We start from the raw sequence: 109,666 nt of genomic DNA, 5'->3' as shown, positions 1-109,666 counted from the left end.
TGGGTGAGGAGCAGGAAGGCAATGGGGGTCTTCAGGATCAGATTTTTCAAACAAGAAGAGACTCTGATTCATCCAGTTCATCCAGGCCAACCTCCTCCTTTTTTTTTTTTTTTTTAATTTATTTTTTTTTAACGTTTATTTATTTTTTTTGAGACAGAGAGAGACAGAGCATGAATGGGGGAGGGTCAGAGAGAGAGAGGCACAGAATCTGAAACAGTCTTCAGGCTGAGCTGTTAGCACAGAGCCCGACGCGGGGCTCGAACTCATGGACTGCAAAATCATGACCTGAGCCGAAGTCAGCCGCTTAACCGACTGAGCCACCCAGGCGCCCCCTCCTTTTTTTAAGGCCCAGTGATGGTGCCCAAAATTACACAGCAAATTATGACAGCCCAGAGCCCTTTGCTTCACCTCTGCACTACTTTCCTTGACCATAAGGGGGCACTCATGGCAGGGTCCTGGAAAAAACTGAACATCCCCAAGGATGCTTACTCACGCCAGCTGGGCAGGAAAAGAAGGAAGGCTGAAGTCAGGTCACGAAAATAAAATTTATTTTCCCGATAAGGCTTTCTTGTTGGAGCCTGGTTGAGCCTGAATCAACAAACAAGGACTTGGGTCAGAGCAGACCCCTGCTGAGCAAGGAGAACTGAAGGGGGAGGGGCAGGACTTACGCCTGTTTTCCGGTTTCATTAGTTCACCAGGTTTATAACCTGCGGCAGGAACGTTTTTGTGTGTAATTCAAACAAACTCTTTTTCCATTGCCTCAGTTGGTACCCTGCTGGGACAAGTTTGGGCTGATGACAGCTAGCCCCCAAGTGATGACCACGGTACCAGCAAAAAGAGTATGCATGTGGGGAGCACTGACCTCCATGTCACAGGCACAGGCCAACAGGGAACAGGGTGGACACCTGTGACACAGTAAAGAGAGCAGGACAGGAGGGAGGAGTAAAAGGGCTTCTGTTGCAAAAGCAGCCCTGTCTTCACAGAGGTCCTTGGGCTCTGCCTAGCAATCCTTCCCCACCCTGCTCAGTCAAATGTCAGGTTTCCATCTACCCCAGCACTAATATTCATGGCTAAGATTGGGGGGCAGGGGGAGGGGAGGGCAAGGGAGGAAGGGAGACCCTAGAGCAGGCCCTGCTCAGTGTGCAGGGACTCCTCACACTGATTCTAGGACTCAAGCCAAGGAAGGGCTCCCCTCCGGTTCTTTGCTCGGACACCAGGATGGCTCTTCTACCCAACATTTCATCTGTCCATAGCCTGCGTCCAGGCCAACCCCTCAGTCTGGCCCTCCACCATCACTGGCCATAACTCATTCTCACACGAGGTTCTTCTTCCCAAGGTTCCAGTAAGCATGAGGCCCAGCAACCTGTGCTGTGGGCAACCCTAAGGCAAAGGCTGGGGCACTTGAGAAGAAATGGGGCAGGAGGGCCTCAGAGGTGGGGTGGGCTCTTCGGAACTGTCTGGAGGCCGGAGAAGGACAAAGAGATCACATCAGAGACATTGAGCTAGACTGGAGGGTCTAGTGTGCTGAGTTGCAACAGCAATACTGGACAGCCAGCTGAGCCGAGGAGGGTTTAGACTCACTCTGGTACCCAAGGGGAAAAGTCAGGAGGACCCGCTCCTGGATTCTGCTGGTTGGAAGGAACCCTGAGTCTTTGGAGGCCAGCCTCCAAGGTCCCAGCTCCTGGCTGAGTTCCAATGTACAGAGCCTGGATGGCTTTTGGTTCAGGCTTCCTGGTGAGCCCTTCACCCCAGCCTCTGGCAGCTGGACATCACATCCCTAGGCTGAGGCAGTGGTCACTCACTGACCTCAGGGCTCAGCCACTGGTCACACACAAGACCCTGGGGCTCAGCTGCTGGTCACACACACGATCCCAGGGCTCAGACGCTGGTCACATATGTGATCTCGGTGTACAGCTGCTTCTCGGAACCACGTGGATCCTCCACTGTGAGGCCTCGCTCTGAGGCAACTTCTGTGATGGCTCCTTCGGCCTCGGCCGGCCTGCCTTGCCTCTCCTTCTTCTGCAGGACACAGAAGCTGCCACCCATGAAGAGGGCAGCTGATATGAGGAAGAAGCTTGACATGTAGAAAACGTAGCTAAAGTTGTTGGTGGTGTCGAGGAGGAGCCCTGGGGGACAGAGAGCAAATTAGGCCACCGTCCCAGGGATACCAGGCCTCCTTCCCACTAACTTGTGTGCTCTCAGAGAGCAGGGACTTATTTTTGGCTCTGCCATATCCCCAGTATCAGCTATTGTGGCTGGCGTCTAGAAGGCACTCAGTAGAGATCTGTTGAATGAAACGAGAGGAAACAGGAAACCTGCTCTCCCAGGGGCAGGAAGAACCTCTGGGCCAGAAAAGCACCTAAGGGCCTGTCTCCCTTACCCTTGGTAGCAGGAAGCTAGCAGTCTGGGATATCTGCCCAGCCACGCCCGGGCCCTCCTGTACTTCCTCCTGGGTAAGCTGTCTCCACTTGTTGGCTTGTAGAACTCCCTTGGAAACTGGGACTTCAGTGCCACACTTGGGAAGAGTCCCCATCATCACTGCACTACAGTACTAACCCCTGCCATGTACCGACTGTCCCCCAGCAGCAAGGGCTTCACACACCTTCGCTGTCACTTTGAATGTCACACTCTCAGCTGCCTGGCAAGTCTGCTCATGGGGGTCTCTGCTCCCATATCGGTTTGTTTCCCTCCCGACACAAATCACCGTGCTGAGCAAATCGTGTCTCTCTGCTTTAATTCCGGACTCTCCCACCAGAAAGTTAGCCCTGAGAGGTGGGGACTAGGCCTCCGTATTCAGCCGTGCCCACCAATGCCTGGCACAGGCTGATCGGTGGCGAGGGCAGGTGTTCTTGTCTGCATTTTGTAGATGACACTGTGGCTCAGAGAAGGAAAATGACGTGCCTGGGTCCCACAAGCAGGAAGTGGGAGAGCCAGGATGTTAATAACAGGAAACATGTGCGTGCGTGGCACTTATTACGTGCCAGGCTTTCTCGTAAGCTCTTTGCTATGTAACGGTGATCCTCATAAGCCTACAAGGTAGATTCTCTTATCGCCCCCACTTTACTGATAAGAAAACAGAGGCACAGAGAAGGAGGGGAAGGGCTCCAGTACAGCTGGTACGAAAATCCTCATTTTTAACTATTTACACCCTGGGTGCCAGCTGGGGAACAGTCTGCGGCCAGGCCCCTAAGGTGTTTGGGAAAAATCGGATTCCAGGTTCCTAGCCCTGGAGATGCTGGATGGCACCCGAATCTGTCCAGACTGTTCCTCTCCTCCCTGTCTCCATATCCTGCCACCCAGGTCCCGCCCTCCCTCCCTCCCTCCCGGGGCCTCACCAGCCAGTGGTGGGGAGGTAAGGATGGAGATGCTCTCCAGGATGGTGAAGAGGCCCAGGGCGCTGGAGAACCGATCCATGGGCACAATGTCCATGAGCACCTGGAAGAGGAGGGCACCAATGCCACTCATGGACACGCTGTACACCAAGCAGTAGACCACCAACACCCGGAAGTCCGCCGACGCTGCACACACCAGGTTGGTGAGGCCATTGAGCAGGGCTGCCAGGCTGAACAGGTACTTCCGGTGGCCAGCAAAGTCCCGCCGGCCTGCCAGCAGCCCAGCCACGGGCCGCAGGAAGATGTTGCTGAAGCCGATGATGGAGATGAGCAGGGCCGCCTTGTGCTCGTCCACCCCATGCCGCGTGGCGTACGGCACCAGGAAGACGTGAGGCAGCGGGAAGCCCAGGATCATCCACATAACGCCCAGCGTGAACACTCGGTAACCCGCGTTGTGCCGCAGGATGTCGAAGGCCAGGTGGCGCTGGATGGCCGCACCACACACTGCCAGGCAGCCAGGCGCGGATGTCTTGGAAGGTGGAGGGGGGCCTTCTTTGGTCTCAGGGGCCGTGCTGGTGGCCACAGGCCTCAGGATGGCCCCGCAGACGCAGCAGTGGAGAAGGACCCCGCCGAAGATGAGGAAAGTGCCTCTCCAGCCCAGGTTCTCCAGGAGGTAGCGGGAGAGCAGTGGCCAGAGCGTGATGCCCAGGGAGACGCCCACTGAAGCCAGTGCGTTGGCCAGTGCCCGATGGCGGGAGAAGTAGAAGCCCAGCACCGTGATGCTCGACTGGAAGCTGAAGCACATGCCCAGGCCTGCAGGGGGAGAGAGACCAGCTCAAGGACATTGGGGGGGCCTCCCACCAGCTCTCAGAGCGGGGTCATGGGGTCGTGTCCCATGTCTGCCCTCCTTCCGCTCTAGCCCAGACCCACTTCCAGGTCCCCAGGGATGGAAGCAGCCTGCCTCACCACCTCCTTAGAAGCGTCCCACCCCTGCCCTCAGATCTGCCTTCCCAGGACTGCCGGGGTCACACCTGTTCCCCTTGGCACAGCACCAGAGGAATCTTTAAAGACCTAAATTGAGGGGCACCCGGTGGCTCAGTCGGTTGAGCGTCCGACTTCGGCTCAGGCCATGATCTCATAGTTCATGAGTTCAAGCCCTGCATCAGGCTCTGTGCTGATAGCTCCAAGCCTGGAGCCTGGTTCAGATTCTGTGTCTCCCTCTCTGCCCCTCGCCCACTCATGCTCTGTCTCTCTCTCAAAAAAGAGTAAATAAACATTAAAAAAAAAAAAAAACTAAACTAAATTGGGGTAAGTCCCTTCCCCGCTTAGCTTTCCAAAACTTCCCATCACATCTAGGAAAAAAAAAAATGCCACAGAATTTACTATGCCCTGGAAGGCTCTGCACAGTCTGGCCCTGATCATCTCAGGCCATTGTCCCTGTCACTCACCATGATTGAGCGACATCAGCTTCTTTCTCTTCCTCTGGACACCAAGCTGCCCCTCACCGCTGGACATTTGCCGGTGCTGTTCCCACTGCCTAGAATACGCTTCCCTTAGACCTCCCTCTCCTGGCTCAGTTCAGATGCCACCCGCGACCCAATCCATGTCTGCCCTGCACAGCTGAACATGTTAGAGGGAAAGCTCACAACTACACCATGACCACGGCCCTCGGGCCACCTGCGATGCCACCGTCCATTTATTCTCTCGCCCTCTTGGAAGATCACCAGTCCTTCTCCATGCATCCCCACCTGTTCCCCATCCTCACTCCCAACTGACCACCTGCCTCCCACCTGTGACACTGGACGGTCCAGACTGCCAGCTGAGGCCAATCCTCCACTTACACCTGCATCTTGTCTACTCAAAGTTGTATCCCTCCAGCAATTTCCCTCTCCTGCACCAACCATTTTCTCCTCTTTGCCAGATCATTCTCCTTTATCGTTATTTCTCCCATTAAAACCAAACTGAAACAGAAACCCTGCCATCGCTCCCTTCTCAGTACCTGCTCCTGGTGGCCCTGAGGGTCCCCAGCCCTCCCTTTGGAAGCTGGTGAGTATCATGAGCCTAGAGTAAATCATAGGCCATTCTATCCTGCAGTATAGGTGAGACAGGAGTCAGAGGCTTGGAGAGCCACAGGCAAGGGTAAGAGAAGAGAATTTGAGAAGGATTGAGGAGGAAGTGAGACATCAGAGGGAAAAGCAACTCACTTATGGCCTGCGAGCAGTTAGCACTGACCCTCCTCACTGTGACCATCATGATGAGTTTTGCCTTATGCCTTAAATCCTGATGTTTTCCCTCAAGTCCATAAGAAGACGCACCTGCTTCCTAAACTTACATGTTCACGATGTACCTTGATTGTAAACCTTTTGGTGTTACCTGTTTCTTGTGGGGCTCCTGTTATCAGCTTTTTTTTTTAATGTTTATTTTTGGTTTTTAAAAAAATTTTTTTAACGTTTATTTATTTTTGAGAAAGAGAGACAGAGCACAAGCGAAGGAGGGGCAAAGAGAGAGAGGGAGACACAGAATCCAAAGCAGGCTCTGAGCTGTCAGCACAGAGCCTGGCACGGGGCTTGAACCCACAAACTGTGAGATCATGACCTGAGCTGAAGTTGATGCTTAACCGACTGAGCCACCCAGGCACCCCTATTCTTGAAAGAGAGAGCGAGCAGGTAAGGGGCAGAGAGAGGGAGACAGAATATCCAAAGTGGGCTCCATGCTGACAGCAGAGAGCCCAATGTGGGGCTCAAACTCACAAACAGAACTTGACCTGAGCTGAAGTCGGACACTTAACCAACTGAGCCAACCAGGTGCCCCAACCAGCTTCTAATTGAATGTGGGTTTTGCTTTTGTTTTAAGTAGGCTCCATGCCCAACATGGGGCTTGAACTCACGACTCTGAGATCAAGAGTCACATGCTCTACCGACTGAGCCAGCCAGGCACACTTTTAACGTTATATTTTGACCCAGTCTGTAAGATTCTGTCAGCAGGGGAGTTTTACTCTATTGCATGGAACGATACTCATTATATATTGTGAAGTTAATAAAGCAGTTTAAAAAAAGCAAAAAATGGGGGGTGGGGCGCCTGGGTGGCTCAGTCGGTTAAGCGTCAGACTCTTGCTTTTGGCTCAGGTCATGATCTCACTGTTCGTGAGATTGAACCCAGCATCTGGCACTGCACTGATGGCTTAAAGCCTGCTTGGGATTGTCTCTCCCTCTCTCTCTCTGCCCCTCCCCCACTTGCGCAAACATGTGCTCTCTATCCTTTCTCTCAAAATAAATAAACTTAAAAAAAAAAAAACAAAAACATAGGGCGCCTGGATGGCTCAAATCTGTTGAGCATCCAATTCTTTTTTTTTTTTTTAATGTTTATTTTTGAGACACAGAGAGAGAGTACAAGTGAGGGAGGGGCAGAGAGAGAGGGAGACACAGAATTGGAAGCAGGCTCCAGGCTCTGAGCTGTCAGCACACAGCCCGACGTGGGGCTTGAACTCATGGACTGCGAGATCATGACCTGAGCTGAAGTTTGATGCTTAACTAACTGAGCCACCCAGGAGCCCCTTTAAGCATCCAATTTTTTTTTATTTTTAAAATTTTTGTTAATGTTTATTTATTTTTGAAAGAGAGAGAGACAGAGTGAGTGGGGGAGGGGCAGAGAGAGAGAGGCAGACACAGAATCCAAAGCAGGCTCCAGGCTCCAAGCTGTGAGCACGGAGCCCGACGCGGAACTCGAACCCACAAACTGTGAGATCATGACCTGAGCCAAAGTCGGACGCTTAACCGACTCAGCCACCCAGGCACCCTGAGCATCCAATTCTTGATTTCAGCTCAGATTAGGATTCCAGGGTCGTGGAATCGAGCCCTGCATCGGGCTCTGTGATGAGTATGGAGCCTACTTAAGATTCTATCTCTTCCTCTGTGTGTGAGTGCGTCTCTCTCTCTCTCTCTCTCTCAAACAAACGCACAAACAACACAATCTAAAAAAGGCGGGGAGGAAAGTGTGCCCGGGTGGCTCAGTCCCTTGAGTGTCCAACTCTTGATTTCAGCTCAGGTCATGAGATCCAGCCTGTTCTGGGCTCTGCAGTGAGCATGGACCCTGCCTGAGATTCAATCTCTCTCTCTCTCTCTCTACCCCTCCCCTGTTCATGTGTGCACACGTTCTCTCTCACTCTCTAGGAAAAAAAAAAAGGCAAAACAAAGCAAAGCAAAACAAAAAAAACCCTCTCTTGACCCCAGCCTCTCCTGGATACTGGCCCATTTCTCCATTCGCCTTCACTGTAACTTCCTGGAAATACTGTTTATCTTGGCTGTCTCCAATTCCTGTCTTCCTATTCTCTTTTGAATCTATTCCAATCAGACTTTCACTCTCACCTCTGCTCCAGAATTGCTCTTATCAACGTCACCAACCTCCATATTGCCAAATCCAAAGATCAAGGCTGGTCCCCTCCATCCGATCCACAGCAGCCCTCACTCCCGCCACGACCCCGTGCACTTTCTTTGCTTGCTTTCATGAGAAATCCTGCTCTCCTGTGTCTCTTCCTGCCTCTGTCACTTCTTCCCACCCAGAATGCTGGGCACTGCAGGGTCCTGGGACTCAGTGTTCAGGCCTCCTCAGCCACCCACCCTTGTTCCCTCAGGGAGAGCAGGATGATACTTCGCCTCAAGACCTGAATGCCAGCCATGTCTTCATCCCTAACTGCCTATCGCAGCTCAGATTGGATGTGTCCACACCTGAGCTTCCCAAGCGCCCGCAAACCTGCTCCTCCCCTAGTTTCCCCATTGTAGTTAAAGGCTACTTCATCCTTCTGGTGGTTTGGGGCAAAAACCTTGGTGTCACCCTTCTTGGGTCCTAGAAGCTTGGGTTGTCCTTGATTCTTTTCCGCACCTCACCTGCAGTCCTGAGCCTGACCACTTATCGTCTCCATCACATTGCCCTGGTTGAAGGTATAGCCACTTCCTGTCTGTACCTGTTCTCCTGCTCCAACCTGGTGCGCCCCTCCCCCGCCGTGCTCAATACAGGAGCCAGAGTGGTGCTCTACAAATGGCAGTTGGATGATGTTACTGAACCCCCCATCCAGCCGCCACCCCACCTTTTGACCCCCTTACTCGTGTGCTTCTACCCTACCGGCCACCTCACTGCCTGCTGGGCGCTTCTGGGCCTTTGCCCTTGCTGTTGGAATGCTCTTTCCCCAAGGGCCTGGTTGCAGATTCCCTCACCTCCCCATTAGTTCTCTGCCCAAATGTCCCCTTCTCTGCAAGGCTTTCCGTCACTGCCCTGTTGAAAGTAGTAACCTCTCCCGCCCTTGCTTTACCTTCTACATGGGGTGTTCTAGATATTTTACCTCTTTGCTTGTTGAATCTCTGCCCACCCCCATCCCGAGCCAGGACACGATCATATCAGCTGTCCTGTCTTCTCAGGTGCTTGTCATGATCAGCAACAATCCTTCTTTATTTATCTGTTCGTTGTCCTTCTCCCTCGTGTGACTAGAAGCAGCCCCAGAAGATAAGGCACACTGCCTGCACTTACGTCTGGCACTTTTTAGGAGGCACCCAGAAATTCTAGAAGTGGGAATACAGTCACCTGTGATGAATCCTGCCGTGAGGTAGAGCTGGCTAAGGGTGTGGCAGAAGGAGCTGGCCACCATGCCAAGGCTGGCCAGTGCGCCCCCCAGCATCACCGTCACTCTGCAGCCAAAGCGTCCCACCAGGATGCTGCATAGGGGTCCTGTGAGGAGGAGCAGAGAAGGGCAGGGGTGAGGAGGCAGCCAGCAGGCGGCAGCTGAGTGAGGAGATCTGCAGGGAGGCAGACAGGGGCGTCGGGAGGTGCTTCCGGCAGGAACTAGTGTGGCAGCTTAAAGGGCACAGCCCTGAGGCCTGTAAGCCTAGATTTTGATTGCCACCCTGCCACAGGCTGGCTCTGGGCTGGGGCAAACGCAATCCCTCTCTGTGCCTCAGTTTCCTCCCCTACAGGAGGTCACACTGGATGACATCTGACCAGCTGCGAGGGGAGGTCCCACGAGTGTTCAGGCCCTTGCCTACCTCCCATTCTCAAGAGGACTGGCCACAGTCCTCCCACTATGCTCCATCACGTCCAGGGTGGGCAGCCTGGGACCCTGGAGAACACTGGGTGGGGTGCCCGCTCCCCCTACCCCCATCACATCCAGCCAACACAAAGTCTTGCGCTCAGATGTTTGGCTTCTGGTGGAGAAGGGCCTGTTCTCTTCCACCCCACCCCCATCCCGAGCTGCTTTCTCACGACTCCAGAGCCAGGGCAGAAAGCAGCCAGTCCTGGCTGGCTGCTTCTCCTCACCTGGCAGGGCTTCATTCACCAGGTGCCCTGCCCTCAAGGACACATAATGGAGTTTCTCCAGAGTTACTCTCCCAGAGCACAGCCAAAGGGACAAGGGAAGTGTGTGTGTGCGCGTGCGCATGTGTGCCTCTGGGGTAGAGGGGGGTGTGAGCCAGTATGAGTGTGGGAGTGACAGAGGAAGTGAGTGGCCCATACTCAGAGATAATCAAGCAGAGGCCGCTATAGAGAGGCAAGCCTCTGCAGTGAACATGACTGCTGTCCCACACTTCTGCCATCTTCCCCACCCCAAATTCTGGCCTGACTTTGGAAAAGTCCTGAGTCATGGAGTTCGGGGTGCGGCTGGGACCTGTGCCAGCTGAGGGTGCCGGGAGGCAGGGGGTTTCCTCTGCAGGGGCACTGCTCCCCAAACCCACTCTGCTACCCTGAGCATGCCCTGTACTCTGTGCTTGCTTGTTTTCTTCATCTCTAAGATGGGTGGGGCAGGGAGTGCCTGGGATCAAGGACACATTCAAGTTTAAAATGTCTACAATACTCTGAATGAGTATGGGCTAAAGGTGTATGTATGTGAGGCAGACAGGAATCCCAGGCCGACTGAGGGGCTGGTGTGCCTGCCAGGGGGCGGTGAGTCTAAAGCTGGTGGAGAAGTGGGGGTCCCCACTGGGTGCCGGCTTCCCAGTACCTGACGCAGACCCCTCTCCGGAAGCATGGAAGGAACTGCCTGAGGTTCCCACTTCTGCTCCAGCCTTGTAGGTGAAAAGGTCATGCGGTCTGGGCCAGTCCCAGCCTTTCCCAGGGCCCCGAGCCCATGCCCTGGGGCGGCAGGTGCAGGGATCACCTCAGTGAGGGCATCTATCCCAGTCTGACCTCCCGCCCAATTGGAAGGAAGGACCTGGAATAACAAGGAGGCTGCTGGTACCAGGTGGAGGGAGTGGCAGGAGGTTGGTAGGGAGATGGGGTCACCTGAGGCAAGCAAGCACACCCATGGGGAGAGTCCTGAGGACCGGGAGATCTGGCTGCAGTTGACCGGCCCCCACCCTGACACCGGGAGGAGGTCACTGTCTCTGGAGTCTCCGTGATAGAGCTCTCAGGAGCCAGGGGCAGGCCCCTGAGCCCAAGTCTATTGTAGAGAGCCTCGCAGGCAGCCCTGGCCTTCCCCCTTCACAAGGTGAGGGGGTCACATTCCTGGAGGAGCCAAACAGGAAATGAGGTGGGGCACTGCCTTCCCGGCCACCTCCCCAGCCCTTCTGCCTCAGGGTGAGAGACGGGGCTCTTGCCCTGCCCCCATCTTGCACCTGGTGTGTACCTCAAGCCCCCTTTCCCATACTGAAGACTCTAATGAGGGCCTCCAAATACTACTTTCCGGGGAGTCATGTGATCTTCCCTATGATCCCATGTAGGAGGTGGGTAGGGTGCTGGGCATTACCTCTATATTGCAGAGGAAGAAACAGGTTCAGAGAGATCACTCAAGTGTCTCTTCCTGAAGTCTGCTGACTGCCTGACATTCCTACAGTCCGCATTGATCCCCCAGCCACTGAGAGGATTGGCTTTGTATCCCAGGAGCCTCTAGCCCTCTCCCCCTCCCCAGCCCAACCTAGCCCAGACCTGCCCAGCCCAGACCTACGGGATTCCAGCCAGGGGGGCTGGCCCTGCTGAAATCAGGTGACATCTTAGGAATTCACCCCATGAGACAAAGCCTGTGGTCGCAGAGAGAGGGATCCAGGAGGCCAGGGAGACTGTGGCTTCCTCTCTCACCCCCTGCTCTTTCTCAACCCTCCCTTGGGCCCTCCCCAGGCTGCTCACCCCCAGCGTGGAGCATGGCTGTCAGGATGGAGGGGAACCAGGAGGTCTCACTGTTGCTGGCCTGGAACTCATGCTGCAGTTCAGTGAAGAAGATGCCAGTGCATGTGGGGAAGCCCAGGGTGAGGCCCTGGGTCACCAGGGAGGCCAGCAGCACTACCCAGGCCCAGCAGCCCTCTGCACGCTCCGGGACCTGGGGCATCCTTTGCCACAAATTCTGCTGTCACCGCCTCACTGTCACGGCTGCCACTGCCTGGGCCACCTGTGGAGGGGACAGAATGGAGCTGCCGACCCTCCCCGTGTTCACCTGCCACTTTCCCTGGGTGGCTGAAACCATTCCTTCCTCTTGCCCCAGCACTAGGTATCACCAAGTGTACCGCCCCCTAGGAGATGGCCAGAGGCAAACACGCTGGCCTTGGCATTTCCTTTCACCCACTTCCCAGAGCCAGCCTGGCAGGAGGGGCAGGTAGGTGAGCCAACAATGCAACAGGGCAGGTGGGTGGAACTCTTCCTAGACTTACATTGTTTGGTGGTCAGCGGGTGGTACTTCCTGGCCCAGTCTTGGGGTCCCCTCCCGCACACAGCAAGCACTCAGTAGTCGCTTGTAGAATGGAACAGACCTCTAGAGCCAGCCTAGTCCCAATGCCCCCGCAGGCACACACAGATGTATTTTCAAACATCCATACGCAGGCCTCCTGCACACAAACACAGACTTTCACAACGCTGCCGGCTCTGCCGTCATTGCTGTTGAGACTGCCTAGGTGGGTGAGCCGGTGCTGAGTGTAGTCAAAGGAGCACACACAGAATAGTCCTCCAAGGGCACCAAACCAGCAGCTTTCGGGAAAAGGCTCAGGTCTCATCCAAAGGCCCTTGGCACTTACTCCTTTCACAGGGAGCCCATGACAGAGTCAAGTTCTACAGTGATGCTGGATAATGACCCACCACCTGCCAGGTCTTCTCTGAGCAACCCCTCCACCCACCCCGAAACATGCAGATACATACACAGCCACACATGGGCATATGCCAAGATACATGTTCACAGACACACACACACACACACACACACACACACACACACACACTGCATAGACAGAACCACACAGGTACACAGACGTATGTGCAGGCACACTTACACCGATACACGCTCACACAGAAAAATCTAGAGACACAGACACACACACAGAGTCACACATGCAGACATGCACAGACATATACAGACAGACACATGCAGACATCAAATGTACAAATACATACCTACACGGACACATGCAGACAAGCCCAGAGATAAACAAATGCTACACAAATATACAGGCACACCACATGCACATGGGGTCACACACCATGCAGACGAAACCGTACCACCCCCATATCTGGCTCAGTCTTATCTCAGTTTCTCACCTCACCCCCACTCCACACCGCCCATCCGGGCCACCCTCCCATCACAGAAGCTGCCGTAACCAGACCTCAAAGCCCCAAGACCCCCTCCTCAAATGCAGAGTGCTTTTCCAGTCCCCTCTCTCTAGGCTCTCCTCCTGCTTCCTGGTTCCCCGTGGCCTTCAGACCTCACCCGCACTCAGAGCTCTGGGCTCTGGCAGCCTTCACCCCAGTGAAGCCAATGGATCCCCTGAGCTCCGGTTCCCACAGTTTTCTTCCTTTTAGCCCCAGGTCCTGGGAAGATCCATGGAAACTCAGGAAACTATCAGAAATACGCAACCCCATCTTCCCAACATGCCGAGCGCTCCACACCTTCTGCCCCAGGCTCAGGTGCTTTAAAATAGCACCTATGGGAACCGCCCTAAACTGCCTCCTTCACACGCTCCAATCTCTCTCTTCTCTGGACACAAAGTCTGCTCCCTCCCCAGAGGACCCCCAGGAGCCCTGCCAAAGTGAGTGGTCCATTCAGCCCAACCTCAGGGTGAGTGAGAGTGTGCGTGCGTATGCTGTAAGCGCTGGCGTCCTGCCATCCTGGCTCCTGCATGTGATACTGGCCCTAGAGATCCCTCAGCCCCAATCCTCCTGGCCCAGTTCCGGGCTCGGGCAAACCTCAGACTCAGACACAGTCCCTTCTAGGATTTCTGTATCCACAGCAAATGGAAAGGCCACCAGCGCCACCTGATCCTGTCTGTGCTGGCCCAAATATCCCCTCCACACCCTCGCCACAGTTTGTACCCCCCCACCCCCCTGGCCTTCCCGGACCCGCTGCTCTCCCCTCTTCCTCCCAGGACGCCCAGGCTTCCTCCACAACCTTCACCTCCTCCTGCCCTTTCCGTCCCCACTGCTCTACTCCTGTCCCATCCGAGCCCTGGGACCCTGCCGGTTCCCTTCAGAGTAGCACACTGTCACTGACCCCAAGGCGGCAGGGAGGAGGTGGGTGACAGGGGAGACATGTGGGGGAGGGGGTGCTGGAGGCTGGACCTCAGCCCAGCCCCTCCCCATTTCCCAGTTCTGGTCCTTTCTTGTTCCTGCTTGTCCTGCCCCTCTACAGAGAGGTTTCTATAGTACCCTTCTCAGCAGCCACTTCTCTGGGCAGCCCTTTGGGGACTTTGTCCAGGATTCTGACCTTTACTCTGAATCTTTCAATGGGGCTGACTCTTCCCAGTTTCTCCTTCCTCCAGGCCTCCAGGGACAGCCAGAGCCCAGGAAACCCCAAGCACCTTTGCTCTTTCTTTGCTGGCTGGGAGCCCTGCCTCCCAGGTCTGAGGACCCCTGGCCTCCCTCTGGGAGTTCCCTTGTAAACTCTGCCTGCCACAAGAGGGCATCCTCTTCCATACCCCCAGTGACTCCTAGGTCACAGCTTTTTGGTCCCTTTGGTCCTCCAGCCCCTTCGTCCAGTAAACTGGGCCCTCCTCAAGAACTAAGCTGTGGACATTCCAAAATCCTAGCCAGAGAGAATCCTGTTGGTCCTTCAAGATTCAGTCCTGACAGCACTCCTGGGAAGCTCCCCTGGCCCCCACCCCAGGCTGGGCTAGGCCTTCTTCCTCTATTTCTCTCCTTTTTTTTTTTTTTTTTTTTTTTTAATGTTTTATTTATTTTTGAGGTGGGGAGGGGCAGAGAGGGAGGGAGACACAGAATCCGAAGCAGGCTCCGGGCTCTTGAGCTGTCAGCAGAGCCCAATGCGGGGCTAGAACCCATGAGCAGTGAGACCACGACCTGAGCCAAAGTTGATGCTTAACTGACTGAGCCACCCAGATGCCCCTGTTTCCCTTTTTTGAAAAAGTGTTTTATTTTGGGGGCACCTGGGTGGCTCAGTCGGTTATGCATCTGACTCTTGGTTTCAGTTCAGGTCACAATCTCCCGGTTAGTGAGTTCGAGCCCTGCATTGGGCCCTGTGCTGATAGCTCAGAGTCTGGAGCCGGTTTCAGATTCTGTGTCTCCCTCTTTCTCTGCCCTTCCCCCACTCACGCTCTGTCTCTCTCTCAAAAATAAACAAAAAAATTTAAATATAAAAAAATGTTTTATTTTATTCATTTTTTAGAGAGAGCAAGTGAGAGAGGGGGGAGTCAGAGACAGGGAGAGAGAGAATCCAAAGCAGTCTCTGCACTATCGGCACAGAGCCTGATTCAGAGCTCAAACTCACAAACTGTGAGATCAAGACCTGAGCTAAAGTCAGAGGCTTAGCCTACTGAGCCACCCAGGTACCCCTATTTCTCTCCTAAATAGTACTTTTCACACCACATTGGAGTGGATTATTCCCTTGTTTATCATTGTCGACCCTCCTCCCCCCACCCCCACGCTATGAGCAGGGACCTCTTCACACACCCCACCCAGCCTTGGGTGAGCACAAAAGATAATATCAATGTGAGTGACCCACCTGTGTTCCCTGGGAGGCAGGCAAGGCCAGGACCAGGGGTGACCTGGCTTCCTGGCCGACAGGTCCATTCCAGGAGAGTCCAGCAGAGCAGAGCAGAGATGGGGCTGGGTGCTTTGGCTCCAATTCTGTCCCAGCAGGGAAGTGGTCTTTCCTTTGTACTGGGCACCATGAATCATGATCACTGCCTGGCATGTGGTTGAGGCAAAGAAAGAAATGCGGCTAGAGACACTTCACTCTCACTTCCTGCGACTGGAAGTGAGCAGCTTTTCACAGGAGCTGCCCACCTCAGCCCTCAGGAACCCGTCAGTAGCCCTCAGCTACTCAGAGTGAGACTCAGCCCAGAGTGAGACTACCTTCACGCCCAAGTGGCAGGGAGCTGGGTTTATGGGCAGGGCACAAATTCAAATAGCATTTCTTGTCCTTCACACATTGCACACACACCTTGGTTTGTTTTTAGGGCTTCCCATCTGATGCCAGAGCCCTCCCTAGGCCCTCAGAATCCCCTCTCTGCCCCGCTAAGCTTGCAGGCATGGTCACAGGAGTGAGCCAAAGCTCTCTTGCAGGGTCTTGGTGTGCTGAGTGGAGGGGATGGCTCCTTTCCCACGGTGAGGGGAAAAGGAAGAACCACCAGCCCCAGAGCAGTCCCTGAAGATCCCTCCCTTCCCAGACCCCATATGAGGCAGGGCCCAGGACACAGGGTGGCAGTGGTAGGGCTTCCTCTGGACAGAAGAGCTGCCAGAAACCAGCTTGAGGTTGGGACTGACAAGTCTTCAAACCTCTGCACTTGGCAGGGGCTATGGAAGGAACAGGGCGTTCCAGATCTCCTCGAACTGGGGCAGGTCTCCCTCCTCCTCTCTCTGCCTCCAAAGGTTCCCCCACATTCAGGGGCCGGCTGACCTCAGCCTGGGTGGGGGATGGGATAGGTAGGCCACAGGGACTTCATGAGCTCTTCCCAGCCTGGCCCCGTCCCTGCCGTCCTGGCTCTCGTTTCCATTCTGCTTTCCCACCCTCCCCAGGACGGATCTCCTCTGGGTGGGGCGTCTGGGACGCCCAGGCGGCGCCCGCGTGATTTCAGGCCAGGCCTTGCGCGGTGCCGGTGCCGGTGCCGGTGCCTCCCCCAGCCCCCTAGGCCCTGGAGGATGGGACCGGCTTGGGAGAGACCCCTCAGGCATGGGGGTCCCCAGCCATCCCAGGCTGGGGCAGCTCAGGAATGGGACAAGACTTTCCTGCATCCTCAACCCAGAGCCCGTCACAAGCGGGAAGGGGCGCAGGACGCCCACGGCGAGGCGGGTCTGCGACGGCGCTGGCGAGGACCTCGGCGGGAGGGCACCTTTGGGACAGTGCGGGGGAGGGGGGTCCCGGGGGGCCCGCTCACCGGCTCGCGCGGCCCGGCAGAAAAGCGGCTCCACTCCCGCCGCGCCCGGCTTCCTGCGGCCCGGCCAGCGGGCGATGGAGGAGGCAGGACGCCGACAGGCGGAGAACCGCGCCCTCGAGGGGCGGGCACAGGGCGCCGGTGGGCGGGCCCACCTCCGAGTCCCCGTCCGGTGGGGAAGGAGGCGGGGCCTCGTGGTGGGGGGGCGTGGCTGGGCGTGACTGGGTCCTGCACCTCCAACCTCAGCCTGGCCCAGCGCTCCGAGTGGCCTGGACCTTCCAGTAGCTGGGCAGGGCTTGAGATGCCAGCTCCGCGAGGCGATTAGCATATCGTTAGCTTGTGATTTGCATAGGTCGCAGACTCTTTTCCACTTGTGGATTTTCCTGCTCCCTCTACGCGCTAGAGCCTCCAGGAATGGGAGGGAGGGAGAAAGCGTGCCATTAAGGGGCTCCACCTCCCAGCGGGAGTCGGGTGGGAGGCCAGGGTGGAGCGTTCTTTGGCGGCTTTAGCTCCTCAGTGGTCCTTGCGTTGAAAGCCTGGAGCTTGAGGGCCGCACCAGGAGAACGCAGGCAGACACCCGCGGTCGAGCGTAGAGGGCCACCCTCAGACCTTTGGAGGCAGATCAGAGGACGCCCACCACTTCCGCATGCGCTCTTCAGAGCTGCGGGCTCTTTTCCATCTTCCTCCCCACTAGCCAGCCCTTAATATGTATTATTTAAAGCTTATTCAGTTACTACAAAGTTACGGTAATCAAGACAGTTTGGTGCGGGCGTCAGGATAGACATAGGTCAAATAGAAGAGAATTGAGAATAAGCCCTCATATTTCTGATGAGCTGATTTTCCACAAAGATGTTGAGACAACCCAGTGTGGAAACAATGGTCTTTTCGGCAAATGGTGCTGGAACAACTGAAAATCCACATGCAAAAAGATGAGCTCGGATTCTCACCACACACCATTTTTAAGAGGGGGGGGGGGAGGGGAGAGCGCCTGGGTGGCTCAGTCGGTTAAGCGTCCCACTTTGGTTCAGCGTCCGACTTTGGCTCAGGTCATGAACTCTCTGTTAGTGAGTTTGAGCCCTGAATCAGGCTCCGTGCGGACAGCTCAGAGTCTGGAGCCTGCTTTGGATTCTGTGTCTTCCTCTCTCTCTGTTCCTCCCCCCCACTCACACTCTGTCTGTCTCTCAAAAATATATAAAAAATAAGGGACTCCTGGGTGGGGTGGCTCAGCTGGTTAAGCCTCTAAGCCTCGGGCTTTGGCTCAGGTCATGATCTCATGGTTGGTGAGTTCCAGCCTAGCATCGGGCTCTGTGCTGACAGCTGGGAGCCTGGAACCTGCTTGGGATTCTGTGTCTCCCTTTCTCTCTGCTCCTCCCTCACTCACAATCTGTCTCTCTTAAAAAAAAAAAAAAAAACATACACACACACACACACACACATACACATATAATTTTTAAAAAAGGATCATCAGGGCGCCTGGGTGACTCCGTGGTTAAGCATCTGCCTCTGACTTAGGTCGTGATCTCTCAGTTCTCAAGTTTGAGCCCTCCAGTGGGGCTCTCGGCTGTCAGCCTGGAGCCGGCTTCAGATCCTCGGTCTCCCTCTCTCTGCCTCTCCCCAACTCTCTCTCTTTCTCTCAAAAATAAATAAATAAATAAATAAATAAATAAATAAATAAATAAATAAAATAAATATAAAAAAATAAATTAAAAAAATAATCAAACACTTTTGCGTGCCAAAACACTATCAGGAAAGTGAAAAGATACCCCTCAGAATGGGAGAAAATATTTGCAATAATATAGCTGAGAAAGAACTTGTATCTAGAATATGCAAAGAACACATATAACCCAACAACCAAAAGACAAATAACCTCATTAAAAAATGGGTAAAAGGTCTGAGTAGACATTTCTCCAAAGAAGACATACAAATGGTCAACAAGCACATGAAAAGATGCTCAACAGCATGAGTCATCAAGGAAACTCAAATCGAAACCACAGTGAGATACCACTTCACCCACCCTAAGATGCCTTAACTTCTGGGTGAATTGTGTAGGAGATGCCTGTATTAGTTATAAGGTACATCTTGGACACATATCATCACTGTGCCTATGTCTCATTTCTTGCCAGCAGTCTCAGTGCTGGGATTGGCTCTTACATGAAGGGTCATTTAGCTTAGCCTGAATTTCCTTAGATACAAACACTGGGAGGAGGGGATGGGATCCATTAAAGTGCATCCTTGGTCCTCTAGGGATGGTCTCAAGCCTTGGGGGGGGTCTGGTATGGGAGACTGAGGGGATCATACTCAGGGGTCTGCACCATCTCAGCACCCCTCATCTCAGCCTGGCTTAGTCCTGTCAGTGGCAGTTCCTGCCCCCTGGGTACTCAGAACAGGCAGGATACAGCCCTCCACCCCATCCCTGGGTACTCTGGTGGGATCCAGGGTCTCAATACCCAGGGATTTCCTGGAAGCTCCTACCCTCTCTTTGCCCCAGGACCTCACTGTCCTCTGGGGACCTCCACCCTTACATTTGACCTCTGCTTCATCAAGATAAAATTTATATAGCTGTGGGCACACCCCTTCCACCACCCTGGATCCTGAGTGCCTTTCCACGGTGAGGTTTCCTCCAGGCTGGGGCATGGTCACAGTGGCTGCAGAGCTCAGAGCCAGTGTCTGGGGCTCTCAGACATTCTCTATACCTTCCCCAGCCTTCCTCTGTGACTGTCCCCTAAGTGCTGGTCTAAGTGCACAGCCTAGTTTCAGGTCCTGTGTTGTTAGGGCCTATGACAGCTGTCAATAGGAGTGGGTGACCAAGGACAGAGTTGGAAGGGTCATCATCCTACAGATAAGGGAACTGAGGCATCTGCTCAAAGAGAGAGGGAAGCACCTGCTCAAAATCATGAATCTTCAGGAATTAATAGTAAGTAATCAGTTAATAGCACCATTGCCAAATATCAGTAATGATAGCAACCACCACCACATTTTGTCGCTGGTTGGTCAAACCCCCTGAGATCTCTGCATGCTCATGGTTGTTCACTCTCCCTGGAACACTGTTTCGAGGAGCCTTGTCTTTAACTGATTGGTTCCCGGTTGGTCTTCAGGTGTCAGCTTAGAAGCTCTTTCCTCCATCCAACAATACATTAAAAAAATTATTCACCACGACCAAGTGGGATTTATACCTGGGATGTAGGGCTGGTTCAATATCTGCAAAACAATCAAAGTGATTCATCACATCAATAAAAGAAAGGACAAGAACCACATGATCCTCTCAATAGATGCAGAGAAAGCATTTGACAAAATGTAGCATCCTTTCTTGATAAAAACCCTCAAGAAAATAGGGATAGAAGCAGCATACCTTGAGATCATAAAAGCCATATATGAAAGACCCAATGCTAATATCATCCTCAATAGGGAAAAACTGAGAGCTTTCCCCCTAAGGTCAGAAACAAGACAGGGATGTCCACTCTTGCCACTGTTATTCAACATAGTATTGGAAGTCTTAGCCTTTGCAATCAGACAACACAAAGAAATAAAAGGCATCCAAATCAGCCAGGAGGAGGTCAAACTTTCACTCTTCGCAGATGACATAATACTCTATCTGGAAAACCCAAAAGATTCCACCAAAAAACTGTTAGAACTGATTCATGAATTCAGCAAAGTTGCAGGATATGAAATCAACGCACAGAAATCGGTTGCATTCCTATACACCAACAATGAAGCAACAGAAAGAGAAATCATGGAGTCGATCCCATTTACAATTGCACCAAAACCCATAAAATACCTAGGAATAAATATAACCAAAGAGACGAAAAATCTATACACTGAAAACTATAGAAGGCTTATGAAAGAAATTGAAGAAGACACACAAAAAAAGGAAAAAATATTCCATGACCCTGGATAAAAAGAACAAATATTGTTAAAATGTCAATACTACCCAAAGCAATCTACATATTCAATGCAATACCTATCAAAATAATACCAGCATATCTTCACAGAGTTAGAACAAACAATCCTAAAATTTGTATGGAACCAGAAAAGACCCCGAATAGCCAAAGCCATCTTGAAAAAGAAAACCAAAGCAGGAGGCATCACAATCCCAGACTTCAAGCTGTATTACAAAGCTGTAATCATCAAGACAGTATAGTACTGGCATAAAAACAGACACTCAGATCAATGGAACAGAATAGAGAACCCAGAAATGGACCCACAAACGTATGGCCAACTGACTTTTGACAAAGCAGGAAAGAATACCTAATGGGATAAACACAGTCTCTTCAGCAAGTGGTGCTGGGAAAACTGGACAGCGACATGCAGAAAAATGAACCTGGACCACTTTCTTACACTGTACACAAAAATAAACTCAAAATGGATGAAAGACCTAAAAGTAAGACAGGAAGCCAACAAAATCCTCGGGGAGAAAGCAGGAAAAACCTCTTTGATCTTGGCCGCAGCACTTCTTACTCAACACATCTCCAGAGGCAAAGGAAACAAAAGCAAAAATGAACTACTGGGACCTTATAATAAAAAGCTTCTGCACAATGAAGGAAATAATCAGCAAAACTAAAAGTCAACCAATGGAATGGGAGAAGATATTTGCAAACGACATATCAGATAAAGGGTTAGTATCCAAAATCTATAGAGAACTTACCAAACTCAACACCCAAAAACCAAATAATCCAGTGAAGAAATGGGCAAAAGACATGAATAGACACTTCTCCAAAGAAGACATCCAGATGGCCAACCGACACATGAAAAAATGCTCAAAATCACTCATCATCAGGGAATACAAATCAAAACCATAATGAGATACCACTTTACACCTGTCAGAATGGCTAACATTAACAACTCAGGCAACAACAGATGTTGGCAAGGATGTGAAGAAAGAGGATCTCTTTTGCATTGCTGGTGGGAATGCAAGCTGGTGCAGCCACTCTGGAAAACAGTATGGAGGTTCCTCAAAAAGTTAAAAATAGAACTACCCTACGACCCAGCAATTGCACTACTAGGCATTTATCCACGGGATACAGGTGTGCTGTTTCGAAAGGACACATGCACCCCCATGTTTATAGCAGCACTATCAGCAATAGCCAAAGTATGGAAAGAGCCCAAATGTCCATTGATGGATGAATGGATAAAGAAGATGTGGTATACATATACAGTGGAGTATTACTCGGCAATCAAAAGGAATGAAATCTTGCCATTGGCAACTACGTGGATGGAACTGGAGGGTATTATGCTAAGCGAAATTAGTCAGAGAAAGACAACTATCATATGACTTCACTCATATGAGAACTTTAAGACACAGAAGAGATAAACACAAGGGAAGGGAAGCAAAAATAATATAAAAACAGGGAGGCGGACAAAACATAAGAGTCTCTTAAATACGGAGAACAGAGGGTTACTGGAGGGGTTGCGGGAGGGGGGAGGGGCTAAATGGATAAGGGACATTAAGGAATCTACTCCTGAATTCATTGTTGCACTATATGCTAACTAACTTGGATGTAAATTAAAAAAATAAAATAAAATATAAGAAAAAAAAAAAGAAGCTCTTTCCTTCAAGAAGGCCTTTCAGACCTCACAGTTTGAGGCATTAATCCCACTGAGTGCTGTGTGCCTCCCACTAAGCTCCTTGAAGCTTAGGAGCTTTCTTGCTGGATGATCAGTGCCTCCCCAGCCCTTAGCACAGTGCATAACACGGGATTATAAGAGCTATGAGAAGGGTCGATGTGTATGGAGTGCTGTCCAGGTACTGCCTCATTGGCTGAATAAAGAATTGCCCCTCCAAGTCACTCCTCCATTCCCGGCTCTTAACACCCCAAGCCCACAGCCTGGGTTTCTTTAAAAACATTTTAAGGGGCTTCTGGGTGGCTCATTTGTTTGAGTGTCCGGCTCTTGGTCTCCACTAGGATCATGATCTCACGGTTCGTGAGAATGAGCCCACGTCAAGCTCTGCACTGGCAGTGCGGAGCCTTCGTGGGACTCTCTCTCTCTCTCTGTCTCTCTCTCTCTCTTTCTCTTTCTGCCCTTCCCCCACTCACTCTCTATCTCTCAAAATAAATAAATTGGAAAAAAATTTTTATGTACTTAAAAGTTCCAGGATGGGGTCTTGGTCTCTCTGCCCCTCCCCCCCAGCTCTTGGCCTCTGGCTGTGACTCTGTGGTGTCCCTGGCATGGCCAGAGTACCCTCTGCCGGGACAATGGGGACAACCTGTCTGGGCTCCCCTGGGCACTGCTGGTGGCAGGGTCCCTTCACTGCTTTCTTGTTTACAGCTCCTTCCCTTCTCCACCACTGCTCCGGCGGCTTCTCTAGACTTTCTCCTCTTCACCCCTTCTGCTTGTTGCCCTACTCTGCTCAGGGCATGTGGTAGCTTGTCAGCTGGCCCTGGAGGTCTAGACCATGCCACCCAGCTGGCTGTTTGCCCAAAGACCCCCTGAATTCAGATCTGATGTGCACAGTGTGTTCTGGAACTGGCCATAGATGCTGGCCGTGATGTTGGGCACTCACTGCTCCCACTCCCCAACTCTGCTCCGGCCCACACTTCCCGGGTGACAGATGTCTTGCTCTCTCCCACTCAGGGGCAACATGTTGCCTCATGCCGAGGCTGGTCTGGGAAGCAGAACATGAGGAACCACAGGTGACCTCATATCCCCTGACTTGGGATTGTTGCTGTGCTAAGCCCTGCCCTGATTTCAGGTGTGTGGGAAGGGGTGATGATCATAAATCAGGCAGGCAGGCACTTTTAGAACCCTGGCCTAGATACGGCACACTCCCCAAATACTGCCTTTGCTCTCTCCTAGCCTAGGAGGGGGATGTTGTGGGGGGTCTCCCTTGGCTTTGGTGATACTCCCTCATCTTTTAAAAAAGACTTTTTTTTAGTCTTTATTTTTGAGAGAGAAACAGAGCATGAGCAGTGGAGGAGCAGAGAGACAGAGGGAGACACAGAATCTGAAGCAGGCTCCAGGCCCTGAGCTGTCAGCACAGAGCCCGACCCAGGGCTCAAACTCACGAAGAACCCATGAAATCATGACGTGAGCCGAAGGCAGATGCTCAACCGACTGAACCACCCAGGCGCCCTGACACTCCCTCATCTTGAGTCCCCTCTTTCTTCCTCCTGCTTCCTCCTTGTCTCTTACCCAGACTCTCCTCCTCCAGCCTGGCCCCCGTCTCTCCAGAGCTCCAGGCCCCTGTCCTTGTGATTTTCCCACTGTCAACCCAAGTCAGCCTGTCCCCACTCCGTCTTTGCCATCTGCCTCTTCAGACCAGGCCTCATCTCTATTCTCTGACTTGGGCCTGGGCCTCCCTCCCTCCCCTTCACCTCCATCATCATATCCAGCTAATCATTAATTCGACTGACTTTCCTCTTTCCCATCTTGTTTGTATGCCTTCTCTCCTTCTGATGCTGAGCCCACATCGGGCCTACGCAGTGCAGACACTGAGTCTTGATAGGATCTCTCTACTCAGCCTCCCTGCCTGGACCACCAGATTCATCTTCCAAAAGCACCCACTTATTCAGGTGCTGTACCTGAATGCCTTCCCTGGCTTTGACTTCCCGGACCGCTGTGCCCATACCTTGGCAGGGCTCGGACTGACACCCATTTCCTGATACTCCCAGCCCACAGGCCTATAGCTCACCCACTGGATTCATGTCTTCATCAACCCCACCACACGTGGGTTCCTGCCTTTACTTACTTCCCCTGCTGGTGCCCTCACTTCGTCTCCAGGGGCTTTCTCTCTCACTCCCACCTGGCCTTGATCATGCAAACCGAACCATGCCACTTCCAGAAGGGCCTTCCTCCATGGTGTCCAGAGCACGCCGGAATCAAGTTCAGATTTCTGCTGGCCCCTTGTCCCTTGCTGGCCCCTTCCCTTCTTTTGCTCCATTCTTGAGTAGAGCTTGGTCACCTCCCTGTTTCCACACAGGCACTACCCCCCTACCCTGGATAACTCCCACTGTTTATAATGACAGACAGAGACTAAGTGCCACCTCTTGTAGAGAGTCGTCCCTGGTGGCCCCTGATGTCACAGCCTCCAGAGAGCCAGGATTATCTGCTTTGGTATCTCCAGAGCCGGGCAGAGCCACCCAACACATAGCCTTCAATAGGTCCTGTGTTGGTTTCTTGGAGCTGCCATAATAAAGAACCACAAACCGGCTGGGCTTAAGACAACAGAAATGTATTCTCTCACAGTTCATTGGTCAGAAGCCTGAGATCAAGGGGCGTCTGGATGGCTCAGTTGGTTAAGCATCCGACTCTCGGTTTCGGCTCAGGTTATGATTTCACGGTTCTTGAGTTCGAGCCCCGCATCAGGCTCCACACTGCCGGTGTGGAACCTGTTTGGGACTCTCTCTCTCTCTCTCTCTCTCTCTCCCCTCCTCCCCTGCTTGTTCTCTCTCACTCTCCCCCCCTCCCCTGCTTGTTCTCTCTCTCTCTCTCTCTCTCTCTCTCTCAAAATAGGTAAATAAACTTTAAAAACAAATTTAAAAAGAAAGACGCTGGTCATTGGATCAGGGCCTGCCCTACTCCAGGATAACCTCATCTTAACTAATTACCTCTGTGAAGACCTTATTTCCAAATAAAGTCACATTCTGAGTTTCTGGGTGGATACGAGTTTGGGGGGGGAGACACTATTCAACCCAGTACAGTTGCCCAGGATGCATCCGTGGCCTGATGGAGTCACCCATCCTCAGGGTGCTGCCTGGGGCCCATCTCCTCCAAGACATCTTCCCTGGTGCTCCTGGCCTGCCCCTTCTGCACCTTAGTCTCCTTCCTGTGGGAACCGTGCGGGCTTTAGCGTTTCCTGCTAAATCTAAAATTCCTGGGGGGTTGCAAATCTACCCGGAGGAATTCTGAATCATCATGCAGATAGGCTGTTGTGCAAGATTGGCATTTAAACAAGCTCAGGTCTCTCCTAAAATGAAAGCAAGCCAACAATCTATCCTCCTTAAACTCATATTCCCCTCCAGCTCCTGCCCCAGCCCCCTCCACAGTCCAACTTGAAATGAGAAGCGTCTCCTCCCACTAGGTCCTTTTCCACACCTTCCCTTCCTCCCTCCGTCTTCAGAAGCTGAACTTCTGCCCCTTCTGATCATTTTCATGTCATCACATCCAATGGACCTGTTTCGTCCCCACCTGCCTCAAGTGTCTGACCCCGCTGACCCCTCCCTCCTTGAAACTCCTCGGGCCATCATTCTGTCCTGGGTTTCCTCCCACTTGTCTTGCCACACTTGGCAAGAGCCACTCAGAGGTCATTTGTGGAACATTGGAGCAAACCGGGCAGAATTCTAACCACGAGCGTCCTCTCCAACTACGTGTGAAACACAAAAGCACTGAGGCACACGTTCTCCAGGCGGGAAGCATCTAGTTGTAAATGAGGAAGAATCAGCTTCCAGAAACACTTGGCAGGGAGCCAAAAACCTTTTAATGGGTGCCCTTGGGCTTCTGACACTTTATTACTGATTTTGGCAAGAGTGAACAACTAAATGAATGCTATTTAACTTTTGACTTGAAGTGTCTGTGCACATATATATACTGCTAACAACAGGGGTGTTTGGGGATGGCTCTTCTTTTTTTAAAAAAAAAATTTAAATGTTTTATTTATATTTAAGAGAGAGAGAGAAGGAGCTGGGAAGGGGCAGAGAGAGATGGAGACAGAATCTGAAGCAGGCTCCAGGCTCTGAGCTGTCAGCACAGAGCCCGATGTGGGGGGTCGAACCTGCGAACTATAAGAACATGACCTGAGCCGAAGTGGGATGCTTAACTGACTGAGCCACCCAGGTGCCCCCAGGGATGGCTCTTCTGAGCCTTCCAGGATATTTGACATCCGTGACACCTCCCCCTGGTCCAGCTACTCAGTTTAGCTACGCAAAGTGCCCATCTAGGTAGGGTGAGGTGAGTGAGTCACTTGCCTGGGGCACCAATTTTACAGGGATACCAACAGAATTCAGTAATCAAGGTAAGTAATTTAAAACAATAATTATAGACAATCAGATCAACAAATTATGGCCAATGGAATCATCTAGTTTCATGGATAAAATTTTGTCAGAATCAGGGCCAGGCTTAGTCTGAGGGGTTACAAAGCAGGTGCTGCAAGTCCTGGGTCAGATCTGGCTTTTATTTACAATTTTGATAACCTGTCCATCATAGATTTTTGCATTCATTTTGATTTTGTAAAATATCGCGTTAAAATATTTATCCTTTTTTTTTTTTTTTTTTCGAGAGGGCGCATGCATGCAACCTTATGCTTGGGCAGGGGAGGGGCAGAGGGAGAGGAAGAGAGAGAATCTCAAGCAAGCTCCACACCCAGAGCAGAGGCTGATATGGGGCACCGTGAGATCGTGACCTGAGCAGAAATCAAGAGTTGGAGGCTCAACTGACTGAGCCACCCAGGCGCCCCAAATATTAATCTTGATTACTGAGTCTTTTTGACCCTTTTCTTAAATTTTGTGCCTGAGGTGAATCCCTTACTTGCTTCACTCTAGTCCTGGCCCTGCTCAAAATGCACGTTTCCCAGCTGCTTGGTTTGAGAAGTACTGGGAGTTGTATAATCTTTAGCAAATATGAATGGTATCCATATCCATCAGGAAACAAAGGCTGAGACAGGTATGTGTTTCTCATCTTCGCGCACTTGCTGGAGGATACTCAGCCTCAGAGAATCTTCAGGCTAAAGGCGAGGTTGAGGGGCACCTGGGTGTTTCAGTCCATTGAGCGTTCAACTTTGACTCAGGTCATGATCTCGCGGTTCTTGAGTTCCAGCCTTGCATTGGGCTCACTAGTGTCAGCGCAGAGCCTGCTTTGGATCCTCTGTCCCGCTCCCCTCTCTGCCCCTCCCTTGCTCTCCCTCTCTCAAAAATAAAAAAAAAAAAAAAATAGGGGCGCCTGGGTGGCGCAGTCGCTTAAGCGTCCGACTTCAGCCAGGTCACGATCTCGCCGTCCGGGAGTTCGAGCCCCGCGTCAGGCTCTGGGCTGATGGCTCAGAGCCTGGAGCCTGTTTCTGATTCTGTGTCTCCCTCTCTCTCTGCCCCTGCCCCGTTCATGCTCTGTCTCTCTCTGTCCCAAAAATAAATAAACGTTGAAAAAAAAAATTAAAAAAAAATAATAAATACAGGGAAGGTTGAAAATGGAAGCAAATGGAGGAATAATAGGAAGGTGCTTTGCTTCCACCTGGATGCAGGGCGTGAACAGACTTAACTTCGCAAAAGGATGGCAGAGGGAAGAGAAGGAAGTCCGTGACAGCTGTGCCAGGACAGTCACACCCAGCCTGACCTGACCCAGGAAAGGATCTGGGTGGCCTCCCACCCTGCAAGCTCTGAGAAGCTTCCTTCAGTCCTTGGGTCAATGCTTATTAGGCACCTGCTCTCTGACAGGCATGCCTTAAAGCACCAGAGGCATGAAATATGCAGCCTGCCCCTACTTCCAATGGAGAATTCACACATGAAACAAATGGACGACAGCAGGGATGCATGCAGAGGTGTTATGGGAGCAGAGAGGAGGGAACCCCACTTGGCTTAGGGAGAGGGGGGTTCAAGACAGGCTTCTTGGAACATGGAGCATCTTAGGACCACCACAGTACCTGATAAGTGATCAGTAGGACTTAAGGGCATGAGGGCAGAAGAGGGCTCCAGGCAGCGGGGACAGTATGGGCAAAGGCCAGGAGGGAAGATGCTTTGGAGGGCTACTGGAGCCTGATGCTTGTGGCAAGGAGATGGGAGGTGGAGTTGGGGTGGGACTGGGCCAGCAGGGCAGGCTGGAGATGGCCCCCCTCTCCTTTGCTGGTGGTCTTGGTTCGGGTCACCACCAGGGGCCTTCCTCACAGGGAACGCGCAGAGTTGAGCTTACGCTCTCTTGGGTGGGATACTCCCGACAGCCATTGGGTACCCACCATATGCCAGGCATACTCTGCCCAAGGCTCCCACAGACATCCTCTCCCTTCCACACCCAGTCTGAGCACACCATTCCTTGGGGGTGGGAAGGGTTCAGGCTCCTTCCCTAGGTTCCTGACACCTGGTCCTGCTTCTGTTCTCCCCACACGGTGGGACAGCATGAAGAGATGGGAACGATTGCTGCTGCCAGCATCCTTTGCCTTCCGCTTTGACCCTTCTCTGAGTTTGGGTCACACTTGAACATGGAGGAGGCAACATCTGTGGCTTTGGTTGGGTTTCCGCATGCCACCCACCTCCAGTGGGAATCAAGGAATCAAAGACAAAACAAAGCTACGGGAGGGGTGCCTGGCTGGCTCAGTCAAAAAGAGCATGTGACTCTTGATCTCAGGGTCCTGAGTTTGAACACACCCACCACATTGGGTGTAGAGATGAAATATACTTAAAAAAAAAAAAAAAAAAAAAAAAGGCCACCAAAGCTATAGGACAGATTTGTAGGATGTAATGTTATGCAGCCAGTGAATAATTTCGTATTTTGAAAGTAATTTGTTTGCATTTTGAAAGTGCACAACTATATCGTATAAGTTTTCTAGAGCAAATGCGGTATGGGAGAGGCGGTGTAGCATAATGGTTAAAAAAAAAAAAGCTTAGATTTGAATCCTGGCTGCTCAATTATATACCTTCATGACAAGAACATGGGACAAATCACTTCATCTCTTCTCAGTTTCCTCATCCATACAACAGGGATAATACCTATTTATAAGGTTATGAGGATTATGTGAGTTCGTATTTGCCATGAACTTTTCATTTGCCATGAATGGTGGCTGGCCTATGATAGATGCTATGTGTTGTTAAATAAAAGCAAAATTGCTTTGGGGCGCCTGGGTGGCTCAGTCGGTTGGGGGGCTGACTTCGGTTCAGGTCATGATCTCGCGGTCTGAGTTCGAGCCTGGCGTCGGGCTCTGTGCTGACAGCTCAGAGCCTGGAGCCTGTTTCAGATTCTGTGTCTCCCTCTCTCTGACCCTCCCCCATTCATGCTCTGTCTCAAAAATGAATAAACGTTAAAAAAAAAAAAAGCAAAATTGCTTTTATGAAAATGCAAAAAGATTAATTTTAAAATTACCCAAGTAATACAAGAACACAATCTTTTTGTAAGGTACAACATGGGCATTTTTAAAGTGAAGCAATTCTTGGAGACAGACTAGTTTATAGCCTGCTCGGATTCACAATAAAAAAAATATATATTTGTTGAGTGCTAAGGCAGAGCAGGAAGGCATGAGAAGTGTGTGGGTGGCATTCCAGCGACGGTCCCCTCTCTGGTGTCTCCACAGGGAGAGAACTTCTTCTTCCCTTTTTCCCTTCTTCTTCCCTTCTTCCCTTCTTCTCTCCAGGGAAGGGGTGGGATTCACAGGCGTAGATTATCCAAGAGCACTGGCTGATCTTGCACCGGGAAGGACCCCTCTATATTTCCTCCACAAGGCGCATGCTGAGCCGGGAGCAGAGACCCTGACATTTCGGTTTGCTGGCTAGCCCCCCTGATGTGCAGGCTGGCTTGCTGGTTGGCTTTTCGAAATATAATAAATATTTCGAAATACTAATAAATATTTCGAAATACTAATAAATAAAAACTATTTGAGGACCCCCAGCACTCTCATTGTGAATTCCCAGCAGCCCAGGAACTGCAAATGAAGAGCTGTTTAGGAAAGCAAATACCCCTATTAAGTTCAGATGTGGATTTCATGCCAAGTGCCTGAGGGTGTCAGGATGGTTCAAGCATCACACAGTACCCCGGGAGGGGCTGGCGAGGGTAGCCTCTTCCTCAGCTCCTGGATGGGGAAGAACTCGGAGATCCATGCAGCTAGCTAGCACAGACCCGTCTCCTTGTACCCTACATTCACCTCCTCAGCACTTCTGGACCCCAGCCGGGTGCTGCAGGAGCCTGTAGCCCCTTGAACCAGGGAGAACGAAGGTTGGAGGCGGGAGCCAAGATTAAGGCATTTGGATGTGAAAGGCTGCTCCGGAAAGTTGAGGAAAAAGTTTACATTTCATTCCTACCAATCAGCATGGGGAACAGCCCACGGGGGAATAAGAGTGATGGGGCGGGGATTGATTGGAATTGGTGCTGAGTGAAGGCTCCAGAAAGGAAGGTCAGCAAGACACCACAGCCACAGCTTGCTCAGAAGAGCCAAAGGGTGCCTCCCTCTGAAAAACCTTGAGGGCACCCCCCCTACATCTGTTTGGGCCTGGTCCCACCCTGGCCCCACAATGACCTCTCCAGATGGGAAAACCAGGGTCACTAATTTCTCTTCCAACAGGCCAGGTGGGGATGGAATTTAGGCACACCCCCATGGGGTGCTTTTAGGCCTGGTTCTGGACTATATTGCCCCAGGGGTTTTCTCCCTTGACTTGTATCATTTCCTTTTCAGAGCCAATCATTAACCCAAGAGACTCAACCTGAGAAACCAGAGAAACCAGCGGCTGGTTGATGCTGGAAATGCTGCCGTGGTTTCGCCAGAGGGGCTGAGTCTCCAGTCATGCTCCTGCCAGGGTTGCAAGGCAGTAACCTGGTGTGACCCAGCCTCTGGAGCTGACTCCCACACCCTCTGCTGGACAGGCGGGATTGCAGGGTCCCGGATGAGGAAGCAGCCCCTTTGCTTCTGGGCAGTGCTATACTCTGGGGGTGGAGCGCACTGGGCAGATGGCTGGGGAAAACAGCTTGCAGCAACACAGGGGACGGTGCAGAGTGGATAGCCTCAGTTCCGCATCTGCCCCAGACTATGAGACACCAGCTGTGTGACAGGCCCTGCTCTGGGCAGTAGGCCCTCACCTTTTTTCTCTGGGCCTGAGATCAGCCTGGATTCTTTGGCTTAACTTCCCAGCCCCCAGTTAAGCAACTGGGACAGAACACCCCTAACCCATCTGTGAGGTGCCACTCTCAGTCTGGCCTCCTGGAGGGGAGGAATAGAAAGCAGCCACCCGCGAGGCCTTTGGGGACAGGGATCTGTCCCTGGGCCCCTGATGCTGAGTAGCCAGGACTCGCCTGGAGAACCAAAGTCAGGGGCCTCTGATGGGCCCGGGGGTGGGGGGGTGGGGGGGTGAGGGGGAGGGGGGGCATAGAGCCGCAGGCTGTGCACCGGGCCAGGAATTCCCCCCCCCCACCCTCCGGAGGCCACCGGACTATCCCCAGGCCCCCCCCCCCCCCCCCACGGGAGGGGAGTGGTGTGGGACTCCATCCTGGCTCAAAGCCCTTCTCCCATGGCTGCGGGAACGGAGGGGTCTGCCTGTTTCCTAGGATTCCCGGGAACACCCGGCAGCGGGCCAGCGGGTCAGGGGGACGGACAGGAGGCCGGTTCGCCGCCCACCCCAGCCCTCAACCCGGGGGCCGCGACCTCCGGCGGCCCGCGTCCCCGGCGCCCCTTCCCGCGGGCCCAGCCCAGCGCTGGAGTCCAGCTTTATTGGCTGCCGCCTACACCTCCGCCTCGGGGCGCTGCTTGAGCGTGACCGAGGCGCCGCTGCTGACCATGACCGCGGGGTAGAGCGGCTCCAGGAAGGAGACGAGGAAGCGGTAAAGCAGGCTCACGCCGCCCGCCACGCCGTAGAAGGAGAGGCAGCCGGTGCCGCAGTCGAGCGCCACGCCGAGCGTGCGGTGGTAACCGCCGTGCAGCACCGTCTGCGTGTTGTTGTGCCACACGGAGAACTTGAGCGAGTCCCACTCCAGGCACCACGAGTACGGGTTGCGGCCCAGCAGGTAGACGATGTTGCGGCGCGGGCGGCCGCCCAGCGGGGGGCTGCGGCGGTAGGTGAGGCCCAGGCACACCCACGAGTTGGACACCTCGGCTTCCCAGTAGTGGCGGCCCTCGGACAGGCCGCGCGAGCACAGCACCTGCGGCCACTGCTTGAAGCCGGGGAAGGGGCCGCCCGCGGCGAAGGGGTCCAGAAGGATGCCCAGGTTCAGCACCGAGTGGGTCTCCTTGAACAGGAACAGTTCCTCGCTGGCCGTGGTGGGGTCGAAGTTCAGGTTGCAGTAACCTGGCGGGGGTGGGGGGGGTGGGGGGAGTGGGGGGGGTAAGGGAGCTTGGGTGAGCCGCCCCCAGGGCTGCCGAAGAGGATGCTAAGCTGCGTGGCATCTGCACAGAAGTCACCAAGTGCTTCCCACCCCCTGCCCATCTCCTGGGATTGGCCCTTCTCTTCCCGCCCCGCCCCTGCTTTTTTCAGTCCGCACCTCTGGCCCCAGGTCACTGACCTCCTTTGGAGGAAGGAGTTGGGTGCTGCCCAAAGGTCTACCTTTCTAGAGTAGCTGAGAAACCAATTCCTCCTCCCTGCCCCCCACTAGACTCTAACATAATCTCCCTTTTTATTTATTCAGGACACAAGAATGAGTGGGATTGAGGGAAGGTCAAGGGCTCCTGGAGGAGGTGACTCAGGGGTTCACCAAAGAGACCCATGATATCTCAGAGAAGTCCCTGGGATTCGCCTCCCAGCCCAGCTCAGGAGAGGGGCTGCCTAGGCATCAAATGTATTCGATTTATTTATTGCCTAGCAATAAAAGGGAGCTTGCTTGAGGAAGAGACGGACAGGGTCATCCAAGCTGGCTTGGCTAAACCCTGGTGGGGTGGTGGGGGGACACTGGCAGGCCCCCAGCTGAGGGCAATGGTTGTGCCACACCAGAGCCAGGGAGGGGGGCAGAGCCAGCATCTGGGCAAGGACCTGCCTTGCCCACCCACGGGATGGGACAGGATAGTCCCCTCCCTATCATGGCCTTGAAGTCACAGGCTGAGTCCTTCTGAGGTCTCCAGTCCCAAGTACGAGGTCTGGGCAAGAGAGAGCTGGCATCTCTCTGGTGCCCTGGCCTGAATGGAGAGGGGACTGGGGAAGTCAAGGCCCCCCGGGGGTCCCACCCTTAGGTTCGGACCTCGGTACGGAGGACTCACACTTGAGAAGTGTTTTCCTGTCCACAGCTGAGGGCAGCAACTCATAGGAGTTCATCTTAATGCCTGGAGGAGATTGAGGAGCTTTGCTGAGGACACTCTTACAGCCCAGTGTCCTTTCAGAGAGGGGCATGGGCTTCCAGGAGGCTGCGTCACCTGGGGAAGGTGCACATGGGCAGGCAGGGCTCTCCACCAGTGCCTGGAACCCCAAACACTGCCCTGCAGGGCTGTCCCACCCCCAGGGGGCAGGTGAGTCTCCAGTGGCCCCAGGCTGCCAGATACTGACCCTTCAGGAGGAGCTGATTGATGAAGCTGAGACCCATGTCCAGCAGCCGCGTCCGGAGCTCCGCCAGGGTCTCCGGCAACTGGAGAAAGCTCTGCTTCTCCTCACAGTTGGTGCTCATCAGGGCTTCCGAGCAGGCGGGAAAGTGCTTCAGTCTGGGGAACTCCTGGAGGCAGGGAGTGGCCAGCAGTACCACCCGTTAGCCTGGGGCCCAGGCAGATGCCAGGAGCTCCTGCTTATGCCAGGGACCCCACCGAGCCCAGAATCTTGGGGCAGGTGGAGAAATTGCTGGTTTTCAAACCTGGACATCTCTCTCCCTCCCCCCTGGTTGTGATGTCTTAGATCAGGGCTTTGCCAAAAAGTATGGCAAAGTGCATTAAGTAGAGTGGATTAGAAAACAATGGGAGGACGATTTCTTCTGAGCTTCGAGTTGCTTAGTGAAACACCTTGCCACATTTTTCCTGTGGTGTGTGTGTGGAGGGGTGGACGCTGTGAGCAACAGCTTTAGAAATCTGCTGGGGATGTGATAATCAGCTGAAGAAAGGTCTTTGCTCAGAGTTCCCGAGCACAGGGTTTGGGTAGCCCTGGGCCCCACCCTCGGAGAAGGTTGCTGTCACGCACGCCTCCACCAGTGACCCTGCCTGGTACCCTCTTGCAACAGCAGCAGGCTGCAGGACTGGGCCAGGGCTGGTGAAGGAAATGGGGTTTTCATCCCAGGCTGTATGGATTGGTCTGGTCTCATTCCCATCCCTGGTCTGGGAGAATCTGGAGAAACTTAGACTGTGGCAGATGCCAGGAATCCCAGGGTATGCTCCCTTCTGTTCCACGGACACGAAGGCAGGAACATCAGGTAAGAAGCCAAGGGTGTTGGTGTAAGCCCAGGACCCACGGCCTGGGGTGAGGAGGCTCCCCGAGGCAGAAGAATAGATGATGAGTTGCAGCCCCAAATGCTGATGGCTTAATCCTAGGTCTGAGCAGATCTGGTGTGTCTGGGGGTGGAGGAGGAGTGGAGTTCGGATCAGGGCCTGGGGCAGAGACAGGAGTGGGGGCGGGGGCTCGCCTGCAGGAATTGCTGGTCGCTCCTGTTGGCGAGCAGGGCGCGGAGCCAGATGCTGTCCCCCTCCAGCTTCAGGAGCCGGTTGTGGCTCTGCTGGATGGAGCTGCCCAGCTTCCCCAGAGCGGCTGCCTCCTCTTTCTCGACAAAATCCAAGACCTTCATCTGCAGCTGTCTGACCTCCTGGATGATCTCTGAGAAGCAGGCGTTCACCTCATCGCGTGTTGTCTGGATCAATTTCTGTGGGTGGGGCGGGGAGCGGGTTGTGGAGGGTGTGTTGAGAGGCATCTCTGAGCCCCAGCCCCTACTGTTATGGCCCGGAACCTGCCTAGGCATCCTGTTGCCAACTGCTGGGCCCCACGACATCCACTCCAGGCCCTGAGAGTGCCCCTCAGCCAGATGCAGGGCACTGGGGGGAAAGCCTGGGCCTGGGAGAGGGTGGGCCAGCCTTACCGAGAGAAAGGCCACCTGCCCCCGGTGCCTCTGGCTGTCAGAGTTGATGATCAGCATCTGGTTTTCCACGCTGGCCTGGACCTTCCGAACCTCCACCTGGGGTGAGGCAGGGGGAGGAGGAAAGGGCCCCTGATTCAGAAAGGTGGAGGTTCTTTCTTCTCCAGGGCCTTCTTGGAGAAACCCTTCTGCAAGCCCAGAGAAGACATACCTCTTACATTCCTAAGACGCCTATATGAGAGACAAAGGCAGAGCTGAAGGGCAGATGGCCCGGGTCTTCTACCCTCTGCTCATGCTGCTCATGGTCTCTCACTCCCTGAGACTCTCTCCCCATTCTTTTTTTTCTTTTTCTTTTTTTTTTTTTTAGAGGAGGAATGAGAGAGAGAGAGAGGGAGAGAAAGAGAGAATCCCAAGCGGGCTCCACATTGTCAGCATGGAGCCCGATGTGAGCCTTGAACTCACAAACCCAAGATCATGACCTTAGCTGAAATCAAGAGTCAGACGCTTAACCTGAGCCACCCAGGTGCCCTTTCCCCATTCTTAGGAATCAGGTTCTCTGTTCCTGACAGTGATGACCACAGGCTTTCAGATCACAAAAAGGGGCTGAAGAGGATTCAGTGGGCTGAGAGGGGGCAGTGGGTCGAGAAGGGGCACATCAGACATGGAGCCCTGGAGATACCTCACTGGGGTGGCGCTGCCTGGGACACGCTGTGTCCCAAGTTCTGTGAAGAAGCCTCCAGTCTCCACCCGTTCTGGGAAGAGTCATGTTCTTGTTTATGACAGGTGATAGAACTGTGTTGTTCCAGTGGATTGTTGTGTTGTCCAGTGGATTGTTGCTGGCACACAACAAAATGAGCAGCTCAAGCCAGACTGTACATCAACCCAGTGCTTGCTTTGTTGACAAAGTCTTACTATGGACAAAGTGTCCACTGAGCTGAACGGTGTGGCCACTTGGCTTACATGCCCTCAGGAGCTCCTTGCAGTGGACCATCAAGGGGTGGCTATGTGGAAATATTACTGTTACCAAATATATTTGATAGAATGCCTGAAATAGAAGTGTGCCACTATAAAAAGCAGTTCAAATCTGGCTTTCCACATTTTAATTTTGTTTAATATTTCCATATATTAAACAAAATTTGAAAGTAGAGAAAAGGAGGGGATCTGCCCAACCTGACGTATTTCTACTCTGACATGTTTTCTTCCAGCCTTTCCTTTATCTACGCAAAAAAGTTAACATGGAACTCACACATACAGTTTTGGATCCTTGTTCATCAAACCCACCAACGTTTAGGGGCGCCTGGGTGGCGCAGTCGGTTAAGCGTCCGACTTCAGCCAGGTCACGATCTCGCGGTCCGTGGGTTCGAGCCCCGCGTCGGGCTCTGGGCTGATGGCTCAGAGCCTGGAGCCTGCTTCCGATTCAGTGTCTCCCTCTCTCTCTGCCCCTCCCCCGTTCATGCTCTGTCTCTCTCTGTCCCAAAAATAAATAAACATTGAAAAAAAAAAATTAAAAAAAAAACAACCCACCAACGTTTTGTTGTTGTTGTTGTTGTTGTTATTTTATTACTTTAAAAAGTTTTTAAATTTTATTTAAATCAGAGCTAGTTAACATATAGTGTAACAATGGTGTAAGGAGGAGAATTTAGTGATTCATCACTTACATATAACACCCAGTGCTCATCCCAGCGAGTGCCCTCCTTAATGCCCATCGCCCATTTAGCCCATTCCCCCACACCTTCCCTCCAGGAACCCTCAGTTTGTTCTCTGTATTTAAGAGTCTCTTATGGTTTGCTTCCCTCTCTCTTTTTATCTTATTTTTCCTTCCCTTCCCCTATATTCATCAATTTTGTTTCTTAAACTCCACATATAGTGAAATCATACGATATTTATCTTTCTCTGACTTATTTCACTTAGCATAATACACTCTAGTTCCATCCACATTGTTGCAAATGACAAGATTTTATTCTTTTGATCCCCAACATTCTATTATTTATATATATATAAATATATATAAATTTATATATAGCTAGTGCTGCTATAAACATCGGGTTGCATGTGAACCTTTGAATCAGCATTATTTTTCTGTCCTTCTACCAAGCCTTTCTCACGTAACGGGCATGTCCACCCTCCTGACTGTCACTTTGATGGTTGTGTGATTTCCCTCCAAGGAAAGGTGTGCCTGGGCTGGTGAAAGACTTTCAGGGAGAGACTCGGAACCACGAGCCCCGCTTCTACCCACCCCCCACCCCTCCCCCACCGCTCCCCTCCTCAACCCCTCCCCCACTCCACCTCACCTCCTTCCTGGCACGTTCCTCCTCCAGGGGGATGGTGTCGTGGTTCTTGTGTTCCTCCAGCAGACAGGCTCCGCACACGCAGCTGCCTTCCGTGCGGCAGTACAGCCGCCGCAGTTTGCGATGCTTCCGGCACAAGCGGCTCTTGAGATCCCACACGGGCTCTAGCAGCTCGTGGTCCTGGAACACCTGGTCCTCGAAGTGGCTGCTCAGGTGCTTCTCGCACAGGGAGGCCATGCACTGCAGACACGACTTGACTGACTTGAGCTTCTGGGCGGAACAGAAGTCGCAGGGCACGTCCCTGGGCCCGGCCAGGGGCTGTGAGGACCCCAAGGTCTGGCCCTTGACCTGGGCCAAGCAGGTCACCATCTCCTCCAGGATGCCGTTCTTGCAGAGGCGCGGTCTGGAGGGGAAGCTCTCCCGGCACTGGGGGCAGTACAGTGTCTCGCCCACGGTAGCCAGGTGGTCCCAGAAACCTTGGAGGCAGGCCATGCAGAAGTTGTGCCCGCAGGTGGTGGTGACCGGGTTGCGGAACACCTCCAGGCAGATGGGACAGAGGACTTGGTCCTCAAATGTGCGGAGACTGCTGTTACTCATCAGGAGCTGAGTGTGGGAAGGGCTTGAGGGCTGGGCCAGCGGCTGCGGGGCTGGCTTGTGGTCCTGGACTGGCCCTGAGAAGATAGAGCAAAGCCACGAAGAAGCCACGGCAGGAGCCGAGGGGCCTTGGAGGGGTACACTAGTCCTTCTCATAGAAACAGCTTCTGCCCATAGGGTACAGAGACTGTGTCACTGGTCAACCCATGGGGGGGGGGGCGGGGCATAACATGGGGATTGTGTTCTCTGTGTCCCAGCCCTGACCCCTGCAACAAACCTTGGACGAGCGAGAGGGTGGGCAGAAGGAAGTCACATCAATGGAAAGGAAAGGAGCCACTTCTTTGGCCCTTCAGACGAAAGGCAGGAAGCCCAAGTACTTACGTGAGACTTTCTGCATGTCAGGGAGGACTAAAGGCTTGGCTGCCCTGCGGTGGGATGGAAAAGGACCCCCAGGCATTCAGGTGCAGCGGCCTAGCCCTGGTCCCACTTCACCAACTGTTGGGAGGGTCCCCATCAGTCCACCCCAGCCCTCTCCATCTCCTGGGATCTGACCGCTGCCTTCTCACCTTTCCCTTCGGCTGCTGTGTTTTGATCTCCCTATCAAGTCGGCCCCCCTCCTCGAAGGCTGTCCCTAGTTTTGTTCCCTGACATCACAATTCAAGCGTGACCAGCCCCAGCATGCTGCTTGTGATGTCAGCAGAGCGAAAGGTGGGCCACCGGACATGCTATGGGTGCTGATGTGGCCTGCCCTCTCCATGGGTGATTCTTCACGCCAGGTCAGGGTCGCTGGTGCACCTGGAGCCGCTGGCAGTGGACCTAAGGGACTCACATTAGGGACCGGAGAGGAAAGTGGCAACAAAGTGGCAGGAGGATCTTGGGCAACTCCTTTCCTTCGTCTGGACCAGACATTCTTTTCTGGTGAATTGACAGGGTTGTTCCAGGAGATAATGTTCCAAAGCCTCTTCTTGGTCTAAAGTTGAATGATCAACATCATCCGATTGGTGATTCTAAAGACTGTTGCTTCCACTCTGGTTCTGATCCTCAGAAAGAGAAAAGGGATGAGCGAGGCGGAAGAGAGACTCTTCACGGCTCTCATTGCTTCTTTGTTGCTTTCTGTTTCCTATTCTCCCCCACCCCATAGGATAAACGCCCTGAAAAGCTTGCAATACATCACTGTCTTTCTCCAAAACATTAGCATTTGTTGGCTACAAATGGGAAATAGAAGGCCTCTCCTTTCCCCTTCTTAGAGGAAACATTTCAACATTTCTCCGTTAAGAATGATGTTTGCCGGGCACCTGGGTGGCCCAGTGGGTTAAGCGTCTGACTCTTGACTTCAGCTCAGGCCATGATCTCATGGTTTGTGAGTTCAAGCCTTGCATTGGGCTCTGTGCTGACAGTGCGGAGCCTGCTTGGGATTCTCTCTCTCCCTCTCTCTCTGTCCCTCCCCCACTTGCTCTCTCTCTCTCTCTCTCAAAATAAATAAAATATACAACAAAAAAGGTTTCTGATAAATTCCTGTTAAAAAAAAGACACACATGATCTTCTCTCCATGTTGTTTTATTAGAATCATTAACAGAAAAATGACATCAGCTAAAAATACACACATTAAGATATGTGAGACTTGATTCCGAGCAGTCAGGTTTGACTTGGGGAAAATAAATACAGAGGAGGTAATAGCCACAAAAGAAAGCCCACAAAGGCAAAAGCTACGGTCCGTAAGGGCAAGAGCTAGAATTAGTTAGGTTGAGTTAAATTTCCATGGTAACATTTCATGGAAAACAATGATCTTAATAAAAATATTTTAAAGTAAAAACGAAAATAAAAACAAAACCGAGATACAATTTAATGGCACTGTATAGAAAACTCATCAAGGGGGCGCCTGGGTGGCTCAGTCGGTTAAGCGTCCGACTTCGGCTCAGGTCAGGATCTCGCGGTCCGTGAGTTCGAGCCCCGCGTCGGGCTCTGGGCTGATGGCTCGGAGCCTGGAGCCTGCTTCGGATTCTGTGTGTCTCTCTCTCTCTGACCCTCCCCCGTTCATGCTCTCTCTCTGTCTTAAAAATAAATGAAACAACGTTAAAAAAAAAAAGAAAACTCATCAAGGAATTGGGCCGCGTGGGTGGCTCAGTAGGTTGAGCGCCCACTCTTGATTTCAGCTTAGGTCATGATCCCGAGGTTCAAGAGTTCGCATCCCACATGGGGCTCTATGCTGGCAGTGCAGAGCCTGTTTGGGATTCTCTCTTCCCTCTCACTCTGTCCCTATCCTGCTCATGTGCTCTCCCTCTCAAAATAAACTTAAAAAAAGAAAAAGAAAAAGAAAGCTCATCAAAGAATTAACCTGGCTTACCAGAGTTATAGTTCACTCCAAGGGAAAGGTTTACCAATGGAAGTCTATGGGGTGTGAGGTGTGATTCTTACTAGAAATTTAGCTGCCACTGGGCAGCTTTATGACTTTATGACTGAACAGATTCAGCAATACTCAAATGATCTATTGCAAAGGCTGATGCTGTATGGAGCTTCCAGCAAGCCCTGACTGGAGAATTACCATGCAGAACTCCAGCGTTTTGGAAAATCGCCCTGCCTTCTTTTGCAGGTAACTCTTCTCCTTTTGAGAGCCTACCTAACCATGGGACATCAAGCGACCATGCGGCCTGACCTGCCTGATATGAACTAGGTGTTGTCTAACCCACCAAGTCAGCCTGAGGAGTAGTTAACCTAGCCCAGAAATCGATGTGACTGTCTCTCAGACCGGGGAACACTGGCAATCGACGCTGCGTTTCACACTGGGCAGAGGGCAAGATCACCTCTGTGTAACGCGTAGCTGCGTCTTGTTACGTAGAGACATGAAGTTTTGTTTTTACCATTGTAAGTTCAAATACGCGTGGGAGCGTGTATACGGATGCCGAGCAGCCCAAGCTGCTGGCTATTACGTCTCAGCTCCAAGCCACCCTCCAGACTCTGCTCTGTGCATCTTTAACAGCTGAGTCCCGGACAGGTGCACCCATGGGGAACGTGAGAGGGGGACTGCAAGGTTGGGGAGGCGGGAGGGGGCGGGGCAGAAGGGACATGCTTCTTCAGGTTAACGGAGAAACCACAGCACCTCAGCTTTGCTCTGGCAGCAAGAGCTGGTTCCAGGAGTGTGGTCCTAGAACGGTTCCAGGAGTAGCGTGGTCCTACGACCAGTCTCGCTGAGCCCCCCTGGGACCGCAGCATCTCCTCTATGCGGCCCCTCGGCCCCTCCTCCAAGCCTGTTACTTTGTAATAATCCCAACCTCTTCCTTTGGCTCCCCTGCCCTAGAACAATAACTACCTCCCGCAGTCACTCCATCTGTGACACCTCAGTGGGCCTGGGGGCCCTTTCCTCTTCTTACCACTTGTTAACTGCTGTGGTCTGTCCCCCATTGGGCCCTGGCTGGTACAAACACACACCTCGTTCGCTGTGTGTATACACGTCTCCCCAGCTGTAAGCACCCTATGGCGGGGGGGGGGGGGGGCCGGGGAGACTAACACCTTTTGAGGGTCCCATACCTTGCCTGGTGCCTTAAGTGACCAACACTTGGCTTGCTGGCGACTCACCTCACTTTTATTCCTCATTCTCTACCATGCAGAGAAAAATGGACACCTAGTCAGTTACTCTCTTCCAGGAAGACTTTTTTTCCCCCCTTAAAAATGGTCTTCTACTCTTCCCCTCCTCTTCCCAGCTTCCTGGTGGGCAGACCATCTGTCTCACCTTCTGTTCCTCACCACTCTCCTGGTCGTGAGGAGTAAGGCCCAACACACCCTCAGGCAGTTTCAGCAGCGGGAGAAACTAGGACTTTCTAAGAAGCCCAGGTAGGAAAGGTGCAGAGAAACTCCTCTCCTGAGAAGAGTTTGAGAATCATCAGTAGTGACAGGAAACCAAGGAGATTCGGCTGTTTGTTTCTTGTCTTTATTGACAAAAAAAGGTCACAGCATTTCAGACTTTATTCAAATACACAAACAGTAACAAACAATACCCACAAGTGACAGGCATGGTCCCTAACCTCTGCGCCAAAGGCCATGTCGGAGGATGTGGTTGTCCTCTTGGCCACCCCCCAGCATCTCTGTCCCTTCCTCCCCTACACCTCGCTGACACCCCTGAGATCAGTTAAGACTGCAGAAACGAAGTCACTCTAGAGGAGGTTGGGCTGCGCCTCATTGCCAAGGAGGAAGCAGGTTCTGAAGGAAAGACAGAAGCGTGCTAGCGTGGCATCTCCTAGGAGAGGCCAGGCTGCTTTGTGAGCTGGGCCTGAGTCGCCCGCGGCCTCAGGCCTGGGCACAACACGAAAAAGGAAGACACTCCCCACCTGGCAGCACTGGGCTGCTGGAGAGAGTGTGGGTCCCTGGCCACGTGACACCCCCCAAACCGATGGATGGCCAGGCCTCCCTCCGAAGTAATCAGCTGGGCTCTCCCAGAAGGCTTTCAGTAAAAAAAAATACTGACTTGGTTCCTAAAGGGCTGGGGCGAATACTTTTCCAGAAACCTTAAGAACTGAATCATCCTCAGACTCAGGAGCACTGGAACAATTGTCATTGGGCTGCCAGAAGGAGGGGGACCTCGTGAAAGCCAGCCCTCTAGGGGAGCAGAAATGTCACTTGTGTTAATTTCTCAAGAGCATCGAGTGAGGGGCTCAGCAGTTTTTCTACAGGATCCACTGTGGGGCTCTGAAAAGAGAAAAGACTGACTATGCGTTCCTGAGGGGTTTGCCACCTCTGCCCTCCGGCCTGCCTCGCTTTACCCCTTCGTGCAGGCTCGGGAGCACTAGGAGCACAAAGAGCACGAGGAGCACGGGCTGACGCCCAGGCACGCCCCAGGGAAAGCAGATCTGATTGGGCTCAAGGTCCCAAATGAAGCTGCTTTCCCTCCTTAGAGTCAAATGTTACTTTTCTGGCCAAAGAGCAAGTCTTCCAAAGTCCTCTGTCCTACTCAGGTCTGAGCAGCTTTTCCTCCACACGCCCAATCTCGTGCTTTCCGAAAGATGACAGGAGGATGCCTGCGACGTCTCTGAAAGGTGACTGCTTTTGCTGCAGGTAGAAGTTCCTCTAACGTTTATAGCTGTAGAAATCGTGGGCACAGGCCAGAGTCCAAGGGGCCGATGTCAACACGCACGCTCACATTGGTGTGTAGACACACACGGAGCAGCAGACACCCCTGTACACACATTTCTATCCTGCTCTACACACACGGAGAGATAAGGTCAAAGTGAGATCCGGAGAAGAGTTATGCCATCTGCACGCAGGCAGGTCATGAGTTCCTAAGACGTTCGGCACCGTCTGTGAGTCATTTCCAAACACCAGGGCCCCAGACCGCCCTAGTAAGCACTGAGCTGTGGAGCAGAGGGAGCCTCACTGTGAAGGAAACCAGGAGTGACCAACGTGAGTGGCTGTTACAGGTGCAGCGTGCCCCGGAGGCGCCTTCCCCTTCTCTGGGCCATCTGCCACACTGGCAAAAGTCATCGAGGGAAGAACAAGGATTCTCCAGCCCTTTGCGTTCAGTGACTGTTCACTAAGACTCAAAAGCGCAGACAGAAGGTCCAGATACAAGCTCTGTGGTCCCAGCCCGAAGGAGGGCTTTACTCCCCTCCCTGGCCAAACAAGCACTTGATTCTCGAGGACGTGGCGGTCTGCAGATAGAAGTGATGGCAAAGGGTCGGGCTCAGAGACGCGGGGAGTCCTCGGACTGCCCAGCAAACACATATACCCTGCAGGGGCTGGCGTGGCGTCACGGACACGGCTGCGGGGCAGGTTTGCCAAGGTTAGAAACCAGGAGACTCGGACAAATATCGAACGTTCAGTCAAGGCATTTCCAAGAGACAGTCACAGAAATAACGACACTTTTGGATACTACAATAGAACACGTTTGGCAACTTTCAAAGAAATAGCTGTCCCCACCCAAGCCATCAGAGGATCCAAAGTCCCTTTATCTTCGGTCCAGTTCAGAAAGTCAGGTTAGGAAGATGGGTCAATGGAGGGTGTGGCCTGCCTAAGTGCCCCTCTGTGTGGGACGGGTGTGGGATGCCGCCTGCCTCTAACCTCCACCTGAGGAGCAAGCAAGCTACTGGAGGGTCCGGGCTGCCGGAGACAGATGAGGCAAGGACGAACACGGTAGCAGCTGAGCGCCCCGAACCCAGAGCGGCGATCCCCAACCTCCACCCACAACCACGGATACCCCGTCCTCCCCTTCCTCAAAGAGGTTTCGTCCACAGGAATATGGGGTATTCTGCGGATCTATCCTTTACCCGAGACCTCAATTCAGCTCAATTCTAGCTCAATGAAGCTAGAATCCTTGGCACCTGCTGCATTTGTGTGGGGTGCGGGGAAGAGGGGAAAGATAATGTTACAAAGTGGCTGCCAACGTCCAACGTGGCACCCAGGCAAAAACATGGCACGGCCCAGGGACGATCCTCTGGCGTTTGCTCCAGCGTCCCTGAAGCACAGGCCTGTACGAGGAGCTAGGCCTTCCTCTTCCCCTCCCCCGCATCCCCCCCGTAAAGGCCCCCGCTGGGAGCCCAGCCCAGCTGCTGTGGTAAGGATTTGATCTAACACTGGCTAAGAAGACAAAAGCAGGTTTCTGAAAAGGTATTCTGCAGCCGGAAGTGCGTCTGTCTTCAGGTTCCTGTGGGGGGCAGGCAGGGGTTCCTTTGGTTTTGACCAGAACACTTCTCCATTGGGGGGCCAGGCTCAGCCGTGCCTTGCAGGAGCTCGGTTACTGTACAGGAGCAAGATTTAACTTCACAAGGTGCTCTGCCGGCTTGTTCTCTTGATGGTTAAGAATCTGGAATTTACATCCGAGATCCTCTCTCCTGAAGAATCTGCAAATGGAAGATGGGGGGGAGGGCTGAGGCTTGGGCCGAGGCTGCTAAGCAGACTGCTGAGGGAAAAGGGACCCGCGGCCGCTTTCCACTGGACCCCGCTGGGCAGCACAACAGTCCTGTCACCACAGGAAGCAAGGCAGGGCTGAGCCCTAACCTCCCCTGAAGCACTTCAGTTGTAAAAGCCTCTTGCTGAACACCACTGCACCCACAGTATCCGTGCTGTCAGACCCCTTCTCCCACGCTAAAGGAAATTGCCAACTTAGAAATGTTTATGAGAGACAGAGGGAGTTGGGGGGGGGGGGTGGGCACAGTACAGGAAAAAGAGGATAACAGTGTACAATTTTCCAGTAACTTAAGGTGGGGGAAGTCACAAAGGTAACCAAATACCTTTTCTCTTGAGACAGGACAAAAAAGAGAGAGAATGGTTTCAAAGAATAAACACAAAATATTTTCCAATTTTGAGTTTCACAATTCTCACTTTGCAATTAGATTTTTCACTGATTTGACAGGTGGGTACATAAAGTCTACTCTATTTCAGTACCTACTTCCTAACTAAGAACGCTTGGTCACTGCTCCATAAATCCTGATTTAAATGACAACAGTCAACAACCAAAATGAAGGAAAAATGCAAAGCTAGCTTTGGAAGGAAAGAGAAGAAGTCAGGAGCAACAAACAGTCCAGGCCAAGTCCACTGAGGGGCTGGGAACAAACGAGTCAGAGACAAAATTCTGGTGACGCGATTTCTTACCTTTGCCTTTTCACTTGGCTCTATGACAATGCCATTGGTAGAATTATTGAGTTCTCTGGAGACAACACAGAGGAATTCTGCCTGATCCTCATTTCCGTAGTTATAGGAAGATCCAATGCTGATTAGCTGACAAAACCAGAGCATGGTGAACAGTCCTCTTAAAGTGCTAAAGTGCCACACAGACCCAACCCGCCTCCTGTCCGAACTTTGTGGTTTTGCTTCTCACAGGATGATGAACTGTCTGGGACTATCACGGCCCAGGGGATACCTGGATCTGTTATTCACTTGGGCGTCCTCAGCAAGGCTTCCCCAGAGAAGGAAAGGATGGGATCTGCCACTGTCTCCCCACCCAAGCACTTGAAACAATCCCAAAGGCAGCAGCTAGGATGAACATGATCACATTCCTTCTAGCAAACACTGAGGTGAAAGAGAATGTTTCTGTGAATGAAAATGGACACTTGCTTTAGCCAAACACCTACACAGGGCTGGCTCATCTTTAAGCAGAAGTCCCAGACAGGAGACTGGCACTCAAAAGGCTCTGGAAAGCACCGAGTGAATCACTGAAGAGTTACCATAAGCCATATGCTGCTGGGACTTTTAACCTTTTCGGCAAATTGAATTCAGGATTTAATTTTAAACAGGAAATGCACATGCACCGAGAAAAGCGGAGCCCAAGGGTAAGGTCATCCGGGCAATCATGTAGGGCCTCAAGTCAGAAGAACAGGACTGACTTGCTCTATGAATGGGCTTTGGGTCCCTCTGCCTTCCTGTGCCTGAACTTCCTCATCCATATAATAGAGTCAGTGGGAACATGACTTCATGTTTCATGCTTCACCTGCCCCCTGAATGTTAACAAGATGAGAAAAAGAAAATAAAAAATTATTCACTGGTTTCATCAAGAATACTTAAAAAAAAAATTTTTTTTTTTTTATTTGGGAATATTCTTTGCTTAAGACTTAGGGAAGGGCGCCTGGCTGGCTCAGTTGGTAGAGCATGTGACTCCCGATCCTAGGGTTATGAGCTGGAACTCATGTTGGGTGTAGAGATTATTTAAAAAGAAAATATTTGAGAAAAAAAAAAAAGACTTTTCTCAGGGAAAATACTTGTGGAGTGGAAGTATGGCAACATGTTACAGCCCCCACATGAATAAGAACTAGGCTGACCTATAAAGGAAGGGGCGCCTGGGTGGCTCCGTTGGGAGAGCATGGAACTCTTGATCTCAGGGTCTCAGGGTCGTGAGTTTAAGCCTCACATTGGGTGTGGAACTACTTAAAAAAAAAAAAAAAAGGGAAAAGAAAAGAACTAGGCCAACATACACAGGCAGAATTGATTCTGCAGTGGAGGGGTGAGGAATTATCCAGTGTTGGCTCTGACGACCAAGACATCTGTGTATTTGATCCATAACCCAATACCGTTAACACGACGAACAGAAGTTATTTGAGAAGGTAAGTTTATGGTGACAGTTCAACTGACGCTTAAACCCTACATTAAAAATAGGCACGATCCACACAATACATATCCCTTCTATATATATCCATTCTATTCATGCCAGGCTCCCTGTTGCGCACACAATAGATGAACTGAACAATCCTGCCATCTAATGGAAGAAAACAGTACAATTCTGCCTGTCTGGTTTTGTTTTGGTAATTCTGCCACCACGCAAAGCTAAAGGAACAGAAATCGCAGCCTGATGGGAAATGGCCAAGCCCCACTTCTCTTCACGTCTGGCTCCTCTCATACCTGCTCTTGCTTTCTGCAGTGGATTATATATGTTCAGAATGACAGAGTTCTTATGCTGGGAAGGAAAGGTAGGGTAGTTGCTGAATCCTAGCCTTCTTTATGTACTTATTCTAGAATGTTTCAACTGAGTGCTTTTGAAAGAAATCCCTCTGAGGGAGAAAAAACCTCAGAGAGACACTTTCAAGCCTAAACAGGCTGGCTGACTCCCTCTGGGCACAATCAAATTAAAACTTGGATATGAAGTCAGGAGACATGATACTATTCTGAATTCTTCCCAACTCATCCTATACAGCTGACAGAATAATTCCCACGTTTCTGAACAGGTTCACACGTGGCCCTACGAACCCCTGGGGTTAGCTGGTTACAGATGGCAGCTGTTTGAGGGACGTGGGCTCCTGGGCTGAGATGCTGCGGTGGCTGCCACTTAGGAAACATACCTGTTCGAATTTCCAACCATCAGACATAGTGGAGACCATCTGTGTAAGCTCCTCTTCCTGGCACTGCAGGACTCTGTACACGTGCTTCACGGGGCCCTGCAACAACCGATGGACTTAGAAGAACAATTTCAAGGACATGACAGTTCGCAGCTGCGCTAGGGAGGCTCGTCCAAAGAATGAACAGCGAAAAGGAATTTGCTTGGACGTTTTTTCTGGACAGCCACACACCGTTCCCTCTTACAAGTGGCACTGTCATCTTTCTCTTCTTAAGGTTTTCTTTTATAAGAATGTTTACTTACTTATTGTGACAGAGAGAGAGCAAGCGCACGTGCATGCAAGCAGGGGAGGGGCCGAGAGGGGGGAGAGAGAATCCCAAGAAGGCCCCCATGCGCGGCGTGGAGCCTGATGTGGGGCTCAACCTCATGACTATGAGTTCATGAGCAATGTCATCCTTCAGTAAAAACTTATCCAAGGAAAGAAAGAAAAGAAAAAGGCCCAAGGATATGAATTAGTGGGTAAAATAATTCTGAAGTTCAGAGAAATGAATTATGTGATTAGATTTCATCTATTTCCCAGAGTAGAAAACAGAGGAAAACTGCTTTGGACAAGAGAGCCCTATTTTCTTTTTAAGTTGTTCATATCATGACATACATGCTGAAAATGTAGACCGTAATTTGGTTTTTCCAGAGCAATACCTTATTAAGGGAATAACATATTAAAAAGGAACCCCACAATATACCAATGTTCAAACTATTTTCACCCTCCGCTGATGGTACCTGGGAGTGTTTCAGTGTTAAATGGTAACATTCCTGTTAGAAAAGTGTGTAACAAAAAATAAATATTTGGTCTTTGCTCCTGGTTCCTAGCACAGAGCTCCTAAAACCCTTGGAATTTCCTGAGTGATAAAAGGGTCTTTTTTGTGCTAATGATGCTAATGACTGGTCTCCAGAAAGACCAAGCACCATTAGAGAGTTAGGACTTTCAGTCCTACCCGCTGACCTCAGTGGAGACTGAATTCAATCACCAGTGGCCAATGGTTTAATTGAATCAGTCATGCCTACATAATGAAACATCCTTAAAAACCCCTGAACAGGGGGGTTCAGGGAGTTTCCGAGTTGGCAAACACATCGATGTCCTGGGCAAGTGGCACATTCCAACTGCACGCACAGAGGCTCCTGTGCTCAGGACCCCATCCCACGTCTCTCTTCGCTTGGCTGTTCCTTAGTCTGCTGGAGATCAACTGTAATAGTAAGTTTAGCATTTTCCTGAGTTTTAGGAGTTGTTCTAGGCAATTACTGAACCCAAAGGGGATGTCACGGGAACCCTTGAATTTGTAGCCGAATTGGACAGAAGTACAGGTAGCCTGGGAACCGGGATTTGGCACTGGCGTCTGAAGGAAGGGCAGTCTCGTGGGACTGAGCCCTGAAACCTGTGGAAATAGTTACTACTTATTAGTGTCAGGATAGGATTAAACTGTTGGGACACCCCAGCTGGTGTCAGAGATTCAGACAGAAGTCATTTGCTAGCTGACTCGACTTTCTAGAACAGAAGCGAAAGGCGGGATGCCCTAAAGTTGCAGCACTAAGGCCCCTATACTCTAACTACCTGAGGACCCCTCACACTTACGACTCGGCCAGAGTCAGGTGACAGCCAGGGCTGCTGCAAGGAGGCATGCTCACCAGATGAAAGTCCCTGTTCGTCAGAGGACAATTAGAGGCCCACAGGGAGACTTGTGTTTAGCAGTCTTGGACCACTCAGTGTTGGGTCCAATAAATAGCTGCACATCCACTGCCTGTCCCGGAGGCCAGGAGGCATTTGTTAGAGCACAAACAGCAACTGAAGCTCAGAACAACGAAGCTCCATCAGGGAGAGAGGGACTGGTTAGAGTCACGTGACCTTAAGAAAATGTGGACCGTTTCCTGAAGAATAATGAAAACCTGGCTTTAGTACTTTTGCAAAAGGATGACTGGGCTTCAGTTATCTGGAAAATCAGTTTTGGAAGAACTCACTACTGGGGAAATACTGGCTCAACAAAAGCAGCTGTGGATCACGGAGCACTAGGAGCCCAGAGCGGCTTTCCCTCTCCTCCCGTCTTCAGTGGGACACTGATGTCAGTGCGGTGTCTCGCCTGAGCGAGGCAGTGCTATTGGGTCGGAGGCAGTGCCAGGCCTCGGGCTGATCTGCCAACCACACCGCGCTTTCTTCCACGCTCTCCCCTTCTGAACCGAATGCAACTATTGTTACACGAGGTACTAAGAAAAACATTCCCTCCACCTAAAATATAGGGCAAATCTCGGGAAGACTTCAACTGGCTCTAACCACACATTTTGGAAACAACCAAGTGTTTCATGTTACAAAACTCAGTGCATCGTGAAAGATCTATGACATCAGCCACAACTGTCAAAGTCCCAGGTATTTAAGATGCATGTGTTAGCTCTTTTTAATTTTTGTCTTCCAAAGAAAACCACGAGTATTCTCAAATGCACTAAGATTAATCACCCAACATAAAATACCAAAGACAGCAAAGTTAGTAGAATTGGTGGCAGCCGCTAAGAGATATGAGGGGTCACCAAAAGAAGGTGGGGTGGGAAACCCACATCTTCGGCTTTGCTTGAATGTCTGCCATGTGTGTCTCCTTTTTTTTTTTAAACGTTTATTTATTTTCAAGACAGGGAGAGACAGCATGAACGGGGGAGGGTCAGAAAGAGAGGGAGACACAGAATCTGAAACAGGCTCCAGGCTCTGAGCTGTCAGCACACAGCCTGACGCGAGGCTCGAACTCGCGGACCGCGAGATCATGACCTGAGCCAAAGTCGGATGCTTAACCGACTGAGCCATCCAGGCACCCCATGTGTGTCTCCTTACAACACAGACAAGTTGGGGTGCCTGGCTGGCTCTGTTGGGAGGAGCGTGCAGCTCTTGATCTTTGGGTCGTGAGTTTGAGCCCCACATTGGGTACAGAGATTACTTAAAGATAGAATCTTAAAAAAAAAAAAAAAAAAAGACAAGTTGAAGGAGAGAATGTGTTTGAAGGGACAGCCACAAAAATACACACATGGCCAATTTGGCCTCAGAGCCACGTGTGACACATGCAAAAGAGGGTGTCTTTGAACAACCTCGAATCCACTGCTCAGAGTTTCACTCAATAAAAAGGACAGATGGAAAGATCAATTAACATCCAAAAGGCCTTTACATCCCTAGAACAAAAAAGCTTCCAACTGGGTCTATATCCACAAGCCTTCAGAACCTAGAAGACTAATTAACTTCATCGCTGTCATCAAACAGAAAACTTACGATGCTCTCAAGGAATCCGCTAATGGCAGAGCTGCGAACGTTCAGGGTTGAATGGCTTCAAGTTACATAATTCATGGCACCATGAATTTACACTAGGCAATCAAAAGCTTTTTTGGAATGTGGAAAATTAAGGATAAAGCTAGATTTTCAGAATGCCCAGCTATTAAATATCCACGATAGTAAAAGATGCCATGCAAGTTTAACACAAGATGGCGAAAAGACTGGCACCACCGGATCCTATTTTATACAATAAAATGGCAAACCAACTATAAATTCATTTTTGAACATTAGAAGTCTTTCCGGGGTGCTGGGTGGCTCAGTCGGTTAAGCGTCTGACTTCTGCTCAGGTCATGATCTCGTGGTTCGCAGGTTCGATCCCCGCATTGGCTCTCTGCCATCAGGAGCCCGCTTCAGATCCTCTATCCCCCTCTCTCTCTCTGCCTCTCCCCTGCTTGTGCTCTCTCTCTCAAAAATAAACATTAAGAAAAGTAATAATAATAAAAAGAAGGCTTTCAGCCATCAGCCAGCGGGAAGAAAACTAAGGAAGCTCTTCTCACCTTTGCAAATGACTACAGATTAAGCGAATGAGAGAAATCATTTTTGAAAAAAAAAAAATAGGTGTCAGTTATTCAACCAGATAATTCCATTCCGAGCCAGAAAACTTGGATATGTAAACTCTAACACAGAAAGAGCAAGGAACTATTTTTTATTTTTTTGAGTTTTGAAAAGAAACATATTACCTTCTGCTTAATCACAGGAAAATTCTACACTGCAACAGAATGGATCTCAGGAAAGCATCTACCACCAGCATCTGATGGGATAAGAGCAAGTCCTGCTACAAGACAGATGGTCACAGCAGAGTCCAACCATGCCCTCTGTTCCTGCAGTGGTACTTTCTTAAAATAGAACCTAAATACAGGAAAGGGAGCGTCTGTTTTCCCTGCTAGACTTCAAGCTTCTGGAGGGCACAGACCCTCCCTAGGAAGCAGAGAATCTCAAGGGCCTAAAAGATGCTGCTGTGGCCACTTACGACATGTGACGGGTGATGCGATGTGAAATAAGTTACCTGTACCCCCTCAAAACTAGGTGGCAAATTGTGTGTTTCTTCCTGTTACTGTATCTACCAAGTTCATATAAAAACCCAGACTTCATAATAAACAGAGAAGCCTATTTCCTCAGAAGCATGATTCACAAGCAGCTCCTAAAGTCTAGGCCATGAGACTGCTTTCACATGGCTATCAGTTGCTGAATGCGACACGGTCACACTTTAAAAGGCTGGTCCTAATAAAGACTTAAAGAGTGGCCAACAGGTGGAAGTAAGAGCTCACTGGGTCTTTATGTGGAGGGAGACAGATACTCTGTGAGAACAGGTTCTGGGCCTAAAGTGCTGCGGGTCCCTCCTGCTGTCCCATGATAAGCAGCCACAACCTCCCCACTCTTCTAAAGGGATATGGGGGCTGTTTTGCTTTGCTATTTCTTCTTCTGTTTCCTTGTTCTGAATAAGTCTGGTGGTGTATGCGCTGTCTGCTTGGTGGATGGCCCATGTTCCACACAGACCTCCAGCTTTAAGGGGAGAGGCAGCTCTTGCCAAGCAGCACGGCATCCTTTTCAAATCCCACCCAGACGCAGGGACAAAGAGAGCCACTAAGACCTTTTCCCTTTAAGAGTTCAAAACCGTGGGGTGCCTGGCTGCTTCAGCCGATGGAGCATGCATGGAGCGTGTGACTCCTGATCTCAAGGTTGTGAGTTCAAGACCCACGTTGGGTGTAAAGATTACTTAAAAATAAAATCTTAAACCAAAACAAAAAATAAAAACCAAACCAAAACAAAAAGAGTTCAAAACCCATTACCTGAGAAGTTCTGTTCTCATTGTCCCGTATCCGTTCCTTAACCAGCCGCACAAGAGATGCAATGTTGTAAAACTCCGCTTCTTCCAGAACACCTAGGACAAGGACCAAATCGTATGTAGTTAAAGATGTGTTACACTCCCTGGAAAATAGTGAGAAGAGGCTAAAGTTTACATGCTTGCTAAGAACTGCATTTTTTTTGAGAGAGAGAGAGAGAGAGAGAAAGAGAGAGCAAGACCATGAGACAGAGCATGTGCAAGGGAGGGACAGGAAGAGAGGGAGAGCATTTTTTTTTTTAATGTCTATTTATTTTTGAAAGAGAGACAGAATGCGAGTGGGTTAGGGGCAGCGAGAGAAGGAGACACAGAATCCGAAGCAGGCTCCAGGCTCTAAGCTGTCAGCACAGAGCCCAATGCGAGGCTTGAACTGATGAGCTGTGAGATCATGACCTGAGCTGAAGTCGGACGCTCAACCAACTGAGCCACCCAGGTGCCCCGAGCATTTTTTCAAAGTTTATTTATTTTGAGAGAGCAAGCACGTGCAAAGGGCAGAGAGAGAAGGAGGAGAGAAAATTCCAGGCAGGCTCTGCACTACCAGAGTGGAGGCAGATACAGGGAGGCCAGAACTCACACACAAGAGATCATGACCTAAGCCAAAATCAAAGTCAGGGGTGTCCGGGGTGGCTCAGTGGATAGAGTGTCTGACTTCAGCTCAGGTCATGATCTCACGGTTCATGAGTTTGAGCCCTGCATCGGGTTCCTGTGCTCATAGGTCAGAGCCTGGAGCCTGCTTCAGATTCTGTGTCTCCTTCTCTCTCTGCCCCTTACCCACGCATGAGCTCTCTCTCTCAAAAATAAATAAACGTTAAAAAAAAAAGATGTCTAACCGACTGAGCCACCCTGGCGCCCCTTGAAACTTGTTTTTAGAATTTTTTTAAGTTTATTTATTTGAGAGAGAAAGGGCAAGTGAGCAGGGGAGGGGCAGAGAAAGGAGAGAAAGAATCCCAGCAGGCTCTGCACTGTCAGTGAAGAGCCTTATGCGGGGCTTGAACCGTGAGATCATGACTGGATCCAAGGTCAAGAGTAGGACACTCAACTGACTGAGCCACCCGGTGCCCCCCTTTTTTTAATTTGAGAGAGAGAGAGAGAGAGAGTGCAAATGGGGGAGAGGGGCAGAGGGAGAGTGAGAGAGAATCTGAAGCAGGCTCCACACTCAGCTCAGAGCCCGACACAGGGCTTAATCTCACAGTCTTGAGATCATGACCTGAACCAAAATCAAGAAAATCAAGAGTCTGACGCTCACCTGACTGAGCCACCCAGGTGCCCCTGAACCGCACTTTTTATTTTTATTTAATTTTTTCAACATTTATTTATTTTTGGGACAGAGAGAGACACAGCATGAACAGGGGAGGGGCAGAGATAGAGGGAGACACAGAATCGGAAACAGGCTCCAGGCTCTGAGCCATCAGCCCAGAGCCCGATGCGGGGCTCGAACCCACAGACCGCGAGATCGTGACCTGGCTGAAGTCGGACGCTTAACCGACTGCGCCACCCAGGCGCCCCTGAACCGCACTTTTTAAATTGAAGTGTAGTCTCTCTCCTTCAGCCTGAGAAACATTTCTTTGCTATTTAGGGTGTACCCCCCTCCTTTCTCCCTAAATCGAGTGAGTCAAATTCTGGGTCTGCTCTGTTCACTCTGTTTCACCGCTGCGGCTTCCCACTTGGCACCTTCTCCGACTCTCTCTGCACCTGCCCTTTAGCTGCAGGGCACCTTTCCCATATGTCACTTAGTTTCTGGAACTTGTCACATTGGAGAATTCCTGAGCTTGCAAAGCTTACCTAGTCGGTCCTAAAAATTACTGGGGATGGGTGTGTGTATATAAATTTATGTGGACCAAAGTTTAATAGGGTGCTTATTATTTGAACAAGATAAAAAGCAATCACTGAGAGAATGCTTTGCCAAATAAAATCAAAGGCCTTGGACAGGACAACAAAGGGGATGTGTGATTCAGTATCAGAAAAAACAAACAAACAAACAAACTTGCTATAAAGGACATTGCTGGAACTGATAAAATTGGAATATAAGCTGTAGACAGAAGTATTTATCAATATTAAATTCCCTGATCTTGATAACCATACTGTGCTTATATAAGGGAATAACCTTGTTCTTGGGAAATACACTGAAGTATTAAGGACTCATCTGTAATCTAGTCTCAAATAGTTCAGAAATAAAAACTATGGTGGGGGGAGGGAGAAGCGTGGTGGGGGGGGACAGAGAGAGAACAAAGGGTAACACAGATCTCAAAAAATGGTGGTGAAGCTGAGAGTTCTGTTATTCTCGTCTTTTTCTCTGAATTTGAAAATATTTCAAAAAAAATTTTTTAAAAGCCTTCAGAAAAGATGCTTAAGATTCCTCTTTTCCAGAAACAGGACTATCCATGAGGTGGTAACTGCTGAAGCTAGATGGTGGGTGCATGAAGTTTTTGTACGGTTCCCATGATTTTTGAATGCATCTGAAATGTTGAAAAAAGAGACAGCACATGCACAAGTCCTCTTCTTACTGGTTGAAACAGATGTGCTTCGCAGCCATTTCATTAACTAGCACAGCCATTACAGCTTTCTCACTCAGAGCTAAAGCCTCCAGGTCAGGGTGCCCTGGATTTAGGGAGAGGCCCCAATCTTCAACGGAATGCCTTTGGCGAGGCCACGTCAAGTCTTTTAGAAAGATATCTAGACCCACTTAGAGTCCAAATGTCGTACCAACCAAAAAGATGATACAGCTGACAATGGACTGGAGAATGAATTAGGTCAGCTGCAAAAATTTACAAGGAAGCATGAGACCAGTCTTACAAGAAATGAGGCCAAGCCTTTATTACTTTTTACAGCTGCAAGTTCAAACTAAAAGTGAAAATATAAATAATTAATGTCAGAGATGTGATGCTTCAGGGTATGGACATTTCACTGCCAGCAAGCACATAAGTGAAAGTAAAAAGGGATCCTGACGATTCTGCAGGTTTGAAAAATGCTCCTGAAGTGATTTGCAAAGCTGAGTTACCTATTTTTCTTCTCATTAAGGAAGGCTGGACAGAGCCCAGTGGGGATCCCTTAAAGAAGATTTCCTCAGATAAGACTACGTAACTAGAGACTCCCTGTTCACTTTCATAAATGTTTACTACGCCTGCATGTGACCTTGATGAAAATCTCAAACAAAATTCCAATCTGTGAACCGGCTTTCAAGATATGGGCTGAGTTCTGAAAATGCCCAGTTAAAACACTGTTCTTACCTTCTTCAGCCAACTCCTTTGTAATGATGAGTTTCCCGTGGCGGAGGTAGTTGAGGATAGGACCGAAGTAGGTGGGGTCCCTGTCAATCAGATAGGCTCCTGTCTCGTCCTGCCAACCAAACACAAAGATAACACTTTGGAGCTGTCGGACTAAGTTGGGGCAGGGTTTCAGCCTCTCTGTCACCATTCATTAGCAAGGGGGCAAGTCTTGCTAGACATTTTTTATCACAAACTACTGGCAAGGAGCCTAGCTTTATGTATCTTGTACTCTGAGATCATTTCAGGCACGGAGTTACAGACAGATGTACAGTCATCATGCAGGCATTTACTTGAACTTCCAAAGTCTTGTTTTTTTTAATGTTTGTTTATTTTGAGACAAAGACAGTGAGAGGAGGAGGGGCAGAGAGAGAGAGGAAGACAGAGAATCCCAAGCAGGCTCCACAGCTGTCAGTGTAGAGCCTGATGTGGGGTTTGAACCCACAAATTGTAAGATCATGACCTGAGCTGAAACCAAGAATCAGGCGCTTCAGTGACTGAGCCACCCAGGTGCCCCTGAACTTCCAAAATCTTTACTTGGACACAATTACCACCATTCTTCTGTAAGACATCTATTATCAAGAAAGGGGAAGAAAATGCCTATTTTAATTATGTAAATCTTTGCTTGACATGGACATTCTGACCTCTCTCTACTGCCCCCAAATCACATTCCTAATTCTAAGAAAACCTCTGTATAGTTGGCAATGCTCCTGAGCTCAAGGCCAACATCAGTGGGAGTCTGCATTGCCAGCTGTAACTCAACACACCCCAGTTCTGTGCCCAGAGGAAGCTTGGCACCGCCTGGACTTGGCTCTGAGCAGCTTTAATCCTACTCATCTTTACAGTAAAAGGAACAAGAAGAAACTGGCTTCTACTGCAACAAGAAAGATTTAGGGTAGATAAAAATAATTCCTTTATAAGCAAAGGTTTTGAAATTTCTTTAAAGTTCGGGTGGGACAGGTTTCCATAAGTCTGAGATTTATTAGAGAGGCAGTTGGTGAGTTAAAAAAAAAAAAAAATCAGCGAATCTTTACCCAACCCCAACTCTATTTCAATGTAACTGGCTGAGTGCTACATAGGATATACAGGGGTATAAGCCAGGGTCAATGCCTTTAAGCTGGCAACTGAAAGATGAATGTGTAAAGTTAATCAATAAACACGTCAAACTGGAAACGGGTTGGAAGTGCCTCGTCACCTCTCAACTTTGTTCGTAGCCATGCATCTTGCCCAATAGCAGGCCTCAGTTTTCACTTTCCGATGGTCTTAACCAGTCAGCTTAGGTTTGCACTGGCAACTGGTAATCTCTTTCCAAGGAATGTTATCTGAGCTCTAATAGTCCTAAAACAGTGGCTGTCACCAGATAAGAGCTCAGGGCCCAGGACCACAGGAAAGAAGTGTGGTATCACCAGAAACACTTCCTGCAGCTGTCAGACCGAGGCTTTCACCCAACTTGGCAGAGGGGTCCGAGAGGAAGTCTGAGAAAGCTAGAAAGATGCCTTAGCTCACCCTGACCCAGTTCTGGACGCATCTGGCACAGGCAGTGAGGGGCTGACGAGGAGCCAGGGGAAAACTCATGCAGATCTGAGGGGCGGGTATGAGATGTGTACGGAGAAGGGGTGTGGAGCGGGTTCTCGTGGGTGCGGGTGGGCACAGCATGGGGACCGAGTTGCTTAGAGTGAAGGGCGGGGTCAGAGAGACAGCCAGGGTGCGACTGAGGATGGGGGAGAATAGCCCCCAGGGCCAGCCTGGCGGGAGAGGGATGGGAAGGGGGTCCCGGCCCGAAAAGCCCGCCTGGGAGGAGCGTGTCGCAGGAATCTGGGGACGAGCTAGGAGGAACGAGGGGGTCCGAAGAGCGGGGGCGCGCCCGAGGGCGGGGCGCACCTTGTCCGAGTCCAGCTCCGGGTCCTCCTGGCAGCAGAGGCGACAGAGGAAAGACTTGGGCTCCCGGCCTAGGGTCTGTCTGGTGGTCACGAAGTAGGTGCCGCCCACGTTCAGCCGGACCCAGCGGGCCGCACCGCCTCCCCCTGCCCGCTCTGGCGGTCCGGGACCCGGCTCCAGTGGCGGCGCAGCGGCGGCGGGCGGGCGGCCGTGCCCGCGGGGCGTGGGGCCGGCGGGGCGAGGGCTGGGGGGCCCGCGGCCCGGGCCACCCCCGTCGCCCAGCCCGCTCCCGCCACCCCCTCCCAGCCCCGCCATCGCCGGGTCCAGCTGCAGCTCCGCCATCTTGGGCCGCCGCCGCCACCGCTGCCCGCGCGCCGCCGGGCCGGCCCATCTCTCGGCAGGGAGAGCCGGGCCGGCCCATCGGCGGGGGTGGGGCCGGGGGAGAGGGACGGGAGCGCCCCCAACCAGCTCCCGGGGACCCGTGCAGGGGGAGGTGCCGCGCCCGCCCTCGTGGGCGGGACTTCCGGAACCAGCCTCCATTTCTACGGGCTGACCTGCGAAGCAAGGCCCTCCCCTTTGGCGTTGGGATTGGCTCTGGGAAACTTTCCGGTGACCCATTTCCGTTCCTTGTTGCTGTGGACTGTGGGCCGCCGCGGTAGGTGAAGGTGAGTGGGGTTTGGGGCGTTGGGCCCGACTCTGGCGGGCTGCCGTGCCTTGCCTCCTTCAGACCTTGCGCCGACCCTTGTCGCACCCCTGCCGAGGATGCCTGCCCTGCCGTTGTTCCGCTGCCAAAGTGTCCGGGTGTAACTGCAGCCGCCGCTCTGCGCCGCGCTCCCTTCCGCTCCCCTCCCCCTCGCGCGAGGTCGCTGGTGTCGACTTGCCACCTCTGACCGAGGTGCTTCTCCACACCTGATCGGGTTCGGTCCGCCCCCACCAAGGCCGACTTCGGCAGTTCGGTCTGGGGGCTGGGGAAATGTTACCCCGAGATCGTGTTAACTTGTTGAGGGACACTCAGTTTCTTCCTCTTGAGGGTCCTGGCATTCGAGCGTGTGGAGCGTTCAGAGCAAGAGAAAGATCCCATCATTTATGAAGCCTACCTGCACTGGTGCTTGGAAAAGTCTCTGTCAAGGCGCTTATTTCTCTGGCGTCTTTTAAGAGTCACCTGCCCATCACCTCCGCTTATCCTGAGAGGGAAAGAGAAACCAAGAGGCAGGTGTTGGAACAGTTTCTTTTTAAGATCCCGAGGAGGATTTCTTCCACCTTCCTTGTGATCCACCCCGTAGTTTGTAAAGACTTTTGACGTTGTCTTTCTCCTAATGTCTGGCACTGATCTTAAATTTAGTTTGACTATTTTCCCATTTTCTTAGTTAAGGAAAAAAAAATGGCTGTAACTTTGTACCTTCTCTCACGTTCACACATATGGAATACCTGTGTTAAGGTTATTGCTAGAATCCACAGGGCATGTGCTAGTGCTGCAGAGGATAATCAGACCTGAATTAGAAAGTGCAGGTATTACCAATCCGGTAGGGAAGGGGTAGAGAGCCCCTTAAGCTTGTAGGAGACTGTAGGGCAAATTGGTGTGCAAATTTCACTTGGTACTTTTTTTTTAAGTTAAAAAAATTTTTTTCCCATTTATTTTTGAGAGACAGAGAGACAGAGCACAAGTGGGGGAGGGGCAGAGAGAGAATGAGACACAGAATCCAAAGCAGGCTCCAGGCTCTGAGCTGTCAGCAGAGAACCCAACACGGGGCTCAAACTCCACAAACGGTGAGATCATGACCTGACCGAAAGTTGGAACCTCAATCGACTGAGCCACCCAGGTGCCTCTTAATTTTTTTAAATGTTTATTTATTTTTAAGAGAAGACAGAGTGCAAGTTGGGGAGGGGCAGAGAGAGAACGAGAGAGACACAGAATCAGAAGCAGGCTCCAGGTTCTGAGCTGTCAGCACAGAGCCAGAAGCAGGGCTCAAACCCATGAGCTGTGAGATCGTGATCTGAGCTGAAGTAGCACGCTTAACCGACTGAGCCACCCAGGCGCCCCTCACTTGGTACTTTTAACAGCTTTCTGAGATAAGCAGGGCTGGTATTATCCCCATTTTTTCCGGCATAGGGTCTGCTGTATTTAAGCTTTGTTGAAACTTGGGTATGTATCAGGTTCTGTGCACTGGAGAATCAGTGAATAAAACACATTCATTCTGAGTGGAAATGTATTTAAATGATTAACTTTTATGTAATGCATGAGTGTTACTTTAGCAATATTTCCGAAGATAAGAGCAAACGCTAAAGAACTGGGCTTTTAAGGAGGAGTAGGAATTGGGGAATAGAGGGGGACAGTTTCAGGGGAAATAATGTGGTTATATGGCAGGTTGCATGCCTTGAATTTGCAAAGCTAAACTTGTTCCTTGTTTAGTAATCCTGATTCCTTCAGTTGATAAACATACTCACCAAGTGCTCAGAGGATGCTTCTCTATTTCTTACAGATTTGCATGTTTCTAAGGTGCCCTTTGGAGGATTTGCTCTAAGAGTCCTGTTTTGTTTTTTTTTTTTTAACGTTTATTTATTTTCGAGACAGAGAGAGACAGAGCATGAATGGGGGAAGGGCAGAGAGAGAGGGAGACACAGAATCGGAAGCAGGCTCCAGGCTCTGAGCCATCAGCCCAGAGCCCGACGCGGGGCTCGAACTCACGGACTGCGAGATGGTGACCTGAGCCGAAGTCGGACGCTTAACCGACTGAGCCACCCAGGCGCCCCTCTAAGAGTCCTGTTTTGATCTGACCTGTTTTATTTTCCAGGATCTCAAGATGGCTGGGCGAAAACTTGCTCTAAAAGCCATTGACTGGGTAGCTTTTGGGGAGATCATACCCCGAAACCAGAAGGCCATTGCTAACTCCCTGAAATCCTGGAATGAGACTCTCACCTCCAGGTCAGTACCATTCTGAGAGGGACCCTCTTAACTTGCTCCAAATGTGGAAGCAAAACAGTGCTTTGGAATTAAATATGAATTTCTGATGCTCTTCTGGTATAAAGAAATTCATACATTTTGCAAATGAAAGTAGTTTTTGGCATTCCTGGAATCTCTCTCCTAGAGAAAAGTGTGATAAAACTCTAGGCCATAGGAATAAGGAACAGGGAAAGTACTGTGTGGATTTTCTGTTGCTCATAGAAGAATCTTAACTTTTTTTCTTCCATGTGAGCAGGTTGGCAACTCTCCCCGAGAATCCACCTGCTATCGACTGGGCTTACTACAGGGCCAATGTGGCGAAGGCTGGCTTGGTAGATGACTTTGAGAAGAAGGTGAGACTTCAGGCAGCTAAAGCACTGGTCTTGTAATGTGGCTTGTGGGTATGGAGCAGAACAGTAGGTAATTACCTGTGCAGGATGACAGTGTGGAAAGAAGGGTGCTGTTAACAGGTCCCATATTAAGGAAATATAATTTTAATGTTGGGGTAAAAAATAAAACAAGTCCAAAAGGAACCTCAGGAAAAATGGGTGTGGCCAAAGGTCTTGAGGTGGTAGTTTTATATGGTAAACGTGGAGAATTCAGGGTCTATTTATTTGGCAGATTTCTTATCCAAAGAAACAGCCCATACAGCCTTAATCAGGGAGCCAGAGGGCTGTGAAGTTAAATGTTTCCATCCCAACTCTTCCGGAATTATTTTTTAGCCCCTCACCTGTCTCCCTAACACCTTTTCTACCTTTTTTTCCCTTTTCCTGCTCCTTTTTACTGTGTCTTGTGGCTTCTCACCTACGTATCTCCATTTCTGATGTTTACATGTTAAACCTCAGTATCTGGAATTTAGTTGTTTACCCATTTGACAGATGCTTTCCAAAGGCCTACCCTGTGCCAGGTGCAGTGCTCCGTGCTGGGGCTATAGGACTCGGCAGTCTTCTAAGGAGACCATCTCCATCTCCATTATGCAAACGTTCTTCTGCCAGTCAGTCCAGAAAGAGAAATCAGAGTTTCTTCAGACTACAAGGTTCTAGGAGGCCATTTTTGAGGTCATCAAATCCAACCATCCTTTTCAGATGATGACACTGAAGCTCATTGTAATAAAGAATTGTCCAGTTAGCGACAGGACTGAGAACCTTGAGCTCCTGTTTTCAGGCTAATCTTTCTACTACAACACTCTAGATGCATACTGGTTTCCTCTTGGAATGGGGAATGTTTTTATCTATAAGGATCGGTGGTTTTGAGCCCTTTCTTGGACTCCCGGGTATATTAGTAACAACTGTCCCTGTGTTTGTAGTTTAATGCCCTGAAGGTTCCTGTGCCAGAGGATAAATATACTGTCCAGGTGGATGCTGAAGAAAGAGAAGATGTAAGTAGTTGAGACTCTGATTTTAAGATTCTCCTAATTCCTGATGGCTCCGTATTTCTTAGAAGTTAGGTGAAGTAGAGTGAGCTCTAGAAAATGCAAGTAATCTATGGCAATAGTGCTTCAGTAGTTGCCTGGGAATGGGAGGGAGGGGGCTGATACATTTGTTCCTTGTCTCGATTGTGTTGCTGGTTTCATAGGTGGATACATAGGTCACAAGTTACCAAGTGGCATTCTTTAAGTATGTGCATTTTATTGTATGTCAGTCATACCTCAACTAAGCTGTTAAAAACAATTACGGAGTTAGAATCAGGTAGAGAAATTATCCAAGGTAGTAGTCAAATACCTATTTGCTTGAAAGTATGAAAGCCAAATGTGGGAACACCGGTGGCTCCACCAAAGAGAAGTCTGGCTAGTGATCAGACGGCTTGTCCTGACTGTACAGTAAGCAGCCCCTGTGAAATACTGGCATTTTGTAGGTTGTCTAGGTGAGCAAATTGTTGACAACCCTGGTCCTGCTATTATAAGCTGGCTCTCCTGTATGGGCTTCTTTGTGCATTTAGGAAAAGCTGTAGTTTGCTTCCCAAAGCATGCTCCCCTCAGGAGTCGGCACACGCAGGAGTCTGCACAGAATGGGAAGGCAAGAGGGGTGGGCTCTGGGACTTTTCTGTCTTGGGAGCCTCAGAGTCAGGACAGTACAACTTGGTTTCAAAACAGAATGTCTCCCTTCTCTTTAAGGTGAAAAGTTGTGCTGAGTTTTTGTCTCTCTCAAAGGCCAGGATTGTGGAATATGAAAAAGAGGTAAGTGACCCTTGGCTGTTGTTTGTAATAGGTCCTCTCTCTCTCACGGCCACATTCCTTTCACCCAGTGGCAGTAACCTACCTTGGATTCGTTTTTGTATCTCTGTGGCTCTCTTTACCTTCACCCAATTGCCCTCTTTCCAGCTGGAGAAGATGAAGAATATAATTCCATTTGATCAGATGACCATTGAGGACCTGAATGAAGTCTTCCCAGAAACCAAATTAGACAAAAAGAAGTATCCCTACTGGCCTCACAAGCCAATCGAAAATTTATAAACTTGAGTTGGGGAGAAAGCTCTGGCCCTTGTATTATAAATTCTGGACATTAAAAATAATGATACGGTGCTGTGTGTCTGTTCCTTTGCAGTAGAGATAATTATAACTCTGAGGTGCCCTCACTGGAAGTGGTCTTTTTATTAAAATGGAAAGGTGAGCCTACAGGTTTGTGCTGGTCCAGTTATCTCATGGTTAGGATATGTAGGAGCCAGTTAGCCCCCAGAGCTGCTGAAATCTTAACAAGTAACAATAGGAAAAAAAAGAAAAACAAAAAAACCCACAAAAAACAAATAACAGTAGGGCTGATGACAGTGTATTTCACTGGAATGTAATAAGGAAGAAACATCTACTGATCCCTTGAACTTCCTCTTTGATTTCAAACCACTGGTTCCTAAGCAGTGCTCCCTTCTACTTGTCCCTAAGTCAGTCACAAGGACAGATGGTCCACATTGCAGATATAACAGGGTGAGTAGCAAGCAGGGATCTCCTCTGTTTCAGCTCTTCACCATAAATGTGGGATAAAAGGAAATTTTGTTGCAAAGTTAAAATGTAGTACAGCTTTGTGCTTGAACATAGAAAATTATTTTAATTCCATCATTTCATTAAAAAAAACTCCTACTATTGATCCTAGTTAGCAGGACTTCTGAGCAGTGCCAAGAAATACATGTGGTTTAAATTTATTTTATTTTTTTATTTTTGAAGGAGAGGGAGACAGTGTGAGCAGGGGAGGAACAGAAACAGAGGGAGACATAGAATCTGAAGCAGGCCCCAGGCTCTGAGCTGTCAGCACAGCCCAGTGCGGGGCTCAAACTCATGAACCATGAGACCATGACCTGAGCTGAAGTCGGACACTTAACTGACTGAGCCACCCAGGTGTCCCAGGTGGTTTAAGGTGAGGTGCAGAGGCACCTGGGTGGCTCATGATCTCACGGTCTGTGAGTTCGAGCCCCGCATCGGGCTCTGTGCTGACTGCTCAGAGCCTGGAGCCTGCTTCGGATTCTGTGTCTCCCTCTTTCTCTGCCCCTCCCCCGTTCATGCTCTGTCTCTCTCTGTCTCAAAAATAAATAAACATTAAATTTTTTTTTTTTTTTTTTTAAAGTAAGGTGAGGTGCAGGTGTCTGGCTAGCTTAGCCATCAGAGCATGTGACTCTTGATCTCAGGGTCCTGACTTTGAGCCCCACGTTGGGTGTAGAGATTACTTTAAAAAAGAAAGAAAGAAAGAAAGGGGCACCTGGCTGCCTTGGCTGGTTAGGCATCCCACTTCAGTTCAGGTCATGATCTCACAGTTCGTGGGTTCAAGCCCTATGTTGGGTTCTGTGCTGATAGCTCAGAGCCTGAAGCTTCCTCCTGATTCTGTCTTTCTCTGCCCCTCCCCCGCTTGCAGTGTGCTTCTCTCTCTCTCTCTCTCTCTCAAAATAAACAGTTTAAAAAATTAAGAAAAAAAGTAACGTGAGGTGGTAGAAAGCTTTCTATTACCCTTGAAGTCAGAGGACCTCGTATGCCTACCACTTTACTCTTTTGACTGTTTTAATTGCTGGTTTTAGACTACTTATTCACTATCTTAAGACTTGCCTCTTCTCATTCACAAACATCAGGATTATAATGAGAATTAAATGTGAAGTTTCTAGGTAAGCAGCTGTTCTGAGCAGAGGCATCTGACTGGATGAGGCTTAAGCCCTGTAGGGAAAACCTGGAAGAGGAAGGATAGCCTGCACAGACCAACAGTTTTGTGACATTGCTACCAAAGATTGCAGACGGGCTGTACTGGAGAAATGGCAGCAATGGCTGGGAGCGCTTAGAAGGTGACGTGGTCCTAAAGGACATAAACAGGAGAGCCTAGGCACCATCACCCCCGATCGTAGGGGCAGGCACTATGCTGAAGGTAGAAGGTTAAGGGGCAAGGTGTGTTCCACTTAAGAGCTGCTCTCGTGACAGTCTGTGATGTAGCTGTGCCAGAGGCCTTTCATGCACCAAACAGAAATTAGTACCACACGCTTTCCGCTGTGAATCCTTCACTCAACTGGCGCTGAGTCATCCCATTGAATATCGAAGAATTCAGACGAGTGAAAACATGGGGGATCTGAGAAAAAGCCGTTCAGTTTGCTTTTGGACTGCGGTTAGAACTCCCCTTCAAGGAATCTCGATGCCCACTCAGGAAGTTTTGTAACAGGAGTCCCTAGCATTGGGGGGAGACCCTTTGTAAGACTTACTGGAAGAGACACAAGTGAACCGCTGAGAACATGCTCTCCTTCCAAGGCACTTGCATAGTATTGGAGCACTTCTAAATTGTATACCCTCCTGGGTGGTTTGCAGTTTTTGCATTGAGTGGACATTGATTTTACAGAAAAATTAGTCACTAGGGGGGCACCTGGCTGGCTCAGTTTGTGGACTGTGCAACTCTTGATCTTGGGTTGTGAGTTCAAGCCCCACACTGGGTGTAGAGATAACTTAAAATCTTAAAAAAAAAAAAAAATCACTAGTAAAATAGGATTATATCTTTCAAATCAATAGAAAAAAAGAGCAAGAGTTAAAGATAGAAATCAGCAAAAATAGTTGCATCAGGGTGGCTCAGTCTGTTAAGCATCCCAACTCTTGATTTTGGCTCAGGTCATGAACTATGATCTCATGAACCAGGAGATCATGCCCCGCACCTGGCTCTGTGCTGAGAGCAAGGAGCCTGCTTCAGATTCTCTCTGCACCTCCCTCATTCATGTGCATGCTCACTCTCTCTAAAATATTTTACATTAAGAAAAATAAAAAGCATAAATACAGAATCAAACATACTTAGGATAATTATGAGTCAGTAAACACCCCTATTAGGAGGCAAATTTTCACACTGGGTCAACCCAAAATCCAACCACAAGCTGTCCATCCTTAAAAAAAAAAAAAAAAAAAAAGATGTATCAAGGTTCCAAGTCATTATTTAAAAACTGGCATCCTGGGGGTCCCTGGGTGGCTCAGTCAAGCATCTGACTTTGGCTCAGGTCATGATCTCACAGTTTGTGAGTTCAAGCCCCGCATCAGGCTGGCTGCTGTAAGCACAGAGCCTGCTTCGGATCCTCTGTCCGCCCCCCCCCCCCCCCGCCCCTCCTGTGCTCCCGCACTCTCTCTCTCTCAAAAATAAACATTAAAAACAAACAAACAAACAAAAAAACGGCACTGAAGGGGAAAAAATTAAGCATTTATCCTACCTTTTTAAACAACTGTATTTGGGATAAACTAATAGACAATGAGAGAAAGTTTTTTACAACATATTTCAGCTAATAAATGGAAAAGATTAGAAAAGTGACTATTCTGTAATCCATAATGAAATAGTTAATTCAGGCAAAGCTCATCAGTGGATGAAACCATTACATGAAAAGTTGAGGAACTTGACCATGATCAGGCTGTCACCTCTTGATGCCAAGGCTATCTTCTATACCTTCTGATCTGTATTAAATACATAGCACTATTTGAAAGTTCTTTTCCCCCCGCCAAACGTTGAACCTGAATTTAATTGAGGCATTGAAACTAACTTCCAATTGAGAAGAAATATCTGGTGCAATCCCAAGCAGGCTCTGCACCGTCAGTGCAGAGCCCAACGGGAGGCTTGATCCCACGAACCGAACCAACTGAACTGTGAGATTGTGACCTAAGCCAAAATCAAGAGTCAGATGCTCAACCAACTGAACCACCCAGGTGCACCAAGAGGAAATATCTAGGATAGAAGAACAAGTTAAATGACACCATGAAGAAGTAAAGATAAACCTAAAATATGAGACATTTGACCTTTGCTTTTCAACAAGTCAGTGGGTAAGGTAAGGACAGCTTACCCAACATCCAAACGTGGTGTATAACCTTATTTGGATCCTGATTTGCACCAATCAAGAGATGAATATTGAAATATGTGAATGTCTACTGTGGATGTTACGATGTCTGGGATTACTTTAAAATATAAGGGGCTCCTGGGTGGCTCAGTTGGTTAAGCATCTGGCTCGGTTCCGGCTTGGGTCACGATCTCAGGGTTCGTGGATTTGAGCCCCAAGTCGGGCTCTGGTGCTGACAGTGGGAAGCCTGCTTGGGATTCTCTCTCTCCCTCTGCCCCTCCCCCGATCATGTGTGTGCTCGCGCTCTCTCTCGAAATAAATAAAAGAGAGAAAAGGAGCTCCTGGCTGGCTTAGGTTGGTAGAGCACCCAACTCTTCGTTTCAGGGTTGTAAGTTCAAGCCCCATGTTGGGTGTAGAGATTTTTAACACCAACAAAACCCCAACACTTTAGGGGGAAAAAGGGATTAATGGAGCAAATGTGAAAACATCCTAATGGCTGATAACTCTAGGGTGGTTCATGCACTATTCTCTGGTTTTGTGTATGTTTGAAAATTTTCATAATACACATTTTTAAAGGATGGGCAAGAATGTAGACATATTACCATCTAGCAAGGTAGAATTCAAGACAAAAACATGAAATGTGTCAAATGTAATTATTAAAGGGAAGAGTAGACATGAAAAATGATTGGAACCTTGATGTGCTGAAAAAAAATATGAAGCATCAAAATATATAAAGCAAGAAGAGTTTTAAAAATTGCTGGACGCATAACATTTGTATAACGTTTGTAAGGATTTTAACACACCTATTTTTGGCATTTGCAAAACAAAGACTATAGCAGACTAATAAAAAGGCTCACTTAATAGCTTATATACTAAATTCTATGTCATACAAACAATAACTGGAAACTGATAATGTTAGACAAGAAAGAACGCTTCAAATTAAAAAAAAAAAAACCTGATCCCAGAGCAAATGTTACATAAAATCAACAATTAATAGCCAAAGTATAAGTTATAATAACAAAACAAGACAAAAATGCAGGCACTTGGAAAGAAACTCCTCGTTTTCATGAATTCCAATGAAAAACCAAGTGATTACAGAGTGTTGGAAGATAAAAATAATGCAAACATTTCATAGAAATGTTCAATCCTAGAGGATTAGAAAGATCTAGAGGATTCTAGAAGATTCTTTGTTGAGTGCTAGCATTATACCTTAGTCATATCTATATTCCCCAGGGCTTAGCACTGTGCTTGGCATTCAGAAGAATCTTCATATGAATTCATAATGAATGAAGGAAAAGAAAAGATGAAATTTGAGCTTTCAGGGATTCACATCTAGCTGAGAGAATATCCTATCACATATAAACCTTGAATAATGGGGCAAAGTAGTCTGTTAGTAAATGGTGACAATCAAGACTTATAGAGCACATATTGTGCTCCAGGCATCATTCTACTCACTTTACATGAATATCATCTCATTTACTCCCCACAACAACCCTGTGAGGTGGACAGTGTATCAGCCAAGACATTAAAGAAGTCCCCTGAAGGTGACAGGATTGCCAATGATGCCCTTGCTGTTCTCTACCCGGAGGCCTTCTCTGAGTACTCAACCAAGTGTTCCCCATCACCCCTTTTATTTTGAAACCATCCTATTCATCAGTTTGTTTACTGCCTTCTCTCTCACTGGAATGTAAGCTCCATGGAGTCAGGGTCCTGAGGATGGTTTTAGAAGTGAAGCCTGAAACGGAGCGAAAAAGCAGTGGCTCCAGCGGTACAGTCTAGGGCCAATGATGTTGCAGCCACGTGGAAGGGCCTGGGAGCCAGAGATAGCTTAAAAGTAACATCCACGGAGTGCTTGGCTGGCTCAGTCTGTAGAGGGTGCAACTCTTGATCTCCGAGTTGTGAGTTCGAGCCCCACGTTGGGTGTACAGATTACTTAAATCTCAAAAAAAAAAAAAAAAAAAAAAAAGCATCCTGAAAACTTGGTGACTGGTTTGGAGTAGAGAGGGCATGAAGAATTCTGGATGATCCTGGAGAAAGTAGAGGAAGATTCTGTACTTCTGGAAATTTGTTGTTTCTTTTGGAAAAGTACAAGGAACGGTGGTTTTTAAACTTTTTGGGGTAAAGAGTTAGGAAAATCTAATGAACACTACAGCCGCCCCCCACGGGTAGACATGGTATCCTCCAAGTGCACATAATGAGAGAGTCAACCTGGAAAGACCAACCACTGCCCTGTGTGCTCCAAAGTAAAAAAAAAAAAAAAAAAAAAAGACAAAAGACAAAATCTGGCCAATAATAGTTTTTTTTTTTTAATTAAGCATTTTACTAAAGGATCATATACATAGGAAAGTGCGGAGATCATAAACGTACCTCTCTCCGCCAGCCCCTTTTCAAGCACTCCAGTGCCACCTTTTTCCTGAGGGCCTGGGCTGATAGCAGAGGCTGCACTGTCGTCGCCTTGTGCACTGCGCGTGCACGCCTGTGCTTCCGCGCACCCCTCCTCGTCCCAGCCCGGGCAGTGGGCAGGTGTGCCGTTTCAACAGCGTTGAGGGCGCGGGAATGGGCAGCACCCCCACCCTGCAAGCCCCCACCCCCCGGCTCCGGCGGGAGGTTTGAGGGGCAGGGGGCTGCCTTTTGCGCTGCTTGTAACTTTCCTGTGACGGACTCACACGCACGTGGATCTGTAGCCTGCGCAGCACTTTCACGAGGTGTATATGGATACCAACCGCGGCAACAAGGAAGTGGGCTGTGTTCGCTCTCACATGGATTTATCTTTCAAAGTGCAGTTGGATTTGATCAAAACAAAAGGCACATTACGTGCAACCGAGGCATCCACACACTCCAAAAAAAAAAAAAAAGTGCTATTACAAAGAGAAAATTGTGCCCCCCTGATACTTGTTTTCATCGGACTCATGACAGGAAAACGCACTTGCGCAAGTAAACCTTGCCACCCCAGATGGGACTCGAACCCACAATCCCTGGCTTAGGAGGCCAGTGCCTTATCCATTAGGCCACTGGGGCTTCACGTAAGCGGCGCCCGATCACATGCCTCTTGAACTGTGACGCCGTGTGGCTGCGTAATGACGTCAGGGCCGGAAGCTCTCCGGTACAAAACTCGTATCGCAAGGGAACCCTCATGCTCAGCCTAGGAGAGGGGGGCTGCGGTCAGGACCGGGTACCGAGGCCCGACTGTGTCTAAAACGAGGGTAGGCCCTGGGATTTAGTTGCGGTACGGATGGATTAAAACGTTTCGACCACGAAGGGACTCGAACCCTCAATCTTCTGATCCGAAGTCAGACGCCTTATCCATTAGGCCACGCGGTCCCCTCACATACTCGGCCCTGCCGGATACCTATTTAGTAATCTACAGCTGCACTATCACTGTCTACCAATGTCGCTAATTGCAGGGAGGGACCGCACCCGACTCCGACCCCGGCACACCTGTGGCACACTTGGGGGTCGGGAGCACGCGGTCCTCTCCTGCCCACGTCCAGGGGCCTCCACCTCCGAAGGGGCTGCACCTGGCCCGCGCACTGTGGCGCCCCGGGCGTCGCGGCCGCGTGGCCTAACGGATAAGGCGTCTGACTTCGGATCAGAAGATTGAGGGTTCAAGTCCCTTCGTGGTCGGCCTCTTTTTGGACCGAAGGGCAAGGCTCATGTCCTTCGGTGGCGCGGGCCATAGCAGCCTCTCTCGGCCTCGTTTGTGGGTTCGTTCGGTCTCCCTCTTCATCCCCTCCCGGGTCCCTGAGGCAGCTCGGCACGCGCCTTCCGGGAAGCCCGGTCCTCTCCGTGGAACTGCGCGCCGCCAGAGCCTGGTAGTCCCCGCGGAGCACGGCCCCGTCGCCTCGCCTCGGACTCTAGCTTTTTTGCTGGGGGCTGGTGACTACTCGGGTCCCCCGGGTTGCGCCGCGGGGGAGTTGGGGGGGGGGTGCGCGACTGCGCGTTACCACGGACCACGTGGGCGTCGCGTGTTGTCGCGCCCCAGTGGCCTAATGGATAAGGCACTGGCCTCCTAAGCCAGGGATTGTGGGTTCGAGTCCCACCTGGGGTGGTCTGTGCAGCCTCTCCCCCGCGGGAACTTTTGGCGCCGGGAACGCGTGTGGCTCCGCGCACCCCGGCCTCCCTCCACGTCGACAACCGGGTCCCCAGGGGCTCCACGCGCCTCGGCCCTGAGCTCCCCGGAGCCGGGCTCACCTTCTCCTGCCACGCAGTTTTCCAGGGCTGGGATCCGGGGGTCGGAGTGGCCTGTGTCGCCACGCTCCGTCAACCCCTCGCCCTCCTCAGAAACACTGTACACCCCCTTTAAGCCTCCAAGCCAAATGCGCCTCCATACCGTCCTCCCGTGGGCTGTACAAAAGTTGCGGGGTGGTCTTCTCCAGGCTTTTTCATGCGTCCGTGCCGCGGGGGCGTGGATTCCAGGGTGCGTAAAGCACGAGGCGCCGAGAGAGCCAAAAAGGTGCCCTTACCCCAGGTGGGACTCGAACCCACAATCCCTGGCTTAGGAGGCCAGTGCCTTATCCATTAGGCCACTGGGGCCTGCGGCTTGGGCCTTCGCCATTCCGTCCCCTAGACGCGATTGGCTGGGAGTCAGCGGCGCCCGGGTGCGTGGAGCCTGCCGTCCCAGCCTTCGTGTCTCCCTCTGCAGAACGGACGAAAAACTCAGGAATGTCAGGAAAATGTAGTGTAGGGAAGTGACCGAGCACAGAACAGCGTCCATCACAAATACCGGTACCTAAACACGGGATCTTCACCATCACCAGGCAATGCACAACCAGGAGGAACAAATCTGTCCGGTCATAAATATATATCATACATAGCAAGTCATATATAAAGCCAAATAGAATGTTCAGCCTATAATTTTCTTTCTTTAAAACTCTTGTACAAAAAGTAATACAAATAAGGAATGAGCTCATTTTTAAACGTTACACACGGTTTAGAATCCACTATTAAAATCCATGAGCTTCTGAAAGATTTGATTCCCCGTCGTGCCGAGTGGAGAACTTGTCTCTCCCATTTCCACGCGTCCAGGGCGCAGGGAATTTGGACACGTTCTTCTTTGGTTTTCTCTCTCTGACATGTGCAAAGTCTGCACAAACTCATCTCCTTCCCCCCTTAACATCAGCAAGAAGGAAGAGTTTGACCCACCTGGCTCCAGTCCCCTGCCTTGAGGGTGCTCTCCTTTTAAACCATGTTTTCTTGTTGTTTTGTTTTGAAGCTTATTTGTTTATTTTGGGGGAGAGAGAGAGACAGAGACAGAGAGAATGAGCAGGGAAGGGGCATAAAGCAGGAGAAAGTGAATCCTGAGCAGGTAGGTCTGGGGCCTGGATCCCACCAACCATGAGATCTTGACCTGACAGGAAGTCCGAAGCTTAACTCACTGAGCCACCCAGGGACCCCCATTCTTGTTCATTCTTTTGTCCTCAGCCTCTTAAAAAAATATCTTTACTCCATGCCCTACATGGGGCTTGAACTCATGAACCTGAGACCAAGAGTCACATGCTCTACCCACTGAGCCAGCCAGGCATCCTAGGCCTTAATCTTTAAGTTTACTTATTTATTTTGAGAGAGAGAGAGAAAGAAAGCGAGCGAACAGGGAAGGGACAGAGAGAGAGGGAGAGAGAGAATTCCAACTTGGGGCCTGAACCCACTAACCCAGAGATCATGACCTGAGATGAAATTGAGAGTTGCACACCTGCCCCCTCAAGAAAAAAGGTAGGGGGCGCCTGGGTGGCTCAGTCTGTTAAGCTTCCAACTTTGGCTCAGGTCATGATCTAACAGTTTTGTGAGTTCGAGCTCTGTGTCAGACTCTGGGCACTGTGCAGAGTCTACTTGGGATTCTCTCTCTCTCTCTCTCTCTCTCTCTCTCTCTCTCTCTCTCTCTCTCTGCCCCTTCCCTGCTCGCACTTTCTCTGTCTCTCTCAAAATAAATAATGAAACAACAACAACAACAAAGGGTTGAACACCCGTTGGACTGAGCCACCCAGGCCCGCCGGAGGTGCTCTCCTTTAAGATGAACCAATTTGGGGGCGCCTGGGTGGCGCAGTCGGTTGGGCGTCCGACTTCAGCCAGGTCACGATCTCGCGGTCCGGGAGTTCGAGCCCCGCGTCAGGCTCTGGGCTGATGGCTCAGAGCCTGGAGCCTGTTTCCGATTCTGTGTCTCCCTCTCTCTCTGCCCCTCCCCCATTCATGCTCTGTCTCTCTCTGTCCCAAAAATAAATAAACCTTGAAAAAAAAAAATTAAAAAAAAAAAAATAAGATGAACCAATTTGTTCCTTGAGGTGCACATGCAGCCAAGTGTACAGATCTTAAGGGTCCTCCTAGCTGGATGAATGCAGAACGCTTCATTCTTGTTCACCCTTTTGTCCTCAGCCTTTTAAAAAAAAAATATATTTATTCCACATCTTACATGGGGCTTGAATGCACGAACCTGAGACCAAGAGTCTCATGCTCTACTCACTGAGCCAGCCAGGCGTCCCAATCCTCAGCATTTAAGTTTATTTATTTATTTTGAGTGAGAGAGAGAGCGCAGGGGAGGGGCAGAGAGGGAGTGAGAGAATTCCAACTCAGGGCTTGAACCCACTGAGAGATCATGACCTGAGCCGAAATTGAGAGTCGGACGCTTAACCAACTGAGCCAGCCAGGTGCCCCCTCAGCATTTTTAAAGGATGGGTCCTACTTCTGTGCTCTATTCCCCGTCCCCTACCGAGCCTGCTGTGTCTCTACCTCTTTATCCCCTCCTGTGTGTCCCAAACACTTTTCCAGGTCTTTTCATGTACCCTTAATGTCTTCTGAGGGCCTCATGGGTCCAGCGCTTTGCTCCAGGGTCAGCCCACAGGGATGCCTCTTCTGGTTTCCCCGCTGCCACCATCTAACCCAGCATGTCCCCATATTCCGCTCTGCTCACCCTCAACTGCTCCTACCCATTCCCAAGGCTCTTCTTGTGTCCTCTGCCCTGCACACTCTAGCTGCAACCTCACCCCCAGCCCCCGGGCTGGCTGCATCCCCTCTCCCGGGCGTCACTCCGTCACTCCCGTCACTCCCGGAGGCAGCTCCTCACAGGCAGAACCATCCTCACTCCACCATCCTCCCAAGGCCGCTCCCTTGTGCCTTCCCCGCCTCGAGGCACATCACACACGTCACTCACCTGCTCCCACCCCACCCGGCCCGATTTCGGTCTCCACAATCCTTTCGCGTCTGCTACTCTCTCTCCATCCCTGTTGCCACTGCCCCAGTTCCAGGATGGGTCCCTGACTCCTCCATGGGTCAGTCCACCGGCCTGCACGCATTTCCCCCGCACTCTCCTCGCCCGTTCGCAGTCAGGTTAATCTTCCTCTGACAGCCTCTGCAGAGGAGGAGGCTAAGTGTCCTAGTTTGTCACACTGAAGGCCTTTCTAGACCCGGCTCCCACTGCATGTGGCCAACGTGGCTCCCACAGCTCCTCATTGCCTGGGTTTCAGCCAAACTGAACCGTCAATCATGGTTAGCATCCCCCAAGTACATGCTCAGTGCCATTAACCGCTTGATTCATTTAAGCTACACAACAATCCTATGAGGTAGGCACAGGTAACATCACCCCTAGTTTATAGATGCGGAAACTGACGTTCAGAGAGGCTAAGTGGTTTGCCCAAGGCCCCACCACAGCTGGGGGTGGTGGAAGGCAGGAGCTGACCCCGTGCGCACTGGCTTCAGAGCCCATTCCCTGGATACTGTAGTTCACTGTCCCAGCCACAGGCAGGGTTTGGACACCACTGGAGCCTTTAGGTGACAAGGTCTTCCTGTCTTGCTCGAATGGCCAGCCAGCCCCTCCCCTCCTATCTCAAGCGCCTCAAGTATATCTTCTCTGACCCTCAAGCTAGAACTAGTTACTTCTCTGGTTCCCAGAAACTACTTACTTTATTTATCTGGTTGTTTGGGTGGGGGGTGTGCAGGAAACAATGATCACCAGCTGCCCAGGTAGCAAAAAATTATGCTTCCAAAATCTCTTGATGTTGTAGCTGCCCTACGTGTGCTTTTCACGACAGAAGCCCTTTTTTCCCCAGAACCTGCTTAGATCTTAAGTTATTCACGTTTTAGGTTGTGTTACCGTAACAGAAATCCAGTTTTCTTCTCCACTTTTATTATCACCTGATCGAATTTAAGTTCTCTGGAGGAAGGACTGTTTTTGTTCATTGCTAGTTTCCTGGGACCTCACCCAGGGCCTTTCACTCAGTATTTGTTGAATTAGCAAACAGACCAATGAATGTTGCACTGCCTTGCATATATGAGCTTCACCCCCAACTAGGCTCTGAGTCTCTTGAGGGGACTCTTGGAAGAGTCATTCATCAATAACTTGTCCCTTTTTTTTTAACATTTTTTAAAAAATGTTTATTTTTGAGACAGAGACAGAGCGTGAGCAGGGGAGGGGCAGAGACAGAGAGGGAGACACAGAATTCGAAGCAGGCTCCAGGCTCTGAGCGTCAGCACAGAGCCCAACGTGGGGCTCGAACCCACAAACCGTGAGATCATGACCTGAGCCGAAGTCGGACGCTCAACCGACTGAGCCACCCAGGTGCCCCTGTTGTCCCTTTTTTACACTTCTGTGAATGATGAGGTCCCTGCTCACATAAAGTTGTATATACCACTACAGCTAATTATCTTGCATTTCGAGCATCACAGGGCAGTATTTGCTGAACAGGTGAACTAGATCAAAATTACAGAGAACATTTCAAGAAATTCATACACACCACAGTAATCTGCTTTAGTCATGCCGGCCTGGGTTCTTCCCATACCCATAGGATGGCAAAAACCTATTTTCAGGTCTGACTTACTCTTTTCCTGCCTCTAAAATCCCACAGCATGTGACAGCAACCTAACACATGGCGTTCCTTCCTGCTGAACAACCTCAGCATTTCTTGGTCACCTACATTTCTTAAAATCTAAATTCTAGAGGGGTGCCTGCGTGGCACAGTTGGCTAAGTGTCCGACTTTGGCTCAGGTCACGATCTCATGGTTCATGAGTTTCAGCCCCGAATCCGGCTGTCTGCTGTCAGCACAGAGCCAGTTTTGGATCCTCTGTCCCCCCTCTCTCTGCCCCTTCCCCCACTCATGCTCTCTTTCCAAAATTAAATAAATAAATAAATAAATAAATAAATAAATAAATAAATAAAACCCAGCAGAACCTAATGTTTAAAAAAAATCTAAACTCTCGAACTTGAATTCGAGTCTCCACATTGAGCTTCTGTCTCCTTTCCAGACTTCCCTCCCGCAACCCATGGCACGAATCCACCATTCAGATGGCTCCCTCATCTTCTCCACCCCAGCCTTTCCTTTGGTTTGTCTTATTCATACGGTTCCTGCCAACTGGCGTGTCCCTCCCGCACCTCTACTAAAATTCTAGTCCCTTTTCAAGGCCCAGCTCCGGTGCCCCCTCCCCTGTCTCAGCCCTCCTAACCCGAGGTGTGTTCCCTGAGCGCAGATACCGCAGCTCGTTCCTGTTTCCCCCTGGCTGACCGGTGCTGGTCAACAATTCTGAGGCAGATTTCAACATACAGAAAAGGTCCGAATTCTGTTCTGAAGCATTCTGAATGAGAGGCGAAGCCCACTGCGTTTACTGCACTTTACTACAGCTAATGCATTAAGTGGATAATTAAGGTTTGACAACATGTGATTGCCTATAAAGACCTTTGCAACCAGTGCCTGCCACCCTCCTTCCAAATGAACATTCTCGTGGTGGCGCCCACGTTAAAGCCAAGCATTAACAGCCACAAACAACAAGGGGTCTCCTGATGGTGTTAGAGCTCGCGGCTGCCTGGATGTCCTGAAGAGGGTCTGTGTCAGCTCTGGAGGAGGATTTCAGTCCATATCTACCCTCCTGCCTGTCTTTATGACAGAATGTATCCTCTTTTTTCTCAGCCTTTCCCGATTCATGTTTTCTATCCTGAAAACAAAAAGACCGCAGTTAGGCCCAGATGCCCAATCAATGCTTTTCAAAGCGGAGAGGAGCTGGCAGCTGGGTGGGAAGGAAGCAGCCGGATCAGCAGGGGCCAGCCCCGCTCGGGTCAGCGGCTTCTCTCGGTCCCGGAGCCTTCCCACCTTCTGCTGGGAAGTCACGGACTCCCCCTGTCTCCTGTCTTCTCTGTGCAGCCCCTTGTCCCCACGACTCAGCTGAGAGAAGCTCGGGGGCACTTTCTGGTACCTTATCCTGTGTAGTACAGCATCTTCTTTGGATGGCTCCTTAGCTGGCTGGCTGGCCTCAGCAATCATGTCTCGAATTTTCTGAAGACAATCTGCCAGATTTCGGAACTGATAGCGGCTGCATTCAGAGGTGAGTATCAACTCTCCTGACTTGTTGATCTTATTTTTATGCTGCAGAGAACAAAGGCAACACCAGAGTTCTACAGAGTAAAAGGTTTAAAAACGACTGAGGGATGACGGAAAAAGAAAGGAACCGGTGGTTACCGTGATGGCCATCTTCTGCCGCGCAGGCTCGGGAATCCACTCGGCGGTTGCCAAATGGAACCTGACTTCAGCCTTGGAATTCACTGTAAATAAAGGGACCAGAGCGCATGGGTCACAGAGACTCTCAAGTAGGCTCAGCGCCCAGTGGCTGGTGACAATCCTGAAACGGGGAGGCGAGACACCCAGCCAGGTGTGACCTGTGACACAGGTCCTGTGTCAACTTGGGAATACAAGGTTGGTGATGGAATGAGCCTGCAAAGATAGTGAGGCACTTCTGGACAAAAATTAACTTCTGGGAACTAAATGCTCAGTGCTTCTCTTACAATTTAGTGGGATCTGAAAAGAAGGGGGAGGGGGAATGGGTTCCATGAGAACGAAAGAAACCTGTTCTCGGAGCTGGCTGCCAGCTCACACTGTGATTTCCCTTTGTTTCGGTTCACAAGCCAACCCTAGTCTTAGCAACCCACAGCTGAGAGTCTAAGAATCAGACCACATTCAAAGAATAAAGAGGATTATTATAAACTGGTGGTATTTAAGCTTCTGCTAAAACAATCCCTTTATTCCACATGAATGTAAGCATAGAACTCAAGTGCATCTCCCGGCCAAGTTTCAAAGTGAAAAACAAGGTGCCTTGTACCTTTGTTAACATTCTGGCCCCCAGGACCGCTACTCCGACAATAAGATATCGTCAAACGATCTATAAAACAGAACACACACCGAAAAAAGATTATCCCATGGCAAAAATGCTCAAACTGTTCATTTATTATCAACACAGTATGACTATCCCTATTACACATCTTTCTTAAAAAAAATTTTTTTTAATGTTTATTTTGTTTTTGAGAGAGAGACAGAGCGTGAGCAAGGGAGGGGAAGAAAGAGAGGGACACACAGAATCCGAAGCAGGCTCCGAGCTGTCAGCACAGAGCCTGATGTGGGGCTCGAACCCATAAACTGTGAGATTATAACCTGAGCCAAAGTCAGATGCTTAACCAACTAAGCCACCCAGGTGCCCCACACATCTCTTTCAATGACTTTTATATAACAAACATAATGTTCAAAGCAGTAAAGTCAGAGATTATTTACAGATCTCAAAGCTAAAATCAAGAGTATGTGCCTTTCCAAGGTCACACACACAGCAAAGGAGGTAAAGTTATGACCTGGGTTGTCTGCTTCTGGTTCAGTACATTTCCCCAGATCTGGCTGCCCTAGCTTCTTGCTGTTTATTTGTTTTAAAGCAAAGACTCTGTCAAAAGCTCAAACTGAGGGACAAACTTAGTTTAATGTTGTATTTTGAAATGTGGTGGATGTGGAATCCCAATAGACTGTAAGCTCCAAGGGGGCAAACATTGTGTATTCCTGGTGCCCAGGGCCCAGTTAGTCAGTGTTTAAAAACATCCCCGTGGGGCGCCTGGGTGGCTCAGTCGGTTAAGCGTCCGACTTCAGCCAGGTCACGATCTCGCGGTCCGTGAGTTCGAGCCCCGCGTCGGGCTCTGGGCTGATGGCTCAGAGCCTGGAGCCTGCTTCCGATTCTGTGTCTCCCTCTCTCTCTGCCCCTCCCCCGTTCATGCTCTGTCTCTCTCTGTCTCAAAAATAAATAAAAAAAAAAATAAATAAATAAAAATAAAAATAAAAACATCCCCGCTGGATGAAAGGATTCTAAGTTTATTTATTTGAGAGAGAGAGAGAGAAAGAGAGAGAGAGAGAGAAAGCACAAGTTGGGGAGGGGCAGAGAGAGGGAGAGAATCCCAAGCAGGCTCTGCACAGTCAGCACAGAGCCTGGATGCGGGGCTCAAACCCACTAGCCATGAGATCGTGACCTGAGCTGAAGTTGAATGCTTAACTGACTGAGCCACCCAGGTGTCCTTGGATGAAAGCATTCTAGAATCAGAGCTGGGAGTCTTGCTTCTAACACGGGCACAGCCACTGGCCGACTGTGATCTTGGCAAAGTCCCTCTGCTTCTCTGAGCCGCAGATTTGCTATAAAATGTAAAATGGGCTTTCTTCCTTCTATTTTTATGGTTCGTGAAAAGCAGACTCACGGTGTCTGAGGAAAGTAGGGAAGCGTGGTAGGGGGAAAATTTCGGAAGGCTGGATGGTGAGCCGTAAGAAGACCGGGTGGCAAAGGCCAGGAACCATGGTGGTGGACAGCGGGCCTTGGTGGGCAGTGGTGGCCCGTCTCGGGACTGCTTCCAAGAGAACTTCCTCCTTTTGAAAAGTCAGATCAGTTCACTTTTCTGCAGAGGTAAGGACTGCACGGTACTGTTGGGGGACGGTTCTACCGCGGTGTGGGCAACCTTGCCTGTATCTGCATAGGCCGCCGAGGCAGGGTTTGCACTGCGGCCGAGTCCGTCTTCTAGGAAGGCCTGTGAGGCCCCCAAACTCAAGAGCACCCGAGGCAGGGGAGGAGCTGAGACATGGAGGGCTCCCACTCGCCTCCCTGTCTCCCTGGAGGCTGTCATGAGACTGTCTCTTTGCCCCCGGTTCTGATGAGATAGGCTTTTGCCACCTCCGGCCACATGCATGCCTCAAGGCACAGCTGCCGGCGACCAAAATGCCACCTGCAGCGGGGCACCGGCTCCTAAGCCATGGGGAGGCCACTCCCTTGTGCTGCAGTTGATCAGGCTCTTTGTCTCCGTGTCACCTTGAACAAGGGCCTTGGGGAGCTGGCACCCGTGGCGACTCCTCCTCGCACGGTCTGTGGACACCACAAACTGCTGGACCCTAAAAGGGGCTTGCAGCTTCACAGGCTATGTCCGTCGGGCCTCACCTTGTGTTTGGTGGTACACAAGTCTAAAGTTATGCAAACAGTTCACAGGGAGAAGTCCCCACTTGGGTTCCCCAGCCACCAAATCCTTTCTTCTCCACTCCCCCAGCCAGTCCTCGAATCCAATTTCTTGTACATCCTTTCAGGTCTATGTATGTGCATAGAAATGTATGTTTCAGACATACAAATGTAAGACACAAATGGTAGCTTACTGTATGTATTCTTCTGCAGCTTAACTTTTTCCGGAGAACCATCAGCTCATCTACTGGAAAGACTGTTCCTTGTCACGAGGACATCAAGAGCTCTGATTCGTCTCGCACACTGCCCGGCACTCCACAGTGGCTGTGCCATCATTTCTGTGCTATTCTAAAGTGCTTAAAGGGCTCTGCTTTTGCACACCCAGAGACAGTTTCTTTACTTTTGTTAGGCTGGAGAGATCTGGAAGGATTGTGTGAGGGTGGGAGGAAATGACTGATTTTTTTTTTTTAATGTTTATTTATTCTTGAGAGAGAGAGAGAGAGAGAGAGAGAGAGAGAGAGAGAGAGAGAGAGAGCATGAATGGGGGAAGGGCAGAGAGAAAGGGAAACACAGAATCTGAGGCAGGCTGCAGGCTCCGAGCTGTCAGCACACAGCCCAAAGCAGGGCTCAAACTCACGAACAGAGAGATCATGACCTGAGCAGAAGTCAGACGCTTAACCAACTGAGCCACCCAGGCGCCCCCTGACTGATTTTGTATAAAGCAAAATTACTTACCTAGAGGAATGTCATTATTGGCTTGCTTTGCATCATCCTGTAATGTAATGTACACAGTGTTAAATAAATATCACCAGCTCTGTGACTCCTGAACCGGTCCAGGGCAATCAAAGAAAAGATATAAAGCCACAATGCAAATGTAATACAGCCATTTTCAGGTCCCCAGCGAAATCATATCAGGAGGACAGAAAAAGGCTCCTCGGACTCCAGAGGGCATCATGGGAGGCCTGGTTCCTTGGAGGGAGGGCAGGCTCCACAGTACACACGCCTCAGGGAGACTCCGAAAGGAATCCCCTCTACTGACCTAGAGCAACAAACCTGGTGGGCCACCTTGTTTCTCCCTAGGCCACCGGAGGCTCTCATGGGGAGCCAGCTGCCTTGAGGGTCTACGTCAGAGACTACTCGTTCCAGGATTTCTCACCTCCGTCTCTCTCCCGCGTTGTTCTCGGTAGTGATGTCTTTGAACCCGAGCCCCAGGCCCACAGGCCCAGTGCAGACACTACCCACTCTGAGGCTCTTCTGGCTACCAACACTCATGGTGTCCTCATCTGTCCCCACCACTGGCTGCCTTCATCCCTTTTCATCTTAGAATTATCGGGGAGTGAAATCCTCATCCCCCTGCACTCCCTGCCCCACTGAGGAGGCCAGGCTCCGCCCTCCTGGAGGGCTGCTCTCCCTCTTCCTCCAGCTTCCTTCTTATCTCCCTAATGACTTTCCCACTCTTCTTCATTTGCTCTTTGCAATTTTTTTTCATGTTTATTTATTTATTTTGAGAGAAGGAGACAGAGCACGAGCAGGGGAGGGGAGGGGAGGGGAGGGGTAGATGGAGAAGGAGGGAGAGAATCCCAAGCACACACTGTGCGGTCAGTACCAAGCCTGATGTGGGGCTCGAACCCATGAACTGTGAGATCATGATCAGAGCCGAAATCAAGAGTGGGACGCTTAGCTGACTGAGCCATCCAGGCGCCCCTGCTCTTTGCAACACTGACATGCCCCTGGAATCCTTTCTCTTCTCTTACTCCTTCCCTAGAACATTTCATGCATCTACGATGATGAAAATATTATGGGTGTTCATGACTCCCAACTGTCTGGCTCAAACTCAAAACCTTCTTCAATTCCAGACCCATAGAGGCAATTCCTATTTGAGGTCTCCTCATGGCTGCCTCAAACCTCAAACCTCCTCACAGAGGACTCCCCTTACTAACGATCTGAAATAGCTCCCCAGCACTCTGACAGCACCCTGGTCTTTTCATCACCTATGTTTTCCCCATTTCTTTACTGTGTGCTCCTTCTACTAGAACATAACCTTCATGAAGCGGGGACCCTATCAGTTTTATCTGTGTCTGCAACGTTTGAAACAGCGTCTGATACATTAGGTATACAGTATGCTTTTTGTTGAACGAAAGAACAAATGACTTTCTCATCTCGATTAATGGCAACTCAATTCTTCCACCCCGGACTTCAATTCCTCTCTTATTCTCACTTCTTATAGAAAATACATTAGCAAGGGGCTCCTGGGTGGCTCAGCTGGTTAAGTGGCCAACTCTGGCTCAGGTCATGATCTCACGTTTCGAGAGTTCGAGTACCCCATCAGGCTCTGCGCTGACAGTGCGGAGCCTGCTTGGGATTCTCTCTCCAACCTCCCCTCCACCCCGTCTCTCCCCCACTCATGCTTTCTCTCTCAAAATAAATAAACTTAAAAAAAATTACATTCTAAAAAAAACACACACACACTAGCAAATCTTATAGGTTTTCTCTTCAGAACGTAACTAGAACCTGAACCTGACCCATTCCTAAGAGTCTTTTGCTTCCTCTCTGCTTATCATCATCTCTTGCCTGTTTATTGCAGTCTTTTAAGTGGCCTTCCTGTTCTTGCCATTCTACGGTCTACTCTCTGTAAGTCCCTATAAGAGTGATCTTTGTCGTTGCTGCTGGCATTTTAAGATTTTATCTTTAGGTAATCTCGACAGCCAATGTGGGGCTTGAACTCACAACTCCAAATCACATGTTCCACTGACTGACCAAGGCAGGCGCCCTGAGAATGATCCTGGTAAAACTAAGTTGGATCATTCCGTTCCTCTGCCTCAACCCCTCCAACAGGTCCCATCACACTCAGAATAAAGCTAAAGACCTGTTAACCCTGTAAACGGGCCTCCCTCCATCCCATCCCTCTCCTCTTTCGATTCATCTGCTTTGACTTCCCTGCTCAGCCACTGGCCTGCTTGCCGTCCCTTGAACAAGTCTCACTGCCTTGCTTCATCCGAGTCCTTACGCAAAAGTCATCTTCCCAGAGGTCTTCTTAGATCATCCTACTTAAAACTGCAACCCGACCGCTACCTTAGCACTCCTTCCTTCCAGGCTTTATTTTCTCCAAAAGAACTTATAACCATCGCACACACTCTGTAGTTCTGATTTTATTTATCGCTTGCTACCCTCCACTGGAAGATAAGCTCCAACAAGCATTCAGATGATCTCCCCACCCCACCCCCCCCACCTATCTCCATGCCTCCATGGTACACACACCATGCTTTCAATTGAAGTTTGTTGAATGAGTGAGCGAATAAATGAATGTTTTCTTTTCAGTCCTGTATGTAGAAATTCAGTAGAACTGACTGGGTCCTATCTCTCCTGCCCTGGTGCCTGATAAAGAGCCTGAACATAGCAGGCTGGCAACAAATGCATCCTGAAGAAACGAAACCCTGTTTCCTGTTTTCTTCAGGCGCGCTGGGGTTCTTAGGAGCTACGGACATAACTTCCCAAAAGGTTCAAAAAATTTGGCAGCTTCTGGGTTTTATTGTCCACGCCAAAGGGAAAACTCCCACATTTGGGCCTGGAGGCCGGGGATCGAACTCGGAAACACCGGTGGTCCTGCAAGAAACGCTCAACGTGCTCTCGAGACGCCCGCACACCCCAAGCCCTCCCGGCGCCAGGACCCAATCTGCCGCCCCAGCCCCACTCGCTCCGGCAACCAGCTCCCTCCCGCGGCCCCCGCCACGTCCTACGAGCAGCAGCCACTCCAATTTGCTCCAGCCTGGCCAATGGAGCCCGGGCTTCCTAACGTCACTGCAGAGGAGGGGAAACGCCCCTTCCGTACGGCCTTCCCCGCTCACCGGGACCCTCCAGGCGGTGTCCGAGCCCCGGGATTCGGGGTAGAGCTTGTCCAGGCTGTAGATACTCTGGAACTCTGTGCCGTCGGCCTGCTTGTGCAGAACCCGCTGGGGGCAGCACACGGGCGGCGGGAGCAGCCAGGTCCCGGCTCGTCTCAGGCCCCAGCATAGACACCGGGCCACCGCCATGTTCGGGTGTCGGGGCTGCTTCCGGTGGGTGCCTGCTTCCGCGGTCCGCCAGCTCGCGCTTCCCTCGGGACTTTGGTTCCGAGTGGTTTTTAGCGCCCGCCAGGGTCGCTGGGAGGCGGCGAGCTGAGCTCCCGGAGTCACTCTCTCGGGTACCTTTTAGACGTTTCCCTTTGGCCGCCTCCAGGGGGACCTGGTTGGAACGCTGAAGTCCTGTAGCGGCGGAGAAGACGTTGGCTAGAAGGCTCTAAAGGGAGCCTCCTGGTGAAAAGAACCCCGGATTCCGTGTTCCCCAGAAACACCTTTTCTTTCCTTTACAGGGGCTGTGCCCTCCCGGATCGCTCTCCCCTCGAAATTTCACACCATCACTGAGGCCTGCCCTGCCTGACCTAGCTCGTCTCCTTCCCCTTTACTCTGACTCTGCTCTACTTTATCTTTTTCTTTTTTTCTTAAACATCACTCAATCTTACTTGTAGTTTATTGCTTCTGTCTCCAGCCAGACTGTAATAAGTTCCAGGGGGGCTCTGGCTCACTGCTGGGTCCCCAGCACCCAGAACCTGGTACATCATAGACCCCCCCCCCCCCCCCCGCAATAAATATGTATAAGATGAATTCTTTGGGAGTGTGCTTTTGAAAGTTGAGTTCTGCGAGAGCTGAGTTTTAGTAACTTCAGGCTCATTCACAAGTCAGTTTAAGCATATCCCTGTGGAGCAGGTGTGTGAAGTCTTTGCAAGACAAATAACAGGTGGGAAGAGAAGCAGGCAGGTGGAGAAAGAAATGTTTTTTGTTGTTGTTTTTGTTTTTTTTCCACTTAAAACCAGCCACTTATTTATTTTTCCTAAAAACCAGCCTTTTTTTTTTAGACGTTTATTTTTGAGAGAGAGGGAGACAGAGTGTGAGCAGAGGAGGGGCAGGGAGAGAGGGAGACAAGGAATCCCGAGCAGGGTCTCTGTGCTGAGCTGTCAGCACGGAGCCAGACAGGGCTCAGACCCATGAAGGGCGAGATCACCACCTGAGCCAAAGTCAGATGCTTCATGGACTGAGCCACCCAGATGCCCCAAGAAAGGAATGTTTTTAAAAGTGGACCCACATCCCCTCACAGAAGGAACAGTAATTTTGTGGGGCACGACGACAGTTTCTCCTAGCCAGGAGATAAAGGAAAGCTGGGGAGGTGGGTTGGAGATTCAGGCAGCCAAGGACAGGCTAAGCAGCGCCCTTTTTCAGGGTTCTTAATGATGCAGTTTGAAGTGTTGGGGTTCGGAGCTGACGACCAAGAAAGAATTCTTGAGATGTCTTTGGTGGAAAAAAGGTGGTTTTATGAAAGCACAGGGACAGGACCTGTGGGCAGAAAGAGCTGCACTAGAGTTGGGAGGAGTGACTGATTATATAAGATTTTCTATCCTAAGAAGGCAAGGATGATGTCAGGGTCTCAGGGAATTCAATCTGTAGGTTTCTGGAAGTTTGGCTATTGATAAAATTGCTTTTTTCCTTGTAAATCATCAAGATGATTACAACCGATAGAGACTCCTGTCCTGCATGACTGTGGTCTCTATCAGTTAACCACTTGTTTTTCCTCTAGCAAAGTATTAACATTAAGACAACTGGCCATTCTTGGAGGAATGTCACTCTGCTGTCTCAAGGACTTGTCAGTGGGCTGTAAGTTGTAAAGAAATTTAATTTTCCATTTACTCTGTTTCCCACATCATTAAGACATGAACTTCAAAACAAATTCCACCTCTGAGAAAGGTCCAAAGTAGAGGACGCACTGTTTGGAAACAGCTCAGTGTTGCCTAAATTACTTTATTGAGAGGCAATGTGATTAATAAAAACAGCTCAATAGATGATTAGTGATTGTTAGTAATCCTAGTGGTTGTTTTGTAATAAGGGTTCTATTTTTAGTAAAAGCACTATTACCTTGAAAAATATGCCCTAGGGGATGCTGGAGGTTTGAAACAGGAGATTGTCTTCAAATACAGGCTTTACCACTCCAGCCTCATTGCTACAGGCATATTCTTTAGGAGGGAATAAACTTCCTGAGCACTGGCTTTGTGAAAGCAAACTAGAAAGGGAATGACAATTGACATAAACCTTTTGGGCTGTAGGCTGGAAGGGGGATCCTTGGGTCCCTCCCTGTCTTAGTCCCAAGACCTCAGAGGGAACAGAGGCATCTCCATGGTGACTGGAATAAACTGCTCAAGGGAGCAAAGCCAGGAACTCACTCAGGTCGACAGCTCAGGGATTATGAATAATAAAGTCAGCACCGTTCCAAGGCGATAGCTCTGAAGCTGGGCTCCAGGCCTGTTCCTGACACAGAGTGATAGAAAAAAGGAGCTGTAGGTTTCCATGGCCCCAAATAAACACAGCCTGCTCAGGCCATCTGGTGGCCTGGATTCTGGGAGAGGAGGGGGGTAGAGGAGAGAGAGACAAGCTACCCTGGGGTGGAGAGAAGAGCAGCTGGCAAGCTCCTCTCACCTGCTGCTGTCCCGAACCATCCAGAATAGAGGCCCTTCTGGAAGAAATGGGCCTGAGAGGTGCCACCTGTTCCCTTAAAAAGGTGTGCACTGAAGGCTGAGGCCTGCCTTCTCCTTTCCCTCCTTTGTCCTCCACAGGCTGAAATGGTGCTTCAAGAAGGGGACATTCACAGGGGCAAGAGGAAAGAAGGGAAAAGATAAAGCACCACCAGGCCATTCCCGGCAGCTCGGGAGCTTGCAGGCACCAGGCCTTCTCTATGGCCTGTGAGTTGGGGGATCACTACTTTGTGGGGACCCACAGGACCTTCTTCTTTTCTGGACTGCCCTGAGTCAGACTGGCTTTTAAAACTGAACATGACAAAGAGCTAGAGAATGTGAAATATTGCATAGTGGAATTGGTGAGTTGTAGGTTTGGATATATATATTTTTTTATTTATTTATTTTGAGAGAGAGCGCAAGCAGGGGAAAGGCAGAGAGAGAGAGAGAGGGAGACAGAGAATCCCAAGCAGGCTCCTCATTGTCAGCAAAGAGCCTCAGGTGGGGCTCCAACTCATGAAATCGTGAGATCATGACCTGAGCAGAAACCGAGAGTCAGATACTTAACTGACTGAGGCACCCTGGTGCCCCGGGTTTAAATATTTCTACGTGACTTCGAATTACTAACTTAACCTCTAAGCCTCAGAATCTCCATGAGTAAAACAGAGATTTTAGAGCTGCCTCCTAAGGCTGCTGAAGGTGCTAAGCACACGAAAGCACTCAACACTGCCTAGCACCAAGTCAGCAGGCAACAAAGTTAGCTGCTGCTAAGGGATAAGGAACTTCTTTTTACTCTCAGAGATCGGGTGGCTTTTACTTTTTGTTTCTCTGCAGCACGGGGGTGGGAAATCCAGTGTTACTAGCTCTATTCTGGATGCTAAGACCACCTTCCTCTCCCCATCCAACACCCCCCACCCCCTGGGGGAGGGCAGATAGAGTGTGCCTCCTGGCAGGAGTGAGTGGGCAATTCTGCCTCATTCTTCCAGGAACCTACTTCCTTCACCACCACCTGCTATCTGCCTGGTCCCCAGAAAACACCCCTAGGCTTTCAGCTGTTTGGCTGCAAATCCCCAGGGAGCGGAGCTCAGGACTCTCAGCTCCCCGATCCCCAGAGCTGTGTGATGAGAGGTGGGGGTGTGAGATGCACAGAGACAGGACCATGGCCCCAGGGCCATTTCTGCTTTTAGAATACTGGTGCATTTTTTATTAAAGAAGAGAATAAAGCATTTGTAAATATATTTCTCTCATGTATACTTCAAAGGTGACGCGCTGGTCGGCCGCTACAGAACTGGGGAGCAAACAGGCAGGAGCCCTTCCCCCACCCTATCCCCTCCACCCTAGATGACAGAGACACATGGAGGGCTGGGAGCTGCCCAGCTCCAAAGGACAAAGGGCTCCAAGATGTGTGAACGGAAGGACCAGCCGACAGCGCTCATCACAGTGCTGCCCAGAGAGCAGGGTGGCGCCTCCAGGGAGGTCGGGCATGCTTGTTACGAAAACCCCTTTACCCCTTAGAAACAGATAAGGCATGAAGGTCCCTGCTGGATTCCCAGCAGAGGCCAGGGCTGCCGCCTTCCGCGGGGCTAGGTAGCTCCTCTATTTTCTAGGATCTCAGGATGGGTAGCAGAAGGAACTGGAAGCCCCGAGGAACTGCTCAGGGCAAGCTGGAGGCCTGGACATCTCTTAGCTGAAGCTGGACTTTCTGAAGCCTTAAAAAGTTTAGCCTGTGACCCAGCTGGGTCCTCAAAAGACCCCCACAAAGGTGAGAGGTTAAGAACAAGCATTTTACAGGAGGGGGGAGACATGGTCTCCACCAGGTCCCATTTCAATACTGTTCAGGACAGGGTGGGAAATCTTGGGGAGTCCCCTGTGAAGGGGGAGCAGGGGCGGATGCTAGGACCACTGGCTGGTGGCACACACCTGGGACATTCTGGGGGCAGCAGTCATGATCTGAGGAGGGGTCGGCCTGTGGGGAGCATGGGAGTGAATGAGACACATCATGGTCCCTGAGATGGGGGCAGGCAGAGGCTAAGCTCGGCAGGTCAGAGGTGGCGTGCAGAGATGGGGGCTCCCCACCACCCAGACTCCTGGAAGGCTTAACGGCCGGAAGGCATTTCCAGGGCTGGAGCCCCAGGAGGCTGGCTGTGAGGGAAGCAGGTGCACTGTTCATGTATGGCTGCCGAGGGGCTCTCTGTTCCCCTCCTCTGATTGGCTACAGATCTGCAGTGGGCTGAGGGTCTCTGGGGAGAAGCCCGCCTCACCAGGGCTGGAGTTGGGGGCACTCGGGGCCTGGCCGAGGCTCTGCATGGCAGGGGCCGTCTCTGACCTAGTCAGGACTCTGGGGGATGGGGCAGCTGGTGCTAAGGGGATGACAGCGTGTCACAGCTGGGGAGAAGCAGTGGGTGGTCCAGGAGACCCCTGGAACCAGCAACAGCTGGCTCTGGGATCCTCCTTCAAGTGTTTCCAGTTGTGGGAAGGGGTCAGGGAGACCTTGCATTGCAAATCTCTAAAAAAAAAAAAAAAAAAAAAAAGAAAGAAAAAAAAGAAAAAGCCAAATAGTCCAGAATGGCTTTCAGAAGCCTGGCCATGAATCTGAGAGCAAGGCTCAGGGTCAGGAAGCCAAGGGCTGGGGAGCTGGGAATCCCCGGGGGAATGGGGATGTTTGGCTTTGAAACTCTTAGCTGCGTCTTTGGGCTGACGCAGGATGGTGGAGGGTTCTGGGCGATCCGGGAGGTGTTGGACACCTCCCAAGTCAGCAGAGAACAGACTGGGTCCCCCCACCTCCCCACGCTCCCTGGGCCAGGCAGCAGCCTCCACTGGGCTATATTGCTGCTAAAGGGCTCCCTCACTCACCAGAGGCTGCATGGCCCAGGCATGAGAGGCCCTGTGACCTGACCCTGGGGGGAGGCTGCAGGCCGGGAAAGGGTCACTTGCTGCTGTGCGTCTTCACTTTGGTGGCATTGATGTCGGCCTTGGTCTTCTGGATTCTGGAGAAGATCTCTTTGAAGAGCGCCTTGTACTCGGGCTGGCTCTGCTCCAGCCGCTTGTCCACAGCCTCCACGTGCTGGCTCAGGCTCTTCTCGCCCACCCTGGCCTCCCCCTGGCCCTCCTCGCCCCCGCGAAGGTCTCTCCACGAGCTGTCGCGGGAGATGGGCCGCGAGGTCTGCACGCCAGCATGCCGCACCCCGGCGCCGTGCTGCCGGCACTTGCTCAGCAGCTCCTCGTACTTCTCGAGCAGCGCGTGGTACTGCTCGTCCACTTCCCGCAGGATGGACATGCCCCTCTTGCGGACGCTGTTGGCGTGCAGCGTCAGGTTGCCCGCGTGCCGGCTGGCTGGGTCTTTGGCCACGATGGCGTTGAGCGCCGTGTCGCTGCAGCTCTTGCGGACGGCATGGCCCGGGGAGGCGGCCGGAGAGGAGACGCCGTCCTGGGCGGCCGAGTCGTCCCCGCTGCCGGGCTGGGGGTCATCGGCCTCCGGGGCCTGGGTGAGGGGCGCGAGCAGGGCCTCGGCCAGGTGGTCCTCCCGGCCCAGCAGGTAGGTCTTCGCCTGCTTCATCTGCTGCAGCTCCAGCAGCTCGGCCTCCAGCTCCTGCACGCGGAGGCGGCAGCCCTCCATCTCGCACAGCTGCCGCTCCAGCTCCGCGTACTCCTGCAGCACCGCCGCGTACTCACGCTCCGCCCGCTCCTTGCGCTGCCGCTCCTGGCCCACCTGGGAACGCAGCACACCCACCAACGTCTGCAGCCGCTCGTTCTCCTGCTCCAGGGGCCGCGGGCCCAGCTCCAACGAGGAACTGTGCAGGCGGAAGGCATCCTCGCACCTGACGGGGAGCAGGCCGGCAGACATCTGGTCAAGGCCAAGGTCCCGGGTCCAGCTCCCCCACGCTTAACACATCTCCCGGCCAACGGGCAAGATCGTCTGTTTGCTCCTCTGGAGCCACCCTCCGCCCTTTCTCTCCCTGCTCTCTGCCGCCTAGGCTGACCACGGTGACCTACGTCAGCCAGGTTTCTGCTCTCTCCTGAGCTCGACCAACGGGAGCCACCGGCAGCAGGTCTGAGCGTGGGAGCAGAGGGAGGTCAGGGAAGGTCTTCCCCAGATTCCTTCCCCGGTTAGTGCTGGCCAGGCGGCACCTGCTTGCCTTCCAGTAACCTCCTTCCCCTGGCCCCTTCAGGCCTAGGGGGACAGCGGCCCCTCACTGTTGCAAGCCTGGCATGCTGCAGTGTCCCTGTGGTCTCCCCACACCTTGTCCACACCCCTTCATCCATCACGCCTCAGTTACTCCGTGCAAGGTGCTGTCTCCTGCCAGGACCTTTACTGAAACACCCACTAAACACACAATAGGTATTTTTATCTTAAGAGGTCATCCTGTTAAGGTTTACTGAGAACTGAGAGGTGTAGTGGGTTAACTCCTCCTAAGTTAGAATTCTGGCTTAGTAAAGAGGCGACCTTGGATAAGCTCACATAACCTCTGGGCTTCCGTTTCCTCATCTGAGTAGTGGGGATGATAAAACATACCTCGCGGGACTGCCACGGGAATGAAAGCACTGCGAGTGGTGGGCACACGGCCAAGGCTCACTAAATGCCAGCTGCTGCCTGTTGTTGGCAACAGGATCAGTCCCTCCAACAGCCTGACGATGCACCAGCTCTCATTCCCACCTGCCGCCTGGTGCCCGCCCTCTCCTTCCTCCGGGACTCGGGGATGCCGTGCAGGGTCCGGACTGCCCCCCACCCCGCGGCACCCTAGCCTACCGGGGACTGGTGCACAGCTCCTTGAGACAGGGGAAGGTGTGGATGGTGCGCCTGCGTTCCCGCTTCTCCCGGCGCACTCGCAGCTGCTCCAGGCCCCGCAGCTGCTCCACCTGGGCCTGCAGTTCCTCCACCTGGGCCTGCAGGCGCTCGATGGTCTCCGTCAGCCTGGGGGTGGGGTGGGGGACATACATGGGAGGGTCTTTAAGGGGACAGGGCCAGCCCTCCTCGCCGCAGCCCTGGAGGGACTGGGGATGGAGGTGGGGACAGATGGGCAACCTTGGGCCCCCGCTTCCTGGTGCTGAGGTCAGAGGGAACTCCCTGTGTGCCCGAGGACCCGCCCGGCCCCTCCAGGGCTGAGCTGACCATCCTCCCCGTGCCACCTCAGTTCCTCCTACACCCTTCGAGCACTTATCACCCTGCACGGCAGTAAAATATTTACATGCCTGCCTTCCCGCCCAGGCTGTGAGCTCCCAAGGGGAGGGAATGTCTCTCTGTATCCCCGTCACTGTATCCGCAGCGCCTGAACAGAGCCTGGTATATAGCTGGTGCTTCAAGAAGGGCTGTGTGGCCTGAACGTGAAATCCACCACAATTGACAAGGGCGATCTCACCACCATCCCGGGGTCCCAGGCCCGGGTTTCTGGGGGAAGGAGCATGAGTCACACCCACCAGACCGTATGTCCACCGGCAACCCAACCTGACCTCCCCCTCGCTCGCCCCCCAGCCCGCCACCCGGCCCTCACCCATGGATCTTCTGCTGGGCAGCCTTACTCTCCAGCACCAGCTTCTGGTTGGTCAGCTCCAGGTCGCGGGCTGTCAGGTCCAGCTGTTCGTACACTTTGGCATGCTGCTCATTCATGTGCCGCAGCGTGTCCAGCTGCTTGGTTAGGTACTGGAGGGGAGAAGGTTGACAGGGCTGGGGACAGTGTGTTCACGTGGGCCATTCTCCTACTTCTAGGAACACGTTTGCCTGGAGGTATTGGTCTGCAGTAGGGGGGCGGGTAATGATGGTGGAGCAACGGCTGCCTGGGATAGTTGTACAGGTTGTGAACCGGCACGAGGCTGTAGGGCCAAGGCTGCGTCTGCTAAGAGGGCACCTTTCCCTAAGTTATACAAGGGCACCACAGGCCAAGGGGTCCACAATGGTGGGGGGGGGGGAGCAGGTGCAGGGCCTCTGTGGCCCCTCACCTCGATCTCCTGCACTTGCTCCTCATTGGTGGCATACATCTGCTGCAGAGACTCCTCCAGCTCCTTGTTCCTCTCCAGCAGGGTCTTCCCCAGCTCTGCGGCCAAGTGCAAGTCTAGTGGAGAGGGGGCAGAGGGTGGGAGAAACATGAGCAGCTGAATGGGCTCAGAGGACTCCCGGGAACGTTCCAAGCATTCACTCTGTGCCTTCGGGACTCCAAGACAACTGGGACACGAGCTGGCCTCAGGGAGCCCGCAGGTCTGGGAGTGGATGAAAGCTGGGAGCGAAGACTTTACACTGACCGTCGCTTCTGCCTGCAGTGTCCTCTCCCCAGACATTCCCAAGCCTCATCCCTCCTCACCTTCCAATCTGTGCTTAAATGTCACCTTCTCCAGGAGCCCTTCCCTGACCGCTGACTCAAAACCACACCCTCCCCCGCCTCATACTCCCTCTCTGTTTAATTTTTCTCCTTTGCGAGTATCACCATCTAACTTACCAATTTGCTCATTTATCGTGTTCATTCCCCACCCCCCACCCCCAACTAATTGTAAGCTCAGAGGGCAGAGATTTTGCCCATTTTGTTCGCTGATATCCCAGGCCCTGCAACAGCAGGGGCATAATAAATATTTTCTGAAAGAATGAGTGAGAGGAATGTGCTAAGAGAATCGACAGACGTGGGGCCAAGTGCCCTGGGATGATAGGTAAGGGAGAGCTCACTCTTCCTGGGATCAGTGGGAGGCTCAGGCAATGGGCAGCTTTGGGTTTGGAAGGGTGACTAGGAGCTCGCCAAGAGGCGAAGGAAACAGACTTTCTGGGTATTAGAATCGGATGAGGGCGCCTGGCTGGCTCAGTCAGTAGAGTGTGTCACTCTTGATCTCGGAGCTGTGAGTTCAAGCCTCAGGTTGGGTGTAGGGATTACTTAAAAATTAAAAAAATCTTAAAAAAAAAAAAGAATAAGCTATGACTTTATTAAGAAAAAAAAAATTGCATGAGGCTTCAGAGCTCTTTGGCTCAACCTCCTTATTTCATGGAGGCCAGGCTGGAGAAGGAGACAGAAGAATGACCCATCCAAGGTTATGGCCACACTGGAAGCAGAATTCAGGTCTCCCGGCCCTGGACTAGTGACATGCACCCATCTCAGAAACCTCCTTTCTCTGGGCAGCAAAACCATCATCCTCTTCCCCCCCCCCACCCCCCCCACCCCCAGCAGCCCTGATTCTTGTACCCTAGTACTGGAAACTGCTCTCCCCTCCCCCAGCCAAAGGTGCATGAACACTGTCAGAGAGGCAGTCAGGGAGGGGGTCTAGCCTGTTTCTGGGGGGCTGTGTGGTGTGTGGGGGGGAGGATTAAAAGCAAGTGGCAGGTGCTGGTATCCCTAAAAATTCTCTTTAGTGGGTCTGGAGTTGTGTGAGGGCCCCTAGACATTTGGAGTAGATATGCCTCTGTATATATGCCTCATTCTTCTTAGAAACAAGGGAAATAACATACTTACTATCATAAAGGAAAAATTTATTATTTCTTTTATTTATACATATTAAAAATTGTTTTAATGTTTATTTATATTTGAGAGAAAGAGAGAGATAGTGCTTGAGTGGGGAGGGGCAGAGAGAGACGGAGACAGAATCTGAAGCAGGCTCTAGGCTCTGAGCTGTCAGCACAAAGCCTCACGTGGGGCTCGAATTCATGAACTGTGAGATCGTGACCTGAGCCAAGGTCACTGACTGAGCCATCCAGGCGCCCTTATATATATATATATTATATGTATATACACACACACATATATATTTTAATGTTTACTTATTTGGAGAACGGGAGAGAGTGCGGTGCGCGAATGGGGGTAGGGGCAGAGATAGAGGGAGACAGAATCCGAAGCAGACTCTGCATAGTCAGCACAGAGCCTGATGCAGGGCTCAAACTTGCAAACCCCGAAGTCATGACCTGAGCCAAAATCTGATGCTTCACTGACTAAGCCACCAAGGCACCCTGAGGGAGAGAAAATCTTAAGCAGACTCCATGCTCAGAGTGGAGCCCGATGGGGGGCTCAGTCCCACAACCCTGGGATCATGACCTGAGCCCAAATCAAGAATCAGATGCTTACCAGACTGAGTCACCCAGGCACCCCAAGTTGCTGTGCACTTTAAATGAGTGAATTAGCTGGTGTGTGAATTACATCTAAAAAAAGCTGTTAAAAACAAAAACAAAAACAAAAAAACCACAAAAAACAAAACAAAACACTTTAGGCAGTTTAATCCAGAGACAGAGACTGATGTTAGGGAGCAAGGCCCTTAAAGAGGTTGGTGATAGGCTCTTATTGGGTTTACAAGGCTCTTTTCTTTTTAATTTTTTTTTTTAACATTTATTTATTTTTGAGACAGAGAGAGACAGAGCATGAATGGGGGAGGGTCAGAGAGAAGGAGACACAGAATCTGAAACAGGCTCCATCCAGGCTGTCAGCACAGAGCCCAGAGCCTGATGCGGGGCTCGAACTCACAGACTGCGAGATCATGACCTGAGCCAAAGTGGGCCGCTTAACTGACTGAGCCACCCAGGCGTCCCAGGCTCTTTTCTTTTTAAAATCACTTTAAGGTTTGTGTTAAGTGTACTTGATGTGAAAAATCAAGCAGCACAGAAAGGTTAAAAATGGTGACCAAAAATTACTTGGAAATGTACCTCACATATTCTTAGATCTATAACTGGGAAGTCCATAAACAAATGGATGTGGCCTCAAATGGTTATGACAGAATGGTTATTTGTAAGTAATAGAAGTTACAGTCTGTGTGTGTGGCATGAGAGGAGAGGGGAGGAAGCAGGTAGATGAAAATGCCCCATTTAGAGAAAGATGCTGTCCAACATGCTGGTCTCCATTCTTATAAACAGCTCTCTGGGCTTAAAGCAGCTAGAGGTACAATTTTGTATGAACAGGATGTTTTTTGTACCTGCTTTTTTCACTTAACAATTTGGCATAGGGGTGCCTGGGTGCCTCAGTTGGTTAAGCGGCCGACTTCGGCTCAAGTCACGATCTCGTGGTTTGTGGGTTCGAGCCCTGCATCGGACTCTGTGCTGACAGCTCAGAGCCTGGAGCCTGTTTCAGATTCTGTGTCTCTCTCTCTCTCTCTGACCCTCCCCCATTCATGCTCTGTCTCTCTCTGTCTCAAAAATAAATAAATGTTAAAAAAAAAATTAAAAAAAATAAAAAAAAACAATTTGGCATAAAGAGTTGTGTCCACGTATATCTACATGGCCACTTTTAGTGGATGTGAATATTCTATTGTATACAAGTCCCCAATAGCCACCCCTAAATATTATTGTTGGAATTTTATGTATTTCCATTTCTCCCCTCTATTGAAAATGAAACTATACAAAAATTCACAGTACAAAAATCTTTGTGCAAATCACTGCCTATATCCCGAAGCTACTTTCCCAGAAACAGAATTACCAGGACAAAGGGTAGGCCTACTTGATTCATTCTGCCAAAACGCTGTCAAGAAAACTTGAGTCTTTTTCCCATCAAGAGGTCGTTTCTTGAAACATCCCTCAATCTAGGCTGATGGTATAAATCCAGATCAAGATGTACAAGGGCAACTCTTCTGGGGCCGATGTGATGTGGTCCAGGGATTCAGGTCTTTAATGCTTTCCCTGTTCAGACAGTGGTCATTCAAGAATCCCCAGAGGACAGAGGGTCCTATAGCCCCTCCTAGCGAGTTTCATAAATATGGTTGTTTCAGCTGAGCCCCTTGCTTGGCACCAGACAGGTCTGGGGAGGGGGTTTTCTTCTCAGAAGAGCCCCAGACAGCAGTGGCTCACAGTGGGCATTTTTAGAGCAGGACCTCAGGCTTTTTGCCAGCCAAAGCTGGGGGTAGGACTGATATCACCTTATGAAAGCGAGGGGCCTGGCTAGCCATGGGGCCTGGATAAAAGGCCAGGCTGCCTGTCAGGAACAAGCCTGGAGTCTGCTCCCACACATAAAGGTAAGGTTTTGAAACAGCCAGAGTGGAGTCTCCAGGCCGGGCCTAAGCCAGGAACACGGGGCCCTGTGCCCGGATGTCATCCGGAGGAGTTTCCCAGACAAGTGCAAAGCTGCTATCCTGGAGCAAGACTGCAAAAACTTAGCCCAGGAAAACACAAGCTGCTCTCCTAAACAGCTACCTCAGCCATTAAGAAAAAGAATCATATAGGGGGCGCCTGGGTGGCTCAGGTCACGATCTTGCAGTTCATGGGTTCGAGCCCTGTGTCAGGCTCTCTGCTGACAGCTCAGAGCCAGCAGTCTGCTTCCGATTCGATGTCTCCCTCTCTCTTTTTCTCTCTGCCTCTCCCGCCCTCACTCTCTCTCTCAAAAATAAATGAACATTAAAAAAGAAAAAAGAAAAACGATCATGTAGATCTCAGAAGAAGCTTCAGCTTTGAGCAATTAACATCTGATGACGATGGCAAGAAAAACCAGGTGCCTGATACAGACCAGTAGGGGAATGGGCCACTTGCAGTATGAATTTATTCACTATGAGTTGGGCAGAAGTCTACAAAGTGTGAAGGCCTCTGGACCCGTCCGTCCACAAAGTGTGAAGTCTGCCATTTAACGTCGTACAACTGCAGCCCTATGTTATGTCGAGGGCTCAGTGGAAATTCGGGAGCCCAGCAAGACTACCGCTAGCTGGCGATGAGGGAGCCATAGCGCCTTCCTACTCTCTGTAATGCGATGGTGAATGTTTGGCTCACCCCCAAACAGTATCAGATAACTCAGGTATAAATGAAAAACAACAGAAGGCCACGTTCACCAGTGTTTTCTCCCTCGGGAACTGTCAGGGGGGTCTGTGAAGAGGCCACTGCTACTGATGCCGGCCCCTGTGTTGGCATTGGGGGCACGGGCTCCACGGCTGATCTGCTCGGCGTTCCCGCAGCTTAACCTAGAGTCCGAGACTTCAGGCTCCGAAGCTGAGTGAGGAAAGGTCAAGAAAAACTGCATTTTATGCTTTTCCTTCCAGGTGAGCATGTGAGCTGGGCGTGCGTATTCCTGCCGCTGGCCGGCTGGGCCAGCTGCAAGTCACGCTATAAACCAGCGACACAGAAGCTTGCACTGCAAAGGCTCCGCATGTAACCAGGCCGCCCAATGACTCAGGGGTGGGGAGGAAGGGAGCACAATAGAAGCTGTCTGGGGTGGGAGAAAAATCTCAGAGAGTGTCTCGGGGAAACTGGATCACAGTGCAAGCTAAGCTGGTCAAAGCTGCCAGGAGGGATCACAGGAGAGGTCTAGAAGGTGCAGAGCAGGGGACTGGCTGGAGCCAAGCGCTGGGGAAGGTACACCAGCTAGCAGAGGCCTGGCGGTGTCTCCGGACTCCGGGCGGAGTGCGGTTCCCCCTGGACCAGGGGTGGGGGAGGCCCGGGGGTGGGAGAATGGGAGAGCTGGCTAAGGAGGAAGTAGAAATCAGAGTAATAAACAATCTGTCATGGCCAGATTAATGGTCACACTGGACCAAGCTGGGGAAGTTACCGAGTCTGAATGGGCATCTCCCCTTGACCCTGGGCCCTGGAGTTTTCTGGGGTCTCCTGTGGTGGGCTTCGGCAGTGTTGCCCTCTGAGTGCCTGCTGACGTGTCCCCCATGAGACGCAGAGGCCTGAGAGGGAGTGGCCGGCAGCCAAGGGGAGGTCTCTGAAAAGAAACCCTGAAATCCCACTGTCCCCACCGGTTGGGGTTGGGGTGTGGCCCCATAGACTCTGGAGCAGAGAGGTGGGAAAGGGACAGGGGACAGGCACAGGGAGGAAGGAACAAAGATAAAGGCGGTGAGAGGAGAAGATCTATCACCTGGCAGGGCTGCGGGGTTCCTGCTTACAACCTCCAGGGCATGAATGTCGGGAACTCTGGGTCCACACAGTTGGGGTCCGGTCACCTCTCTCTCCTTGTCATGTCAGAGCTCTTGCCCAAGGCTGAGACTCAAGGTCAGGCACCCAGGGCTTCACATCTGTGACTCAGCAGCCATCTCTCGGCATGGAAAGAAGTACCAAAGGCCCACCATGCCTGGTCCAAGGTCGAGGAGGGAGGCGGGCAGAGAGGGAGAGAGCCAGTGTGCTTAACAATCAATGGCTTTTTCTATTTTTACAGGTGCTTGTGTCAGTGGGCGGAAGGAACATGGTGAGGATCCAGGACCTTGCTTGTCCCAACTGCCTCCCTCCACTGGGACAGAACGGAATCAAAGTCAAACAGCAGGCCAAGCTTCCAGAGTATAAAATTGAGGTCTGCCCCCAGGGCAGGGGGGAAACAAACACAGAGGAGAGACCCAGCTGGCTGAACAAACCACTTCCTGAGCCACTCAGAGGCAACCAGGGAGCAGCTGGGCAGGAGAGAATTTGGGGGTTGGATACAGGGAAGGGGGATGTTACAGGCACCTGATCCCCAGTGTAGCTGGCCTTCGGCCGACGCTTCGCCCCACCATCCAGCTCTCTGTGCCGGGCTCTAGGAGGTGGTGCTGCACTGGCTGGGCCTGAGGCTTCCTCTGAACCCACCCCTGGCACTCTAGAAGCTCCTACTTTCTAGTCACACGTGGTCTTTTCATGTTGCTCTGTGCCTTCGTACGCCATCCACTCTGCCTACAATGCTCAGGCAGCCCTTATTCAACCCTCCAGCTCAGAGGGCCTTTTGCATCAACCTTTATGAGTCTTACACCAGAAGGCCCTCTGTCTCTGCTCTCACTGCCTTCTGCCCTCACCCAGGGCGAGCAGACATTTGTGTTTTTTGGCTCAAGAAGTCCAATTTCTTCTGACACTGCCTCATTTCTGGTTTCCCTCCTTGTTCCTGGACCCTGGCTACAGGGACCCTGGCTACTGGGGCTACAAAGCAAGGCCAGCTGCTGCAGACCAGCATGGCCATCCCCTACCCTAGCCCCAGAGCATGGCAGCCTGGCCCCGCTCGAGTCTCGACACCTCTCGCTCTCCAGAAGCAGTGTATCTCCCACCCCTACTCCCTGGCTCCTTCCTCCCACATCTGGGCCGGGCACAATGCCAGAGACTTTGTTAGGGGTGCGGGAATGAAATGAGACAGCAACAATATCAGCATCAGCCTCCCAGGAAGCCATCTTCCCAGGAGCTCAGCTTCCAATCTTTCCATCTAGGCCTGCCTCTTCCATGAAGCCCTCTTACCGTATCCTAACACCCACACTTAGTTACAGGCCCACCTCTACCTGCCAGGGTGCACCCAGGAGGCCAGGGCTGGGACTGTTCCCAGCTCCCAGGACGGTGTCTGACACTTAAATGTCAGCCTGATGGGTGTGTGTGGGATGCAAAATTTGGGGGGTAATGCCCAGGATGGGGGACCGGGCTGTCACAGCCAGTATTGGACATCATACTCCAGGCAGGGAGGCTGAGGTTAGACTCTAGGGTGAAGAGTATGGCAGAGTTCAGCCCAGCACCCCCAGTCCCACGCTGGTCCCCCAGAGACCGATTAACCCACCACACTCCTGAGTACAAGGACAGTCTCATCTACCAGCAAATCTGGCCACGTGGGGATGCGGGTCAGGGCCAGGAATCAAAGGCTCCAGGATCTGGTCAGATGCCTCACATGAGGGCAAAGCTAGGCATCTGGGGTCCCATGGATAGGCCACTCAGAGCATGGGGTGTTAGTAGACACTGAACCAGAGTTGTGTCCACACACCCGCCTGGCTTGCTGGGTGACAGTGGTCACTTCTCCTGGACACGTTTCCTTGCCCCTCCAGCTCTAACCATCCAAGAATGAGGCACTTTGGGGGAAGAGAGGGTGGATTTGACTGTATTCCAGCAGACCTTGGCCCTGACCCTCTTAGGCCTCCTCCTCCTTCCTGTCCTACAGCTCCACCCCCTGCTCAGAGTGATGTCACGTTGGCCACCTCATCACCAGATTCTAACCCCCTTCCAGCCACCCTCTCTCTACGCTCAGATGGGAGTGGGGGAGGTGGCTCCCCATTTACTCAGGCTGTAGTCTGGTGCATTGTTCAGAATGCCCAAACCCGGTTCCCTCCAACCATGAATCATTTGGGAAAAGGCGGGGAGGAAAAGGCCCTGGGGACCCCCTTCCCCTCGAGCCGTTTGGAGACTCCAAGTTTTTGCTGCTTCTTGGCCAGCAGGGTCCCCAAACCCCTATACCCTCCCTGGGTAGAGGGTAAAGAAGTTGGGGAAACTTTCTGGGAGCCTTAGAGCTCAGGAATCCTGGCAGGGGAGGGTGCCACCGGATTTGGAATGGGATAACTTTCCCCTACACACACACACACACACACACACACACACACACACGCACGCACACACACACACACACACACACTCACCATTCCTCTCAGCAAAACATAGCCAAGGAGCCACCTCCAGGCCTTCACAGACTTCTAGCCAGTACTCAGGCCCCCAATAATAGTAGGGGCGCCTGGGCAGTTCCTGCCTCTAAGATGAGGTGGGTGCTCTGGGGGAAGTATGCCCCTGTCGTTCGGGGAAAAAGAATGGCCGCTCCCCCCACTTTTGTGTGTCTCCGCCGGTCCCGCCTGGGTCTTCTCGGGCAGCGCTCCCTGTCTCCACGTCCCCATTCTCCAGACGCATCACCCTCGGAGTCCGGCGCTCCGGGTCCAGCCCAGCCCTCCCCGGGGTGATACTGCTCAACAATGGAGAAGCGGACAGGGGTCTCGGGGCGCACCCCGCTTTCCCGCCGCAACCACGCCGCCGTGCTCACCCTGTTCCAGGTCCTGCTGGTCGTACCAGGGCTCCTCTTCCTCTGTGAAGTCCTCCATCACGGCGGCTCTCCGCATGGCCCCGCGGGCGGCGGGCGGCAGGCGGGCGCTGCGGCGGCGCGGCTCAGGGCCGGGGCGCGGGGCCCGGGACAATGCGGTGGAGGCGGGCCGGGCCTCCCGCGTCGCGGACTCGGGCTGCAGTGCCCCCGCCCGCGCCGCGCCCCCTCGCCATCGGCCGCAGACCGGGCGCCCACGCGGGGCTGGCGCGCCGCCGCGGTCCGGCCCGGCCGGGGTCCTGCGGAGCCGGGGGCACCCGGCGGCGGCGGCACAAAGGGTGGAGGGGCGGAGACGGCGGGCCGGAAGGCGGCAAGGAGGGCCGGGGTCAGCCGGCACGTCTGGGGCACTAGGAGTACGCGGGGGCCACGGCGGGCGCCCCCCGCCCGGCTTCGGCCCGCGCTGCCCCCGGCCCGCCCGGCGACACCGGGAGCCGCCGCTGCATCTTGGCGGGGTCCGCCCCGCGCTTCCCTAGCCGCCCGTTCCGCGGGGTGGGGCCGGCCGCCTCTGACCAATCGGGAAACGTATGCAAAGATGGAGGCGGGGCCGAGGGCGGGATCTCCTTGGTGTCTCGGTGGGCCAGTTGCTGATTGAACCTCACCCTCCCTCTACGTCCAACTCCTCCAACTATGGCTCAGTGTCTGAAATGATTTTATTTTGTTTACCTGCTGTTGTCTCTCTCTCTCTCCCTCCAGATCTCCTGAAAGCACAGTTCTTGCCTCTCCTGTTCACAGCTGGCTCTTCAGTGCCTAGAACATGCTGGCTCACTGGTAGCTTCCATGGACACCCTTTGAATGAATGAATGTTAATTTACAATCACCTTTAAGAAGTTGAGTGTTTGAATATTTGTGGCCGGAAACTTCAGGCCGGGAGTGGCGAAGTTTTGGGGTGTGTTACCTGCATTCTGGACCTTTCCCTTTAAGGTCCTGTTTCCCTCCCCTTCCCTCTCCTTCCGTATTCTATACCCAGTTATACCAGTTAAAGCCATACATGATTTCACCTTCTAAGCATCCTTTCCTTAAAGGGGTCTCAAGCATTCATGTAACTGATTTTTATTGGACCCATCATGTGCTGGTACTGTTGTGGCATCCTGAGTATATCCAACCCTGAACATACGTGTCAAATATATCCAACAAAGGACTTGTATCCAGGATACAGAAAAAAATATCTGTAAATCCACAGGAAAGACAGTCCAGTAGAAAAGTGGGTAAAAGACTTGACCAGGCACTTCACAAATGACCAAATGACCCAACAAACATGTGACAGGGTGTTCAACTTCTTTAGAAGGATCCACACTTGTAGGGGAAGAGAAAGGAAATGGGGTTTGCAGAGGTAGGAGTTGGGTTGAGAGGTGGCCTTGATAAAAGCCTTTCCCAACTCTGCACAGCTCTGGAATCTGAATCCAGAGAGATCCTTCAAAGCTATTCCAGTGGCAATGAGGAGAGGGCCTTTATATCCCTCAACCCCCCCCCCCCCCCCCGCCCATCTTGCACATATCAACAAGTCATTGAATGGATGCAGGCGGTGAATGGGAAGCAGTGCGGATCTTGGGCAAAGGAGCTCTTTTCAGCTCTTCTTTTCTTAGAGAGGGCTGACAGCTGAGGACTGTCAGCCAGCAGGCTTTCCAGCAGTTGGGGAAACATATCCTTCAGTCCTGAAAGGGAATCTGGGAGATGAATCACAGCATGCATCATATATGCATATCCTGTAATCTAGCCATTCTGTTTCTTATATATGTGCAACAGAAGTATGTACATGGGGCGCCTGGGTGGTTCAGTCCGTTAAGCGTCTGACTCTCGGTTTCAGCTCAGGTCATGATCTCACCTTCATGAGTCTGAGCCCTGTATTGGGCTCTATGCTGACAGTGCGGAGCCTGCCTTGGCATTCTTTCTCTCCTTCCCTCTCTAACCCTCGCTTGTGCTCTCTTTCTCTCTCACAAATAAATAAATAAATAAATAAATAAATAAATAAATAAACTTAAAACAAAAAAGAAATGTGTACATCTGTTAGCAAAAGACATGTACAAGAATGTTCATAGCAGCATGACTGATAATAGCCCAAACTGGAAACAACCTAAATGTCCAACAATAGTCAATGAATAAAATGTGGTATCCGTGTGCAATGGAATATTATATAGTACAAATAAAATGTTGAGCGAAAGATGCCAGCCACAAAAAACTAAATACTCGAATTGGCATCCTATTGTTTCTATAACAAGTTACCCTGAATTTGGCAACTTGAAACAACACAAACTTGCTGACAGTTTTTTAGGTTAGAAGTCCAACATGGCTCTCACTGGCTGAAATATAGGAGTCTGCAAAGCTGCATTCCCTTCTGGAAGCTCTAGGGGAGAATCAGTTTCCATGAGTTTTCCACCTTCTAGAGGCCACCCCACATACCTTGGCTCATGGCCCTCTTCCTCCATCTTCAAAGCCATCAACAGTAGGTTGCACCCTTCTCACACTGCATCATTCTGACTCTCTTCCGCTTTTTAAAGACCCTGTGATGACACTGAGGCTGCCCGATAAGCCAGCATAATCTCCCCATCTCAAGGTCCTTAACTCAATCACGTCTGCAAAGTTCCCTTTGCTATGCAAGGTGACGTATTTAAAGGTAACGATTAGGATGCGAGCATCTTTAGGGGTCATTCTATTTACGTAAAGTTCCAAACTGGCAAAAAGGAATCTGATCAGGATAGTGTTTAGCTATGAGTGAGGATCCATGTGGGGAACTCTGAGGGGCTGGGGGTATTTTCTTTCCTGGCCCAGGTGCCGGTTACACAGGTGTGTTCCTTTGCGACAAATGTACACTTAGGATGTGTACATTTCTTTGAATATATGTTACATACGTTAATAACATAGTTTACCTAAGAAGAAAAATAAATCTATGGTTGACACATAAGCAGTCTCTGTCCCTGTGCAGCTTTCCTTCTAGTGGGGATAAATAAATAAGTTACTGTGACCTGTAACATGTGCCATGAAGGAAATTAACAGGGTTCTGGGAGAAAGTTTGGGGCAAGGTTTAGGTTCAGCATTCAGGAAAGACCTCCCTCAGAATGGGACATCTAAGCTAATACCTAAAGGATGCAATGGTGCCAGCCATGCCAAGCTCTGGGGGGAGAGTGTTCCAGGCAGAAGCAACAGCAAGGTCAAAGACCTTAAGGCAAAAAGAGCTTGACCTATATTAGGAACTGACAAAAGGCCAGTGTAACTGAGTGGAGTGGATGAAATGGGAGTTAGGGACAAGAGAATAAATTGTGATTCCCCCCCGCCCCCAACTGGACAAGGCTTGTTATTTTCAGTTGTAAAAGATCGGTGGTGGGGTGCCTGGGTGGCTTAGTTGGTTAAGGGTCTAACTCTTGGTTTTGGCTCAGGTCACGATCTCTTGGTTAGTGAGTTCAAACCCCATCTCAGGCTCTGTGCTGACAGTGCAGAGCCTGCGTGGGACTCTCTCTCTCCCTCGTTCTCTGCCCCTACCCTCACCCTTTGCAAAATAAATAAATAAACTTAAAAAAAAAAAAAGATCGATGGCAATTTTGGAGCATGAAGTGGAGGGGAAGGAGCAAGAGTGGAGGCAAGACTGGTTTGGAGACCCTTGTGATCATCTGGAAGGGAAGTAATGGTGGGATGGGGAAGGCTGGTAGCAGTGGAAATGGAGCAAGACAAGAAACATTTTGCGTTTTGCGTGCAGATGGACTGACTGCCTTAGACTCCCGGCTCTAGTAACTGGGCGATAGTGATGCCATTTATTGAGCTGGAGGCAAAAGTGAGTCTAAGGGACCAGCAGGTTGGGGTGGGGGGTAAGTTCTAGAAGGATCTGGTCAGCGCTTCATGCCCACCAAGTCTCCTTCCCATTTGCTCATTTCTTCATTCTGCAGCTCTGTGGGAGTGCTGCCCCTAGGGAGTTTAGGAAGTCCCAGGGGAGAGCAGGGGCAAAGAGCTGAGGGCCAGGGCCTGGGGAGGGCTGCCTCAGTTTCCCCAGCCTGGGCAGTGAGGATGCTAGTTAGAGCAATTAAAGGCAGCCCCAACCTGAAGATTCACTGATGCTTTCAGTGGTGACTTAGATGACCTCTATGTGTGAAAACATCCAGCTCCTGGGTCACCTCTCAGCCTTTACCATACTGGCCACACCCTCAGCATGGCTCTCCTCTCCTGTGGCCATCCTCCCCCTGCCCCAGCCCCAGAAGCATCACCTGGCAGGGATCAACATGTCACAAAGGCTGGGTTCTCACTGCCATCGCAGCAATAGGCAGGGTGATTCAGGCCAGGTCCTCCTGGATCTCACGAGGCTGGTATGGGCCAAAGCTGGGAAGCCGACCCTGTCAGGTCAGTGGGACATCCCTGTGCCGCTCCGCAGGGGGACACAGAGTGGAGGTCCAGGTGACCTGCAGAGCTGTGGCTGACTGAGGGCAGGGAGATGTATGCTGTGGGCCAGGCCCCGGGCCCCGCCCTTTGCCTGATTTGGGGTACTGGAACCCCAGGCTCCTTGCCCAGTGGGACCACTCCCTGCGCCTTCAGGCCAGACTTAATACTGTTTAAACTATTCCAGGAGGAAAGTCAGCTCTGCCTTTTTTTTTTTTAAACGTTTTATTTTATTTTTTGAGAGACAGAGACAGAGCGGGAGCAGAGGAGGGGCAGAGAGAGAGGGAGACACAGAATCTGAAGCAGGCTCCAGGATCTGAGCCGTCAGCGCAGAGCCGGATGGGGGGCTCCAACCGACAATGCAGGATCATGGCCTGAGCCGAAGTCAGAGGCTCAGCCCCCCAGGCGCCCCTCAGCTCTGCTTTTGAGGAAATTCCTCAGCCTCTCCGAGCCAGCGGCCAACAAGCCCTGGGATCCATTTCAGGCCTTTCCCTCTAAGTAGGTAGAGAGCAGGCTCTTCAGGGGTCAGAAGCGTTGAGTTCTTCGTAGTCCCCAGCCTGGTACCGCATAGGTGTGTCAGGAGGACCTACTGGGTGTTCCTTGTTGGAGGCATCAGGACTCGGCGCTGATGGCCAGAGCCCTCGGTGGACCTGATATCCCCAAGCCGTGGGCGTTATGATTCCCTGGGGTTGGCTTCACACTCTAGCGACCAGGAAGGAGCCCTTCCCGAGCTCTCACCCGATCTCCCCGGGGACGCAAGCCCAGCTCCTGGATGTGGGACCAGAGCACAGCTGGGGACGGCGGGGGAGCTGGGAGCCGGGACCCCGCGACGCAAACGCCCTCCCGCCTGCGCTGCTTGGGCGCAGGGCGGGGATGGACATCCCGACACGATGGCTGAGTCGCCACTTGCCACCCACCCTCCCAGCCCGGCCCACCGGAAATGACGGCACTTGCGCAGGTTGACGTCGGAGGGTCCCGGCAGCTCCCAAGCTCCCAATCGCCCGAGTCACCCTGGGGGAGGGGCAGGTACCCAGCCCGCGTCGCTGGGCCCTCGGGCGACGGACCGCCCCCCGCCCGCTGCGCATCTTGGGTTGGGTTCAGGGGATCGGGCGACCCCAGGACACTTTCCTCGGGTGCCCCCAGCCTTGCAGGCCACGCTGCCCTCCCAGTCCCCAGACGCATCGTTTCAGCGCCGGGCGCACATTGCACTGAACGATCTCGCCCCATCTGCCCCCTCCCCCCCCCCCCCAACACCAGTCTGAAGTCAGTGCCAGGCGGGGTAAGGCGTGAGTGAGGTCATCTGGTGCCCATCCCCCCTGCCTCCATATACCGTCTCATTGTGTCCCGGACAACTGTCTGCTCTGAGCAGGGAATTATTTTAGATTCTCACGGTCCTTGTGGTCAGAAAATGCTTCCGTATGTCTACCTCAAATCCCTGCAGTTTAAACCCTCCAGGCCTGCCATCAGTGGAGTGACCTCTAGGGTGCAAATGCTGAGTGTCCTCCTGTGGCCTCACCCTTACTCCTTTGAGACCTTCCCGTGGGGCTATGGAGAAGATTCAGTGAGCTGACACAGGCCAAGTGCTTAGCACCGTGTCTGGGTCATGGGAGCATACACTATTCAGGACCTTTTTTATCCGCAGGACCTATTTCTTGCCCATCACCAGATCTCTTCTGGCAGGGCTCCTGAGGCGGGTTGGGGAGACCCGTCCAGGGACCTTACCTTCCTGGTGGGGGATTGCTGGGGGGCAGGTGAGGCCTGCAGTCAGGGTGGGAGCCAGGGGCCTCGGCTGCCCAGCTCCCACTGCAACTTGCGTACCTGGTCACAGATTACGGCCCCACCACATGGGATCCATTTGCCTCTGGGCAGGTGGAGAGCTGGTCGAGGGCAGGAACTCTGCGCGGTACAGAGCAGGTGCCTGATGAATGAACAAATAAACGCTCTGAAACCAGGGGCAGCACCATATTCCTTGACTTTCCTTCTTTGTCCCTCCCCTTGCCCCACCTCAGAGGCTCCTGAAATAACTACAAAATGAATCTGAGAAGGAGTTCGTGAACATGTGTGGTTCCTATCGACTGAAGGGAACTGCCAAATTGGCTCTGTCTTCTGTGACGCGGGAGTTATCTTTATTCATTTACCCAATAAAGAATTGGGTGCCAGGCCAGTGCTAGGTGCTGGCGGCCCAGGGAGCAAGACAAACCCAGTCCCTGCTCGTGAGAAGCTTACATTTCAGTAGGAGAGACAGACATAAACTGAACAAAAAGGCGAAACTATTTTAAACGATGGCAACTTTTTAGTAAACACACCGGTAGCTAAAATAGCAACAGCCTGGGATGGGAAATCTCCCAGGGAAGGAGAAATGGAAGACAAGACCCCAAGGAAGAGAACGGGGCAGCCACATGGAGACTGGAAGGAGATGTCCCAGGCAGAAAGAGGTCAGAGGGTTTGAGGAAATGGAGGAAGACCTGTGTGGCATGAGTGGATGCTGGGGGCTCCCAGGGAGGGTGAGCAGGGCCCCAGCCCAAGCAGGGCCTTGGAGGTCAGGGTGGGGGCCCAGCGAAAATTGTTCCTAACAAAGGGCTGCAAGGTGTTTTCAGTGGGGGAGTGTTGTGAGCTGCATTTTATTTTATTTATTAAAAAAAAATTTTTTTTTTGGTGGGGGTGCCTGGGTGGCTCAGTTGGTTGGGCGTCTGACTTCAGCTCGGGTCATGATCTCGCGGTCTGTGAGTTGGAGCCCGGAGTCGGGCTCTGTGCTGACAGCTCGGAGCCTAGAGCCTGCTTCGGATTCTGTGTCTCCCTCTCTTTCTTTCTGCCCTCCCCGACTCGCACTCTGTGCGTGTGTGTCTCTCTCTCAAGAATAAATAAACATTAAAAATTTTTAAAAAAGGTTTTTTTAACGTTTGTTTATTTTTTTTTCAACATTTATTTATTTTTGGGACAGAGAGAGACACAGCATGAACGGGGGAGGGGCAGAGAGAGAGGGAGACACAGAATCGGAAACAGGCTCCAGGCTCTGTGCCATCAGCCCAGAGCCCGACGTGGGGCTCGAACTCACGGACCGCGAGATCGTGACCTGGCTGAAGTCGGATGCTTAACCGACTGCACCACCCAGGCGCCCCTAACGTTTGTTTATTTTTGAGAGACAGCCTGAGCACAAGCAGGGGAGGGGCAGAGGTACCCCTGGGAGGTACCATTTACTGAGATGAGAGGGCAGAGGTACCCCTGGGAGGTACCATTTACTGAGATGAGAAGACAGGCAAAGGTCAGGAGACAGAATGATTGGGCCTGGGGGAATGAGGTGTGGGAGACAGAATCACCCACAGTGGGGCAGTCTTAAATACGGCACTGACTCCTTTGACACTTCTCCCATGCGGAGGTGGGTGGAGGTCCCCTCCCCTTGAACCTGGTGGGATTTTGATTGCCTTGACGAACAGAATGTGATGGAAGTGACTTTATTTATTTAAAATTTATATTTAAGAAAAAAGATTTTTTTTTACGTTTACTTTTTGAGAGAGAGAG

At 51.2% G+C, this 109,666-nt stretch overlaps 6 protein-coding genes, 3 long non-coding RNA genes and 6 other non-coding genes across 31 annotated transcripts; 5 read left to right on the top strand and 10 right to left on the bottom strand.

Moving 5' to 3' along the window:
* Nucleotides 1–526: 526 nt before the first annotated feature.
* On the bottom strand, nucleotides 527–16,748 carry SLC16A5 (solute carrier family 16 member 5). Of its 5 annotated transcripts, none has more exons than XM_086688013.1 (6): nucleotides 15,244–15,366; nucleotides 11,954–12,127; nucleotides 11,436–11,694; nucleotides 8,907–9,050; nucleotides 3,336–4,145; nucleotides 527–2,126 (listed from the first exon to the last, which is right to left on the bottom strand). In XM_086688013.1, exons 3-6 carry the CDS (start codon nucleotides 11,632–11,634, stop codon nucleotides 1,879–1,881), a joined length of 1,401 nt encoding a protein of 466 aa, XP_086544139.1. In that variant the 5' UTR covers nucleotides 11,635–11,694; nucleotides 11,954–12,127; nucleotides 15,244–15,366; the 3' UTR covers nucleotides 527–1,878. The 5 variants fall into 5 exon arrangements, with proteins under 5 accessions (XP_086544139.1, XP_086544140.1, XP_086544142.1 ...); XM_086688014.1 differs by lacking the exon at nucleotides 15,244–15,366 and adding an exon at nucleotides 13,000–13,569; XM_086688016.1 differs by lacking the exons at nucleotides 11,436–11,694; nucleotides 11,954–12,127 and adding an exon at nucleotides 16,619–16,748 and having other exon boundaries at nucleotides 15,244–15,428.
* A 15,179-nt stretch (nucleotides 16,749–31,927) lies between these two features.
* Nucleotides 31,928–39,174, bottom strand: LOC112864502 (E3 ubiquitin/ISG15 ligase TRIM25-like). 11 transcript variants are annotated; one of them, XM_086688002.1, is made up of 8 exons: nucleotides 38,649–38,840; nucleotides 38,464–38,577; nucleotides 37,492–38,153; nucleotides 35,204–35,299; nucleotides 34,757–34,990; nucleotides 33,700–33,862; nucleotides 33,417–33,569; nucleotides 31,928–32,514 (listed from the first exon to the last, which is right to left on the bottom strand). In XM_086688002.1, the coding sequence occupies exons 2-8, from the start codon at nucleotides 38,537–38,539 to the stop codon at nucleotides 31,952–31,954; spliced, it is 1,947 nt and encodes a 648-aa protein (XP_086544128.1). In that variant the 5' UTR covers nucleotides 38,540–38,577; nucleotides 38,649–38,840; the 3' UTR covers nucleotides 31,928–31,951. The 11 variants fall into 11 exon arrangements, with proteins under 11 accessions (XP_086544128.1, XP_086544130.1, XP_086544127.1 ...); XM_086688004.1 differs by having other exon boundaries at nucleotides 38,464–38,507; XM_086688001.1 differs by having other exon boundaries at nucleotides 37,492–38,159; nucleotides 38,649–38,839.
* LOC147574529 (uncharacterized) lies at nucleotides 33,769–36,297 on the top strand. Its single transcript, XR_015244297.1, has 2 exons — nucleotides 33,769–34,546; nucleotides 35,568–36,297. It is a non-coding gene; the product is annotated as an uncharacterized LOC147574529 (long non-coding RNA).
* A 2,811-nt stretch (nucleotides 39,175–41,985) lies between the features above and the next one.
* KCTD2 (potassium channel tetramerization domain containing 2) lies at nucleotides 41,986–58,579 on the bottom strand. The gene is made up of 6 exons (XM_025927712.2): nucleotides 58,179–58,579; nucleotides 56,262–56,370; nucleotides 52,982–53,073; nucleotides 47,838–47,933; nucleotides 45,661–45,786; nucleotides 41,986–44,909 (listed from the first exon to the last, which is right to left on the bottom strand). The coding sequence occupies exons 1-6, from the start codon at nucleotides 58,515–58,517 to the stop codon at nucleotides 44,880–44,882; spliced, it is 792 nt and encodes a 263-aa protein (XP_025783497.1). The 5' UTR covers nucleotides 58,518–58,579; the 3' UTR covers nucleotides 41,986–44,879.
* Nucleotides 58,580–58,686: 107 nt separating this feature from the next.
* On the top strand, nucleotides 58,687–63,636 carry ATP5PD (ATP synthase peripheral stalk subunit d). Of its 2 annotated transcripts, none has more exons than XM_025927679.2 (6): nucleotides 58,687–58,840; nucleotides 60,968–61,098; nucleotides 61,373–61,469; nucleotides 62,423–62,494; nucleotides 63,230–63,292; nucleotides 63,437–63,636. In XM_025927679.2, exons 2-6 carry the CDS (start codon nucleotides 60,977–60,979, stop codon nucleotides 63,566–63,568), a joined length of 486 nt encoding a protein of 161 aa, XP_025783464.1. In that variant the 5' UTR covers nucleotides 58,687–58,840; nucleotides 60,968–60,976; the 3' UTR covers nucleotides 63,569–63,636. The 2 variants fall into 2 exon arrangements, with proteins under 2 accessions (XP_025783464.1, XP_086544137.1); XM_086688011.1 differs by lacking the exon at nucleotides 58,687–58,840 and adding an exon at nucleotides 59,378–59,384.
* A 3,092-nt stretch (nucleotides 63,637–66,728) lies between these two features.
* LOC147574528 (uncharacterized) lies at nucleotides 66,729–71,890 on the bottom strand. Its single transcript, XR_015243753.1, has 2 exons — nucleotides 71,566–71,890; nucleotides 66,729–69,313 (listed from the first exon to the last, which is right to left on the bottom strand). It is a non-coding gene; the product is annotated as an uncharacterized LOC147574528 (long non-coding RNA).
* Nucleotides 70,320–70,392, bottom strand: TRNAR-CCU (transfer RNA arginine (anticodon CCU)). Its single transcript has one exon. It is a non-coding gene; the product is annotated as a tRNA-Arg (tRNA).
* Nucleotides 70,623–70,695, bottom strand: TRNAR-UCG (transfer RNA arginine (anticodon UCG)). Its single transcript has one exon. It is a non-coding gene; the product is annotated as a tRNA-Arg (tRNA).
* On the top strand, nucleotides 70,926–70,998 carry TRNAR-UCG (transfer RNA arginine (anticodon UCG)). The gene has a single exon. It is a non-coding gene; the product is annotated as a tRNA-Arg (tRNA).
* TRNAR-CCU (transfer RNA arginine (anticodon CCU)) lies at nucleotides 71,350–71,422 on the top strand. The gene has a single exon. It is a non-coding gene; the product is annotated as a tRNA-Arg (tRNA).
* TRNAR-CCU (transfer RNA arginine (anticodon CCU)) lies at nucleotides 71,835–71,907 on the bottom strand. The gene has a single exon. It is a non-coding gene; the product is annotated as a tRNA-Arg (tRNA).
* Nucleotides 71,908–75,289: 3,382 nt separating this feature from the next.
* On the bottom strand, nucleotides 75,290–75,403 carry LOC112864735 (U11 spliceosomal RNA). Its single transcript, XR_003224003.1, has one exon. It is a non-coding gene; the product is annotated as a U11 spliceosomal RNA (small nuclear RNA).
* A 1,549-nt stretch (nucleotides 75,404–76,952) lies between these two features.
* MRPL58 (mitochondrial ribosomal protein L58) lies at nucleotides 76,953–84,621 on the bottom strand. Of its 2 annotated transcripts, XM_025927697.2 has the most exons (6): nucleotides 84,436–84,621; nucleotides 81,326–81,362; nucleotides 78,446–78,505; nucleotides 77,809–77,891; nucleotides 77,546–77,715; nucleotides 76,953–77,287 (listed from the first exon to the last, which is right to left on the bottom strand). In XM_025927697.2, exons 1-6 carry the CDS (start codon nucleotides 84,619–84,621, stop codon nucleotides 77,203–77,205), a joined length of 621 nt encoding a protein of 206 aa, XP_025783482.2. In that variant the 3' UTR covers nucleotides 76,953–77,202. The 2 variants fall into 2 exon arrangements, with proteins under 2 accessions (XP_025783482.2, XP_086544124.1); XM_086687998.1 differs by lacking the exon at nucleotides 78,446–78,505.
* Nucleotides 77,887–80,902, top strand: LOC147574527 (uncharacterized). The gene is made up of 3 exons (XR_015244296.1): nucleotides 77,887–78,042; nucleotides 79,842–80,050; nucleotides 80,804–80,902. It is a non-coding gene; the product is annotated as an uncharacterized LOC147574527 (long non-coding RNA).
* A 3,678-nt stretch (nucleotides 84,622–88,299) lies between the features above and the next one.
* CDR2L (cerebellar degeneration related protein 2 like) lies at nucleotides 88,300–102,234 on the bottom strand. The gene is made up of 5 exons (XM_086687997.1): nucleotides 101,735–102,234; nucleotides 93,060–93,172; nucleotides 92,615–92,763; nucleotides 91,873–92,037; nucleotides 88,300–90,943 (listed from the first exon to the last, which is right to left on the bottom strand). Exons 1-5 carry the CDS (start codon nucleotides 101,808–101,810, stop codon nucleotides 90,052–90,054), a joined length of 1,395 nt encoding a protein of 464 aa, XP_086544123.1. The 5' UTR covers nucleotides 101,811–102,234; the 3' UTR covers nucleotides 88,300–90,051.
* Between the last annotated feature and the right edge of the window lie 7,432 nt (nucleotides 102,235–109,666).

Source organism: Puma concolor, chromosome E1, assembly GCF_028749965.1.
Source record: "Puma concolor isolate L17-30 chromosome E1, mPumCon1.1.hap2, whole genome shotgun sequence".
Taxonomy (NCBI): Eukaryota; Metazoa; Chordata; class Mammalia; order Carnivora; family Felidae; genus Puma; species Puma concolor.
This window is presented reverse-complemented; position numbering and strand designations above follow the sequence as displayed.

Bases quoted from the DNA above. Each gene is read 5' to 3' on its own strand.
- SLC16A5 (XM_086688013.1), bottom strand. From the start codon at position 11,634: ATGCCCCAGGTCCCGGAGCGTGCAGAGGGCTGCTGGGCCTGGGTAGTG. The intron at 9,051-11,435 runs GTGAGCAGCCTG...TCCTCCTCACAG, and splicing joins AGCCATGCTCCACGCTGGGG to GACCCCTATGCAGCATCCTG. The intron at 4,146-8,906 runs GTGACTGTATTC...CTCCCCCTGCAG, and splicing joins CACGGCAGGATTCATCACAG to GCCTGGGCATGTGCTTCAGC.
- LOC112864502 (XM_086687999.1), bottom strand. From the start codon at position 38,238: ATGAGAAGGACTAGTGTACCCCTCCAAGGCCCCTCGGCTCCTGCCGTG. The intron at 35,300-37,491 runs GTGAGGTGGAGT...GCCTCACCCCAG, and splicing joins AGGAACGTGCCAGGAAGGAG to GTGGAGGTTCGGAAGGTCCA. The intron at 33,570-33,699 runs GTCAGTATCTGG...CACCTTCCCCAG, and splicing joins CAATCAGCTCCTCCTGAAGG to GTGACGCAGCCTCCTGGAAG.
- KCTD2 (XM_025927712.2), bottom strand. From the start codon at position 58,517: ATGGCGGAGCTGCAGCTGGACCCGGCGATGGCGGGGCTGGGAGGGGGT. The intron at 56,371-58,178 runs GTGCGCCCCGCC...TTTGGTTGGCAG, and splicing joins CGGAGCTGGACTCGGACAAG to GACGAGACAGGAGCCTATCT. The intron at 45,787-47,837 runs GTATGTTTCCTA...TGGTTTTGTCAG, and splicing joins ATGGTTGGAAATTCGAACAG to CTAATCAGCATTGGATCTTC.
- ATP5PD (XM_025927679.2), top strand. From the start codon at position 60,977: ATGGCTGGGCGAAAACTTGCTCTAAAAGCCATTGACTGGGTAGCTTTT. The intron at 61,099-61,372 runs GTCAGTACCATT...CCATGTGAGCAG, and splicing joins AATGAGACTCTCACCTCCAG to GTTGGCAACTCTCCCCGAGA. The intron at 63,293-63,436 runs GTAAGTGACCCT...CCCTCTTTCCAG, and splicing joins TTGTGGAATATGAAAAAGAG to CTGGAGAAGATGAAGAATAT.
- MRPL58 (XM_025927697.2), bottom strand. From the start codon at position 84,621: ATGGCGGTGGCCCGGTGTCTATGCTGGGGCCTGAGACGAGCCGGGACC. The intron at 77,892-78,445 runs GTACAAGGCACC...CTTTATTTACAG, and splicing joins GGGCCAGAATGTTAACAAAG to TGAATTCCAAGGCTGAAGTC. The intron at 77,716-77,808 runs GTAACCACCGGT...TGTTCTCTGCAG, and splicing joins GGCAGAAGATGGCCATCACG to CATAAAAATAAGATCAACAA.
- CDR2L (XM_086687997.1), bottom strand. From the start codon at position 101,810: ATGCGGAGAGCCGCCGTGATGGAGGACTTCACAGAGGAAGAGGAGCCC. The intron at 93,173-101,734 runs GTGAGCACGGCG...CCTCTCCACTAG, and splicing joins CCAGCAGGACCTGGAACAGG to ACTTGCACTTGGCCGCAGAG. The intron at 90,944-91,872 runs GTAGGCTAGGGT...GCTCCCCGTCAG, and splicing joins GAGCTGTGCACCAGTCCCCG to GTGCGAGGATGCCTTCCGCC.